At 33.9% G+C, this 144,179-nt stretch overlaps 12 protein-coding genes across 25 annotated transcripts in view; 4 read left to right on the top strand and 8 right to left on the bottom strand.

The window, feature by feature from the left end:
• LOC124436778 overlaps window positions 1-11,805 on the bottom strand; it is a 13,803-nt gene extending 1,998 nt beyond the window's left edge. The window contains exons 1-13 of one of the 12 annotated variants that reach the window (XM_046986745.1): window positions 11,548-11,805; window positions 10,354-10,461; window positions 7,929-7,995; window positions 7,386-7,442; window positions 6,833-6,898; window positions 6,494-6,568; window positions 6,273-6,338; window positions 5,933-6,007; window positions 5,710-5,775; window positions 5,370-5,444; window positions 5,147-5,212; window positions 168-242; window positions 6-68 (exon numbers count right to left, since the gene is read on the bottom strand). In XM_046986745.1, the coding sequence (XP_046842701.1) occupies window positions 6-68; window positions 168-242; window positions 5,147-5,212; window positions 5,370-5,444; window positions 5,710-5,775; window positions 5,933-6,007; window positions 6,273-6,338; window positions 6,494-6,568; window positions 6,833-6,898; window positions 7,386-7,442; window positions 7,929-7,992 (748 nt within the window). In that variant the 5' untranslated portion in view covers window positions 7,993-7,995; window positions 10,354-10,461; window positions 11,548-11,805. Of the gene's footprint in view, window positions 1-5; window positions 72-167; window positions 243-5,146; window positions 5,213-5,369; window positions 5,445-5,709; window positions 5,776-5,932; window positions 6,008-6,105; window positions 6,339-6,493; window positions 6,569-6,666; window positions 6,727-6,764; window positions 6,899-7,385; window positions 7,443-7,928; window positions 7,996-10,353; window positions 10,462-11,547 lie in introns of those variants that run through there. The other 11 variants (XM_046986746.1, XM_046986747.1, XM_046986748.1 and 8 more) reach the window with 11 other exon arrangements.
• Window positions 11,806-16,189: 4,384 nt separating this feature from the next.
• LOC124436040 (transmembrane protein 161B-like) lies at window positions 16,190-21,246 on the top strand. The gene is made up of 9 exons (XM_046985967.1): window positions 16,190-16,245; window positions 17,024-17,175; window positions 18,016-18,070; window positions 18,175-18,327; window positions 18,500-18,601; window positions 18,683-18,857; window positions 19,658-19,754; window positions 20,534-20,736; window positions 21,196-21,246. The coding sequence occupies exons 1-9, from the start codon at window positions 16,190-16,192 to the stop codon at window positions 21,244-21,246; spliced, it is 1,044 nt and encodes a 347-aa protein (XP_046841923.1).
• A 14,277-nt stretch (window positions 21,247-35,523) lies between these two features.
• On the bottom strand, window positions 35,524-39,081 carry LOC124437351 (deoxynucleoside triphosphate triphosphohydrolase SAMHD1-like). The gene is made up of 4 exons (XM_046987328.1): window positions 38,863-39,081; window positions 37,573-37,779; window positions 37,124-37,470; window positions 35,524-36,698 (listed from the first exon to the last, which is right to left on the bottom strand). Exons 2-4 carry the CDS (start codon window positions 37,776-37,778, stop codon window positions 35,809-35,811), a joined length of 1,443 nt encoding a protein of 480 aa, XP_046843284.1. The 5' UTR covers window position 37,779; window positions 38,863-39,081; the 3' UTR covers window positions 35,524-35,808.
• Window positions 39,082-44,289: 5,208 nt separating this feature from the next.
• On the top strand, window positions 44,290-53,398 carry LOC124436039 (transmembrane protein 161B-like). The gene is given in 11 exon segments (XM_046985966.1): window positions 44,290-44,294; window positions 44,365-44,463; window positions 45,309-45,405; window positions 47,078-47,220; window positions 49,599-49,750; window positions 50,635-50,695; window positions 50,800-50,946; window positions 51,119-51,244; window positions 51,301-51,475; window positions 52,275-52,371; window positions 53,030-53,398. Coding segments are annotated over 11 exon segments (1,320 nt in total). The 3' UTR covers window positions 53,248-53,398.
• Window positions 53,399-54,720: 1,322 nt separating this feature from the next.
• On the bottom strand, window positions 54,721-66,268 carry LOC124437347 (deoxynucleoside triphosphate triphosphohydrolase SAMHD1-like). Of its 2 annotated transcripts, XM_046987322.1 has the most exons (7): window positions 66,053-66,268; window positions 62,167-62,250; window positions 60,064-60,120; window positions 59,143-59,336; window positions 57,492-57,684; window positions 57,061-57,383; window positions 54,721-56,491 (listed from the first exon to the last, which is right to left on the bottom strand). In XM_046987322.1, the coding sequence occupies exons 4-7, from the start codon at window positions 59,249-59,251 to the stop codon at window positions 55,524-55,526; spliced, it is 1,593 nt and encodes a 530-aa protein (XP_046843278.1). In that variant the 5' UTR covers window positions 59,252-59,336; window positions 60,064-60,120; window positions 62,167-62,250; window positions 66,053-66,268; the 3' UTR covers window positions 54,721-55,523. The 2 variants fall into 2 exon arrangements, with proteins under 2 accessions (XP_046843278.1, XP_046843279.1); XM_046987323.1 differs by lacking the exons at window positions 60,064-60,120; window positions 62,167-62,250.
• A 12,794-nt stretch (window positions 66,269-79,062) lies between these two features.
• Window positions 79,063-92,002, bottom strand: LOC124437350 (deoxynucleoside triphosphate triphosphohydrolase SAMHD1-like). Its single transcript, XM_046987327.1, has 5 exons — window positions 91,915-92,002; window positions 89,236-89,411; window positions 80,807-81,017; window positions 80,329-80,702; window positions 79,063-80,177 (listed from the first exon to the last, which is right to left on the bottom strand). Exons 3-5 carry the CDS (start codon window positions 81,004-81,006, stop codon window positions 79,273-79,275), a joined length of 1,479 nt encoding a protein of 492 aa, XP_046843283.1. The 5' UTR covers window positions 81,007-81,017; window positions 89,236-89,411; window positions 91,915-92,002; the 3' UTR covers window positions 79,063-79,272.
• Window positions 92,003-98,007: 6,005 nt separating this feature from the next.
• LOC124436038 (transmembrane protein 161B-like) lies at window positions 98,008-102,496 on the top strand. Its single transcript, XM_046985965.1, has 8 exons — window positions 98,008-98,039; window positions 98,458-98,609; window positions 99,497-99,557; window positions 99,653-99,799; window positions 99,962-100,063; window positions 100,144-100,318; window positions 101,129-101,225; window positions 101,823-102,496. Exons 1-8 carry the CDS (start codon window positions 98,008-98,010, stop codon window positions 102,038-102,040), a joined length of 984 nt encoding a protein of 327 aa, XP_046841921.1. The 3' UTR covers window positions 102,041-102,496.
• Window positions 102,497-103,521: 1,025 nt separating this feature from the next.
• LOC124437349 (deoxynucleoside triphosphate triphosphohydrolase SAMHD1-like) lies at window positions 103,522-122,002 on the bottom strand. 2 transcript variants are annotated; one of them, XM_046987326.1, is made up of 5 exons: window positions 121,898-122,002; window positions 107,689-107,882; window positions 106,092-106,284; window positions 105,658-105,983; window positions 103,522-105,247 (listed from the first exon to the last, which is right to left on the bottom strand). In XM_046987326.1, exons 2-5 carry the CDS (start codon window positions 107,795-107,797, stop codon window positions 104,325-104,327), a joined length of 1,551 nt encoding a protein of 516 aa, XP_046843282.1. In that variant the 5' UTR covers window positions 107,798-107,882; window positions 121,898-122,002; the 3' UTR covers window positions 103,522-104,324. The 2 variants fall into 2 exon arrangements, with proteins under 2 accessions (XP_046843282.1, XP_046843281.1); XM_046987325.1 differs by lacking the exon at window positions 121,898-122,002 and adding an exon at window positions 110,525-110,636.
• LOC124436037 lies at window positions 113,216-114,260 on the top strand. Its single transcript, XM_046985963.1, has 2 exons — window positions 113,216-114,163; window positions 114,228-114,260. Exons 1-2 carry the CDS (start codon window positions 113,255-113,257, stop codon window positions 114,258-114,260), a joined length of 942 nt encoding a protein of 313 aa, XP_046841919.1. The 5' UTR covers window positions 113,216-113,254.
• Window positions 115,251-118,293, bottom strand: LOC124437354. Its single transcript, XM_046987332.1, has 3 exons — window positions 118,063-118,293; window positions 117,806-117,991; window positions 115,251-115,304 (listed from the first exon to the last, which is right to left on the bottom strand). The coding sequence occupies exons 1-3, from the start codon at window positions 118,176-118,178 to the stop codon at window positions 115,298-115,300; spliced, it is 309 nt and encodes a 102-aa protein (XP_046843288.1). The 5' UTR covers window positions 118,179-118,293; the 3' UTR covers window positions 115,251-115,297.
• On the bottom strand, window positions 116,009-117,795 carry LOC124437352. Its single transcript, XM_046987330.1, is given in 7 exon segments — window positions 116,009-116,081; window positions 116,156-116,347; window positions 116,428-116,576; window positions 116,657-116,828; window positions 116,933-117,018; window positions 117,020-117,366; window positions 117,442-117,795. Coding segments are annotated over 7 exon segments (1,326 nt in total). The 5' UTR covers window positions 117,790-117,795; the 3' UTR covers window positions 116,009-116,049.
• A 6,443-nt stretch (window positions 122,003-128,445) lies between the features above and the next one.
• On the bottom strand, window positions 128,446-130,143 carry LOC124437353 (deoxynucleoside triphosphate triphosphohydrolase SAMHD1-like). Its single transcript, XM_046987331.1, has 2 exons — window positions 129,802-130,143; window positions 128,446-129,650 (listed from the first exon to the last, which is right to left on the bottom strand). The coding sequence occupies exons 1-2, from the start codon at window positions 129,965-129,967 to the stop codon at window positions 128,746-128,748; spliced, it is 1,071 nt and encodes a 356-aa protein (XP_046843287.1). The 5' UTR covers window positions 129,968-130,143; the 3' UTR covers window positions 128,446-128,745.
• Window positions 130,144-144,179: the final 14,036 nt, after the last annotated feature.

The following is a 144,179-nucleotide window of genomic DNA, read 5'->3' as shown; positions in this document are numbered from 1 at the left end:
CGTACATTGTTTCGACGTAATTTGTTCGTTCTCGTTTTGCTGTGGCTTTTCTAGATCTTTGCTGGCGACTTCTAGAATAATAATAAACGATTGTCATTCAAAGACCACTTGCATATAAAAGCCAAAAGTGATAAATTCAAATTTTTAAATTTGTGCATTGAATTAACCTTTGGTAGTTTGAGTCGGCATGATTTCTTTCTTATCATTTTGCTGTGGCTGTTTTAGAGCTTCGCTGACGACGACTATAAGAATGATAACGATAGTATGGGAAACATAAGTTTACAATGTAATAGGTTTCTTTACTCTAAATTATATTTGTATGACTGTTTTACGTCATTACATCCATAGAAATGAGATTGAAGTTTTGAAATACGCATGGGAGTGAGTAAAGAGGAAGGTAAACCATTTATTATCGGAATTCACACTCGGACATCTAGCAAAAGTAGGCGCATTCGGAAACTTTATACGAAGATGATTTCCGACACCCAAGGTTTATTTTTCGAATTGCGTGAATTGTGCGTGTATGTGCGTGATAAATGTAGCTGCGTATAAGTTAAATAAATACAACAGATAGACAAATGGTCGTAGTATTTTGAACAGACTAATGATCTAACCAAACTTAAAGGTAAGCGCAGTATATTGTAGTATAATATATATTTATAATATTGACATGTTATTCAACACAGTTGCATTCAAGTAAAGAAAGACAAATGGTTTCCTGTGATTCTTAATCACTATTGTGATCAACAAAATGGAAATGTTTAGCAGTTTAGAAATTAAAAAATTTATACCATTACACATTTATTTAACTTTAAATGTGTTGAAACCTAAAAGCATAAAGCAAATTAAAGCACAATTTATTTTGAACTTATTTTGCCCACTGGTGTTTCATATCTAAGCTCCTCATCACTTGTTCTATAAGCCCATCTAAATGAACTTATCAAGAAAGGTAAGATAACATTGAAAATTCTGGACATTTTATTCTCCATTTCCCTGGTTTTTTGTTAGACGTGGGTTTGATATAAACATGTCGGTAAATAATTACACCTAAAAGGAAAGGCAGCTGAAGACATTCATGAAGAAGAATGACAATAGTAAAAATACAATAAAACTCAAAGTTTCCCTCAAAGCTCTTCACACTGGAAGTTTAATTGGTTATTATAAGGTTAGCAACGTCGTTTTAAGTTTCACTTGAACGAATGGTATACGGTCAAATGGAAGCTGGCCATCTTCCCACCAAACCTTGTGATTGGCACTTGTGAGATCTAACATTTTTTTGATTAAAAATAGAGTAAGTGATTTCATTTAGTTCAAATTGAACCATTATATTCAACATTACTGTGTGATTTATGTGGTTGTATACTGTACACTTTAAACAAAACCCTTTTTAACGAAAAACTGTGCTTTGCCTTTTGCTCTTTTTTTACACTAAAGTACTACCCACAGTGGCGTAGCTAGCGAAAAACATTTGGTCGGGCTCACGAGGCGCCACCATAGTTGGCGCGGAGCGAGAAAGTTTTCCGAAGTTAGACTCCCTAGAACGTCGGAAACGGCTATCTTAGAAAGCAAATGCGTGATTTTTATGCACAAAATAGAACCATTTTGGTTAATTTAAATTGCCGAAGGATCTTATAGTAAAGCGGAGAAATAATTCAAAAATAGTTGCAGTTATGTGATTTATTTTCTCAACACCACATACATAAATAGATACCTATGTACATCTTGTAAAGAAACTTTGACAAAAGAACCGAAAAAGGCTCAGATTTGTCATCAACAACTATCAAAAGTTGTGATGCCGTTCAATATCGTGCTGAAATGACAATCATCATTGCCTGCATTCAAAAGTTCCCGGAAAAATTCTCACATGCCATGGACGTAAGACATCATCAGCTTGCTATCAGCCATATATGAATACCTATTTGTATAAGAAAGCAAGTCTTCGTGGTTTTTCAATGAACTTCTTTACTACCTAATCATGCAATGTGTTGGCGTCTTCTTTATCTGACAGTATGTCTTTGTGAATGGAAATCCTGCAAAGAGAACTAAAACGTCCTTGGCTCATAGTATTTCTAAAATAGTTTTTTACCCTCTTCAAACAAGAAAATGACCTCTCAACTGAAGCACTTGTAATTGACAAACCCCATTTATCTTTAACAGTTTTACAACTTCTGGAATACTAGATTGAAGATGGAACTGAAAAATATATTTAAATAGTTCATCGCATGAATCACGGTGAAAGTCTTTATCTCTGTAAATAAAGCAAAGTTGGCTAACTAGCATTGGTATGTCAAACATAACACCATAAACCTCCTTTAGAAGATTTATCTTTTCTGAGGGCACTTCACGTTTCCACATTTTAAACACCCTAGAGTTAACAAGGTCTAAAAATCTAAAACGCTCCATATCCTGAAATCGCTCAACCCTACTCACTCCATAATGAAAGTCAGTGTCCTTGTGTTGCAAGATAGAATAAAGTATGGATGACTGTCCAAGAGTTCTATGGAAAACAAGTACCAGAAACAAAACAAGAAGCCATTAAGGTAGCCAAGTAAACCAGTAACCTAACTTAACGTTTCATCATCCCAACCTATTGGATTATCAGTAAGATTTTCAAATATGTCTATCACTTTCTCATAGTTAGAATGCAAGACATTGATGACATGAGCCCTATAACACCATCTTGTGTCACCAGGACTAGGAAACTCAAGCCTATGGGATGATAGTAAAGCTTTTCTTTTGGGGGAATTGCTAGTAAAGGTGCAGAAAGCACTAATATTAACAAAGAAAACCTTAACAGGTGAAATGGAGGATGCAGCTTGACATAATACTAGATTTTGTCAATGGGCAGCACAGTGAACAAATTAACCATAAAGATAATCCTGCTGAACTTGAGCTTGAACACCATTGAGATGACCAGACATAACAGATGCACCATCATAAGTCTGTCCAATAAATTTCTCTTTCACATTATTATATTGACTTAACTTACCCTTAACCACTGATGATATAGCAGTTGCAGTCCTATCACAACTAACATCAACAAACCCAAGCTGTCTTTCAATGACACTTTCCCCTTTATCCATTCGAACAATTACACTCAATTGTTCTTTGGTAGAAACATCAGTTGCCTCATCAAACTGTATACCTAAGAAAGTGCAGCAATCTATTTCCTTTAAAATCTCATCCTCTATTATCTTATCAAGACAATCAATCAAATCATTCTGAATATCAGGAGAGACTCCAGTAAACCACCCTCCCCCAGCAAGGTGGGTTTCAGCAAGCCTGCCATGTAATTGCCTTTCAAAAACAGAATCCATCTTGGCAAAACTTTCAAGTAGCTCTCTATAATTTCCTCTATTCATGCTGCCACTAGATTTATCATGCCCCCTAAATGCAAGCTCTTGCCTAGACAAGTATAAAACAGCTTCTGTTATGGTTTTCAACATTTCCCTGTTTTGCCTTACCTCCTCGTTATGACGCTGAATCTCTTCACGTCTGGCTTGTGACACGAGACAGTCGACACGAGGCTGAAAACCGTAGGTCCTCCATGTCTTGTAAGCACCCGTGTGCGATTTTGCCTTCTCATGCTTCTTACAATCGGATAGGAAATTCTTCATGTTTTTGAATCCCGACTGCGTCCATGAAGATGACGATCCAGGGCAAAACAAAAGACAAGGCCAACAGAATATTACATTCTTTTCTGAGCTACCACAAAGCCAATCTTTCTTCGAGTATCAATTTTCCTGAAAGCTTCTATTGCCTGTAGTCGCTTGTAAATTTGGAATTGACCGCTGCTTTACGAGTATGTTTTGCTCGCCTGATTGTCGAACAGAAAATTGTTTCTTTTGTAGTTCACTTATTATATCGATTTCATTAGGCGAAGCCATTGTAATGTAAGTTATCACGATTTCCGAACGTATATTTCGAAAGCTCAAAATTCAAGTCACGCTTTTGAAATGAGCCCGACTAGATGTTGTTAAACGTTTGAGTGTGTTCACAGCTACTTTCAACCAATCAGATTGCAGATAATCCCACTATAGATTTTACTACTTGGTCGGGCTGAATTTTCAGAGCCCGACTAAACTGCGTAATGCCTGGCACTAGAAATGCACTAGTCATTGTTGCTAAGTAACGTTTAAAAATATGATAATTTTGCTAATAACAACGCAATTTGACAAATATTACACTAATAGACTGTGGATTATTCCAAAAAGAGTCGCAGAATTTAAAATTTTCGCAAATCCAATTTTAAAGAAAACAAATTTATTATTTTTTGGAAAATATTTGGTCGGGCTGGGCCCGTTCAGCCAGACCGCTAGCTACGCCACTGACTACCCATGAGTTGGTTTTCACCATTTTTGTGATGAGCGTAGTTTCCCTATTCCCTCCTCTTCCGACACACAACGTCGGACCGAGGATAATAAGACTCAAATGTGCATGGACATTATTATAGTACTTCATATATTAAAGAATAAGACAACAGTCAGGTTTCATATAACAATTTGATCTGGACAACAGAAATAAGGAAAGCATATAAATCAATATAGATTAGTTATATTTTGAGAAAAAAAATACAAACCTGCGTTCCCAAATTCTTTTTTTGTTTTATTTCCACAAAAATTAGTTGTGCTTGCCAACTCGTACTCTCTAAGGAGACTTTCAGCTTCCTCTACATTTTGCACAAGTCCAGAGCGTTCAGACAGTTTGATTTTAAATAAATAGTCGCTGCTGAAATGTCAATACTTTCCATATGTATAAATATGTGCTTGTTCTTATAGGAACAGTTTACCAGTTGAAACGTAAACAGAAATTTAGCTTCGTTTGTATTGTGTGGTGATCTACAATATGCAGAGACTGTTTACTATTTTAAATTATTTCTATTTTCCCGCGAGAAGTTTTAAAATGCCGCGAATTAAGGCCTTACACGCAAAATAATCACGCAGAATCCACGCAATACGAAAAATAAACCTCGGGTGTCGAAAATCATATTCGTAAGAAGTTTCCGAATTTGCCTACTTTTGCTAAATGTCCGAATGTGAATTTCTTTATTATCACAGGGTCCATAGTAAAGTGCGCACCAGGAAGTAAAGCAGGAAGTAAGTCATGTTGTCTGTGCTGAAAGAGATCAATAATTCATGTATCGTACATTGTTTCGACGTAATTTGTTCGTTCTCGTTTTGCTGTGGCTTTTCTAAATCTTTGTGGACGACTTCTAGAAAAATAACATACGATTGTCATTCAAACACCACTTGCATATAAAAGCCAAAAGTAATAAATTCAAATTTTCTAGATTTGTGCATTGAATTACTTAGAACAAACATCTTGCATTTTAATAAATAAAAATTGGCAAACACGATAAAGACATTAACCTTTTATACTTTGAATTGGCATGATTTCTTTCTTATACTTTTGCTGTGGCTTTTTTAATGCTTTGCTGACGACGACTATAAGATTTATAACGATAGTATGGGAAACATAAGTTTACAATGTAATAGGTTTCTTTACTCTAAATTATATTTGTATGACTTTTTTACGTCATTACATCCATAGAAATGAGATTGAATTTTCAAAATACGCATGGGAGTGAGTAAAGAGGAAGGTAAACCATTTATTATCACAGGGTCCATAGTAAAGTGCGCACTAGGAAGTAAAGCAGGAAGTAAGTCATGTTGTCTGTGCTGAAAGAGATCAATAATTCATGTATCGTACATTGTTTCGACGTAATTTGTTCGTTCTCGTTTTGCTGTGGCTTTTCTAGATCTTTGTGGACGACTTCTAGAAAAATAACATACGATTGTCATTCAAACACCACTTGCATATAAAAGCCAAAAGTAATAAATTCAAATTTTCTAGATTTGTGCATTGAATTACTTAGAACAAACATCTTGCATTTTAATAAATAAAAATTGGCAAACACGATAAAGACATTAACCTTTTATACTTTGAATTGGCATGATTTCTTTCTTATACTTTTGCTGTGGCTTTTTTAATGCTTTGCTGACGACGACTATAAGATTTATAACGATAGTATGGGAAACATAAGTTTACAATGTAATAGGTTTCTTTACTCTAAATTATATTTGTATGACTTTTTTACGTCATTACATCCATAGAAATGAGATTGAATTTTCAAAATACGCATGGGAGTGAGTAAAGAGGAAGGTAAACCATTTATTATCACAGGGTCCATAGTAAAGTGCGCACTAGGAAGTAAAGCAGGAAGTAAGTCATGTTGTCTGTGCTGAAAGAGATCAATAATTCATGTATCGTACATTGTTTCGACGTAATTTGTTCTTTCTCGTTTTGCTGTGGCTTTTCTACATCTTTGTTGACGACTTCTAGAAGAATAATGTACGATTGTCATTCAAACACCACTTGCATATAAAAGCCAAAAGTAATAAATTCAAATTTCTAGATTTGTGCATTGAATTACCAGCACAAAGATCTCGCATTTTAATAAATAAAGTTTGGCTAACACGATAAAGACATTAACCTTTCGTACTTTGAATCGGCATGATTTCTGTCTTATCATTTTGCTGTGGCTTTTTTAGTGCTTTGCTGACGACGTCTATAAGAGTTATAACGATAGTACGGTAAATATAAGTTTACAATCTAATAAGTTTCTTTACTCTAAATTATATTTGTATGACTTTTTTACGTCATTACATCCATAGAAATGAGATTGAAGTTTCGAAATACGCATGTAGTGAGTAAAGAGGAAGGTAAACCATTTATTATCACAGGGTCCATAGTAAAATGCGCACCAGGAAGTAAAGCAGGAAGTAAGTCATGTTGTCTGTGCTGAAAGAGATCAATAATTCATGTATCGTACATTGTTTCGACGTAGTTTGTTCGTTCTCGTTTTGCTGTGGCTTTTCTAGATCTTTGTGGGCGACTTCTAGAAGAATAATAAACGACTGTCATTCAAACACCACTTGCATATAAAAGCCAAAAGTAATCAATTCAAATTTCTAAATTTGTGCATTAAATTACTTAGCACAAAGATCTCGCATTTTAATAAATAAAAATTGGCAAACACGATAAAGACATTAACCTTTCGTACTAAAAAACATCAAATTTTACAATTTAACAATGGTTTTCACTCTGAGGAAACCATTGTCGCTAAAGTACTACTTGCATATATGCAAACTTGAACTATAGCTACAAAGATTCGTAGGAAAATTACTCAAAATTAAGAACTTGCGCCTTAATTATTGATTTACAAAATACAACTATATGTTACAAGAATTTATAATCTTATTCGTTAATGAGGGCTTCGTGACCACTCGAATTAAAGAAGACATCAAAATTTTGTTTTTTGATTATTGTAATTTTAAGTTCTACTTGGTGGATTTTAAAAACATCAACAATTAAGAGAATCTTACTTTTTTTTCTCTTGTTTTGTTCTGAAAGGAAGCTTTTCGGAGCTTCAAAGAAAGGATCTATATAAGTTTAACGAGATCATAATTATAGATGCATAAACCTTAACTAGCTGGGAAGAACACAATGTGTTTTAGTGGTATATAGTTTTACCTTTTTTTTGCTACGTTTCTTTGAACTATATATGTACGCCACAAGTCAAAATGTAAATATAAATTTTTATTTCATCATGTCAAATAAAAGTAAAGGTTTGCCTGATAACGTAGTTTAAAACTGTTTGATCTTTCATGGTATATTTTTACCATGCAGATGGATATTTGGATGGAAATTTTAAACATGGTGGTTCCGTCTCCATGGAAAAAGAAAGTGTGTCCACGATGACTGAGGAAAATGGTACTTTGAAAGTTAATTTTGCTCAAAAGATTATTGTTTAATGTAGCTGCAAAAATTGAATTTATAAAAAAGTCCCCATTGTTTCAAAATTGCAAAGTGATGAACAAATTGATCTTGATGAATCGTAATGAATAATATATTTTGGTAATAAATACCTTCTCGCCATCCATATTTGTAATTATGTGTACTTAACTTTTGACGGGCTTCGACACTTGCCATATTCTAAAAAACACAAACCTATATGAATCACAGTCTGTTATTCTTTTACCATATTGTTTAGTGGATTTGTATATCACGGGCAGAACCCCATAACTTATAATTTCTAGCAAGTGAAAATCTTCACTGTTGATATATTAGAATATGCAAACCTAAATATTCTCATTATTGACGTTTTGTGACCAGGTGGTACATGAAATAAGAAAATGCGTGCAATCATAAAGAAAACAAAACATAATAATGGTTGTTATTTGATCTTAAATCATAAAATGAAATGCCAAGCCACTTATCTAACAACTACCTCTTTCATGAATTCGCCAATCAATAAAAGTGTACAGTCTTAAAATCTTATGTTACCATTTTACTAGTTTTACAGCAAAATGTCGATATATTTGTTTACAACATCTATACAGGCATAATTTGATTTTGGTCGCAGGGCCTTGCACAAAATTTTTATTGCTTCCAGACATTCTTGTCTACTGTTTAACGCAAGAAGATTGTGAATTGGCAATCCTTAGAGTGCCATCCTCCCAAAAATTCAAATAAGCAATTTTTTGACCAAGTTAAAATTAAATAACTCGTAAAGCAGGAATGTGTTTTGAAGAAAACGTAATGTTCCAAAATATTTTTATAAACGCAAAAGATTTTTATTTGCAAAACGTTCCTGCATGACGGCAGTGTGAACAAAACAATATGTAATGTTACGTATAATAGTGCATTTCTCAGGTACGGAGCATCCTTTGCTCGTCAAATCTTAGCCTTTTTTTTACGCCCTCGCCTCAACATTCAATAAAATGTATTAAATCAAAGATAATGTTAATGATCGTCGTCCTGATGTTGTTGTACGTCAAACAGTGCCTCGTGTACCTTCTGCAAAACGGTTATCTCCATGGAATTAATTATTTTCTGCATATTCAAGTAACTTTTATTAGCAGAAAAAATTGTCGAACTTAAAACAAAGAACAAATAACAAGCCTTTATTTCTCTGAATGCGTTCAACCAAAAACAAACACGATAACATCAAGTTTAAAAGACACATCTTAAGTTAGGTATGAATGTACCCTAAAATATTTATCAACCAGACAACCAAAACCTGTATGCAAAAAGATAAAACGCTCACAAAAGATGAGTTTTAATCTGTTTGAGTCATACTCCTCAGTTTCATCTAATTTAAAACATTCCAACATATTTAAAAAAACGTATATAGCATAGTAATATATGTTGAGAAACATTAAATTAAATTTCCTTTTGAGGGCAGCTGTCAAGCTTCCCCTTCTTCCGGTACTTACGTCCCTTCTGTGAGTACGATAACTCAAAAAATTCGTAAAATAATATACGAAAATTATTGGAGTGCATGAATTTTGTATATGTCGCAATGACTATGAATCATTAATTATGAATGCTGAACGTTTTTATCTGTTAAAGATTATTACGACACTTACATTTTCTAATAATTATGAAGCACTTTTACACATCTTTGCAAATATCATTTCGTCTGCTTAAAGATTGCTAGCTTTTGTTTTTTTGCAAAACACAAGGCTCTTTCAGTCTTCACTTTTTAACAAAAAGTACGAAAAGTCTATAAGACTCGTTTTCGTCATGCTTCACGTTCATATATATGCTACAAAGACGGCAAGTATGTAGAGACTAAAGGGGGAGATGTCACAAAACGCAAAAAATCAATGCAAAACGGCTGAATCACACTGTAACTAGATTACTACTTCGGAATAACGTGTTATGGTTCTCATTGCTGCAAAGACGACCGGAACGACTGAGCAAACACAACAATGGTTTTTTATACGTCGTTTGTATGTTTTAACGGTAATGAAAAGGAGAATTTAATCTGCTCGTAAAAGAGCTTAGTATTCACAACATATAATATGCTTCCATGAGTATCGTTTGTTTCGTATTTCGTCCAAAAAATTGCTTTCTAAAAATTGGTTTTCAGTAAAAAATATTTGTCATTACAACATTCCTTACTTTGAAACCTAACTTTTAAACAAACTTTGCATTTTGATGAAAATATCGTTAAGAATCATATAAAAAATTGTCATAAAGAGGTTTAAAATAAAAGTGTTAATAAAATAAATTCATGATTAACTAATATAATCAAGAACGAATCAGGAAGAGAAACAACAGTTTGCTCTGACAAAAAGCGTTAAGTAATTAGAATTTGCTCAATTAAATACGATTTCTTCTAGAGAAAACTTTTTCCAAAACTGCTTTATAGAACTAAATACTTTCTTGGTGTATTGTATATTGTCCGTATAATATTAATGTAGGTTTTTTATCGATATGGTGAATAGAAAATAAATGACTTACTGAGAAACTTACTGAGACTTACTGAGAAACAATTTCACTCACCTTTGTATCTATGGATTGCAATGTCTAAAATTGCTCGTCAAAAGCAGGCTTCTTTTAGGTTCTCGTTTTAACGGAAATGATGAAAATGTAGAGAAACCTGGTTTTGCCCTTTATTAATAAATAAGGTTATAATGTGTTAAGTAAAAGTCCCGCGTGTGCCAAGAGTATAAACCAATAAAATTCTTGCCATAATACTTTCTCGCGTGGAAGTCACAAAACGAAGAAATACGATATATTGAAACTTGAAAACATTTATGTTGTCACACTAACAATTCGTGACATAGAAGTTATGAAATTTTGATTGTGAAGTGAATTTCTAAAGAAATATTTAAATTTCAAACGAAAACTGCAGGGAGTAAAAAATTTTGCGTTGGTGTAGCTCTATTGCGCAGTAAAAATGTAAATATATTACAACATTTCATTCTTTGAAATCTAACTTTTAAACAAGTTTAGTGTTTTAATGAAAATAGCGTAAAGAATGATATAGAAAGTTGTCAGAAAGAGGCTTAATCATACGTATAATGATACGAAAACATAGCACAAATATCTGTGTTAAACATTACTCTTAAAAATTAACCTGTGTGCTATATATATATACCACAAAATATATCATATTCAAAAAAGCTTGATATGTTTTGAAACGACAAACGTTTTATAAGTTTGCATCAACATTTCACAAAGTGTTTGAGACAGTAGAAACGATTTTGAACAGGTTGTCTGATATCAAAGTTTACAATGATTATTTGTGCGAATATATTCATTATAAAAAGATATGTTTGTTTAGGTAAGGAATGAAAGGAATATCTTATTGCGCGTACAAACTGTCATATATAACTTTCATGTAAAATGAATAACAATGTCTTTTCACACCAAACTTTCAACTGGATTCATTACTTTAGCTACGTTTGAACTAAAAGTGTTAATCAAATAAATTCACGATGAACTAATATAATTAAGAGCGAATCAGGAAGAGAAACAACAGTTTGTCCTAAGCAAAAGCGTTAAGTAATAAGGATTTGCTCAGTTAAAGGCAATTTCTAGAAACAGATTTTTCCAAAACTGCTTCATAGACTAAATATTTTCTTGGTGTATTGTAATTTGCCTGTATAATATTAATGTTGTTTTTTTATCGATATGGCGAATAGCGAATAAATGTCGACCAGTAGCGACTCACTGAGAAACAATTTCACTCACCTTTGTATTTATGGATTGCTAAAGTCTGAAATTGCTCGTCAAAAGCAGGCTTCTTTAAGTCTTCTCGTTTTAACGGAAATGATGAAAATGTAGAAAAACCTGGTTTTGCCTTTATTAATAAATAAGATTGCAATGTGTTAAGTAAAAGTCCCGCGTGTGCCAAGAGTATAAACCAATAAAATTCTTGCCATAATACTTTCTCGCGTGGATGTCACAAAACGAAGAAATACGATGTATTGAAACTTAAAAACATATATGTTGTCACACTAACAATTCGTGACATAAAAATTATGACATTTTGATTGTGAAGTGAATTTCTAAAGAAATATTTAAAATTCAAACGAACACTGCAGGGAGTGAAAAATTTTGCGTTGGTGTAGCTTTATTGCGAAGTAAAAGTGTAAATATATTACAGCATTTCATTCTTTGAAAACTAACTTTTAAACAAGCTTTGCATTTTAATGAAAATAGAGTAAAGAATCATATAAAAAGTTGTCATAAAGAGGTTTAATCATACGTATAATGATACGAAAACATACCACAAATATCTATGCTAAACAATAGTCTGAAAAAATAGTCTGTGTGCTATATATTTATACCACAAAATATATCATATTCAAAAAAGCTTGATATGTATTGAAATGACAAACAATTTATAAGTTTTCATCAACATTTCACAAAGTGTTCGAGACAGTAGAAACGATTTTGTACAGCTTGTCTGATATCAAAGTTTACAATGATTATAAATGCAAAAATATTCATTTTAGAAAGATATGTTTGTTTAAGTAAGGAAAGAAAGGAATATCTTATTGCGCGCACAAACTATCATATAAAAGTTGCATGTAAAATGAATAACAATGTCATTTTCACACCAAACTTTCAACTGGGTTCATTACTTTAGCTACGTTTGAACTAAAAGTGTTAATCAAATAAATTCACGATGAACTAATATAATTAAGAGCGAATCAGGAAGAGAAACAACAGTTTGTCCTAAGCAAAAGCGTTAAGTAATAAGGATTTGCTCAGTTAAAGGCAATTTCCAGAGACAGATTTTTCCAAAACTGCTTTATAGACTTACCACAAAAAACTTGAATGTAAATTAAATAACAATATATTTTTCACACCAAACTTTCAACTGGATTCATTGCGTTAGCTACATTTAAACGGAAAGTGTTGATAAAATAAATTAATGATGAACTAATATAAAGAATTGAAAAGAATGGACTTCAAAGGAACTTAATCCGGATTCATGAATATATGCCACCACCCAATTAACTAACAAGTCTACTACGCCACTGAGAATTGTGAGGGATTCTTTTTTGTTTTTATCTTTTAAGACTTCAAGAGTTCTTGCTATTATGCATGTTTTCAAATATGGGCAAAATATTGAGAGATATTTTTGAAAAATATGTTAAAGAATGTGTGTCAACCACAATGCATTGCGCGCTTTTGTTTATGTTTACATCGTTAATTTTTGAGTCATCAGTACACTTAATTCTAGTCCCCCAATATACGTCCTACAATTTAGCTGACAAACTCAGAAAAAAAACATTATTTAAAAATTTTGACTGTAATTGCGAGTGCTGAGTTGGTACAAACTATGAAACGGACACAGGTAGAAGTAAATTTCACTTTGCAGAACATATTTATATTAAAATGCTTAGAAAATACAGTTATTGCATGTAAAACTAAACGTTATTATTTTTTAATGGCGATTTACTAGTTTTGTAGTTGTAAATTATAGACATAGGACTATAGCTTCGTTTTTCTTTTTATTCAAAATTTGAAGACAATAAGCAGCAAATTCACTATCTGTTTCTTGTGCAATTCTATTTAACACTTTTTGTCTTATCTAGGGGCGGATCTACGGTATGTCAAATCAGTCACGCGACTGATGTTTATAGTTCAAAAACTATATAACAAATTTAATGATTACAATTTTTTTTGATCATTAAACTTTCGTTCTGTAATCGTTTGGATTTCATCGTCAAAATACTGTTTTATGTATGAAAACTTATATAAATACCACCTTAGTAAACAGATCAGAAAATAAAAACATATCTAGAGTTATATTAACTGGCTCACTGATAAGCGGAGTGGCTCGACTGGTTCGACCGAAAACGGAGTTCAAGATCGCTTATTTAAGCCATTCCATTTGTCAATAGCCAGATCAGTGGACGAACTGGAATAATCTCGATCGCTAAGCGGGGGCTGGACCGATAAGGGAGTCCAATTGCTATCGTTTAATTGGTTCGTTTAAATTTTTGTCTTACTGTGATTGGTTCCACCGATTTCGACTAATAGCTAACTAAACTAACACAGTCAAGCTCACTGTCTGAAGTGAAAGTTTGATCGTCTCATATTAATTTTCTAAAGCATGATAGAAACTAAACTACAATTACATGGAATTTATGGAAATCATTTACAAATTCATATATTGACATGAATGCTGCGTCGAAACTGTAAAAGATTTACCCTCATTTCAAAATATGTGTAAACAAGGCAATACAATGTCAGTTGTGGAAAGTTATTTGTCATCACAGCATTGACAAGACCAGAGAGTTTATGAGTCTAGAAAAAATTTTCCAAGATTTTCTTCTACTAATTTTAGTTTTAATTTGTAATCGATTAATTTTTTGTTATTCATAAATTGTTACAATTGTTAAGGCACGTTGATGAACGGGTTTTAATTTTTTTTATAAAGTTTAGCATAGTAAAACGGAAGACTGCAATTTCAGTTTCCATTAACGATTTCGAATCATCAAGCAAATTTATACCATGCATTTTTGGATGTTGCGGAACTTTCTGTGTGTTTAACAAAACAGTTATATAGGAGAAAAAATTTTCATGGTACATCATAATAACTTTTGTCTTCTCGTTTTAATCGTTTATATGTTCTGGTGACAACAGGTGTCGTCTTTTCCTTACGAGAATTTCACATTATAACTTGAGATAAATTATGTTACTGCATATATGCAGCAAACCAAAAAATATCTGAAGAAATTTTCAGCCAAACTTGTTGCTTGAAGTTGCCTCTGATTGAACAAAGCCTTCCCAAGATTTCGTCATTGAAAATTCTTGTTTCTCATCTTGAAGCGTTCTATATGAGATTGAACCAATAAATTATTTGCTGGGAGGATTTTTCACGCATGCACCATAAAAGCAATGAATGTACGAAAATAGAACTACGCTTTATCATAATTGCTAAAACATTTTGGATTTTTTCAAAACAATTATTGCGGATTGCCGCGACTCTGTTGCATATGCCTAAAATTTTTCATTACAAAGTTTGCTAAGGTAACTGTAAAAGAAATATAAATTAAACACAACAAGTTCAAATCTAAATCTTACATATATCTGAATTAAATATTAAACGTGCAGTGGCAGGTAGCCCACCTTAAAAGGAAAATTACCGTTTATGGAAAATTAAATAAATAAATCTGCTGCCATATATCAATGTACAGCCAACTAGTAGAAGGGAAACGAAACCAAGGCCGACCTCGACTCAGACTCAAAGATGTCATGAAACGAAATCTAAAGAGGAGAGACATCAACGTGACAACCTGGAAGCAACTGGCTGATAACAGACCGGCCTGGAGAGCTTCAATCCAACCATAGAACAGTCCTCATCGCTTACGACTGACTGCATGATGATGGTGATGATATCAATGTAGATCTAAGAAAGTCGTAGATCAATGCACTGAATTTCTGTATTTGTTATTCAACTGTGTCTGGTGTATATGTGTATTTTTCAATCGAAACTCGACGTGATCGGTTGAGGTCACTTTATGATTAGTAATAAAAATGTATTAATAAAAGCGGCATTCAGAGTTCTTTGTTTCAGTAGCAAGTGATCAGATCTCAACGATCCAACGATTTTATTATCTGCATCGAAGGTTTCCAAAAAGTTATTTTGAATACGTCACTGATAAGGAAACTTACACCTTCGAAAAGAATATCGTTGAATTACTTAATTGTCAGCTTTTAACCTATATCGAAGTGTCGATGAAGAATATTTTTTAATTGTGTCTAAGTTTATGCAAAATGAATTATAGCTGTTAATTTTAAACTAAGTACCTCCTTTACAATGTTATTGGTGATAAATATTCATTTAGTAAAGTCTAACAAATCAATGCACATTTGTTTTTTTTCCTGACCGCTAAATTTCCAATGTTGGTAAAAATAGTTCACGCATCTTCTGCATTCATTCATTCATCGAGAAATGCCCCATAGCAACGAATTCATGAAACATCTCTTCAGTCAAAATAATCTTTTACGAAATTTACTCTTTTTGCAGAACTTGTTTTACAATTTTGGACATTTATGTTCTTATTCACGTTAGCAATGTTAATTTTAAGAGCTATGTAGTCTTGCAATGCTAAAGTTAATAAAATCTTGCAAATTTTTAAATCTTTTAGTGCGGGATAATACGGCAGCTGGGAGTTTTGTTTTCAACCGACGTTTCAAAAACATAAAATAACGAAGAGTTAATGAGTTCAGAAATTGTTGTCAACTTGAAAAAATTATTTTGTTGTCCGCATTTTCTTCCAATAAAAGTTAGTACATGTGTTAAATTATGGATTTATATCCGTGGCAACTTCCTGTGCTTACATTTTTAAGTAAATTCCTTTTGTGTGTGAGAATGGAAGAACAAATTTATCGCGGAAGTTTTTCTCCTAGCAGCTGTTCTGATTTCAAGTATTTTTCTTATAGTTTATTAAATGTAACGTCAACGAACCTTCTTTTGTTGCTGGTGAACAAAACTTTATCCGCAAAATTTTTGTTCATCGTGTACTGTAAAAACCTTTCTAACTGTTTGAAGATTGAGTTCAACTTTGTGCGTTCATCAATTATGAAGGCAAAGAGCTATGGTGGAAGTTTGCACATTCATATCAAAGTTTGCAAATTAGCCATGTTATCAAAAGTTCCGACTCGACTTATGGATGGTTGGTTCTGTACAAATGCAATATTTTAGGTTTAGTTTGCAACAAAACATTCCGACATAGTAATTGCAGGCAAAGTTTGGCATTTCTTTCGCCGATCTGACTTTCGTCTTTTCTCATTTATGTAAACACTCACGAAGTTCCGTGGTCAGTTCTTAAAGCTAAACACTCACGAAGTTCCGTGGTCAGTTCTTAAAGTTAAACACTCACGAAGTTCCGTGGTCAGTTCTTAAAGCTAAACACTCACGAAGTTCCGTGGTCAGTTCTTAAAGCTAAACACTAACGAAGTCCCGTGGTCAGTTCTTAAAGCTAAACACTCACGAATTTCCGTGGTCAGTTCTTAAAGGTAAACACTCACGAAGTTCCGTGGTCAGTTCTTAAAGTTAAACACTCACGAAGTTCTGTAGTCAGTTCTTAAAGCTAATTACTCACGAAGTTCCGTGGTCAGTTCTTATAGCTAAAGACTCACGAATCCTGTAAGGTTGTTATAAAATCCTGTAAGGTTGTTATTCTTTCCTTTACTTTAAATACAGACGTGTTTTGTTTCTGCTCACTGCTTCCTCTTGGTCGGGTGATGATTCAGGAGAAAAATCTGTCTGCTTGACATTTGGTGTTTTTTTCTTTGTTCTGGCGATTGCCATTTTGGTAGTCAATGAATCTATGTTGGAGTTCAATTTGGATTCAGGTAATCTTTTAATTTAGTTGGCAAAGTTTTTCTCAAATTTTTTTTTATAACATAAATATCACTGAAATGAGTAGAAAATTGTGAAATCATTATAATGCGCTGAATGAGATGTCGTTATTAGATGAGAAAGTGCAGCGAATTATAAAGGGTTGGAAGAAAATTATTTTGTGTCAGCTCATTTGGGTCAGATTTGATTTGCCTTTCTCTGAGATTCACTTCGGATCATCTGACATTGATCCTGATTTACAATACTTTGAATTTGAACTAAACTAACTTAACTAACATTCACGAGCCCCGTTAATTCGATCTGCTTTGTTTGCTTGAAAACATTTTTAAGTCTTGGCACAGTATAGGAATATACAGTAGGTTCACTTCACTGTGCAACTGGCTCCTGTATATTTAATTAGTTTACTGGCTGCCAATGTTGTAATCACATTCCCAATAAGATATGCGTTGCAGGAAAAGATTCAATGGAGTGGCTCTACTGTATGTTCTCTTTAGTTTGGTCCTGGTAAGTCTCTGTTTGCCTGCTCCACGGGTCTTTCTGACCTTTAAATCAGGCTTCATCACTTGCACTTTGTTTGTTTCTTTTACATGGCAATAACACAGCTCTTTGTTTTTTTACGACTTTCGTCGACAGTTGAGTTCATCTAAAATGTTAAAACAACTGTACTTTAAAAGGTGTGTCCGAGAATCAAGATTCTGTATTTTGCCAAATACCGACGAAATCTTGTCTTTCTAATCAAGAAACATTAGTAAATTTTCACTTACTCCGTTTTATGAGCTTTCAATCTACTCCGAATCGTTTTCGTCTCATGTTTGAGTCGACCTTCTCTTTAGGTTACGAAATATTCTCTGAAGAAGCTGAATTATTTTTGAAGAAGCAAGGATTCACACGAGAGTAAGTCAATTCCTGACGACACGAGTCTCAAGAACGCGACATTTAAATTAAAACCATAACGAAGCATTAGTGTTCTTACACTTTGTCTCAATTGTCTTCAACAAAGGTGAATCCGCTCCAATATGGATTTTCAAACTCGCGCTTGCTGTTATCTCGGGAATTATCGTAGCCTTTCTCGCTTTTCCTGGCATTAGAATATCAATATTGTTATTGGATTTGATAGAGCAATACAAATCTAACAGGTTGCTTCTGTAAGTAGGAATACTTGTCTAATATGTTTCTTCTATAAGTAGTATTTGTAGCGTTAATGACATTAAATATTCATCATAAATAAATTGTGTTTATGAATCAGCTTCACTTTGTTGTCATGTATTGAGATAATTGGCTTAATATACGACCGCTGACCATTTTTTAAATTTTTAGTGTCCTTTTTTATGTAAATTTCTTCGCTCCTCTTTGTCTTGTTTTATTGTGGATCAAACCCTTGGCTCGCGAATACTTCACGAGCAGAAATAATTCATTTTCGCAAGTGAAGAAATGACTTCCCTCGTTCTTCTCATTATTTTTGTAGCTACTTTCTTAAACTAACGTTTGTGTATTTTATAGAGTATCGGACTCAAACTTTGATAACATTCGCATTGGAGTCATCTTACTTTGTTGTCTTATGCGGTTTTTCTTTACCAAAATGCATCTCCAGGCTTTCTTAGACATCGCCAAAGTTAAAGTGAACAGAATGAAAAGGGAAGCGGGCAGAACGAATAGTTCTGCTTTGCAAAAAAAGGTAAACATTTTTTTTTGTTTTATTCCCGACACTATTTCTACTTAATTTACGATTTTGTGGAAGCCACATTTTGTGAAATATTTGTTCTTCGACGGATGGACTGCGATGAAACATATTTAATTTTTGTTTGCTTCAATTTAAAATAAATGTTCAGATTTGTATGGAAATTCACAGTTTGTTACGAAATTAACGATTCGGCATTTTACTACGCTGGTTTTTGATTTTATTGAATAATTTAAGGCCAGTACGTGTAATTTTTCTTTACAATTAAAACGAATTTCCAAAAGCGAACAGAAAAATTTTGTACAATGCAAGAAACAGAACAAAAAACATTTAAGAATACTGGCCGGAAGAAAAGCATTTGGAAAGTGAGTTTTATTTTCTCAATATCCCCCTCGTGTTTCTAAAATTCTATAGAAACAGGTTAAGCGTTTTCTATTTCGTAAACAGAACATCGATGCTCCTCATGCATGTGTTGATGAATGTGTGTTTATTTGCTCTGATAGAATTTTATTTCCAACTATCAATGAAAACAATTATTTCTTAAAACTATATAGAACTATGCAAAATGGCATCTCGGTAAGAGTATTTGCACAATGAAGAAAAGTAATTATCTCTAAAGAGAAGCAAATTAACATAATGAAACTGAACTAGTTGTTAAGTATTTTTAAATGATCGTTGACATACAGTCAGAAAACTGAAAGGTAAATTTCTGTGTTAATATTATTAATAATTTGAGCAATATCCTTCATTTTATAATGTTCACATTCAAATATCGGTGTATTTCATGTATTTTTTAGATTTTTAGTGATTTTTGTTATTTATCTGTGGCTTCTCTTCAATATTTGACTCCAGTTATCCTTTTGGTCTTTTTGACGATATCTTTAAGAACTGCAGGTACACATTGGGATTATTGGGTATACTGGGTAGTCTTTCGTTATTCTTTAAGAACAGCAGGTACATATTGGGATTGTTGAGTATACTGGGTAGTTTTTAGTTATTCTTTAAGAGCTGCAGGTACATATTGAGCTTTATTGGGTATTTTGAGTAATCTTTAGTTATTCTTTAAGAACAGCAGGTACATTTTGGGATTATTGAATATACTGGGTAGTATTTAGTTATTCTTTAAGAACAGCAGGTACATATTGGGATTGTTGAGTATACTGGGTAGTATTTAGTTATTCTTTAAGAACAGCAGGTACATATTGGGATTGTTGAGTATACTGGGTAATCTTTAGTTATTCTTTAAGAACAGCAGGTACATATTGAGCTTTATTGGGTGTTGTGAGTGATCTGTAGTAATTTTAAAAACAACTGGTAATAATGAATTTATTGGAGATGCTTGTTAGTTTATATTACCCAAATCATTAACGATTCGTCGAATTCCAGCTACCTGGGCTCATATCATCAATTTCCAACTGTAGATAAAAAGGACCGCTAACCAGTTAGGACATGCTACAGCCGCCTCTTTCCCCACAATAATTTCCACCTTTACTTGCAAACATTGCGAATGCGTTTGTTTTGAGATTTTAAAGGGATGGGCCTCTTTTCCCTTCCTCAATAAAGATCTCCCTATGTCCCTCGGTTGTACGTACTTTGTTGCAAATAAAAGTTTCTCCGTTATATTGTCAAAGACAGTTAGTATAACTATTGTTATAAATGCATTTTCTTCACAGGTACTACCGACTGGGAGTCGACCAATGCTTTAATGAAACGTCTTCAGAAATCAATGCTCGTTTCAAATGTCACGGTGAACGCTGTTCAAAATCTACGTCAGGTGAACGTGTCGGAACTTGTCAGAGTTGTAACGTCATATTTCACGTGGTGGATATGCCTGGCGATGTTTATGACGTCTGCTTTTGGTGTTGTCTATCATCAGGTATTTTATGTATAGATGTGTACAGTGACGGTAAGAAATATGGTTATTTGTATTGGATTGGAATGGATTATGTTGAAGTCGGAAGCTCTTGGCAGAATTCATAGGTAACCGACTAGTTGTCAGATTTTATCATAGCTTACTCAAGTTTTATCAATCAGAGTCTGGGTAATGCAGTAGCGCTCTGTAATGTCCGACTGGCCCAATTTTGAGGACTTTAGGCAAATTAGATTTTATACATATTGAATACTATATGAAGGAATCGCCATGCTATAGTTATATTTTATCAATGAATATTGACTGATCATTACAATCAATATTACTTTTTGATTGTGTTCATCTACGTAACACAAACTTTGAATGTCAATTGTTGTCTCATTGTTTCATTTATGCAGATTTCGCTGTCTTTTGCTTTACAACTTCCTTTTAGTATTTTGTACATTTGAGATATTTAACAATTAGATTACTAGCTCGAGATTTTATGAGTTGATAGTTGATGATGGCGAAGCCTGATTAACGTCTTACGTCGGTTGAAATCGAGAAAAAATTCGTGAATGAACTCCTCTCGAATTATCGTTTCAAGTAAACAATCAAATTCATCCTATGACACTAAGTAAAACGCTAGAGAGAAACCATAATTTTTTGCTTCTTGCTATCTAATGAGAATTCGATAGGAAGTATAATAGCCAATCAAATACAGCATTTGCTATAGAATAAGAGTAGTATTCTTGTAATTACCAATTAGATTACAAGCAATCTAATGGTTTATTAGTAGAATCATCTTAATATTCATGAAGAAAAAGGTTGCCAGTAAAATTTTCATTAATTTGTTTTGTGCATATGTTGTTGACATCGCTATTGAAAGCGAACGAATGTTACTCGATACATATAAAGTTAATTTAAAGGAACTTTTTTTATTTTATATTTAAATATCGTTAAGTCGAATTTAGTGGCAACTTTACTCATCTCTTATATTGTCTTTCAGCTAAACAATAAAATAACCGTCAGAAACCTTAGTAAAACGCGAGACAGCAGCCATGTTTTTCGCTACCCGTTTCTCTTGCTTTGCTGCTCGCTATCTATGTAAAAATAGATAGTGAGTAGAGTAGCCAATGAAATTAAAGCATTTGCAATAGAGTACTAATATGGATCGACTAAATATTTTTTTTTGATGTATTGTTGTTAGTTATTACATTCAGAAAGTGTCAGGTACAATTTTACAACAAAGAAAAATAATTAAGCAAATAAAACAATCAAAGTCTGCAGCATTCCTTAATGCAAGTTTTGAACTTTCTAACTGCAGGTAGTTGAAATATTTGTACGATACGTTACACGACTATGACTATAGCCATTTACATATGTATGTATAATCATAGTCGTACAACGCATCGTATACATACATAATTTCAGATCGTTAATTGTGAGTAAATATATAGCAAGCGTCACCTCCCCGTGAAAAAATGCTCTTTGATTGACTCAGAAAAATTTTTGGCGGCCATTACTTTTCTAAACGTAATTTTAAAAAAATTGAACATATTACATTATTTAAACTGCCAAATTTTACATAATGAAAAACGGTATAAGCGAAACTATAAAACATGCAAAATGCGAGTTGGAGGTGAGCAATCAGAAAGCGAATTTTATTATCCAGACTACACATTTTCAGGGATTGGTTGCCAATGGCATATCAGTCAGGCTGCAAATTTGTCTTTGTTCACCAACGGTAAAAACAATAGATTATTAAAGAAATGAATAGTGATAATAATCTAAACTTTACGCACGTAGCAGGACGAAAACTAAAGTAGTTAAACTCAAGCCTCCCTAAACACCACGAAGAGATAAAATGAAAGTTTTATACTTGGTATACTTGGCGTAAGGCATAAAAGCTCGCTCTCGCTGCATTTGTTTATTTGTTTTTTTCTGTTCCAGCGTTCGAATTTTTTATTTTTTCGATCTCAAATGCTTGATCTTCTGTACATGTGCTTAATGAAGCCTTTTTAATCTATCGACATTGTTCACCACACAAATGAAATGTTCAAGACAATGCTCGAACCTGCTCGAAGATAAATTGGTGAACATATATATGTACAAGGTTGAGAAATTCATTTCAAATTTATAATCAAAGTTTTGGAGATTAGTAACGACAGGTTAGAGTTAAAGAAAGTTGTATTGCATCATCAGTTCACATGATTCTTTCAATATCTCTAACTTCCCCTATTGTGAGTTTCCCCCAGGGTAAACATAATCACAGAGTCCCATCTGCTTGATATCTTTTATGGGCTGAAACTGTGGTTTGTTGATGATATCCACCAACAAGGGATGAAGCACTATGGTGCCATGAATTAGATCATTGAATATCTTATGATCTCTCTTTCTTTGTACATGGTTGGAAGAAGAATCTCCATCTATACGTAAACTAAAAACATGGATAGAAACAATGCTTCAAGGTTTTTTGACCATACTTTCCTTTAAAAGAAACTCTGCCTTCTAGCTTTTCCATTCTCCTATTTTTTTAGTTCTCTATGGCTTTATACACAATATTCTCAAGGCAATATCTTAAAACAGTTAATTACTAGATGTGCAAGGACGTGCATCTTATAAGGAAATGAATTTAATATGTTAAAATATTAAACGAGCTTGCGTTTACATTGTCCTCATTTCACAACATTTGCTTTTTGCACTGATAAGATTTCCCAGGAACAAATTCAACAGCCGCTTCACGCGCCAAATTTATGATCATCTGTCTTCATTTGGATTCAACTACAACTTTCTCGGAGTTTTAAGTAAATGAACATGCATCGGATTTTATCACAGATTTTATCCCTTTTTGTCAGGGTGAAGTTATAAGCTCAGCAAACTTTGACTTATTAACAAGGGCGAAACTAAATCGCTAATTAGGGGAGGAGGGGAAATATATGAATATTCACCTCCCGCCAATTGGCGGTCTAGTTTCGTCTCTGCTTATCAAGAAGGAAATCTTTATGTAATTACTTTTGTTTAATTTGTATTAATGGAGTATACTTGGATAGTTGTTTCCTTAATAGAGACTTTGTCGTGGTGACAAATTTAAAAATTGTTTTAGAAAGGGCAAATACCTTGGTGAATGGTCAAAATAATAAAGTAATAGTTCCTAAAACTGTTTAAAACCAGAATATTAACCCAACAATTCTAAAAGAACTGTTTTTAAAGCTAAAAGACGACTGATCTGATAATAGACTGGATATAGCTTCTATAGGTAGCAAAAGTGAAGCCTAATTATATATGCAAAATGCACTTCCGGGTACCACAGAGATACAAATTTCTATAGAAATGTATGGCGGATAACTTTTATATACATAGATTTTCGAAGGCCTTTCGTGACCTTTTACTTATCTCAAACATCTGTCATGGATAAAACAAAACATCTGTTATGGATAAAACAAAATGAAAATAGGAAGAAAGCTTAGTAGATTTGTCTTGTTCCTACAACAACAGTACCCTGCTAATGAAGTCACGGCAAAAGTAACATACAACGTCTAGATATTAAAGAATGATGAAAGAAAGGTACAAAACGAATTTTTTTAACATCGAAACTCATTCTAGATCATAACTGCCTCTGAACTTGGAAAATGAGCTGTGAATTATCTTGCCTTCGCAACGATGGGGCAAATTCGATTCTTGCATGCGCAATTTTCAATTGAACACGAACGCCGATATTTTGCAGATATTGGTATCATTTTGATGTCAAACTGATTAACACAACTTGTTTTATCCATGACAGATGTTTGAGATAAGTATAAGATCACGAAAGCTCTTAAATATTCGAAAATCCATGTTTGTAAACGTTATCCGCCATACATTTCTACAGTAATTTGTATCTCGCCGTGGTAACCGGAAGTGGATTTTGCATAAATAATTAGGCTTCACTTTTGCTTCCTATAGAAGCTATATCCAGTCTATTATCAGATCAGTGTAAAAGACACAATGCATTTCGGCTGACTACTCATCAGGTGTCAACGTCTGCTAAATGAGAGTTTCGAAATTAAATGGGTGGACCTACAACATGCAATATTTGTAATGTTAAGAAAAATTTAACATCATCTATAAATTAGAGATGACGCATTAAACTGAGATGAATTAAACACGTAACCATTTTGTCGGTAGAGGACAGGATTAGACAACTTAATTAGTGCAGACTCCATGACGGGTAGCTGGAATAACAAGCGACATTTTTTAATTGTTGGAATATGAATTGGCACAGTTAGTGTTACTCAAAAGATGTTTTCCAATCGCTGAGTCACACGAAATCAAATATTCACTCCTACACTCATGTTTTGGTTGTTTTCGTAAGGGAGCAGTTTTATGCTTTAAGCAACATGTACCAGCTTCTATCAGGAATAATTAAAGCTGTTCCTTCACGACATGAACCAAAACGTGATTGTAGAAGGTGGAATGTTGATTTCATGTGACTCAACGACTGGGAAACATATTTCGAGTAACACTCACTCTGCCTATTCATATTCCGACCATAATGCTAGAGTTAAAAAAAAATGTCGCTCGTTATTTGTTAGGCGTTCTTTAATTAAGTTGACTAATCTTCCCCTCTGCCGAAAAAAGGATTACATTTTGATTACATGTTGAAGGATTACATGTTGAAAAAAGGAAAAATTGTCTTGTAAGTCACGTGACTGATGACGTAAGGCTTCTCAATATACGTATTTTTAAAAGCTATTTGAAATTCTAAACTATTGATGTTGTTAAGCTGGTTTTGTACTGGACGTTCAAAAAAATACAGTCAAATTCAAAACATATTTTATTTAGAGGACTAGACTATACACTAGTCAGTAGTAGTGTACAACAATTTATATCATAACAAGACTGGGTATATATATATAGTCTGATAAAAGAACAAGGGGTGATTGATGACGTTTCACTGAAAGAAATTCAATAGCTGTAATGGACGTTTACTTAAAGATTCAAAACTTACTTTAATCATGAATTTAATAAAGTTTTTACAAGCTTTAATCCCAAAGTAATAAGGTCCAGAAGATTCTTTGAGATTATATGTTATTTTTCTTCACAAAGAAGACAGGTGAGGACTGACTATAAAATCTTTTGTTTTTTTTTAAAGTAAGCGGCGTGCGAGATTCGCATGCATTTTTAAATGAAAGTTGAAATTTCATTATTGTACTTGCTGAATCATTTTATTGAATTTAATACGATTTGTGCTTATTTAACATAAACTACAAATGGCAAACGTTGAGATGTCGTTCGTCCCTATGTTTCACTTGTGCTTGGATCTTTTACATTTTTTTAGACTTTTACTGTTTTAAGTGCAATGTTTGCATTAAATACATGAGTGGTGTTTTGAATTCTAAATTCTGGATACGTTCTTGTGATTAAGTTATGGAGAAATTATATTAAGTACAATTTTAAATCAGCGATACTTAATAACAATGACACAGAATAAGAATGTACAGAAGGGTCACTCATGTTGGAACCCTTGATGTTTTTGTCAAGCTGATTGATAAGGGTTTTTTACTCGTTTTCAACCTTTGCAATTATCCGAAAGTCTTCTTAATCTCAAATTCATTATTCAATAATGAAGTAATGTAATTTTAATGGTTGAAAACAAGTTATAAACCTTAATCAACTGACTGGAATAATGGCCGACATGAGGACGCGCTATGTAAACCTGAGTAACCCTTCTGTAAAATCATTATTCTGTGACAATGACGTCAAATTGTCTTTCTTTCTCCTCCAAAAGGTGTTTCAAAGCCGTTTTTGAGGCACCATTCCTTAAAGGAATCTTTGATTTGTTCGATCAGTTTTTTCATTCGTTCTTCCGCGTTTTTGGTTTTTTCTGTGCTTTTGGATTCCTCTTCTCTTTCGGATTCTTTTGCGTAAACTCTGATATATCAGTCCTGGAAACTTCGTGGCAACATTTTACTTACTTGTTCTCTCTTTATTTCAAATGGTTCGCGGTGAGATTTATCGAAAAACATCACAGCTTCAACTGGATTTTTACCCTTCATTCCAAAACTGATCGTTACTTTTGAAACAAATATGTTTTCTCTTTTTAACTTTTTTTTGGAAAGTTCAACCAAGTCTTCGGCAATTTTTATTTCGCAGAGAGATTCGAACTGGTTGTCATTTGATTTTAGAGAGCTTTGGCCGCAAAATTTGTACAGCTTTCGTTTTTGTATGCGTCTTATCTTCTTCTGTGCGTCTGCAAAATCAGGGTCCCCGTTTCGCAATATATCGTAGAGAATGCTATCTGTTAAAACAGAATATTGTTTCATATCTTCCTCTTTCTTGGCTTTTTCCACTGATTCGGAAATTTTCATGTCTATGTCAAAATGAATTATAGCTGTTAATTTTAAATTAAAATTACCTCCTTTACAATGTTATCGGTGATAAATATTCATTTAGTAAAGTCTAACAAATCGATACACATTTGTCTCTTTTCTTGACCGCTAAATTTCTAATGTTGGTGAAAATAGTTCACGCATCTTCTGCATTCATTCATTCATCGGGAAATGCCACATAGCAACGAATTCATGAAACATCTCTTCAGTCAAGATAATCTTTTACGAAATTTACTCTTTTTGCAGAACTTTTTTTACAATTTGGCACATTTATGTTGTCATTCACGTTAGCTATGTTGCTTTTAAGAACTATGTAGTCTTGCAATGCTAAAGTTCATAAAATCTTGCAAATTTAAAAATCTTTTAGTGCGGGCTAATACGAAAGCTGGAAGTTTTGCATTCAAACGACGTTTTAAAAACATAAAATAACGCAATGAGTTCAGTAATAGTTGTCAACTTGAAAAAATTATTTTGTTCTCGGGATTTTCTTCCAATAAAAGTTAGTACATCTGTTAAATAATGGATTTTTATCTATGGCAACTCCCTGTCCTCACATTTTTAAGTAAATTTCTTTTGTGTGTGAGAATGGAAGAACAAATTTATCGCGAAAGTTTTTCTCCTAGCAGCTGTTCTGATTTCAAATACTTTTCTTATAGTTTATTAAATGTAACGTCAACGAGGCTTCTTTTGTAGCTGGTGAACAAGGTTTTATCCGCAATATATTTGCTCATCGTGTACTGTAAAAACCTTTCTAACTGTTTGAAGATCGAGTTCAACTTTGCGCGTTCGTCAATTATGAGGGCAAAGTGCTATGGGGGAAGTTTGCACATTCATATCGAAGTTTGCAAATTAGCCATGTTATCAAAATTTTTTGTGACAGAGAATTGACATTAGAACTTTGTTGGCATATTTTTCCTGGCTCTAACTTGGTAACTTGGGTGTTAACTCGACTTATGGATGGTTGGCTCTGTACAAATGCGATATTTTAGGTTTAGTTTGCAACCAAACATTCCGACATAGAAAATGCAGGCAAAGTTTGGCATTTCTTTCGCCAATCTTACTTTCGTCTTTTCTCATGCTTCAAGCATTTATATAAACACTCACTAAGTTCCGTGGTCAGTTCTTAAAGCTAAACACTCACGAAGTGCCGTGTTCAGTTCTTAAAGTTAAACACTCACGAAGTTCCGTGGTCAGTTCTTAAAGTTAAACACTCACGAAGTTCCGTGGTCACTTCTTAAAGCTAAACACTCACGAAGTTCCGTGGTCAGTTCTTAAAGCTAAACACTCACGAAGTCCCGTGGTCAGTTCTTAAAGCTAAACACTCACGAAGTCCCGTGGTCAGTTCTTAAAGCTAAACACTCACGAAGTTCCGTGGTCAGTTCTTAAAGTTAAACACTCACGAAGTTCCGTGGTCAGTTCTTAAAGTTAAACACTCACGAAGTTCCGTGGTCAGTTCTTAAAGTTAAACACTCACGAAGTTCCGTGGTCACTTCTTAAAGCTAAACACTCACGAAGTTCCGTGGTCAGTTCTTAAAGCTAAACACTCACGAAGTCCCGTGGTCAGTTCTTAAAGCTAAACACTCACGAAGTTCCGTGGTCAGTTCTTAAAGCTAAACACTCACGAAGTCCCGTGGTCAGTTCTTAAAGTTAAACACTCACGAAGTTCCGTGGTCAGTTCTTAAAGTTAAACACTCACGAAGTTCCGTGGTCAGTTCTTAAAGCTAAACACTCACGAAGTTTCGTGGTCAGTTCTTAAAGCTAATCACTCACGAAATTCCGTGGTCAGTTCTTAAAGCTAAACACTCACGAAGTTCCGTGGTCAGTTCTTAAAGCTAAACACTCACGAAGTTCCGTGGTCAGTTCATATAGCTAAACACTCACGAATCCCGTAAGGTTGTTATAAAATCCTGTAAGGTTGTTATGCTTTCCTTTACTTTACATACAGACGTGTTTTGTTTCTGCTCACTGCATCGTCTTGGTCGGGTGATGATTCAGGAGAAAAATCTGTCTGCTTGACATTTGGTGTTTTTTTCTTTGTTCTGGCGATTGCCATTTTGGTAGTCAATGAATCTATGTTGGAGTTCAATTTGGATTCAGGTAATCTTTTAATTTAGTTGGCAAAGTGTTTCTCAAATTTTTTTTATAACATAAATATCACTGAAATGAGTAGAAAATTGTGAAATCATTATAATGCACTGAATGAGATGTCGTTATTAGATGAGAAAGTGCAGCGAATTATAAAGGATTGGAAGACAATTATTATGTGTAGCTTCATTTGGGTCAGATTTGATTTGCTTTTCTCTGAGATTCACTTCGGATCATCTCACATTGATCCTGATTTACAATACTTTGGATTTGAACTAAACTAACTTAACTAACATTCACGAGCCCCGTTAATTCGATCTGCTTTGTTTGCTTGAAAACATTCTTAAGTCTTGGCACAGTATAGGAATATACAGTAGGTTCACTTCGCTGTGCAGCTGGCTGCTGTATATTGAATTAGTTTACTGGCTGCCAATGTTGTAATCACATTCCCAATAAGATATGCGTTGCACGAAAAGATTCAATGGAGTGGCTCTACTGTATTTTCTCTTTACTTTGGTCTTGGTAAGTCTCTGTTTGCCTGCTCCACGGGTCTTTCCGACCTTCAAATCAGGCTTCATCACTTTCACTTTGTTTGTTTCTTTTACATGGAAATAACACAGATCTTTGTTTTTTTTACGACTTTCGTGGACAATAAAGTTCTTCTAAAAAGTTAAAATAACTGTACTTTAAAAGGTGTCTCTTAGAAGCAAGACTCTGTATTTTGCCAAATACCGACGAAATCTTGTGTTTCTAATCAAGAAACATTAGTAAATTTTCACTTACTCCGTTTTATGAGCTTTCAATCTACTCCGAATCTTTTTCGTCTCATGTTTGAGTCGACCTTCTCTTTAGGTTACGAAATATTCTCTGAAGAAGCTGAATTATTTTTGAAGAAGCAATGATTCACACGAGAGTAAGTCAATTCCTGACGACACGAGTCTCAAGAACGCGACATTTAAATTAAAACCATAACGAAGCATTAGTGTTCTTACACTTTGTCTTAATTGTCTTTAACAGAGGTGGATCCGTTCCAATATGGATTTTCAAACTCGCGCTTGCTGTTATCTCGGGAATTATCGGAGCCTTTCTTGGCTTTCCTGGCATTAGAATATCAATAATGTTCTTGGATTTGATAGAGCAATACAAATCTAACAGGTGGCTTCTGTAAGTAGGAATACTTGTCTAACATGTTTCTTCTATAAGTAGTATTTGTAGCGTTAATGACATTAAATATTCATCATAAATAAATTGTGTTTATGAATCAGCTTCACTTTGTTGTCATGTATTGAGATAATTGGCTTAATATACGACCGCTGACCATTTTTTAAATTTTTAGTGTCCTTTTTTATGTAAATTTCTTCGCTCCTCTTTGTCTTGTTTTATTGTGGATCAAACCCTTGGCTCGCGAATACTTCACGAGCAGAAATGATTCATTTTCGTTAGTGACGAAATGACTTCCCTCGTTCTTCTCATGTTTTTGTAGCTACTTTCTTAAACTAACGTTTGTGTATTTTATAGAGTATCGGACTCAAACTTTGATAACATTCGCATTGGAGTCATCTTACTTTGTTGTCTTATGCGGTTTTTCCTTACCAAAATGCATCTACAGGCTTTCTTAGACATCGCCAAAGTTAAAGTGAACAGAACGAAAAGGGAAGCGGGCAGAACGAATAGTTCTGCTTTGCAAAAAAAGGTAAACATTTTTTTTTTGTTTTATTCCCGACACTATTTCTACTTAATTTACGATTTTGTGGAAGCCACGTTTTATGAAATGTTTCTTCTTCGACCGAAGGACTGCAATGAAACATATTTAATTTTTGTTCACTTCAATTTAAAATAAATGTTCAGATTTGTATGGAAATTCACAGTTGGTTACGAAATTAACGATTCGGCATTTTACTACGCTGGTTTTTGATTTTATTGAATTATTTAAGGCCAGTACGTGTAATTTTTCTTTACAATTAAAACGAATTTCCAAAAGCGAACAGAAAAATTTTGTACAATGCAAGAAACAGAACAAAAAACATTTAAGAATCCTGGCCGGAAGAAAAGCACTTGGAAAGTGAGTTTTATTTTTTCAATATCCCCCTCGTGTTTCTAAAATTCTATAGAAACAGGTTAAGCGTTTTCTATTTCGTAAACAGAACATCAATGTTCCTCATGCATGTGTTGATGAATGTGTGTTTAGTTGCTCTGATAGAATTTTATTTTCAACTATCAATGAAAACAATTATTTCTTATAACTATATAGAACTATGCAAAATGGCATCTCGGTAAGAGTATTTGCAGGATGAAGAAATGTAAATATCTCTAAAGAGAAGCAAATTAACATAATGAAACTGAACTAGTTGTTAATTATTTTTAAATGATCGTTGACATACAGTCAGAAAACTGTTAGGTAAATTTCTGTGTTAATATTATTAATTTGAGCTAACGTGCTAATAATGTACATTTTCGCAATATCCTTCATTTTATAATGTTCACTTTCAAATATCGGTGTATTTCATGTATTTTTTAGATTTTTAGTGTTTCTTGTTATTTATCTGTGGCTTCTTTTCAATATTTGGCTCCAGTTATCCGTTTGGTCTTTTTGACGATATCTTTAAGAACTGCAGGTACACATTGGGATTATTGGGTGTACTGGGTAGTCTTTCGTTATTCTTTAAGAACAGCAGGTACATATTGGGATTGTCGAGTATACTGGGTAGTCTTTAGTTATTCTTTAAGAGCTGCAGGTACATATTGAGCTTTATTGGGTATTTTTAGTAATCTTTAGTTATTCTTTAAGAACAGCAGGTACATTTTGGGATTATTGAGTATACTGGGTAGCATTTAGTTATTCTTTAAGAACAGCAGGTACATATTGGGATTGTTGAGTATACTGGGCAATCTTTAGTTATTCTTTAAGAGCTGCAGGTACATATTGAGCTTTATTGGGTATTTTGAGTAATCTTTAGTTATTCTTTAAGAACAGCAGGTATATATTGAGCTTTATTGGGTGTTGTGAGTGATCTGTAGTAATTTTAAAAACAACTGGTAATAATGAATTTATTGGAGATGCTTGTTAGTTTATACTACCCAAATCATTAACGATTCGTAGAATTCCAGCTACCTGGTCTCATGTCATCAATTTCCAACTGTAGAATAAAGGGACCGCTAACCAGTTTGGACATGCTACAGCCGCCTCTTTCCCCACAATAATTTCCACCTTTACTTGCAAACATTGCGAATGCATTTGTTTTGAGATTGTAAAGGGATGGGCCTCTTTTCCCTTCCTCAATAAAGATCTCCCTATGTCCCTCAGTTGTACGTACTTTGTTGTAAATAAAAGTTTCTCCGTTATGTTGTCAAAGACAGTTAGTATAACTATTGTTATGAATGCAATTTCTTCACAGGTACTACCGACTGGGAGTCGACCAATGCTTTAATGAAACATCTTCAGAAATCTATGCTCGTTTCAAATGTCACGGTGAACACTGTTCAAAATCTACGTCACGTGTTCGTGTCGGAACTTGTCAGAGCTGTAACGTCATATTTCACGTGGTGGATATGCCTGGCGATGTTTATGACGTCTGCTTTTGGTGTTGTCTATCATCAGGTATTTTATGTATAGATGTGTACAGTGACGGTAAGAAATATGGTTATTTGTATTGGATTGGAATGGATTATGTTGAAGTCGGAAGCTCTTGGCAGAATTCATAGGTAACCGACTTGTTGTCAGATTTTATCATAGCTTACTCAAGTTTTTTCAATCATAGTCTGGGTAATGCAGTAGCGCTCTGTAATGTCCGACTGGCCCAATTTTGAGGACTTTAGGCAAATTAGACTTTATAGATTTTGAATACTATATAAACAAATTGCCATGCTATAGTTATATTTTATCAATGAATATTGACTGATCATCACAATCAATATTACTTTTTGATTGTGTTCATCTACGTAACACAAACTTTGAATGTCAATTGTTGTCTCATTGTTTCACTTATGCAGATTTCGCTGTCTTTTGCTTTACAACTTCCTTTTAGTACTTTGTACATTTGAGATATTTAACAATTAGATTACTAGCTCGAGATTTTATGTGGTGATAATTGATGATGGCGAAGCCTGATTAACGTCTTACGTCGGTGGAAATCGAGAACAAATTCGTGAACGAACTCCTCTCGAATTATCGTTTCAAGTAAACAATCAAATTCATCATATGACACTAAGTAAAACGCTAGAGAGAAACCATAATTTTTTGCTTCTTGCTATCTAATGAGAATTCGATAGGAAGTATAATAGCCAATCAAATACAGCATTTGCTATAGAATAAGAGTAGTATTCTTGTAATTACCAATTAGATTACAAGCAATCTGATGGTTTATTAGCAGAATCATCTTAATATTCCTGAAGAAAAAGGTTGCCAGTATAATTTTCATTAATTTGTTTTGTGCATATGTTGTTGACATCGCTATTGAAAGCGGACGAATGTTACTCGATACATATAAAGTTAATTTAAAGGAACTTTTTTTATTTTATATTTAAATGTCGTTAAGTCGAATTTAGTGGCAACTTTACTCATCTCTTATATTTTTTTTTTAGCTAAACAATATAATATATCGTCTGAAATCTTAGTGAAACGCGAGACAGCAGCCGTGTTTTTCGCTACCCGTTTCTCTTGCTTTGCTGCTCGCTATCTATGTAAAAATAGATAGTGAGTAGAGTAGCCAATGAAATTAAAGCATTTGCAATAGAGTATTAATATGAATCGACTAAATATGTTTTTTTATGTATTGTTGTTAGTTATTACATTCAGAAAGTGTCATGTACAATTTTACAACAAAGATAAATAGTTAAGCAAATAAAACAATCAAAGTCTGCAGCATTACTTATTGCAAGTTTTGATCTTTCTATCTGCAGTTAGTTGAAATATTTGTACGATACGTTACACGACTATGACTATAGCCATTTACATATGTATGTATAATCATAGTCGTATAACGTATCCTATACATACATAATTTCAAATCGTAAATTGTTAATAAATGTATAGCAAGCGTCACCTCCCGGTGAAAAAATGCTCTTTGATTGGCGCAGAAAAAATTTTTGGCGGCCATTACTTTTCTAAACGTATTTTGAAAAACTTGAACATATTACATTATTTAACCTGCCAAATTTTACATAATAAAAAACGCTATAAGCGAAATTATAAAACATGCAAAATGGGAGTTGGAGGTTAGCAATCAGAAAGCGAGTTTTATTATCCAGACAACACATTTTCATAGGATTGGTTGTCAATGACATATCTGTCAGGTTGAAAATTTGTCTTTGTTCACCAACGGTAAAAACAATAGATTATTAAAGAAATGGATAGTGATAATAATCTGAACTTTACGCATGTAGCAGGACAAAAACTAAACACCACGAAGAGATAAAAAAAAGTTTTATACTTGGCGCAAGGCATAAAAGCTCGCTCTCACTGCATTTTTTATTTGTTTTTTCTGTTCCAGCGTTCGAATTTTTTATTGTTTCGATGATCTCAAATCCTTGATCTTCTGTACATTTATACACTTTTAACTTTTTGCATGCCGTTAACATCAACAATGGAATTACCAGCTTGGTATATGAGGGCATATATAAACATGTTTTATTCCGTATTAAATCCAGAAACAATTTGTTTTAAAGAAGCTCAATACGGCAAAACATGCATAAATAAATATTAAGCCCTCCCTCTCCATCATCGTTAACTATGCAACCGATAGAGTTATATTATTTCCATGAGAAGAATCTTGCCCTTTTTTTTTTATCATGAAGGACTTTTTAAGCATAGCTATAATCCTTAGCAATCTGCTTGTTTTGCTAGCCAATCAGCGTGCGCTCAAAATATCAGTGTCCATAGGCTTTGTGGCATTTATTAAAGTTAAACCAAGGGCGCATGCTCACAAAAAAGTTTTCAACTCTCTTGATCTTCATGGAACACTAAAAAATTATCTCACTTCATTTATGTGGCTGAACTTGGCCTTTGTAATCAACCCCTATATGCTGCTACACCAACACGTTGAATTATTTTTGTTATGAAGTGCTACGTAGCCTCGACTTTAATCAGAATACTTATCTGTCTGTAACATTTTTTACAACTACTGATTTATTTTCTCTTGCACTTTATGTAGTTGTATTTTTTCAAAATATTTAGAATATTCTAGCTAAAGTTCTAAAATACGTGGGAATGTAACAATATATTTGAGTTTAATAGCTATGTCGCAAAATATCGACCTGTTCAAAAGGGCGACATATTTTGCGTTCTGGATTTCATAGAAATTGTTCATAAACAAATCGCCAGCCTGCAGATGCACTTCATGTGAAGGTTAAAACTTTATCATCGTATCTTTTATGCATTTTATTGAATTTGATACAGTTTTGTGCTTATCTAACATTAACTATGGAGAAGATTATTATATAGTTCGTCCTTTTGTCTCACTTGTGCTTTAATGTTACATTCTAGCTATTTTTCAACAATTGGAAGTTTGAAATGTGGATTTAATGTATATATAATTATTGGTGCTTTGAAATAAAGACATTTTGTTGTGATTCGTTTTTTAAGAAATTGTCAAGCGTATTTTTAAGACATCATGATTTAACAACAAGAACTTCGAACAGTCTTTCTTTATCCTCCTATAGGTTTCGGATACTTTTGCTTGGAGCACCATTTCCTAAACGTTTTTTTGATCAATTCAGTCTGCTCCTTGTTTTCGGGGTGTTTTGCATAAACTCTGATGTATCTTTCCTGGAAATTTTGTGGCAACATTCGACTCACTTGCTCTCTTTTTATTTCTACATTTTCGCCAGATTTTATGAAAAATGTAACAGCATCAACTGGATTTTTACCTTTCATTCCAAAATCGATTTTTGGCATGTCAACAAATATATCTTCCTCATTCAATTGTTCATCTGATATTATAACCAGGTCTTTGACGATTTTTTCTTCCGAAGGGCAGTCGTCATTCGATTGTGGCTGAGTTTGACCACAAAATTTGTAAATTTTTCGTTTTTGTATGCGTTTTATCCAATCCTGTGCTTCTTTGACAGCAGGCTCTTCACTTTCTTTTCGTAATACATCATAGAGAATGCTGTCGGTCAGGACAGTGTATCGTTTCATATCCTTCTTCTTGACAGCTTCTGAGATTTTCATTATTTTGTCGACTTTTTGGAAAGCCGTTGCTAACATATCATGTATTGGTGCCTGAGTTTTGTGACAACAAACTTTGTGATGAATGGACCAACGGGTGTGGAATAACTCGTACAGGTTGAACACCTCTTTGTCACGAACGCAGATATGTAGCTCTTCATCTATAGACATGATGCGAACATTCTTAAAGTAGCGTTGGTGGTCAAAAGTACTTTTCACTCCAACATTAGCGCAGTCACGGGCGAAGTAATCAAACTTGTCACAGTCGACCCCATTTTGTTTGTTTGACACGATTTCATACAGGAACCATTTTGGCAGTTTTGTTAATTGGCATTTCCTTTCCACCTTGCCTCTGATTGGGTCTTTTCCTGCACAAAAGGAGAAATTACAGTTGTTTTTGTGTTTATTAGCTTGAAAGATAACGAGTTAGCACTAGTCACTCTTATTTGCATCAAAGAAATCAATCTTTACTCTACATATCTAAATAATATTTTCAGATTTGTCAACTCATTCCCTATTTAGTAGCAATGGCCGTTGACCTTGCAATTGAAGCTCATTTCGGAAAGGTGACATAAAACTAGAGGTACGATAAATTTATATTTAATTTTCAACCTTGAAAATCAACAATAAAAGTAAATAGTAGTAAAAAGTAAAAATTGACGTACATCTGTATGCCTTTGTCGGTAAGTTTGCTTGACCCTAACTTGGACTTTTTATTTGAGATCTAAATGTGGTCTGTACTACTTTATCTTACCAACTGCAGTGTCGTGGTAATGTCTGTTGTATAACATACCTTTGATAAGTTCTAAGATGAATTCTTCATCTTTTTCGAAAAGGTCAAAATGCCTAAATCTCTTCCTAAGTTCAGGATTCTCCTCTTCCTCTAGCATAAACTTAAATAGTTCACAGGACAAGTCCTCGTGCTTCCACTCCAAATCAATAACGTCACTTTTCAACTTTTTCTTGTAAACGTCATCAAAGAAATGAGAGAACGGTCCATGGCCAAGATCATGGCAAAGTCCTGCTATTTTGATGCATAAGCTTTCTTCATCTGTGATCTCATACTCTTTGCGATGAAGCTCTTTTAATCTGTCGATAAGTTCACCACACAAATGAGATGTTCCAAGTGAATGTTGGAATCTGTTTGAAATTAAATTTGGGAACATATATACAAGATTGAAAATTTTTTTGAAAATTCGTGATCAAATTTCAATCATCAGATTACAATGTCGATAGACTCACCTGTCGTGAGTTGCCCCAGGATAAATAAAATGACAAATTCCCATTTGTTTGATGTCTTTTAAGCGCTGAAACTGTGGCGTGTTGATGATGTCCACCAACAAAGGATGAAGTTCGATAGTGCCATGAATTGGATCATTGAATATCTTATACTCTATCTTCGTTTGGTTGGAAGCAGAATCTCCCTCGACATTAGCTGGAAACACCATTCTGAGAAAACATTTATTAAGTAATCTAGCTATTTGTAAACTCCGTATGTAGTAAACATCATTTGATCTAAACGTTCCGAGAATTGTTTTTATACTGATAATGACATGTAACACTTGTATTCACACTCTAGTGATTTATTACATCAGACGCAACTCCTTGTGCTCACATTTTTATGTAAATTTCTTTTGTGCGTAAGCATGAAAGAACAAATTTATCGCGAAAGTTTTTCTCCTAGCAGCTGTTCTGATTTCAAATACTTTTCTTATAGTTTATTAAATGTAGCGTCAACGAACGTTCTTTTGTGGCTGGTGAACAAGTTTTTTGCGTTGCGAGGCGGTGTTATTAAATTAAACTTTTCGAGAAAACACTTATATGATGCAAGTGTCTTATTTGTAATGTATTCACATATACAGGTGGCAGTCTTGTATTGAATCGACGATACCTGCTGAGAACAAATTTTATGAGTTCAACAATAGTTAAACAAAATCATTTTGTTCAGTATGCGTTTTCTTCCAATAGAAATAAGTACATTTAACGAATTTGTCGGTGTTCGCTCATATCAACTACAATTTTTTTGTTCTCCATATTTTATGCAAATATCTTTTTGTCTGTGATCATAAACTACTAAAATGATCACGAAATTTTTTTGTAGCAGCTGTTCCAGTTGCAAAACATTTTTGTCGTAATTCATTAAACTTAAAGCTTATTTTGAATGAAAGATGGGAATGAATGTTTCTGTGCCCAATGTAACTATATAAGATAGAATTCAAAAGACGAAGGTTTCTACATATTTTGTTATGTCTGAAGTGAAAACAAAGGTATCATAAAGCATTCTCAACAAAAACGCGTCGCGACGAGAAGCGAGAGTTGACGCCAACAAAATCAAATGAAATATTTAGGCTTTGTTCAAGACAAGACAAATTCCTGTCAGAGTTTTTCACTGAAATATCTTTTGCCTGTTTCATCGTTTATTGTTTTTTGCTTTTTGTTTTTTTGAGGAAATGAACCCTTTTCATATGGTAAATGCTAAATGCTCATCATGACATATTCATTATATAAAGAATAAGAGATAATTTTACCCACCTTTTACTTAAGTATGTTTTATCGTTTTTATATAAAAATCACTGACGTGTATATTTCTTCGCCAAACACTAGCTCAGTGTAATCTTCTCTCTGCAACCAAAAGGATTGAAAGATAACAAACAGACTCGCCCTTTCTCTTCTTGCCTAGTAGAGATCACGTGCATAGGCAACGCCAATCTGTGAACCAATAAAATACTTGCTGGGGTGATTTTTCACGCATGCGTTATAAAACAATGAAATGGTCGAAAATGGAACTATGCTTTTCTATAATAGACCGGTCTGAAATGGCATCAACACATGCGCACAAAAGCAAGTTACAAAAGCAAAACGGCTAGCGAGCGTAAAATTAGCTGAAAAAGAGACATTACGCCAATGAAGATTTTTCGTGATTTCGTGCCGCTCCCATGTAAACATGCGACAAATTCCGATTTTCATCCCGGTTTCACTTCGTTCCGGTCTCATGTAAACAAGGCCTTATACTGTACTGAAGTTCAAAACTATATTCTTTTTCAAAATAATTGTAAATTGGGCACTACAATAGTCAGTTTCGGGAAGTTCTTTTTGTTGAACTGATGTTACTTGCATTCATCACAAAATGGATAAGAACATTCAATTGCATCCTTGACGAAAAGTGTTTTCTTGCCGGCATTTCTCTTTCAATGTAAAAATGATATCTCTGACAAATTTTATTACACCTAAAGTTCATGTGAACTCCGTGTTTTAAAAATTTTCTGTAAATTTCTTTTGTCTCTGAGCACAAAAGAAGAAAATTGTCACGGAAGTTTTTTCCCAATTTCCGTTCCAATTTGAAAACGCGAATTTTTGTTTATGTTTATTCAATATATGCAGCTGACTTCTTAATTTGCATTTTTAATACTAATTTTGACATAGTGAGCAGTTTAGCTTCTATAAGAAATGTCAAAGTCATTTGACGTAGAATGCTCAAATTTGTTCGATGTACAAAAAGAAGAGAAAGTGTAGCTTTTGTGAAGATGAAGTTTTAATTCTACCCGAAATGCTCAGATCTCAACGATCTAATCATCATTTTTTTTGTTATCTGCATCGAAAGGTTTCCAAAAAGTTATTTTGAATACGTCACTGATAAGGTAAATTACACCTTCGAAAAGAATATTGCTGAATTACTTAATTGTCAGCTTTTAACCTATATAGATCGAAGTGTCGATGAACAATATTCTTTAATTGTGTCTAGGATTTAGCAAAATAAATTATAGCTGTTAATTTTAAATTAAAATTACCTCCTTTACAATGTCATTGATGATAAATATTCATTTAGTAAAATCTAACCAATCAGTACACATTTGTTTTTTTTCCTGACCGCTAAATTTCCAATGTTGGTAAAAATAGTAGAAATGCCACATAGCAACGAATCAATAAAACATTTCTTCAGTCACGATAATCTTTTACAAAATTTAGTCTTTTTGCAGAACTTTCTTTACAATTTTGGAGATTTATGTTCTTATTCACGTTAGCTATGTTGATTTTAAGAACTATGTAGTCTTGCAATGGCTAAAGTTCATAAAAAACATGCAAATTTAAAAATCTTTTAGTGCGGGGTAGTACGGAAGCCGGAAGTTTTGCATTTAACCGATGTTTTATAAACATTAAATAGCGTAGAGTTAATGAGTTTAGTAATAGTTGCTAACTTGAAGAAAATTATATTGTTGTCGGCATTTTCTTCCAATAAAAGTTAGTACATCTTATAAAATTATGGATTTATATCCATGGCAACTTCCTGTGCTCACATTTTAAGTAAATTTCTTTTGTGTGTGAGAATGGAAGAACAAATTTATCGCAGAAGTTTTTCTCCTAGCAGCTGTTCCGATTTCAAAGACTTTTCTAGTAGTTTATTTGACGTAGCGTCAACAAACCTTCTTTTGTAGCTGGTGAATAAGGTATTTGCGTTGCGACGAGGTGTTATGAAGTTAATATTTTCGAGAAAACACTTGATACAAGTGTCTTATTTGTAATGTACATATACAGGTGGCAGTCTCGTATTGAACCGACCATACCTGCTGTCTTCCCAAAATAAAGGAGAACTAATATCATGAGTTCAGCAATACTTGAAAAAAATTATTTACTTCCGTATGCATTTTCTTCCAATAAAAATAAGTTTATCGAACTTTATCAAAAATAAGCTTCCGAATTTATCGATGCTCGTTCATATCAACTACAATTTTTTTGTTCTCCATATTTTTGTCTGTGATCATAAAGTATTAAAATGATCACGAAATTTTTTTGTAGCAGCTGTTCCAGTTTCAAAATATTTTTGTCGTATTACAAAAACTTAAAATTTATTTTGAATGAACGATGGTAATAAAGGTTTCTGGTTGCAATGCAACTATTTAAGATAGAATTCAGAAGACGAAGGTTTCTATAATATTTATTTTGTTATGTCTCAAGTAAAAATGTGAATAAAACAATGGCATGATAAAGTAATCTCAATAAAAGTGCGTCGCGACGAGAAGCGAGAGTTGGCGCTTACAAAATCAAATGAAATATTTAGACTGTGCTCAAAACAAGACAAGCTCCTGTCAGAATTTTTCACTGAAATATCTTTTGCCAGTTTTATCGTTTATTGCATTTTGCTTTTATTTAGTTTCTTTGAGGCAATGAATGCTTTTCATCTGGTAAATGCTAAATACTCATCACGACACATTCATTATATAAAGAATAAGAAATAATTTCACCCACCTTCTACTTAACTATGTCTTATAGTTTTTATATAAAGATCACTGACGTTTATATTTCTTCACCAAACACAAGCTCCGTGTAATCTTCTCTCTCCAACCAAAAGGATTGAAAGATAACAAACAGACTCGCCTTTCTTTTTTTGCCTGGTAGAGATCACGTGCATAGGCAACGCCAATATGTGAACCAATAAAATAATTGCTGTGGTGATTTTTCACGCATGCGCTAAAAACAATGAAATGTGTCAAAATGGAATTATGCTTTCTTATAATCGCTTTAACATTTGGATTGTTTGAAAAGCAATAGTGCCGACATTCTGTTGCATTTGCCTAAAGTTTTTCATTACGAAGTTTGTAAATGTAGCTGTAAGAGAACTACAAATTAAACACAACAATTTCTAAAACACAACAATACATAAATCTTAATTAAATATTAAACGTGCAATGAAAGGTAGCCCACCTTAAAAGGAAATTTACCGTATGTGGAAAATTAAATATTTAAACCTGCTGCCATATATCGATATAGATCTAAGTAAATCTTTGATCAATGCAGTGAATTTCTGCATTTGTTATTCAACCGTGTCTTGTGAATCTGTGAGCCTGTAGGACCAAAACATTGCATTCCTTTCTATAGGAACTCTACTTGATCTATTAAGGTTCCTTCGAGATTAGTACAAAGGATATGATAGTTAAGGCTGCATTCGGAATACGTTTCAAAGAAACAAATAACAGCTGTATTATGGTCGCTAAATTTATGACCATCTTCTCAGTAAAGTTTAGAGGGTTGAGGAAAGCATTTGTTTGAAAGTCCGGCAAATTTATTTGCTATTTTATCTATTCTCTGGCTTCGCCTTTCTGCCTGTTGTTGCAGCACTATAACATTAGAATTTTTGACTGTTTTTATCTCAAAAGCTTTGTTGTTTCGGCATACTTCATGCCATCTTCTATGCGAAGTGAATAAATAGAATGGTTATAAGACATTTAAAATAGACGACAAATTTTTTTATAGCAAACATGTTTCGGCATACTTAGACACGGCTCACACAGCTTACCATATAAGAAGCAACCTTATAAGGAAATTTATCTAGACAAATCTTGCATACAGCAATGTGGATCAAAGAAAATCATAAATGCTGGCTTTGTGATTTAATTCCGAGTCTTTATATAAGTTTGCTGGGATTTTTATTTTGAAGTAGTTCTCGTGAAAGACAAGAAGGGGTAGAGCGTCGTTGGTTTCTGTGGAGAATAAATTCAAGATGTGTTGTTAAACACAGCATTTTAAACAATAAATTATAGATCATTTACAATGGCAAATATCTTCCGAAATTTTTCTTAGAATGGACACCTTATGCTGCTGCAAAAACAACAATCTCCCTTTAAGCGGTCTTAATGCTTGTGTTTGTTTTTTCAGCAAGTTTTACGTAACTCAGTGGTTGATCAGCGATTTTGCAACATTTTCTTTCTAAATTTATCGATTCATGCTGCATGTCAATATTGCAAATTCATTGTTGCCGCATTTATTATTCATTTTAAGAATGTAAACTTCAAAACACTTTCAAACGGATTAAAGGCTAGGTAGATTTTGAACCTCTAAATGGCCCAGGAAAAGATCTATGCTCCTTTGGAAATATGTGTAAACAAGGCAATACAATGTCAGTAGTGGGAAGTTTTGTATTAGCAGACGATATTTGTCATCACAACATTGACAAGACTAGAGAGTTCATGAGTCTAAAAATAATTTTCCAGGATGTTCTTCTGCTAACTTTAGTTTTTAATTTGTAACCGATTCGTTTTTTGTTATTCATAACTTGTTGGATTTGTTAAGTTACGTTGATCAACAGGTTATAAATTTTTTATAAAGTTCATCATACTAGAAGGGAAAGCTGCAATTTCAGTTTTCATAAACTATTTGGAATCCTCGAGCATATTCAACAACATGAATTTCTGGGTTTTACAGATCATCTTTGACTCGCCTGACGCCAAGGATGTTGCATTGTTAATTTTATCTTGTTGGTTGAACATTAGTAGATGTGTTTAACAAAAAAGCTATATAACTTGCGAGAAAAACTTTTCATGGCACATCAATAAATTGGTGCAGCAAACCAAAAAATATCTGAAGAAATTGTCAGCCAAACTTGTTGCTAGAAGTTGCTTCTGATTGAACAAAGCCTTTACGATGGTTTGTTTTTGTGGTGTACTCCTACATGTACGGGCTAACATTTTAAGGGGAGCAATCTAAACATTTTCAATCTGAAATGGCTTAATTCACCAAACTTTCCTGCAAATAATGCCTTTCTAGCTTTGTCTGCCCAAGGTTTTAGGTTCCTGCTCCCACCTAATATGCATATGAGAATACTTTAGTCATGTTTGGAACTTTGCACTCAGTCAACTGCTCTTATAAACTTAACCATTTCTTAATCTCCCCCTCCCTTCTGGCTTTGTCTGCCCAATGTTTTAGGTGCTTGCTCCTACCTAACATGCATATGGGAATACTTTGTCATGTTTAGAACTTTGCACTCAGTTAACTGCTCTTATAACCTTAAACATTTCCCAATCTCTTCCCTCCCTTAAGAAATAATACTATACATCATAGAAAATATATCTGGGAATTGGCCTTTTTCCTTTTAGGCACTGTTTGGTATACAGGTTGTCCTAACGTTGGTGTAGCATTGTTTCTTCACAAATTTTCACCATATATGTTGCTGGCCAGTTGATTATTATGCAGTGGGTATGTTGTCTCAAGTGTTTGTTTTTGACATTTTCTGTTGTAATTTTCACATATGTCTTTCCTTAGATGGGTACGTCATGTACCACCCTCTGACACAGAGTTGAGAAAACTCCTTGGTAAAACACAAAGAACAAAGTCAAATAAAGCTAAGCGTTCTGATGCAAGGTATTAATTATAAAGATTTGTTTTCACATATTGTTGTTGCATTTCATTGTTTTTTTTACATTGTTACTATTGCTACACTTTCGGTACACATTTTGCGATATATTTTTGACATTTTATAAGGGCCTGTACAGTATGATATAGCTTTTTCAATATATCTTACCTTGTATACTAATTCACTTTGTTTTAAAAATTATCTTCATATGAAGAATGGGCCAGTCTGGCTTGGCAAGATTTCCCCCAAATGAAGCAGTTTCTCCTCATTAAAGGTCTTATTTGAAAGCATAAAATGGGCTTGCCAGGCTTAACTGGGCTGGAAGTGAGGAGACTGTGCATGCTGTTGTTTCACATGTTTATTCTAATATGGCGGCTAATTCAAAAGCGACAATAATCATTTGAAAAAGAAGTTTAAAAGTTTTATCTAAGTATGCTGCATTGTAGCTTGTACCATCATGATTGTGGTTTCAAATAAAAAAAATCGTGGAATGTTCAAGTTTAAACACATTCAAATATTAGCACAAAATGCGACAAATTAATATTTGAAAATGTTGGAATGTGCAAGTCTAAACACATTTGAACTTTAGCACAAAATGGAACAAGTATTGACAACATTTTAGAAGGGGGACTGACAACATTTTAGAAGAACCAGCCTGTCTTATACAACTTCAAATATATATTAGCCTCTGGCAAACTGGCCAGCTCAGCCAAACTGGGTTCGCCTTTTTTATATGAACAGGCTCTTACAATTGATCTGTTATTCTCTTGTCATCTTGTCCAGGCTAAAATCAGCATAAACTAAGCAGTTGTTATTCATAAACACCGTTAATGCTTCTCCTTTTGTTCTGTAGGAAAAAGGAAGAAAATAATGGAGCATCAATTCAATTTATATCTTCTGAGCCGTTATCCATACCTTGCAACATGAACATTCAACTAAGAACAGTGAATGTAAGATTGCTTTTTAATACCTGAAGTATATTTCAAATTTGTCTCATTTTAAAGTGCATATGACCTCATCATGGGGTTTTATTAATTCCGACACATCTCAAATAGTGATTTGACAACTTTAAGAAAATGTGCATTTCCAAAGCTCTAGTGGTTCAAAGACAGATTTTGAAAAAAATGGGTGAACCTTATTGGAATGAAACACAAGAATATATAAATATGCGTTGAACTTATAATACAATATACTTTTCTTGTACCTATGCAGTGTTTAAAAAGTTATAAACAAAACATACTTTGCAAAAAATCTATTACAACGTATAATTTACAACATAATTTCTACATCGTTGTTGAAAGTGCATTTCTGGGATCCAGGACTTTGGGTGCGCCGTCGTTTTCTGATCCTGTAACTGAGTTATATTATTTTTGATATTTTTTTTTGTATGTAGAAAGTATTGTAGAAGTTGTCAACTAACTTTTTGAGGACTGTAAGAATAAATAGCCTCAAAATGTGGTCATAAGCAGTGTCTCTTGTATCAGTGGTTTATTCAGTCACCGCGTGTATATACAGGGGGGTTGTAAGAATCGGGGGGTAAAGTCTTTCTTGTTCATTGAGCATATGATTTTGAGGCAGGGGGTGAGGCTTTGTTTCATTGACGTAAATTATGAATGCGATTGTGATTTATAAACTGTTTAATCAGGAATTGCTTGCCCGAGTTTGAAAAAAATTCGGATTTTGTTGTGCTGTCAATCACGAGATAACATTCTTACATGAAGTCCTTGAACTAATGAAATCTGTCTTGGGTAGTTTCACGTGTAAGTAATAAAACGTATAATGAAACATGATTTACCTACATAATACATTGCCATATGTGAGATTACATTGCTGTGAATTTTGTTGTGCAATTTGACAACTATATTATAATACTCAAATATGACCAAACTCTGGTCTCAAGCAGGACGAGTGAACGCCCGATAGGCGTCTTGCATGTCTTGTTGCTTGCAGACAACCAAGAATATCTTCATTCATTTACTGGAGGTTGTACTTAGCTTCGAAAGCACTATCCACTGCATATTGGCTATTTTAAGTGTTTTAAAATAGGGTTGTTATTGTTTCACAAAATAAAACTATGTTTTCATGTTATATGTCTTAAATGGTTTATTGTATTGATTGTCGTCTTTAAATAGTAGTTTTTCTGCTTTTAAAGAGAAATTTAAAACAAACGTGGTTTTCTTATATGGTGGAAAACACTATCTAACTTTTCTCCCACAAGCTCCAATGACAATAGTCAAAAAATAGCTACATTCCACAACTTTTAACATTGTCTTTATGTAATAAAACTCTTGCACCATCCCTCTTTCATTCGAGTTATTGAAAGATGACTACCCCCCAGTAAATACCCCATTACATCATAACTTCAATCTTTTGGCATAGTAAGTCGATGTGTAATGAATCTTTGTAACGCCCCCCTTTCTTTTCATGTATTTGAAGATGACTACCCCCCCCCCCAGTAAATATGCCATAACGTCATAACCTCAAGCTTTCAGCATTTTCGATATGTACTGAAACTTTGCACCATGCCCCCTTTCTTTCGAAGTATTGAAAGTTGGAAACTCCCCTCAATAAATACACTATAAAATTATATTGTAAAACTAACATAAAACACTTTCCCATTAGGTTGATGAAACAGATTTGATATTTCAATGTTATTATACAGAATACAAGTGGCTCGTTGATTTTGCTGTGTCTGCCGTCATATTCAATATCATCATCGAGGGGATTTCGTGTTTATTTCCCGCTCTTTACGTAACGACATCAGTGTGACGCCATTATGGAATTTCTTGGGCATATTTTTGCAATGTATCCTTTTTAATGAAACGAAAGGGATCTTAAGCTTGACTTAATGTCAGCCTTGAAAACGAGGTCGGCCCGATTGTTGACTTTCAGTCTTCAAAGTCGGCAAATTTATGCTGACCTTTCATTTTATTGCAGTAAAATCCGCGATATTTTTGTTCATCGTGTACTGTAAAAACCTTTCTAACAGTTTGAAGATTGAGTTCAATATTGCGCGTTCTAAGCACTCAGGCTAATCAAAAGCTCGTCAATTATGAAGACAAACTGCTATGGTGGAAGTCCGGACATTCGTTTCGTTTTCATTAAGTTTGCAAATCATCAAAATTGTTATCAAAATGTTATCAAAAATTTTTATGACAGAGACTTTACATTAGAATTTTTTTTGCATATTTTTCCGGGCTCTAACTTGGTAACTTTGGTGTTAACTCGACTTATGGATGGTTGGTTCTGTACAAATGCGATATTTTAGGTTAAGTTTGCAACCTAACATTCCGACATAAAAATTGCCAGCAAAGTTTGGCATTTCTTTCGCCGATCTTACTTTCGTCTTTTCTCGTGCTTCAAGCATTTATTAAACACTCACGAAGTTCCGTGGTCAGTTCTTAAAGCTAAACACTCACGAAGTTCCGTGGTCAGTTCTTAAAGCTAAACACTCACGAAGTTCCGTGGCCAGTTCTTAAAGCTAAACACTCACGAAGTTCCGTGGTCAGTTCTTAAAGTTAAACACTCACGAAGTTCCGTGGTCAGTTCTTAAAGTTAAACACTCACGAAGTTCCGTGGTCAGTTATTAAAGCTAAACACTCACGAAGTTCCGTGATCAGTTCTTAAAGCTAAACACTCACGAAGTTCCGTGGTCAGTTCTTAAAGTTAAACACTCACGAAGTTCCGTGATCAGTTCTTAAAGCTAAACACTCACGAAGTTCCGTGGTCAGTTCTTAAAGTTAAACACTCACGAAGTTCCGTGGTCAGTTCTTAAAGCTAAACACTCACGAAGTTCCGTGGTCAGTTCTTAAGTTAAACACTCACGAAGTTCCGTGATCAGTTCTTAAAGCTAAACACTCACGAAGTTCCGTGGTCAGTTCTTAAAGTTAAACACTCACGAAGTTCCGTGGTCAGTTCTTAAAGTTAAACACTCACGAAGTTCCGTGGTCAGTTCTTAAAGTTAAACACTCACGAAGTTCCGTGATCAGTTCTTAAAGCTAAACACTCACGAAGTTCCGTGGTCAGTTCTTAAAGTTAAACACTCACGAAGTTCCGTGATCAGTTCTTAAAGCTAAACACTCACGAAGTTCCGTGGTCAGTTCTTAATGTTAAACACTCACGAAGTTCCGTGGTCAGTTCTTAAAGCTAAACACTCACGAAGTTCCGTGGCCAGTTCTTAAAGCTAAACACTCACGAAGTTCCGTGGTCAGTTCTTAAAGTTAAACACTCACGAAGTTCCGTGGTCAGTTCTTAAAGTTGAACACTCACGAAGTTCCGTGGTCAGTTATTAAAGCTAAACACTCACAAAGTTCCGTGATCAGTTCTTAAAGCTAAACACTCACGAAGTTCCGTGGTCAGTTCTTAAAGCTAAACACTCACGAAGTCCCGTGGTCAGTTCTTAAAGCTAAACACTCACGAAGTTCCGTGGTCAGTTCTTAAAGTTAAACACTCACGAAGTTCCGTGGTCAGTTCTTAAAGTTAAACACCCACGAAGTTCCGTGGTCAGTTCTTAAACTTAAACACTCACGAAGTTCCGTGGTCAGTTCTTAAAGTTAAACACCCACCAAGCTCCGTGGTCAGTTCTTAAAGCTGGTCGTGCTATGTAAATATTTCTGTGTTTACTGACTGTAAAATCACAAGATTTCTAAAGAAATAAAGAATCATCTCAAATGTTCATAACAGGACCAAACTTGCTGACTCGCCACTTTACTAGAATCAAAGATTGATCCACGAGGATTTTTGCGGCTCTTCGATTTATTGAGCGGAAGGCGATTGCTGTGATGGTTGAAAATCTCTTTGTTCGATTGAATAGACAAAAACGTTCCTTCACTATGTCGGTCGACAGAATTTATCTTTTTTAAAAAAATATAGACGGGGGCAAGGACTAATGGTATGCGGAGCCGAAGATTGTTAATGGTTAGGCCCACCCCCCTCTCAAGCGAAGTACGATCTCTTCTCATTACCTAATGTATTTATTGTATTGAAAATGCTTCTCTGGTATTTTTGTGACCCTTGCGTAATGAAGGTATTTATGTATTTTAAATTCGAGTCCAGCCTTCCCCAGAGGTAAATAAACACGACACATGGGACAGTGACCACCCCTCCTGTAAGGTTTTTATGCTTTCCTTTACTCTACATACAGACGTGTTTTGTTTCTGCTCACGGCTTCCTATTGGTCGGGTGATGATTCAGGAGAAAAATTTGTCTGCTTGACATTTGGTGTTTTTTTCTTTGTTCTGGCGATGGCCATTTTGGTAGTCGATGAATCTATGTTGGAGTTCAATTTGGACTCAGGTAATCTTTTAATTTAGTTCGTAAACTTTTTCTCAAATATTTTTTTAACATAAATATCACTGAAATGAGCAGAAAACTGTGAAATCATTGTAACGCGTAGAATGAGATGTCGTTATTAGATGAGAAAGTGCAGCGAATTATAAAGGATTGGAAGAAAATTATTTTGTGTAGGTTCATTTGGGTCAGATTTGATTTGCTTTTCTCTGAGATTCACTTCGGATCATCTCACATTGATCCTGATTTACAATACTTCGGATTTAAACTAAACTAACTTAACTAACATTCACAGTACCGTTAATTGACCTTGTTTTTTTGCTTGTAAACAAATCCTTAAGTCTTGGCACAGTATAGGAATATACGGTAGCTTCACTTCGCTGTGCAATTGGCTGCATATAAGAAATTAGTTTACTAGCTGCCGTTTGCCATATCGTCAATCCTATTGGTCACACAATGCAATTTACTGACTGCCACTATGGTATCACATGCCTAATAAGATATGTGTGGCACAAAATGATTCAATGGAGTGGCTCTACAGTATGTTCTCTATACTGTGGTCTTGGTAAGTCTCTGTTAGCCTGCTCACGGGTCTTTCTGACCTTCAAATCAGGCTTCATCACTTTCACTTTGTTTGTTTCTTTTACATGGAAATAACAGCTATTGTTTTTTTACGACTTTCGTGGACAATGGAGTTCTTCTAAAAAGTTAAAATAACTGTACTTTAAAAGGTGTCTCCTAGAAGCAAGATTCTGTATTTTGCCAAATACCGACGAAATCTTGTCTTTCTAATCAAGAAACATTAGTAGATTTTCACTTACTCCGTTTTATGAGCTTTCAATCTACTCCGAATCTTTTTCGTCTCATGTTTGAGTCGACCTTCTCTTTAGGTTACGAAATATTCTCTGAAGAAGCTGAATTATTTTTGAAGAAACAAGGATTCACACGAGAGTAAGTCAATTCCTGACGACACGAGTCTCATGAACGCGACATTTAAATTAAAACCATAACGAAGCATTACTGTTCTTACACTTTGTCTTAATTATCTTCAACAGAGGTGGATCCGCTCCAATATGGATCTTTAAACTCGCGCTCGCTGTAATCTCGGGAATTATCGGAGCCTTTCTCGGCTTTTCTGGCATTAGAATATCAATAATGTTCTTGGATTTGATAGAGCAATACAAATCTAACAGGTTGCTTCTGTAAGTAGGAATAATTGTCTAACAAGTTTCTTCTATAAGTAGTATGTGTAGCGTTAATGACATTAAATATTCATCATAATTAAATTGTGTTTATGAATCCGCTTCACTTTGTCGTCATGTATAGAGATAATGGATTTAATGTACGACCGCTGACCATTTTTTAAATTTTTAGTGTCCTTTTTTATGTAAATTTCTTCGCTCCTCTTTGTCTTGTTTTATTGTGGATCAAACCCTTGGCTCGCGAATACTTCGCGAGCAGAAATAATTCATTTTCGTAAGTGAAGAAATGACTTCCCTCGTTCTTCTCATGTTTTTGTAGCTACTTTCTTAAACTAACGTTTGTGTATTTTATAGAGTATCGGACTCAAACTTTGATAACATTCGCATTGGAGTCATCTTACTTTGTTGTCTTATGCGGTTTTTCCTTACCAAAATGCATCTGCAGGCTTTCTTAGACATCGCCAAAGTTAAAGTGAATAGAATGAAAAGGGAAGCGGGCAGAACGAATAGTTCTGCTTTGCAAAAAAAGGTAAAAATTTTGTTTTGTTTTATTCCCGACACTATTTCTACTTAATTTACGATTTTGCGGAAGCCACATTTTGTAAAATATTTGTTCTTCGACCGATGGACTGCGATGAAACATATTTAATTTTTGTTCGCTACAATTTAAATTAAATGTTTAGATTTGAATGGAAATTCACAGTTTGTTACGAAATTAACGATTCGACATTTTACTACGCTGGTTTTTGATTTTATTGAATTATTTAAGGCCAGTACGTGTATTTTTTTTTACAATTAAAACGAATTTCCAAAAGCAAACAGAAAAATTTCCACAATGCAAGAAGCAGAACAAAAAACATTTAAGAATACTCGTCGGAAGAAAAACATTTGGAAAGTGAGTTTTATTTTCTAAACATTCCACGCGTGTTTCTAAAATTCTCTAGAAACAGATTAAACATCAATAAATAGAACATCAATGTTCCTCATGCATGTGTTGATGAATGTGTTAGTTGCTGTGTTAAAATTTTATTTTGAACTATCAAAGAAAACAATTATTTCTTGAAACTATATAGAACTATGCAAAATGGCGTCTTGGTAAGAGTATTTGCACAATGAAGAAATGTAAATATCTCTAAATAGAAGTAAATTAGCATAATGAAACTGAACTAGTTGTTAAGTATTTTTAAATGATCGTTGCCATACAGTCAGAAAACTGTTATGTAGATTTCTGTGTTTTTATTATTAATTTTACCTAATATACATTTCGCCATATCCTTTATTTTATAATGTTCACTTTCAAATATCGGTGTATTTTTTGTATTTTTTAGATTTTTAGTGTTTTTTATTATTTATCTGTGGCTTCTCTTCAATATTTGACTCCAGTTATCCTTTTGGTCTTTCTGACGATATCTTTAAGAACAGCAGGTACATATTGTGATTATTGGGCATTCAATCCAACCATAGAACAGTCCTCGTCGCTTACGACTGACTGCATGATGATGGGTAAACTAGGTAGTCTTTAGTTATTCTTTAAGAACTGCAGGTGCCTATTGGGATTATTGGGTGTACTGGGTAGTCTATAGTCATTCTTTAAGAACAGCAGGTACATATTGGGATTATTGAGTATACTGGGTTGTCTTTAGTTATTCTTTAAGAACAGCAGGTACATATTGAGCTTTATTTGGTATTTTGGGTAGTCTTTGGCTTTTTAAAAAACAACTGGCAATATTGAATTTATTGGAGATGCTTGTTACTTTATCGTACACAAATCATTAACGATTCGTTGAATTCCAGCTACCTGGGCTCATATCGTCAATTTCCAACTGTAGATTAAAGGGACCGCTGACCAGTAAAGACAGGAGCTACAGCCGCCCCTTCACCCACAATAATTTCTACCTTCACTTGTAAACATTGCAAATGCGTTTGTTTTGAGATTGTAAAGGGATGGGCCTCTTTTCCCTTCCTCAATAAAGATCTTCCTATGTCCCTTGGTTGTACGTACTTTGTTGCAAATAAAAGTTTCTCCGTTATATTGTCGAAGACAGTTAGTACAACTATTGTTATAAATGCATTTTCTTCACAGGTACTACCGACTGGGAGTCGACCAATGCTTTAATGAAACGTCTTCAGAAATCAATGCTCGTTTCAAATGTCACGGTGAACGCTGTTCAAAATCTACGTCACGTGTTCGTGTCGGAACTTGTCAGAGCTGTGACGTCATATTTCACGTGGTGGATATGCCTGGCGATGTTTATGACGTCTGCTTTTGGTGTTGTCTATCATCAGGTGTTTTATGTATAGATGTGTACAGTGACGGTAAGAAATATGGTTATTTGTATTGGATTGGGATGGATTATGTTGAAGTCGGAAGCTCTCGGCAGAATTCGTAGGTAACCGACTTGTTGGCAAATTTTATCATAGCTTACTCAAATTTTATCAATCATAGTCTGGGTAATACAGTAGCGCTCTGTAATGTCCGACAGGCCAATTTTGAGGATTTTTGGCAAATTAGCTTTTATAGATTTTGAATACTATATGAACAAATCGCCGTGCTATAGTTATATTTTATCAATGAATATTGGATAATCATCACAATCAATATTACTTTTTGATTGTGTTCATCTACGTAACACAAACTTTGAATGTCAATTGTTGTCTTTTTGTTTTACTTATGCAGACTTTGCTGTCTTTTGCTTTGCAACTTCCTTTTAGTATTTTGTACATTTGAGATATTTAACAATTAGATTACTAGCTCGAGATATTATGAGGTGATAGTTGATAATGGCGAAGCCTGAATCAACTTCTTACCTCGGTGGAAATCGAGAACAAATTCGTGAACGAACTCCTCTCGAATTGTCTTTTCAAGTAAACAATCAAATTCATTGTATGACACTAAGTAAAACGCTAGACAGAAACCATAATTTTCTGCTACTTGCTATCTAATGAGAATTCAATAGGAAGTATAATAGCCAATCAAATTACAGCATTTGCTATAGAATAAGAGTAGTATTCTCGTAATTACCAATTAGATTACAAGCAATCAAATGGTTTATTAGCAGAATCATCTTAATATTCATGAAGAAAAAGGTTGCTAGTATAATTTTCATTAATTTATTGTTTTGTGCATATGTTGTTGACATCTCTATTAAAAGCGAACGAATGTTACTCGATACATATAAAGTTATTTTAAAGGAACTTTTTTTATTTTATATTTAAATATCTTTAAGTCGAATTTAGTGGCAACTTTACTCTTCTTTTGTATTGTCTTTCAGCTAAACAATAAAATATATCGTCAGAAACCTTAGTAGAACGCGAGACAGCAGCCATGTTTTTTCATGCATACGCCAAAAAAGCAATGAAATGTGCGAAAATGGAATTGTGCTTTCCTATAATCGCTTGATCATTTTGGATTGTTTCAAAACCAATAGTACCGTGACTCTGTTGCATATGCATAAAATTTTTGATTATGAAGTTTGTTAAAGTAACTTTGAAAGAAAAATAAATTAAACACAACAAGCTCAAATCCAAATCTTACATGTAGCTTTTCAGTATATAGCATAATTCTTTAGCAATCAAGATCTTGTGCTCAATTTGATAGTTTATGTAATTTTGATTTAGAAATTTGTTCTTTTTTGCAATTGTGATAAAATTGAAAAATATGTTTTCATTTTAAAATACTGATTGAAGATATTATAAAAAGAGTAGCAGGGCTGTGCATTTTGTTGATGAAAGTTGAACATTTATCATATAGCTATTTTTCAAGCATTCGTTGAATTTGATTGATAATGTGTCAAGCACATACGATTTAGTGAAATTAAAATGACAAATTACAAAATAATTTACGGGAATTATTTTACACAATTCAAACAAAATTCTTTACGAATAAAGTTTTTCTGTACATCGCAGAAAAGGTTGGTGATAAAAACGACACGACGAAAACAACACTAAAATAGTACATACAAAATCAACAGAGTAATTGCATAAACATTTGGTGACACTAGTCATGCCTAGGGATGTTTATGACATCAGCATTTAGTGTCGTCTGTAATCATATCTTCGATAAACAATTATGTACAATGAGATGTAAGACATATTTTGAATGGATTAAATTGGGGTTTGTTGAAGTTGAAAGCTCTCAGCAGAATTTGTACGTTTCCGATACATCGGCTCGTTTTGTTTTTAAGTCGATTTTTATCACCTGAGGAATACAGTATAGCAGTGTCTGTATCAGCTGCTGTTCAAAATTTTCGACAATTTTCGGCATAATAGTTTTATATATGATTATTATTGGCTACCAAATAAAGGCGTCGCCAGGCTACAGTCATTTCGTTGATAAAAGTCGAAACTTTATAAGAGCATATTTAATCATTTTGTTGAATTTGATACAATTTATCCTGATTTGCAAGGTAAAATATGATTAGCAAGGTTTAGCTAACATTTTGCTCGTCATTTTTCTTTTATCCTTCACTTGGGCTTTGATGTAATACATTACAAATACTAGTGATTATGTAATTAAGAAATCGTAAAGTGCATTTTCAAAAAAGTTAGACATAGAAACACTGACTTTAAATTGTTTTTTATCCTCCAAAAGGTTCTTGAAAATTTTTCTGCCCGGAGCACCATTCCTTAAACAAACGTCTAATCAGTTCTTTTTGATCGGGGTTTCTTGCGTAAACTCTGAAGTATTTGTCCTCGAAATCTCGTGGCAATATTCCACTCACTTGTTCTCTCTTTATTCTTATTACTTCGAGAGACTTATTGAAAAACATCACAGCATCAATTGGATTTTTACTTTTCTTTCCAAAATTGATTTCAACGGGGGAAACAAATATATCCTCTTTTTTTAACTCTCCTTTGGAATTTTGAGCTAAATCTTCGGCAATTTTTGTACAAATTTCGTCGTCTTTTAATTCTGGTGAGCTGGACTTGTCTTTTGATTCTTGCAGACTGGGGCTATCGTCTTTTGATTCTGGCCGCAAAATTTGCCGACTTTGGCCGCAAAATTTGTAAATTTGGCGGTTTTGTATGCGTTTTATCAAATCTTGCGCTTCTTTGAAAACAGGCGTTTTGTTTCGCAATATGTCATGAAGAATGCTGTCTGTTAGGACGCAGTATTGTCGCCTACCTTCATCTGTTTTTACTTTTTTCACAGCGTCTGAAATTTTCATGACTTCGTCGACTTTCTCAAACGCTTGAAAGAGCAAGTCTTCTATAGGTGCTTGAGTTTTGTGTTGGTAAACTCTGTGATGAAGGGACCAACGGGTGTGGAATAACTCGTACAAGTTAAACACCTCTTTGTCACGTACGCAGATCTGAAGTTGTTGGTTATCAGGGTTAGACATGATGCGAACATTTTGAAAGTAGCGTCGATGGTCAAATGTACATTTCACTCCAACATTAGCGCAGTCACGGGCAAAATAATCAAACTTGTCACAGTCGATGCCATTTCGTTTGTTTGACACGATTTCATAAAGAAACCATTTTGGTTGACCTGTAAATGGACATATCCTTTCTACCTTTTCGTCTTCTTTGTTGGGGTCTTTACCTGCATACAACGAGAATTTATAAAGTCTTGGGCGACTGTAATATAAATGTGGAGTTGTGTTACTGGAATAATAATTTGGGACGAATAATAAATAATGAAAGTAGTCCGACACGATTTCATAAAGAAAGCATTTATATTTGTGAGTCAACTCACATTTTCTTGTCACATCATTGGGATTTTTACCTAAAAAAAACATCCGCCATCATTGTTTAAACATGTGCCAGCATAAAAGCAGCTAGTTAAAAGAAACCTGAAAGCCTTATCAACCGGATGTCAATTTTTGATTATTTCAGAATTATATCAGACAAGAAGTGAGAAATTTAATGGAAAAAAATGTCAATTCAATGAGTAAGAGAAAGTGCTACCATCATTTTGATAGCTACTTAAAAAAATCAACAGACAGCACTGACAGGCTTCAGACATTAAGCTCCAAATGTGCATTCAGAATCAAAGCGTATCAAAATCAAATATTATTTCTGTCTGTAATATTAGGTGTTCCTTATTTTATACATTTCAAATGAAAAAGCTTTGTGGACTATGTAGGTAACGATTCCTGCGTTTGACAATACCTTTGATAAGTTCCTTGATGAATTCTATGTCTTCCTGATTAAGTGGAAAATCATCAAAACTCTTCTTAAGTTCTGAGTTTTCTTCGAGCATGAATTCGAAAAGTTCACAAGACGCATCCTCATGCTTCCACTTAGGTTTTTTCTTTTTGATGTACTCTTCAAAGAAATGAGAGAACGGTCCATGGCCAAGATCGTGACAAAGTCCTGCTATTTTAATACACATGCATTCTTTATCTGTGATCTCAATCTCTCCACGATGAAGCTTTTGTAGTTTATCAATCAACTTCCCACACAAATAAGAAGTTCCAAGAGAATGTTCGAACCTGTGTGAAATCAAAATTTTAAGGTGAATATTTATGATGGTTTAAACATCTTTGATTATATTGATTATGAATGAGATCGCATGACATTTTTAGTACCAATAACTATACCTATTGTGAGTTGCTCCAGGGTAAACATAATCACAGAGTCCCAACTGCTTGATATCTTTCAAACGCTGGAATTGTGGTGTGTTGATAATTTTGACCAACAAAGGATGAAGTTTGATGGTGCCATGAATTGGATCGTTGAATATCTTATGGTCTCTCTTCGTTTGGTTGGAAGCAGAATCTCTCTCGACATAAGCTGAAAACATCAAATAAAACAACTTAGTTTTTTGACATGCCTTCCTTGAAAGAGATAACTTGTGGCTTTTGGCTTTTTCGTTCGACCTATTTGTTAGTGCTCTACGGCTTTATACAAAACATGCTTAAGCCAAAACCTTAATTAATTATTAGATGTGGTGCAATAACATATTTCTAGAAATGGATTTAATATATCAAAAATCTCCCATAAATTCAACTGACGCGTGTTCACATGGTGCTCGTTTCATAATATTTTTTTGCATTGTCAGCGTCAAATTTATGACTATTTTTCTCAATGAAGGTTGAAAGAAGTGGGAAAATGCTGAAAACGTTCGTTTTAAAACTCGAAACATAAATTCAATGACGGCTTTCATGGATGTTTAAGTAAAATGAGTGTCGAAGAAGATTTTATCACTTTGAGTCAGTAGCTAAATAAAGTTATGTAGGTCAGCAAACTATGGCTAATGACAAAGGGAATCTATTTGCATTTACTTATACGTAATTTTTAGTGATGGAAGTACACTGGGATAGGTATTTTTGTTTATTATTTGACAGATGATGACCATGCTCTTTGCCGAGTACTATTACAGCAACTAATGCACTGCTAAAAATGTTTTTCAGCCAATCAATAGCGCGATAATACTTCAAGCGATGCTTGACTTAGGATAAAAAGCTTATCGGTCGCTTATCTTCTTGTATATCAGCCTCGGCATTTAAAATTTTTTTCGTTTTTGTTTTCAAAATCTTGGTTGTGAGACTATACATGTATGTTTTAAACTTTTTACATGCTATTAATATAAAGTTTCGAACAAAAACCTTACTTTCATTGTAAATATAAAGCGATGTAAAGTTTAGCCGCGAAGATCTTTTGTTCTGATTATGGGTTTATTCATTCATATTGTCGGCCATTACTTTATTTCACATTATTGGTTTCCAAAAATGTCCTGTAAGTCACGTGACTGATGACGTGGATCTCAATATATATATTTTGAAAGTTATTTAAAAGTGTAAGCTTATTATGTTGTTAGAAAGAACTTCAAAAAGTGAGCCAAAATCAACCGAAAATTCATTCCTGAATAATAATACCGAGAGAGTTTACACGAGAAAGTTCTTGCATGACGTCTTTACTGAATTGATGCACGATTCAATTAAGAATTGTTTTACAACGTATTAATATTTAATATTAATATTAAATATTAATATTAATATTAATATTAATATTATTTTAATATTTAGTTCAGTAAGGTTACTGTAAAACCATATAAGTTGAACTGCAAAAAAGAAAGTTCACGAGAGCTGTAAGTTGAAATGCAGAACTTTACCTCAAAACACCCATATTCGGTTATGTAAAACTTGATTTCATGCAAGTACGTTCGGCATACTGACCAAAGGGTTGCCATCCTGTTATACATTCAGTTCAATGGTTTTAGTATAGAATTATACATATGATATCACCTACTTATGCACGATTCTTTATCAGTCTCTATGATGTTTAGCTGGCCATGAAAATTCTTCACCACCAAGCCTACCAAAGATAGACCTCTTCCTACGACTGTCAACCAAAACATGATGTTCGAAGTGAAATGGATTAGGATTTTTTTCAAATCAATCAAATTCTGGCTCGGATAGTTTCCAGTGTGCGTCACGAATGAACTAAAAAACAATCATTTTGTCGTATTAATAGCTTGTGTCCATACTTTAGTTGGTGGTGTTAGTTTACATAAAAAAGTTATGTCCACATGCATTATGCATATGGCTATCGTTTGACAGTAAAATACGTTATTCTCTTTTTGCAAACATATATGAATTGACTTTCTTCATGACAAAAAATCTAAATAGGTCCTGTGAGTTGATTTTAAATTATTTTAATGTCTGTATAGCAGCATATTAAATAATTTTGAACGTCAATATAGAGAAAAACATGAACTATGTATTCATCGAATCTCTAAAGAAAAGTTTTGAAGTTAGAACAACCGTTGACAAAGCAAAGTTTCTGTTTGTTTTACTGTGTTATTCTTTCAACATATATTAAAACTTGATACAACGATAAAATAAGATTCGACAATTTATCAAGCGAGTCGGATATGTAACTTGTTTTGTGATGTACTTGTTCAAAAATATGCACGGACGTAAATGCTGATGGTTTTTGGAATGCGTGGCTAAAACACTTTTAGTCTTAGTAACAAACTCGTTTGGCAAGCTGGTGTTTTGAATAGTATTTTATATTTTTTTCGGAATTATATACGTGGCAATTTATTACTTAGCTACAAAGTTGATACTTCTTTTCTCTATGTTGACATGTTGAGCGAAATGGTATTTCATGTAGGGTTTTGTATACTTAATGTACACAATCTTATGTCAATATATAAAATTACATCACCCCTTTTTGTCGAGCAAATCAATCCTCTGCTTCCGGTATTGAGATCTCACACACGCCCTTGAATATATGTATCATAAAAATTTTAAGTTTCGGTAATGTAGAGTTAACATATCAATAATATATAAATGCCGTTCTTGATAATTATGATTGAATCTGAATGAGTACAATGTATTTGTCTTAGAAATTGCAACACGAATTTTCTAAGGTAGCTGTATAAAAGCATAAACAATGAAGTTATTGATCATTCTGAGAAAACATTTATTAATTAATCTAGCTATGTACGCTCTCCGTAAATAGAAAACATTATTTGATCTAAACGTTTCGAGAAGTGTTACTTGTTTTTATACTGAAAATGACATGTAACACTTGTACTCATACTTTAGTGATTTAATAGAGTGATTTAGCAAACACGACGTTTCGTCTAAGACGTCGACAAATTTTCGCGAGGGATCTGGGTGTAGGACGCCACCACGTAAAGTATTTACGATTTAGCAAACCTTTTGTAGGACTTCATCTAATGATAGTATGAAACAAGTTTCATCTATTTCGGCATTTTTCATGCTGGATCGTGTTTTTCGATCATTTTATCTAATTTTTTGATATCAAAAATATATTGCTGTATATTCATTTCAATAAAATTATAAATAAAAGCAAATTCATCGATATTCGGCTTTGTAACTAAAATTGTTTTGACTCCGTGGTGTTAGAAGAGGCTTTTAGTGATAGGCAGATCGAATCATACAACCGTACAACATAACAATTGAGAAGATATATTTTAACATAACATAACATGTGCTCTCATCTCGCAGAACAACAAGTGAGTTGGTCACATGATTGACAATTTAGTTAAGAGTTATACAATGTGATATCATTTCCTTTTTAATTCGTGGAATACCCCGAAATTAGAGGAGACCCCGCGTTGTTTATTTGTTTTCTTTTTCCGCTTTTGGAAAAAAAAGTATTCGCAATTTTTCCTTAAATAAATATATGTAGGCCTATATAATCTTTTAACATGCAAATATCAAGGCTATTTCCTTATTTTTGTCCAAAAATTAAGTTTGTTTCAGCCGTCTTCGATACGACGTCAAATTATATTTTCACGTCGTCGTCAACAGGACTGCCGTCGTAGATTAAGCCGGAAGTAAAAGGTTCATGCCACGCCATTTTCACGGCGTCTTTTTATGTAAATTTCTTTTGTCGTGAGCATAAAAGAACACATTTATCGCTGAAGTTTTTGGCGTCAGCCGCTAATTAAGGCCGTGTTAAAGATAGCCGCTTCAGTTATTATAGAACTCAATGGTTAAAACCAATTTCAAACAACTGAATTCCTCATTTTTACAATAAATGACTCGAAGAACTTTTCCAAAAGGCATTTGTTTACAGCTTCGCTTGCCCAAGTAAAGGGAGCATACTACAAATATCTACGCTATTCTTGAATGATTTTGAGCCGACTCCCACTGCGTATAATTTTATAAATCTTAAATGCACAAATTGAAAATGACATGAACTGCGGTAGAATTATTAAACTTTCGTAACCTTTCGTCAACATTATAAGTAGTGTACAAAATGCAAGAAGTTCTGATACGAAATTTGTCTTCGGAATTATGTATTTATATACTTTGTAATTATTCATCATCCACAAAAACTATTAGTTTCCGCAATTAAAAGTGAACATACAACAAATATTTATGTTATTCTTGAATTACTATGAAAAGAATCTTACTGTTAAATGATCTGATATCCTTCATAAAATAGTTGTAAACATTGTGATTTTAGATGTATTATTATTACGCCACGTGTAAATTTAAAATGTGATTTAAATAAAGTCATGGCAAAGCAAAGTCACCATGAAAATGTGAAAATGTGAAACAAGAGTTTACGCTGACAACATGTATGGAAATATTTATGGAATTAAGTGCAAGGTTCACACTCTCAACTTAAACAAAATCACCTTTTTCTATTGTAACTTAGTTTTTTATCTAGCAACATTTGGCCAGTATTTATAGTGTTTCCCAATACTTGGTAAATATTTTTGTTTTACCTAAGTAAATTTTCATAAAAGCACAAATGCACATCAAGAAAATAAGAAACAATTTCACTCACCTACGTCCGATCCTTTTTGTCTGTACGTTAGGAATAGGTGCGACTTGAAATTCTTTACTAAGCACAGGCTTCTTTTACATCTCACTATGTAGCGGAAATGTTAAAAAGCAAAGAAAACAGGATCTTGTTATACTCTATGATCGGAAAATTCCACGCGTTTGGGCAACGCCAAGTCCAAAAACCAATAAAATACTTGCTATTACGGTTTCTCGCGCGTGAGTCACGAAATAATGCAATACGTGATTATGTAACTACTGCGTCACACAAATGATAGTATTGCACATGGTAATTTCAAAACTAATGTGGTCTATATTCTTGTGTAACTTCAATTGTACTGTTATATCAAACTATGCAAATAATTAGCGATTTATTAACTCTGCGTATAATAAATACTTAAGCAATGACGACACAGTGAACAACACTATCATTAAATTTGTGACAGGACTTTCAAAATTTAACAATACATGTAGATATAGAAATAATTCATCATATGAACATATCGTGATCCATTATAATTAAATCATAGTATTATGTAAAATTACATATTGTATACTGTCAAATTCTTTTGTAATTATTTACATAAGGTATTGTTATGAATATTGTCCGCTCCATATTAATCGCTAATACTGTCACAGTATAGGAATATACAGTAGGGCCACTTCGCTGTGCAACTGGTTGCTGTATATTTCATTCGTTTACAGGCTGCCGTTTGCCATATCGTCAATCCTATTGGTCTCACAATGCAATTTACTGGCAGCCAATAAGGTAATCACATGTGTAATAAGGTATACGTGGCACATAAAAATTAAATGGATTGGCCCTACTATATGTTCTCTATACCCTGACACTGTCGATGAATGTTCGTTCATGCCACTTCCCCTCAAGAAATCTATTTTTGTCACACGCTCTTTTCATCTGTAGATTAAAGTGTATGGTTTGATGGCGTTAAGGTTTTGTGCTAGAGCCTTCTTTGTAAATTTCTTATCGGCAACGTAAAGCAATAAAGTCAACATGAACGTTTTTCTCTCAGCAGCCGTTCTAATTATCAAAACTGTTGCATAGAAACGTATTGTGGTCAAAGTCAATGAAGCTTTGAGTATATTCATTGTTTATATAGCTAGTAAATATTCAATTTATTTTATGATATATGCAGCTTAAAAAACTAATGTTTAAAGCTGAAAATTCTTAAGGTTTACCACCTTACTTTCTTTCTTTTTTTCAGTAGCGGTTATAGGGGTAGTCACAGCGAGCAGCAGCGAGCATAATAAATTAAAGCTGCTTAATTTTAAATTCAAAGAACGCAGATTATGTCTTTTTTCAAAATTTTAAGTACAAAGAGCAAATACTGTTTTCTATGAGTCATTATCATGGTAAAGGTTTTTCCAACAGTTAAAAATAATAAGTGATGACGTTTAGTGCCCTTATCAACTGACAAATTCCCTAGAAGTGCACCTCCCCCGCAAATACACTTTCAAAATAAATCAGTCGAGCACGCCTGAATTTACGAATATGGACCTTCCAAGGTTCAACGTTCTATATACGCCACTGATCATAACCTCTCGCTTAGTTTCAAGGTCTGCTTCAGGTTATTTAAACACTATGACGCTATAGCACATACAACATAATATATTTGAAAATTGGTAACCCAGGCATGTTATGATAATGATAAGGATTCTCTGGATTTGTTTTAAATTTTTATTAAGCTTTCAACTCAGTGCTTCGAGCCTTCGTCAGAATGTGCGAATATATTATTTACAAAGATTTTGTAGGCGTTTGGAGCGTCTGATTGGTTGGTTAGTTGTTGAGTTGATATTATTGGATGGTATAAGATGTGTTGTCATGGTTTCGGGTGTATGGACACCATATATCTTAATTAAATATTAAACGTGCAGTGGCAGGTAGCCTACCTTAAAACGAAAATTACTGTTTATACGGAAAATTAAATAAATAAATCTGCTGCCATATATCAATGTAGATCTAAGAAAGTCGTATTTGTTATTCAATAAACTGAAATTCTTGCAAATTTCTATTTCAATGCAAAGATCAATGCACTGAATTTCTGTATTTGTTATTCAACTGTATCTGGTGTATATGTAAATCTTTCAATCGAAACTCGACGTGATCGGTTGAGGTCCCTTTATGATTAGTAATAAAAATGTATTAATAAAGGCGGCATTCAGAGTTCTTTGTTTCAGTAGCGAGTGATCAGATCTCAACGATCCAATCATCATTTTTTTTGTTATCTGCATCGAAAGGTTTCAAAAAAGTTATTTTGAATACGTCACTGATAAGGTAACTTACACCTTCGAAAAGAATATCGTTGAATTACTTAATTGTCAGCTTTTAATCTATATAGATCGAAGTGTCGATGAACACTATTTTTTAATTGTATCTAGGTTTTAGCAAAATAAATTATAGCTGTTAATTTTAAATTAAAAGTACCTCCTTTACAATGTTATTGGTGATAAATTTCCAATTAGTAAAATCTAACCTATCAATACACATTTGTTTTTTTTTTCTGATCGCCAAATTTCCAATGATGTTAAAAATGGTAGAAATGCCACATAGCAACGAATTCATGAAACATTTCTTCAGTCAAGATTATCTTTTACAAAATTTAGTCTTTTTGCAGAACTTTCTTTACAATTTTGGAGATTTATGTTCTTATTTACGTTAGCTATGTTGATTTTAAGAACTATGTAGTCTTGCAATGGCTAAAGTTCATAAAAAACTTACAAATTTTTAAATCTTTTAGTGCGGGTTAATTCGGAAGCCGGAAGTTTTGCATTCAACCGACGTTTTAAAAACATAAAATAACGCAGACTTAATGAGTTCAGTAATAGTTGCTAACTTGAAGAATATTTTTTTGTTGTCGGCATTTTCTTCCTGTAAAAGTTAGTACATCTGATGAAATTATGGATTTATATCCATGGCAACTTCCTGTGCACACATTTTTAAGTAAATTTCTTTTGTGTGTGAGAATGGAAGAACAAATTTATCGCGGAATTTTTTCTCCTAGCAGCTGTTCCGATTTCAAATACTTTTCTAGTAGTTTATTTAACGTAGCGTCAACAAACCTTCTTTTGTAGCTGGTGAACAAGGTTTTTTGCGTTGCAAGGCGGTGTTATCAAGTTAATCTTTTCGAGAAAACACTTACATTATACAAGTGTCTTATTTGTAATGAACATATACAGGTGGCAGTCTCGTATTGGACCGACGTTACCTGCTGTCTTCCCAACATAAAGGAGAACTAATATCATGAGTTCAACAATACTTGAAAAAAATTATTTTCTTCCGTATGAATTTTCTTCCAATAAAAATTAATACATTTAACGAATTTATCGGTGCTCGTTCATATCAACTACAATTTTTTTGTTCTCCATATTTTTGTCTGTGATCATAAACTACGAAAAGGATCACGAAATTTTTTTTGTAGCAGCTGTTCCAGTTTCAAAACATTTTTTTCGTATTTCAAAAACTTAAAATTTATCTTGAATGAACGATGGGAATGAAGGTTTCTGATTGCAATGCAACAATTTAAAATAGAATTCAGAAGACGAAGGTTTCTATAATATTTATTTTGCTATGTCTCAAGTAAAAATGTGAATAAAACAAAGGTATGATAAAGTATTCTCAATAAAAGTGCGTCGCGACAAGAAGCGAGAGTTGGCGCTTACAAAATCAAATGAAATATTTAGGCTGTGTTCAAAACAAGACAAGCTCCAGTCAGAATTTTTCACTGAAATATCTTTTGCCTGTTTTATCGTTTATTGCATTTTGCTTTTATTTTTTCTCTTTGAGGCAATGAATCCTTTTCATCTGGTAAATGCTAAATGCTCATCACGACACTTTCATTATATAAAGAATAAGAAATAATTTTACCCACCTTTTACTTAACTATGTCTTATCGTTTTTATATAAAGATCACTGACGTTTATATTTCTTCACCAAACACAAGCTCCGTGTAATCTTCTCTCTGCCACCAAAACGATTGAAAGATAACAAACAGACTCGCCCTTTCTTTATTTGCCTGGTAGAGATCACGTGCATAGGCAACGCCAATCTGTTAATCAATAAAATACTTGCTGGGGTGGATCTTCACGCATGCACTATAAAAACAATGAAATGTATCAAAATGGAACTGTACTTTCCTATAGTCGCTTTAAAATTTGGATTGTTTCAAAAGATATAGTGCCGAGATTCTGTTGCCTATGTCTAAAGTTTTTCGTTACAAAGTTTGTTAAGGTAGCTGTAAAAGAAATATAAATTAAACACAGCAAGTTCAAACCTAAATCCTGCAAACATCTTCATTAAATATTAAACCTGCATTGGCAGGTAGCCTACCTGAAAAGGAAAATTACCGTACGTGGGAAAGTAAATAGTAAAACCTGTTGCCATAGATCAATAAAGATCTAAGAAAGTCTTAGATCAATTCACTGAATTTCTGCATTTGTTATTCAACCCAAAACATTACATTCCTTTCTATCGAAATTTGACATAATCAGTTAAGGTTCCTTGAAGATTACTAATAAAGACATAAGAATGAAGGCGGCATTCGGAATACGTTTCAAAGAAACAAATAAAAGCTGTATTTTGGGCGCCAAATTTATGACCTTCTGTCTCAGTAAAGCTCAGAGAGATGAGGAAAGCATCCATTTAATGCAAAAATTATGTAATATTTTATCTCTTCTCTGGCTTCGCTTTTATGCCTGTTTTTACAGCACTATATCTAAGCCTATAACATAATTAAAATAATGACTGTTTTTGCCTCAAAAGCTTAGTTGTCAGTACATTTATAAACCATGATCTGTGCCTCGAAAATATTCTTTACAGACAAGTTTCTTTGGACAATTAAGGAAAGGGCGCAAAATTTTCATAATAGAGAGAAAATCACTTGTTGTTTAATATTCTTTTTATTGTCACTTCTAAAAAGATGCAGTTTTTTTAGTATTTTGCGGTTGAATTTCAGAATTCCTCGCTCCTTTAATTTTGAATGTCGCCATTTTTCGCTGTGGAACTTCATGTATCTAAATGCCGTTGTTGCGGTGAGGCAAATTTATTCACGGGCGCCATCTTGAAAGGTGGCAAAAACGCGAGACTCTTAATAAAATCTAAGTAAAATGTAAGTTTTAAATGAAGAATTCTGTCGAAAATTTTGGAAGAAAACCTTTACTGCCACCTCCGCACTTATGTATCACCATAGGAGAAGCATATTTTAGATCTAAATCTCGTCAGTTTAAATAAATCATGGTTAAATCGTTATATCTCAACTAATACGAATGTACAACTCACTTTTCGAAAGATAGCAACGCATCTTTCCATAAATTTTGCCTTGAACAATAAAGCTTGGTAGGAAATTGATCATTACCACTAAAGCATTTTTTAATAAGCTTTTAACGAGTCACATTATTTTGCACAGGCCTAAGATGAATGTAAAAATTGCCGAACAAAAATTTAGCAGGTTACAGCTATGTTACAGATGCCATAACGTACGTGCCTTTCTGATTAACCTACCCTAAGTGATGCAAGCGCAAAAGTAAAGTTTTAAAAGTATTGCTATGAGGCTATAAGACACACTAAACACGAAAATTGCTTTGATTCAATGTTTTAACTACTCTTTTTACAAGGTCACTCAACATAGTATAAGTGGAGTCCATTCTTTGCTTTGGAAGAGTAAAATTCTGAAATTCCTCTGTTTAAATATAAAAGGACAACATTTTTTGGTTTTGTAGAACTTACACTAAGCATTAAAGTGCTTGCTCACTTTCTTCTAACCGAAGTTCTTGTCTCCATTACATACCAATGTCCCAAACCATCTTGAGTTACTGTTTCCATACCTTAATTATATAAAGAATGACTTCAAAACTAATTCAGATATTCTTTATTTTAAATCGACATTATAAACTTTTATCCAAGGACACAGAGTAAATTGGCAATTTAGTATGTATAATAGATCAGACTCATCATTAGATTTGTTGCAGCTAGAGAAATATAAATACAGGATAATTTTTTAAATCAATTTGCCAGAACTCTTTCTTTCTCCTTTTCATTGTATGACAAGGACAATATTTATCTATGAAAGTCCTTACTAATGAAACTCGCAGTAAAACAAAATTTAAACTAAAGCAAAAAAATCCAGCTTTCTGTCTTTTGAAATGGCTCACTGAAAAATTTTCTTTCTTGAACTGTAAAACATGATCTTGGGCATAAAGCCTTAACTGAATTTTAACAATCATAACAACCTATGAAAGAGATTGTTGAAAAATACAAAAGTGTACCTCTTCTGACATATTGTAAACAATTCGTAGCTAAGTTTGCTCTAAGAATCATATAACGTCGAGTTCTAGCTTGTTGTTTAGAGATTTTATCACTTCTTTTTTCAAAATACTTCTCAGTTGTAAGCAGAATGCAATGAGAATGACTTCAGCAAAGAATATTTACACTAATTTCCAATTACCAATGGAAGCTTATGGATCTTATAGCCTTCAATTTCTCAAAATTTCTTCATTTCTGTTGTTACTGGCTTTCTTTTGTTGCGATGATGATAAGTGAATGGAACATTCTTCTACGTAGCCACAAATATTTAAACTTATTTAGTTTCTTAGGAAGTACATTTCCCCCGTCAGAAGAAATTGTGTTTCAACTGAATAGATTTGTTTGTTTACAGTGCAAGAATTTTGAGGACGTCCACAGATGTTGGTTCTCATTGTTCAAGGCAGGAAAATGTTCAGATGAGCAACTACCACCAACGTGTGACAGTTTGCTTTAACATATACGTTGGTCAAACCACCAAGCTGCGATTTGGCTTTCTTGTCAACAAAATTTTGCAATCCATAGCCTTAGAAAAAGAATTTCCGGCGATTTGGAGGGCGAATTATTTGTTGTACAATAAGTTATAAAAAACCGATTTTGTTAGCTGCATTCTTAATGTGGCAATTGTCAAAACTGCAACTAGTTAAAAAGGTACTAAAGGTGGCTCAGAGAAATGTTACGCAGGAGACAATTGTCTCTTAAAACATAATGAATCAAACTCATCACTGCTCATGAATAAACTGAAGAAATTTGGATTAGCACAAAAAATAATCTAGTGCACGACACATCCCAAAATGCATGGGGAGAGAGTGTTCTTAGCATTCCACTTGTTAGTTTACACTTGTTTAGATTGGGGCAGGTAGACTGGGATGGCTTTATTCTTTAAAGTTATGCTTAATTTTCTCAATGAAGTACCATGCATTATAAGAACAAATATCAAACACATACTGTACCCATCAATTATCTAGAGAGGCCAGCCTTCTGTGTTTTTCTACAAATTTTTCAACCACCTCCATTATGTAGCACCTTTGATTCCTCGCTTTGTTTAATGATATCTTTGTGAATAGATATTTTATACAAAGAGCTAAGTCGACCTTGACCCATTCTATTCCTCAAATAGCTTTTTACACTTTACAAGCAAGAAAACGACCTCTCTGCTGAAGCACTTGCCACTGCTCAGACACCATTCAATTTTAACAAATTTAACACTTGACGTTAACTCGACTGGACATTAAATTTGTAGATTTATTTAAGCACCTCATTACTGCCCTTCCATAAAATAAAGAGTTTAGGATTTACGAGATCTAAAAACTTCAACTGATTAATATCTTGAAATCATTCATTTAACATGCCTTTAATGAAATCAATAATCTCAAAATACAACTGTTTGTACTTGTATCTACTATTTGCTCTGGTTGCTGGTGGGCCTATTTTTTCTAGTGCAGTTTGGTAAATCTTGGTGAAAGTATGATCTGTGCGAAGCGATACAAAAAACTGCTTGAAATTGTAATCTTGCTTATGCCATAATTAAAATGGGTTTCCCTATTTTTAAGAATGTAATACAAAATTGTAGACTGTTCTAAAGTCCTGTAAAAGACACACACTAGAAAACAAAAGAGAAAGCTATCAAGATAATGCAGCAAGCCTTTAATTTTACTTAATGACTCATCATCCCATCCAGCTGGTTGTTCAAGTACCCCATCAAAAATATTTAAATGTGTTTCATAGTTTTTGTACAATGCATTAAATAATCTAGAGAGATAATACCATCTTGTTTCACCAGTGGCAGGAAACTCAAGGTTGTTTGATGTGAGAAAAGCTTTTCTTTTTGGAGCATTGCTTGTAAATGTGCCGAATGTACCTATATCAATGAAAAAGATTTTTACCGGAGAAATTAATGAGGCTGTGAAACCAATGCTTGAACACCATTGATATGGCCAAACATCACAGAAGCACCATCGTATGTTTGCAAAACCAGTTTTTCTTTTATATCTGATTTCATCTTTAATGACTAAATCAAGACAGCTGATAAGATCATTTTGAACATCTAAAAAACTCCAGTAAATCTTCTGTCACCAACTCTATCAGATTCTGTTAGTCTACTGTGCAGTCGACGCTCAATTACAGAATCAAACTTAGCAAAACATTCTAGCAACTCTCTATATATATTTTTGTTCAAGCTACCTTCGGACTCATCGTTACCTCTAAATGGCAGCTCATGCTCTGACAATTATAGCACTGCATCAGTAACAGTTTTTAAAATTTCTCGATTTTGCCTTACCTCCTCATTGTGACGCTTAATCTTATTTCTTCTCGCGAGGGACATAAGACAATCAATTCGTTCACTAGCTCCATACGTTTTCCATGTCTTAAAAGCAGTCAAATGCGATTTAGATTTTTTATGCTTCTTAGCACCAGACATAATACTTCGTATATCTTTGGAGCTATTCTTAGTCCATGATGATTATGTTTGAGGGGAAAACATAAGACATGGCCAACAAAACACTTTTTGCAAGGTTGTACAGCCACACAGCCAGTCCTCCGCCTCATACCAATCTCTCTGAAATGTTCGTCCCCTATTTTGGATAGTTAAATCAGGAGTAGGCCGTTCATGAACGATAACATTCTGTTCGAACGACGATTGAGCAGAGAACGGTTTAACTAATAAGCTATTTACTAAATCAACATCAGTTAAGCAAATCGCTGTAGCGCTTGAAGCCATTGTGTCGTACACAAATACAAAATAGAAATTTGAGAGCAAACAAAATAGAAAATTAATACCGACAATGATCTCGTAATTTGATAATCACTAACCGCTGTACTCGTATTAAAAGGTGAAATTATTACAAACTCCGCCTATTTAAAATAACGGGAGTTCGACTATAAAAACAGCAGATTTGAGCATGCGCGAAGTCACTTAGCCAATCAGAATTCAAAACTTCTTATACAGAATTGCATTGTACGTTCTGCCCTCTGAAGATAGGCGGAATACGTGGAGAATTCGCGCGAGTATGCATTGAAATGTGCGAGAAAAGGCAGTTGCTAGGTTACAAGACAAATCTTGAGATTTTGCGGTATTACGATTACGAACTACAGAATAAAACCGTGAACGAATAAAACATAATATTAAAAATTGTTTGTGAAATAATGTATATCTCATCTCCAAATAGAATATTTATTACTCTTTGGAAATTTCTACTCCCGCCGGGCGGGAGTAGCGTGACCGCTAGCTGCGCCACTAGTTGTAAGGCTGGCTGTAACGTGGCTGTAACTCGCAAGGTTGTTCATGTAACAAAGCCGCAGTGAAGTACACAGATGTATGGTCGTGTACTGCATGCACGAATGTAGATATTGATGACGACAATGATGTTAAGGAAGAGGAGTTTTTAGATGATGGTATGGAGGACGAATTCAAGGCAGACCTTTAGAAAAAGCGCGCCTTGTCTTGCACAATACGGTTCTAACTTTCAAAATATTATCTTCGCAACAATTGCTTAATCCAACCTAATGCACGAGTTTATTTTTTTTTTAGGCATGTTACTTAGTATGTTAGTTTTATCGTTTGGAATACCTCTTTATTGGGTCTGGCACTAGCTCACAAAACGTAAATAATATAAAGTTTCCCTGGAGAAATGGCCGATTCCGTAAATGTAATGAGCTACAAATTTAAAAAATTTCAGTGTAATATAGTAATAAAACTGCAGCTTTTTTAAGATGACAAGAAGTAAAACTGTATTAAGCATGGAAAAGTCGTACTTTCTTAAATTTTTCATGACCTTTCTGGAGGTGTCCAAAGGGAATGAAGGAAAATCAGTCACAGATCACGGATAATTTTGAACTTTTTTTATGCTGTTAAAATAAAATTTGAAAAGGAAAATCTTAATCTTTCAATGACTTTAATTCGCTACTAAGTATAAAAAGGCCTCGGTCCGTTATTTCTCCGTAAAGACCTCAAGCTCGGTTATCAAGGGCTTATTAAGATGTAATTACTGCTTTTCCATGGAAAACTACAATTTAATTATTCTCTCAAACTATTTGTTATTTCGCATTTGTTGTACCTGGTTTAATTAAAATGATAGCCTTTTTTAAACAAAATATCCCACCATCTCATGTACCTTGTAAGTTAAATAAACATGTTACAATTGTTAATTTCATACGTAATTTTACTTGCACACAGTTTTTAAGCCCCATTTTTAATACATTTCTTTGGCCATGCCCAATTGCCTTGCCCTATTGTCGGAAAATTTATATATCCGCCCCATCTTAAGAAGTTCTTACCTACGCCACTGCAAAGAACTGGACGTAAATAGCGGTGTCCTTTATTTTAACTATTTTTTGCGGTAAACTTTTGTTGTTCTAAACCAGATAAATGCGTACCCAGATCAAAGCCTATCGCAAACAAAATCGGGATCTGATGCATGCTTAAATGATTTATCCGAAAATTTGTGACTGAGCAAACTAATTATTCCATAATCGTACGTACAGTTGGTTGTTCTCATTTATTTTGTGAAAGAGCGCGCTCTGAAATTGGTGTTTGTACATACGCTTAGCTATTTTTCAACCATACATTTTTTAACATTCTCTCTGTCTACCTAAGCTTGTTTTGACAAATGCATATCAAAGTCATCAACACTTTGTTATGGCACTCGTTACATCCGTGACAACCGACGTTAGAGATGTTTTTATTTTTCTCTATAACTTTCCATCTGCATGTTGCAAGTCATATCTACGGTGGCCGGAACGGGTCATCAGAAAAATAATTTAAGAAACATAACAAAGAATAAGAAAACCTCACTCAAAATCATACCTCACATTTCAAAATACTCACTAAACATTTCAAAATCCTCACTACACATTTCAAAATACTCACTACACATTTCAAAATACTCGCTACACATTTCAAAATACTCGCTACACATTTCAAAATACTCTACACATTTCAAAATGCTCGCTACACATTTCCAAATACTCGCTACACATTTCAAAATACTCGCTACACATTTCAAAATACTCAATACACATTTCGAAATACTCGCTACACATTTCGAAATACTCGCCACACATTTCAAAATACTCGCTTCACATTTCAAAATACTCACTACACATTTCAAAATACTCGCTACACATTTCAAAATACTCGCTACACATTTCAAAATACTCACTACACATTTCAAAATACTCGCTTCACATTCGTCCCAGTCTTTCCCTGGTCTGGCCTGCCCACGGTCGTCATAAGTTTCCATATACGAAATTGACGTGACGTCAAGAAAGTAATATAAACATACGCTTCTGATTTTACTAATTGTTCAGTACGCGTATCGCATATTTTGATGCTATTGTGGCGATATGTTTGTCTATGTGGAATTTGGCACATAGCAAACATATCGCCACAATAGCATATAAATATGCGATACGCGTACATGAACTATTGGTAATATTTCATGAAAAGGTACGTGTTCCGGTTACTTTCAATTATTTTAAGAAAAGAAAAGAAGATGAAAGAGCGAGGCACTTCAGACCATCGACTACTGGCAGTGGCTATAAAGGGAAAGCAAAAAGGGCAAAAAGCACTGATGAAGATCTTAATGAAACTGTTCGGATAGATGTCGGAATTAGGCTTTATGATGGTGAAAAATTAAAGATTCAGCGTGGGAAATCTTTAGTTCTATCCATACAAAAATCTGCTAATGCTAAAAGCTTATTACAGGCAGTTCTAAACAAACATATGGCACATTCAAAAAATAAAAATTAATCATACAACTGATTTTTATGGACAGGATGCAATTGATCGACAGTGCCTGCAAGTTCTGGAAAAAAATTCAGCAGGCTTCCCAGCAACAGTGTCATGCCTGGATGGTCGGATTTGATGGGTATTCCAGTGTAATCTGACAAAATCCAAGTAACGCTGAATGACTTCATGGAAGCAAAACCAAGCACATTGCATGTGATATACATTTCCATCCAGTAATATTCTCCTGTCACGTAGATCTTTGAAAAGATTTATCCACCAAGAGGTACGAGACCTTTTTAGATGAGACCACCAGCATTCAATGCGCTGATTGCCTGTGGAGGAACCATATCATAAAACACGTCTGCTATAATCATCGACAGCTCCATGGATCGGAAACCCTAATGGTTTCAATTTATCATAACCGTCTACGTGCCAACATTCGTTTGGACCAGTAGACTTGTACTCCCGCTTCTTTAGCCGATGTTGCTTCCGTTCTTCAGTTCCATCTGGATCAAGTTCTTTTAAAATTCTTTGAACCATGTCTCTAGGTACGCTCAATCCATGCTTCAGCCGTAAGGTATGCCACATGCTTCTATAGCCTAATGCACAACTTGGACCATCCAACTCAAGTTCTATTAGTTTAGCTATTTCCTCATCGTTAACGTCATTGGCTGTTTTTCTTCTCAGACCATATTCTTTCAGCCGTCGCTTCAGTGTTGAAAGTGCAATACTAAATCCATGATATTTTTCCAAGAAGCACAAAATTTTTTCATATTCGTATCCGGGCAGGAATGGAAGTAAAATTCGATGATATCTTGTTCCTTTGTACAGCTTTCTTCTTCGTTATCGTTTACTCGCCGGCCACAAAACGGGCAAAAATTGTAAGTTTCAAAAAGTTCATTAAAACAAGACGAGCAAAACATTGGACAAAGTTAAAAAATAAAACAATGAATGAACAGAATGTTGGAGGACATAGTTCTCAAAATTAAGAATTCTCGAATGTGATTATAAGTGACCGCACAAACGCGGGTAAGACTGGGACGAATGTTTATCGTGTATTTTGAAATGTGTAGCGAGTATTTTGAAATGTGTAGCGAGTATTTTGAAATTTGTAGTGAGTATTTTGAAATGTTTAGCGAGTATTTTGAAATGTTTAGCGAGTATTTTGAAATGTGTAGCGAGTATTTTGAAATGTGTAGCGAGTATTTTGAAATGTGTAGCGAGTATTTTGAAATGTGTAGTGAAGATTTTAAAATGTGTAGTGAGGATTTTGAAATGTGTAGTGAGTATTTTGAAATGTGTAGTATGATTTTGAGTGAGACTTTCTTATTCTTTGTTATGTTTCTTAAATTATCCAAGCGTACATATCCAAGCTTTCCTATGATTTGAGGGAAAATGGTTTTTATTTACTCTTACACCTTCTGCCTTTATATTTATTCGTTCTGTATTTCTAGAATAAGGTTTACAAATGCCCCAAAGAACATCTTCTTTCTGATTTATTGCCACTATTCTACATAAACAATACTATGTCTGACCATTTAATTGTCCGAATTTGATCGAATTTGATCTGACCATTTAATTGTCCGATCTTGTAATTTGATCTCGTATTTTGACATGTATGTTTAAAATAGGAAAGGTGGATTGAGCGATTGAATCTCAAGTACTTTACTTAGATGTCCTTTGAAATCTTTTCCATTATATAAGTGCGTTCAAATGCTTCAATGTTTTCAGTTGTTCAAAATTTTTTTGTAAAACCGGAATTTTCATCCTTGTTAATTTTAGCATAGGATTCACTACTTGATGTGTGGGGTCGTTTTAGTCAGTTAAATAGTACTGTGTAGAACAATACATCTCCGGCCACTTCCATTTGGATCATTCTTTCTTAACTTATAAACAAACTTTCGTCACTTTGTTTTGAAATATCATCATATATATTCCACAGTTAATCATGCAATTTAGTTGTTTCAACATTAGAGACAATGATTATCTTGTTACTCTACTTGAGTACTGGGGCGGATCTAGAGTATGTTAAATCCGTCGCGCGACTGATGTTTGAAATTCAAAAATTACCTATTCATATTAATTAAAAATTCATTAATTATTCTTACTTTATTATCGCATTTACTTCGTGATAAAAATCCAGCTTTATTTATTATTGAAAACTAATGACTAATCCAATGAATATCTCGTTGGTAACCAGATCAGTTGAATTTTAATTGACCTGGAATAACCGACTGATAAGTGGGGTGGCTTGACTGCTTCGACTGATAAAGGAGTCTATGAACGCGAAAAACGCTTAATTCATTGGTCAATAGCCAGATCAGTGGACGATCTGGAATAATCTCGACCGATAAGCGGGGTGGCCGGACCTATAATGGAGTCCACTTGCTATCGTGTAATTGGTTCGTTTAAATTTTTGTCTTACTGTGATTGGTTTGAACGATTTCGACTGATAGCCAACTGAACTAACATAGTCAAGCTAACTGTCTGAATTGAATGTTTGATCGTTTCATAGTAATTTTCTAAAGCATGATAGAAACTAAACTACAATCAGATGGAATTTGTGGAAATCTTTTACAAATTCATATATTGACATGAATCCTGCTGTCCAAACTGGGAATTTTTTCAAGAGGGTGAAAAATTTATGGATGAATTGTAAATGCTTGGCAAAGACGATCTCGCGAGCCACATCTCAGTCATTGATGTTCAAAAGCAAGCCAACATTGTTTCATGCTATGGCTATAGCTAGTAGTCCAATAGGGAGTCGGACAATGCTTTAATGAAACATCTGCCAAAGTCAAGTGACGTCGTATTTCACGTGGTAGACATGGTTATAGCTAGTAGTCCGACTGGGAGTCAAACAAGGCTTTAATGAAACAACTGCAAAAATCAAATGACGTCGTATTTCATGTGGTAGACATGGTTATAGTTAGTAGTCCGACTGGGAGTCAAACAAGGCTTTAATGAAACAACTGCAAAAATCAAATGACGTCGTATTTCATGTGGTAGCCATGGTTATAGTTAGTAGTCCGACTGGGAGTCAAACAATGCTTTAATGAAACAACTGCAAAAATCAAATGACGTCGTATTTCATGTGGTAGACATGGTTATAGCTAGTAGTCCGACTGGGAGTCAAACAACGCTTTAATGAAACAACTGCAAAAATCAAGTGACGTCGTATTTCATGTGGTAGACATGGTTATAGCTAATAGTCCGACTGGGAGTCAAACAATGCTTTAATGAAACAACTGCAAAAATCAAGTGACGTCGTATTTCATGTGGTAGACATGGTTATAACTAGTAGTCCGACTGGGAGTCAAACAATGCTTTAATGAAACAACTGCAAAAATCAAGTGACGTCGTATTTCACGTGGTAGACATGGTTATAACTAGTAGTCCGACTGGGAGTCAAACAATGCTTTAATGAAACAACTGCAAAAATCAAATGACGTCGTATTTCATGTGGTAGACATGGTTATAGCTAGTAGTCCGACTGGGAGTCAAACAAGGCTTTAATGAAACAACTGCAAAAATCAAGTGACGTCGTATTTCATGTGGTAGCCATGGTTATAACTAGTAGTCCGACTGGGAGTCAAACAAGGCTTTAATGAAACAACTGCAAAAATCAAGTGACGTCGTATTTCATGTGGTAGCCATGGTTATAACTAGTAGTCCGACTGGGAGTCAAACAACGCTTTAATGAAACAACTGCAAAAATCAAATGACGTCGTATTTCATGTGGTAGACATGGTTATAGCTAGTAGTCCGACTGGGAGTCAAACAAGGCTTTAATGAAACAACTGCAAAAATCAAGTGACGTCGTATTTCATGTGGTAGCCATGGTTATAACTAGTAGTCCGACTGGGAGTCAAACAACGCTTTAATGAAACAACTGCAAAAATCAAATGACGTCGTATTTCATGTGGTAGACATGGTTATAACTAGTAGTCCGACTGGGAGTCAAACAATGCTTTAATGAAACAACTGCAAAATCAAGTGACGTCGTATTTCATGTGGTAGACATGGTTATAGCTAGTAGTCCGACTGGGAGTCAAACAATGCTTTAATGAAACAACTGCAAAAATCAAATGACGTCGTATTTCATGAGGTAGACATGGTTATAGCTAGTAGTCCGACTGGGAGTCAAACAATGCTTTAATGAAACAACTGCAAAAATCAAGTGACGTCGTATTTCATGTGGTAGACATGGTTATAGCTAGTAGTCCGACTGGGAGTCGAACAACGCTTTAATGAAACATCTGCCAAAGTCAATTGACGTCGTACTTTACGTGGTAGACATGGCTATGGCTAGTAGTGTTTATGACGTCAAGATTTGGTAATGTTTATCATCAGTTGTTTAATGAACCAATATATACAATGAAAGATAATATTTATGTTTGTTTGCATTAGATCAGATTGAATTTGATTGGCGTCGGAGGTTTGGAATCAGTTTACTAAGTTGAAAACTTTTTGGCGAGTTTTACTTTCGAGTTTACTTCGACTTTATCACCAGGGCCGTATATATCTACAGGCATTGTTAAATTTTTCGACAATTTTTGGTATACTGGATCTCGCTCATAACGAGTACGTCGCCACACTAAAAATACGTCTAAATATTGAAAGTTGAAAGTTTATTGTTATACTATTCATTTTATTTTGATTGAATTTTGTGCTCTTCTAACATAAAGTATTTTTAGCATAGATTATAATGTAATTATCAATATTTATTCATTCAACCAAAAGAATGATAGCATAATGCTATAACCAACAAATACGAGCAATAACGACCTTATCTAACAACATTTGAGAAATTAACCTTCCACTCGTCTTACTTGTAAACGAGACAAGTCTACTCAAAAGCAGAAAGCCTTATACGCTACAAGTCTCGGTCTATGATAAACCTTTCACCTTTTAACTCTGCTATACCAGTCTTAAGCCCATTGTGCGACTTGTGCATTTAATGTGTCTATAATCATTGATGTTTTGAATTTACGATATGTTGTTTAAGTTATAAGAAACTGTCAAGTGCGTTTTTAGAACAGAAAGATGTGGCATAAAATCGTTCATAAAGCTTTAGGAACATAAGGCTTTGGATAATGATTATTGTCGCACCATTTTTCAAACATTTCATTAATCAATTGAATCTGGTCTTCATTTTGTTCCGGTTTTTTTGCGTAAACTCTGACATATGTTTCCTGGAAATTTTGTGGCATCATTTTACTAACTTCTTCTCTTTTTATCGGAAACGTTTCCGTGCGGTATTTATCGAAAAACCTGACAGCATCAACTGGATTTTTATTTTTCATCCCAAAGTCGAACTCCACTATAAAAACAAATATGTCGTTTTTTGTCAATTTTTCTTCTGATAGATCAATCAAATTTTGGGCGATTTCATCTTCTTTTGGGCAAGGGTCGCTCGACGTTAGATCAGTCTGACCACAGAATTTGTAAATCTTCCGTTCTTCTATGCATCTTATCAACTCCTGTGCGTTTTTGACAGCTTGCAACCCGCTCTCATTTCGTAAGATATCATACAGAATGCTGTCTGTTAGAATGGTGTATCGTTTCATATCTTTCACAGCTTCTGAGATTTTCATGATTTTATCGACTTCGTAAAACGCCCTAGCTAGCAAATCTTCTATTGGTGCCTGAGTTTTGTGTTGATAAACTCTGTGATGGAGGGACCAACGTGTGTGGAACAACTCGTACAAGTTAAACACCTCTTTGTCACGTACGCAGATATGAAGTTGGTCGTCAATAGACATGATACAAATATTTTCAAAGTAGCGTCGATGGTCAAAACTACTTTTCACTCCAACATTAGCGCAGTCACGGGCAATGTAATCAAACTTGTTGCAGTCGATGCCATTTCGTTTGTTTGATACGATTTCATAAAGAAACCATTTTGAATGACCTGTAAATAGACATTTTCTTTCTACTTTTTCTTCTTCTTCGTTGGGGTCTTTACCTGTATACAACGAGAATTTATTAAGTCTCGGGCGACTATAATATAAATGTGGAGTTGCGTTACTGGAATAATATTTTGGGAGGAATATTAAATAATGAGTTTGAATCCTAATGAGAGTTAGTATGAAATTTATTTTGATTTTTAGAATTACCTATGATGAGATCTTTAATGAATTTTATATGATCCTCATCAAGGTTTTCCTTTGCAAAACTCTCCTCAAGTTCACCATTTGACTCGAGCATATCTTCAAAGAGTTTCAGTGACGCCTTTTCGTGTTTCCACTCATTGTCAGCATTGTCAGCAGTTTTACGACAAAACTTTTTCATGTACACTTTTTCGAAGAAATAAGAGAACGGTCCATGGCCAAGACCACGACAAAGACCTGCTATTTTGACACATAAACGTTCCTCTTTTGTGATTTCAATCCTTTTTATATTTTCTCCTTTTCTCTCTTCACGATGAAGCTCGTAAAGTGTATCGATCAATTTTCCACACAAATAAGATGTTCCAAGAGCGTGTTCGAACCTGTTTGAAGATAAATTGTCTGAGTAAAAATTTTCAAAAGTTGCGCTATTCACCAGTTAATGTTTAAAACATATCCCATAGTGTTTTCCACGTAATAACCTTACCTACTGTGAGTTGCTCCAGGGTAAACATAATCACAGAGTCCCAACTGCTTTATATCTTTCAAACGCTGAAACTGTCGTGTGTTGATAATCTTGACCAACAAAGGATGAAATTCGATGAAACCATGAATTGGATCGTTGAATATCTTAGATTTATCAATTGACTGGCTATCTTCTTTTCTTAAAGTTGCAGAATCTCCCATATTTACTCAAACTAAAATTTTCAAATAAAACAGTTTTGTTTGCTTTTATACATTTTACATCAAAGAGATAAACAGAGCTATTCGGCTTTGCTGTTTACCAATACTTTGTGGAAATCTATGTCTTAACATTTTCAAATTCTAGTCTTAAATGTATGCATGTGCAAGACAGATGCATGCACTGACAGGCAAAGGCGTAACTAGAACGTTAATTAGGGGTGTGTATATTCATATATTCATGTGTGCCCTACTAATTTCTTTTGAAATTCAACTCACGTCCAAAAGAAATCATTAGGGCACAATAGAATACATAGGTTTGAACTCTCCCTCCAATTAACGTTCTAGTTAAGCCTCTTCTGACAGGTTACCTCATATTTAAGGGAGATGCAATCAAACGCCTCAATTATCTGCCGCATATGAATCTAGATTCAAAGAATTTGTAAGGTAGATAACTCAATTATTGCATTTGTTTTTTAAAGCTTATCATATGTTGATCTATAAGTTGCCACACTTAAGGTGTGTTCACACGATCCGATTTGTTGGATCCTAAAATACGGATCGTGTGAACACATATAAATTGAGCCTCGAGAAATCGGATCGTGTGAACTGGCCACAAAAACATGGTTACGTTGAGGAGCTCATTTGTACGTGTGCGGGGATGATCTTTTTTAATGAGACAAACAAACATCAAAGGCGATGGTAAGCAAAGAAATACGTGCTGCGATATTTTCTCGGGAATGCGTCAATAATAAAATAAGACGCTCTCCGATAATGGCATCAATATTTATGATTGTTATAAAATTACCACTACCAAAAGTCTGTTTATTTTTCAAAGATTTTTTCTCCCTATTTTTCTATGGTAGCTGTTGAAGCAATATCAACTAAGCCAATGATCATTTTGAGAAAACAGTCATTTCACTCAAGATGTCTTATTTGTAATTTGTGTACGCAGGTGGAATCTTGTAAAGAACCGACCGGCAATACGTGTTGTCATTACAAGATAAGTAGCATAGAGTTTATTGTTTGAGTAATAACTGAAGAAAGTTTTCAGACTCAATACATCTGATAAAATTGATCTATCTACGTGCTTGTCATCCGTTTTCACCTTAATTTCTTTTCTCTTTGAACACGTATCAAACAGTAAATTGATCACGAAAGTTTTTCTACAGGCAGCTGTCTTATTTTGAAAACATTTTTATATAAAATAATTTTTATGCATTCAGAAGATGAAAGTTTTAAATATATGTAAGCATTATGTCCAATCTTAAAAATGTGAATAAAATGAAGTGATAAACTAATGTGATAAAAAACGCGTCAAATAAGAAGTGAGAATCGGCGCTGACAAAATTAAACGAAACATTTAGCTTGCTTAACTAGGCAAGTTTATGTCAAAACTTTGGCTAAAAGTAGTGACATTAACTTGCCTTTGTTGAGCAAGCTAAATATTTCGTTGCATTTTGTCAGCGTCGATTTAGTTACTCGGCTTTCTACATTTAGTCGAAGCAACCCCTTTAATTAAAGCAATGTTACAAGTTCTCCCACCTTGTACTACTATGTTATCACCGATTCAAAGATAGCTGGCACTTTAAATTCTTGACAAAATCAAAGCTTCTAAAACTCTTTAGTTTGCAACCAGTTGCGTTAAAATTAAATGAACAGATGTGTGTAAACAACGGCAAGTCTATGAATCAATAAATGCTTGCTATAAGATGGCTTTTTGCGCATGCGTCATAGAAACAATATGCAACGGGCGAAATTGAAAGTATACTTTTCGATAATAGCTTGAAAATTATGATTGCTTTGAAACAAATCCTGCTACGTTTCTGTCGTAATATTCTTCAGCCAATTTTCCACTATGAAATTTTTGTAGTATAGTGGTAGAAGCAATATCGACCATTATAACAAGCTCATATGCAAATTTTTCATATATATTTGAAAATTTATTATTCAATGGAAAAGACAGGTGCTCTATTTTTTACAATATTTACCTCGTATTTTTAAATTTAGTTTATAAATCTTCCGCTAAGTGGCAATGCAGATTGACAGAACTTCTGCATTTGTTTTTAATAATTCCCTCTTTTCCGCAGAAACACGTCTTAACAGGTAAGGGTTCCCCATAAAGGACACATGCAAGCTAGAAGACAAATTTATTTTCTTGTAATGCCTTTAACGTGAAAATAAGACGTACCAAGTTTCAAAGTCGTCCGCAAAATATTTCAAAAGATATTTAGGGTTATAATCGGTAAAAACACGGTATTCGTTGACCATTGCTAAAACGCCGTGAGATTGTTTAAGTCTGGGAACTGGGAAAGAGTGACGTATTAGTTGACATAAACAAGCATTGTTTTTATATCGTTCTACGACTTGCACGGCTTTCAGTTGTTTGCTATTACTGTTTTTTATTTATCAAAAATTAATGGATTCTTCTTCTGAAGAAGCCGATTATAAAGACCTCATTGAAGTCCTTTAACATCAACACCGCAATATGGGACAAAGTTGCAGGGAACGGATCAACCTGGCGCGATCTCATCTTTAAGGGCTGTCAAGCATCAGAAGAAAGGCGGACTGTGGAAGCCAAACAGAAACGTGAGCCGCGGAAATCAAGAGCAGCCAGTGCTTCAACATCAGATGCATTTTTGGTTTGTTCTTCGTGTTCGAGAACATTCCGTGCCAAGATTGGTCTTATTAGCCACCTCAGAACTCACCGTACCCAGTCTTCTAGTACTTGAGTTAACTTGTCAAGGTCATCATCCCCTTGCGAATAACGAACAACAACAACAACAACAACATTACTGTTTTTTATTGATCAAAAATTAATGGATTTTTCTGAAGAAGAAGCCGATTATAATATTATCATCAATAACAATGAGGTACAACCTTAAATGTTTGAGCCTTTGGCCAACACACAAGGTGGTGAAAATGATGACAATTCTTCGTCATCGGAAAGCGAAGATGAATACATTCACAGAACTGAAATTGTTGAATGGTTAGTTGCATTTTATTTATTAAAGCGAGATTTGTGTTGCTTAATAGCATCAGTTTTGCCGATTTTTGATTTGTGGCGAGTCAATGAGACAGGTATTTCGTTCACTCCAGCGACATCAAGAGCTTTGGACAGTGTTAGATTAATGCGTCTGCAGTACAAAACTTCTTTCATCAAGTCCTCAACATATCCAAAAAACAAATCATTATTTATGTTTGCTTTGCATTGCAATTTGAGAAAAGGTAAGTTTATTTTTCTGTGCTAACCATAAATGCTGTCAACTTTCACTGGTTTGATGACCCCTTGTCCTTCTTTTGACTTTGGATAAGCCACTCTTTAAGTCAATGCCTCTTCTGCTTGCCCACCATTCTTCGTTTTCTGAGCTTTGTTTCCATTCTCATTGAAATGAAGAGTGGCAATCAACAATCAACAAATGAATGTTAAATTTATGTTTACAACTATTGCAACTTATTGCTTTTGCAATGATGACTAAATAATCATACACAAGTCATAATTATATTACTTTGCTTCCATTGATCTGTAGAAAAAATGGATATGTTTTGGTGCAAAAAGAATCACCACTTGGTGGAAACCTTTGATGGATGAAGTCTGCTTCTGATAACTGAGTTTTTCATTATCTCTCATGAGATACTTGGACTCAACAATCCAAGACAGCTCAACATAAGCTTTTGAACCTAAGATCAGAAGTTAGTTAACAAAAAAGAAGAATGTTGATGTTACTTTGAAATTTATTCACTTACAATACCCTTTATTCTAGGCTCTAACATATCATGTTCACATTATGGGAATACATCACTATGTCCCTCATGGATGTCACTTATATTGTTGAGGACTGACAACCACTTTGCTTTGACAAATTCTTCATCACCATTGCTGGAAGCAGCACACCAGTATACATGGCTGGAAATTGAATGGGCCCAATCTGACAATAATTTGCAACCACTTTTTTTTTGATGCTGCCAAAATTTTCTTTTTGATTCCTGTTAGATTTTGATTATTGATGAAATGTGTAAAAGGTTGGTTTGTTATGACAATCTATACTTTTCGCTACATGCCATACATCAAAGTAGTGCTCGATTTTTGGTCTTTGTTTTGACATGTAGGACTTGATTTGAGCATGTCTGTCTGTGGTCATTGATTTCACCTGTATCCCACTTTCATCAAACTTTGCCAAACAACTTGTTAATCCCTCAAGTTCCATTGCTCCAGAGTTGGACACTTCATTGGACTGTTTAACATAATTATGTGAGTAATCGAATCATGCTTTATGTACAGTTGTTGAAGAATTGTTTCCTGAACTAGTTGTGTGTCTAAAATGTTGTTAGATTCCAAATCCATGCAGCTATATGACCCATACTTGGCACAATATCCAGGCGAATCACATCTTTCATCTCCTCCAAGGTTAATGTTACTTTCTCTGATTGTTTCTAGAAGATGCTTTTGGTGCTTATGCCAAACATTTGAAACACTGGGTATCAAATATGCTGTTTGAATATAGCTATATGTACGTTCTGACAGAAATTATATGCCTGAGTGACGAAGGAATTGAAGAACTTTGCTGGGGCTACTTCCACTAAATAAGATGCTGGCAGTAAAGACCAAGTTACCCAAAGGCATTCGCCCATGCAGAGGTTGGCTAATCCAGTCTCAAACATAACCATAATGACATTTTGCTAGTACGTTAACCATACTACAAGTCGTTTTCGTCACAATGGAGCAGCTTTCACCACAACATGGGCATTGACTCACTAACTGTCTCAAGCAACAATCAAACACTATGTATTTTCTCTTATTTTGAGCATCTTTCATATGACATAAAAATTACCATCAGAATCAGAGAGAGATAAACGTAACGTTTTGAGAAACATAACAGAGAAAAGCAATGTAAAGAATAGTCAGGTGACTGGATAGTTGGTACTAACGTCGCATTGTCATTGTCGGATTCTTCATTTTTGCTTAACTCATTTGAACATTGAGAGTCTGATCCATTGTAGCTATTGCTCATCGTCGACGTGCTCTCTGTATCAGACCATACATCGCTATCCTCAAAATGTTCAATTTCACATAAAGTCGTCTGATTTTTTGTTGAAATAAACTCAACCTCCATACCTTAGCATAAAATTATCGTATTGCTGAATTTTTTACAAAAATCAAAACGGCCGGAATGGAAAGTCTATACATCTACTTATCATATTTATTACTTTTGTTTGAGTGGTTCTTGACCTTACGTGTTTTTGTGGACGGATTGTTATGGCTGCTTGGCATTTCACATTGCGTTTCTAAGGTACGTTAGGGAATTTTCTATGAGTTAAAATAACACAGAAAAGATCAAACGACATTTGTCTGAATTAGTTACCACTGTACATGTTTGTGTTTCGCTGTCTACATATATTTTGACATCATTCATCTTAGACAAACTTCCTTTGAGGTAAAACGCACAAACATTTTGAGCCGATGACGAGACATCGTGGTCGTCGTCTACAAGAAAGTCGTCATGTTCTGCAAGAACGTCGTCAATAATCCCAAATTATAAAATTGTCTTGTAATGCTATATAGCTTAGTTTTTGATAAATGTAAGAAAATTTTGCTAACTATAATTATAACATTCAGCTCTTGACTTCGTCTCTTCTCAAATGCAGTTCTAACATTTGTTGGCTGTTTCCTTTTAGATGCTACACTTGTGGATTCCACAGAGTATTCGAAAATCGTGGGTACAGCATTCTTCTTAAGGCGAAGCCGTCCTGTTGTCCATCCTACTGATTGCATCGCTTCAAAATTTTGCACGAAGCACGAACTCTCGAAATGTTGCGAGCACAATTTTGAGGTGTTTGTTGGCTTCCAATTTTTGCGTCGGATCTTTTCAATCCAAATATCTCGCATGCGTTTGTTTTCGGGAAACGAAAAAAAAGGAAACCTTTTACGTTTTGTGGTTCTTAGAAGAACCGTTTTTGCAATTAAATGCGGTACAACAAACCATATTTTGAACGAAGCGCGCAATTGACCGCGTTTAGCTAATGTCAACTATTACGTCACATCGACCTTTTTCCAATCGGTAGCCGTCGTTAGCTCGTCGGGTATTTTTAATACGTTATCCGAAAAGCATCAATTTTAAACCTCCATATCTTCAAAAATATTTATCCTTTAAGTCTCAAACATTGGTGAACTATTAGTTGGAGCTATACCTTTATGTAAATTACAAAAATAATAATCCGAATTTTATGTTGCATGTGTCTTTTAAGATAAAAAAAATTGGAAAGATACAATGAATTGAGAACCATTTATAACGTTTTTCGAAACAAATTGAAAAGCTGTAACGGACTGTATATTTATAAGCCATTAGTCCAGAAGGATATGCAGAGCGTCCGTTTTAAAACTCAAAACTCAAATTAAATGAACTTCATTCAGGCTGAAAAGTTTAATAAAAGACTTAAGATCATAATAATCAAAGACGTTTGTTGCAACGTTCTAATTTTATCGTTCAATTATTATATATATATATATCGTACAAATATTTTACGAAATCAGACGTTTTTCATAATCTTTAAAGTGTGGCATGTATATTTGTGATACGGTTGTACTTTATGTATGTAAAATTGAAGGTTTTCTAAAGATTGATTTTAAATACATTTTCTACCTAAAAAAACGAAGCCCTTGAAGAATTTAGTTTCTTGCATAACATGCTATGATGTACCAAGCTTTATTCTTTCAATCCACAACAAGTCTTTAAAAGAATTCTTTTGAAATTATTTGCTATCAGTAGTCGATCTATGGTTGGGCAACTCAAACCAATGTCGCACATATTGAAATTAAAAAATCTTAATTACAATTTACGCATGCGAGATAGTTTTTGTTAGCAAATGCTACCTAGCTCACTCATTATGAGATGCTGTTTAGTAAATAATCTGGACCTTTTTGCCACATTTTCTTTCTAATTCATCGAGTTAACTTTTTCACATGTAAAATGATTCGTTTGCCAGATATTTATTGTAATCATATTTCAAAAATACTTTTAAATCGAAAAATATTTTATTTAATATGCATATAATGATTTTGATAGATCTAATAGACGTATTGGATGAGGTTTTTTTGGAAATGAACTATCATTACACGTAAAGCCCACCGTATGCTTGGAGTAACTTGTTTAACTTGTAAAAGAAAGAAATTTAGTTTCTTTGGCTATAAATCATTTTTAAATGATATAAAACCTGCTTTTTTATACTGATAATGACATGTAACACTTGTATTCATACTCTAGTGATTTATTACATCAGACGCAACTCCTTGTGCTCACATTTTTATATAAATTTCTTTTGTGCGTGAGCATGAAAGAATAAATTTATCACGAAAGTTTTTCTCCTAGCAGCTGCTCTGATTTCAAATACTATTCCAGTAGTATATTTAACGTAGCGTCAGCGAACCTTCTTTTGTAGCTGACGAAAAAGGTTTTTACGTTGCGAGGCGGTGTTATCAATTTAATCTTTTTGAGAAAACACTTATATAATACAAGTGTCTTATTTGTAATATATTTACATATACAGGTGGCAGTCTCGTATCGACAATACCTGTTGTCTTCGCAACATAAAGGAGAACAAATTTCATGACTTCAACAATACTTGAACAAAATCGTTTTCTTCCATATGCATTTTCTTCAAATAGTAATAAGTAAATTTAACGAATTTATCGGTGTTCTTTTATATCACAAACAATTTTTTTGTTCTCCATATTTTATGCAAATGTCTTTTTGTCTCTGATCATAAACTACTAAAATGACTACGAAATTCCTTTTGTGGCAGCTGTTTCAGTTTCAAAACATTTTTGTCATAACTCATTAAACTTAAAGTTTATTTTGAATGAAAGATGGGAATGAATGCTTCTGTGCCCAATGTAACTATATAAAATAGAACTCAAAAGACGAAGGTTTCTACGTATTTTGTTATGTCTGAAGTAGAAACAAAGATATGATAAAGAATTCTGAACAAAAACACGTCGGGATGAACAGCGAAAATTGGCGCCGACAAAATCAACTGAAATATTTAGGCTTTGTTTAAAACAAAAAAAGTTCCTGTCAGAAAATTTGAATGAAAATATCTTTTGCTAGTTTTGTGGTTTATTGTACTTTGTTTTATTTGGTCTTTTCGTGGCAATGCTTAATTCTTTTCATCTGGTAAATGCTAAATGCACATCATGACACTTTCATTATATAAAGAATAAAAAATAATTTCACCAACCTTTGACTTAATTATGTCTTATCGTTTTTATATGAAGATCACTGACGCTTATATTTCTTCACCAAACACAAGCTCCGTGTAATCTTCTCTCTGCAACCAAAAGGATTGAAAGATAACAAACAGACTCGCCCTTTCTTTTTTTGTTGGTAGAGATCACGTGCATATACAAAGCGAATCTGTTAACCAATAAATTACTTGCTTTGGTTATTTTTCACTCATGCGCTATAAAAACAATGAAATGTACGAAAATATAACTATGCTTTCCTGTAATAGACCGCTCAGAAATGGCATCAACACATGCGCACAAAAGCAAGTTACAAAAGCAAAGTGGCTAGCAAGTGTAAATTAGCTGCAAAAGAGACATTGCGCGAATGAAGATTTTTCGTGATTTTGTGCCGGTCCATGAAAACATGCAACAAATTCCACTTTTCATTCCGGTTTCACTTCGTTCCGGTCTCATGTAAACAAAGCCTTATACTGTACTGAAGTTCAAAACTATATTCGTCTTCAAAATAATTGTAAATCGGCCACTACAATAGTCAGTTTCGGGAAGTTCTTTTTGTTGAATTGATGTTGTTGGTATTCACCACAAAATGGATGAGAACACCCAATTGAATCCTTGACGAAAATTGTTTTCTTGCCGGCATTTCTCTTTCGATGTAAAAATGATAACTCTGACAAATTTTATTACAGCCAAAGTTCATGTGAGCTCCGCGTTTTAAAATTTTTCTGCAAATTTCTTTTGTCTCTGAGCACAAAAGTACAAAGTTTTTTTCGCAGTTTCCGTTCCGATTTGAAAACGTAAATTTTAGTTTATATTTATTCTATATATGCAGATGACTTCTTAATTTGCATTTTTCATACTAATTTTGACATAGTAAACAGTTTGGCTTCTATAAGAAATGTCAAAGTCATCAGACGTAGAATGCTCAATTTTGTTCAATGTGCAAAAAGAAGAGAAAGTGTAACTTTTGTGAAGATGAAGTTTTAATTCTACCCGAAATGATCACATCTCAACGATCTAATCATCATTTTTTTGTTATCGGCATTGAAAGGTTTCCAAAAAGTTATTTTGAATACGTCACTGATAAGGTAACTTACACCTTCGAAAAGAATATCGTTGAATTACTTAATTGTCAGCTTTTAACCTATATAGATCGAAGTAACGATGAACACTATTTTTTAATTGTGTCTAGGTTTTAGCAAAATAAATAATAGCTGTTAATTTTAAATTAAAAGTACCATCTTTACAATGTCATTGGTGATAAATATTCATTTAGCAAAATTTAACCAATCAATACACATTTGTTTATTTTTCTGACCGCTAAATTTCCGATGTTGGTAAAAATGGTAGAAATGACACATAGCAACGAATCAATAAAACATTTCTTCAGTCACGATAATCTTTTACAAAATTTAGTCTTTTTGCAGAACTTTCTTTACAATTTTGGAGATTTATGTTCTTATTCACGTTAGCTATGTTGATTTTAAGAACTATGTAGTCTTGCAATGGCTAAAGTTCATAAAAAACATGCAAATTTAAAAATATTTTAGTGCGGGGTAATACGGAAGCCGGAAGTTTTGCATTTAACCGACGTTTTATAAACATAAAATAGCGTAGAGTTTATGAGTTTAGTAATAGTTTCTAACTTGAAGAAAATTATATTGTTGTCGGCATTTTCTTCCAATAAAAGGTAGTACATCTGATAAAATTATGGATTTATATCCATGGCAACTTCCTGTGCTCACATTTTAAGTAAATTTCTTTTGTGTGTGAGAATGGAAGAACAAATTTATCGCGGAAATTTTTTTTCCTAGCAGCTGTTCCGATTTCAAAGACTTTTCTAGTAGTTTATTTAACGTAGCGTCAACAAACCTTCTTTTGTAGCTGATGAACAAGGTATTTGCGTTGCGACGAGGTGTTATGAAGTTAATCTTTTCGAGAAAACACTTGATACAAGTGTCTTATTTGTAATGTACATATACAGGTGGCAGTCTCGTATTGAACCGACCATACATGCTGTCTTCCCAACATAAAGGAGAACTAATATCATGAGTTCAACAATACTTGAAAAAAATTATTTTCTTCCGTATGCATTTTCTTCCAATAAAAATAAGTATATTTAACGAATTTATCGATGCTCGTTCATATCAACTACAATTTTTTTGTTCTCCATATTTTTGTTTGTGATCATAAACTATTAAAATGATCACGAAATTTTTTTGTAGCAGCTGTTCCAGTTTCAAAATAATTTTGTCGTACTACAAAAACTTAAAATTTATTTTGAATGAACGATGGGAATGAAGGTTTCTGGTTGCAATGCAACTATTTAAGATAGAATTCAGAAGACGAAGGTTTCTATAATATTTATTTTGTTATGACTCAAGTAAAAATGTCAATAAAACAATGGCATGATAAAGTACTCTCAATAAAAGTGCGTCGCGACGAGAAGCGAGAGTTGGCGCTTACAAAATCAAATGAAATATTTAGACTGTGCTCAAAACAAGACAAGCTCCATTGAGAATTTTTCACTGAAATAACTTTTGCCAGTTTTATCGTTTATTGCATTTTGCTTTTGTTTAGTTTCTTTGAGGCAATGAATCCTTTTCATCTGGTAAATGCTAAATACCCATTACGACACTTTCGTTATATAAAGAATAAGAAATAATTTCACCCACCTTCTTCTTAACTATGTCTTATAGTTTTTATATAAAGATCACTGACGTTTATATTTCTTCACCAAACACAAGCTTCGTGTAATCTTCTCTCTACAACCAAAAGGATTGAAAGATAACAAACAGACTCGCCTTTCTTTTTTTGCCTGCTAGAAATCACGTGCATAGGCAACGCTATATGAACCAATAAAATAATTGCTGTGGTGATTTTTCACGCATGCGCTAAAAAAACAATGAAATGTGTCAAAATGGAATTATGCTTTCTTATGATCGCTTTAACATTTGGATTGTTTGAAAAGCAATAGTGCCGACATTCTGTTGCATATGCCGAAAGTTTTTCATTACGAAGTTTGTAAATGTAGCTGTAAGAGAACTATAAATTAAACACAACAATTTCTAAAACACAGCAATACATAAATCTTCATTAAATATTAAACGTGCAATGACAGGTGGCCCACCTTAAAAGGAAAATTACCGTACGTGGAAAATTAAATAGTTAAACCAGCTGCCATATATCGATATAGATCTAAGCAAATCTTTGATCAATGGATTGAATTTCTGCATTTGTTATTCAACCGTGTCTTGTGAATCTGTGAGCCTGTAGGACCAAAACATTGCATTCCTTTCTATAGGAACTCTACTTGATCTATTAAGGTTCCTTCGAGATTAGTATAAAGGATATGATAATTAAGGCTGCATTCGGAATACGTTTCAAAGAAACAAATAACAGCTGTATTATGGTCGCCAAATTTATGACCATCTTCTCAGTAAAGTTTAGAGGGTTGAGGAAAGCATCCTTTTGAAAGTCCGGCAAATTTATTTGCTATTTTATCTATTCTCTGGCTTCGCCTTTCTGCCTGTTGTTGCAGCACTATAACATTAGAATTTTTGACTGTTTTTATCTCAAAAGCTTTGTTGTTTCGGCATACTTCATGCCATCTTCTATGCGAAGTGAATAAATAGAATGGTTATAAGACATTTAAAATAGACGACAAATTTTTTTATAGCAAACATGTTTCGGCATACTTAGACACGGCTCACACAGCTTACCTTATAAGAAGCAACCTTATAAGGAAATTTATCTAGACAAATCTTGCATACAGCAATGTGGATCAAAGAAAATCATAAATGCTGGCTTTGTGATTTAATTCCGAGTCTTTATATAAGTTTGCTGGGATTTTTATTTTGAAGTAGTTCTGGTGAAAGACAAGAAGGGGTAGAGCGTCGTTGGTTTCTGTGGAGAATAAATTCAAGATGTGTTGTTAAACACAGCATTTTAAACAATAAATTATAGATCATTTACAATGGCAAATATCTTCCGAAATTTTTCTTAGAATGGACACCTTATGCTGCTGCAAAAACAACAATCTCCCTTTAAGCGGTCTTAATGCTTGTGTTTGTTTTTTCAGCAAGTTTTACGTAACTCAGTGGTTGATCAGCGATTTTGCAACATTTTCTTTCTAAATTTATCGATTCATGCTGCATGTCAATATTGCAAATTCATTGTTGCCGCATTTATTATTCATTTTAAGAATGTAAACTTCAAAACACTTTCAAACGGATTAAAGGCTAGGTAGATTTTGAACCTCTAAATGGCCCAGCAAAAGATTTATCCTCCTTTGAAAATATGTGTAAACAAGGCAATACAATGTCAGTAGTGGGAAGTTTTGTATTAGCAGACGATATTTGTCATCACAACATTGACAAGACCAGAGAGTTCATGAGTCTAAAAAAATTTTCCAGGATGTTCTTCTGCTAACTTTAGTTTTTAATTTGTAACCGATTCGTTTTTTGTTATTCATAACTTGTTGGATTTGTTAAGTTACGTTGATCAACAGGTTATAAATTTTTTATAAAGTTCATCATACTAGAAGGGAAAGCTGCAATTTCAGTTTTCATAAACTATTTGGAATCCTCGAGCATATTCAACAACATGAATTTCTGGGTTTTACAGATCATCTTTGACTCGCCTGACGCCAAGGATGTTGCATTGTTAATTTTATCTTGTTGGTTGAACATTAGTAGATGTGTTTAACAAAAAAGCTATATAACTTGCGAGAAAAACTTTTCATGGCACATCAATAAATTGGTGCAGCAAACCAAAAAATATCTGAAGAAATTGTCAGCCAAACTTGTTGCTAGAAGTTGCTTCTGATTGAACAAAGCCTTTACGATGGTTTGTTTTGTGGTGTACTCCTACATGTACGGGCTAACATTTTAAGGGGAGCAATTAAACATTTTCAATCTGAAATGGCTTAATTCACCAAACTTTCCTGCAAATAATGCCTTTCTAGCTTTGTCTGCCCAAGGTTTTAGGTTCCTGCTCCACCTAATATGCATATGAGAATACTTTAGTCATGTTTGGAACTTTGCACTCAGTCAACTGCTCTTATAAACTTAACCATTTCTTAATCTCCCCCTCCCTTCTGGCTTTGTCTGCCCAATGTTTTAGGTGCTTGCTCCTACCTAACATGCATATGGGAATACTTTGTCATGTTTAGAACTTTGCACTCAGTTAACTGCTCTTATAACCTTAAACATTTCCCAATCTCTTCCCTCCCTTAAGAAATAATACTATACATCATAGAAAATATATCTGGGAATTGGCTTTTTTCCTTTTAGGCACTGTTTGGTATACAGGTTGTCCTAACGTTGGTGGTAGCATTGTTTCTTCACAAATTTTCACCATATATGTTGCTGGCCAGTTGATTATTATGCAGTGGGTATGTTGTCTCAAGTGTTTGTTTTTGACATTTTCTGTTGTAATTTTCACATATGTCTTTCCTTAGATGGGTACGTCATGTACCACCCTCTGACACAGAGTTGAGAAAACTCCTTGGTAAAACACAAAGAACAAAGTCAAATAAAGCTAAGCGTTCTGATGCAAGGTATTAATTATAAAGATTTGTTTTCACATATTGTCGTTGCATTTCATTGTTTTTTACATTGTTACTATTGCTACACTTTCGGTACACATTTTGCGATATATTTTGACATTTTATAAGGGCCTGTACAGTATGATATAGCTTTTTCAATATATCTTACCTTGTATATTAATTCACTTTGTTTTAAAATTATCTTCATATGAAGAATGGTCCAGTCTGGCTTGGCAAGATTTCCCCAAATGAAGCAGTTTCTCCTCATTAAAGGTCTTATTTGAAAGCATAAAATGGGCTTGCCTGGCTTAACTGGGCTGGAAGTGAGGAGACTGTGCATGCTGTTGTTTCACATGTTTATTCTAATATGGCGGCTAATTCAAAAGCGACAATGATCATTTGAAAAATAAGTTTAAAAGTTTTATCTAATTATGCTGCATTGTAGCTTGTACCATCATGATTGTGGTTTCAAATAAAAAATCGTGGAATGTTCAAGTTTAAACACATTCAAATATTGGCACAAAATGCAACAAATTAATATTTGAAAATGTTGGAATGTGCAAGTCTAAACACATTTGAACTTTAGCACAAAATGGAACAAGTATTGACAACATTTTAGAAGGGGATTGACAGCATTTTAGAAGAACCAGCCTGTCTTATACAACTTCAAATACATATTAGCCTCTGGCAAACTGGCCAGCTCAGCCAAACTGGGTTTGCCTTTTTATATGAACAGGCTCTTACAATTGATCTGTTATTCTCTTGTCATCTTGTCCAGGCTAAAATCAGCATAAACTAAACAGTTGTTATTCATAAACACCGTTAATGTTTCTCTTTTGTTCTGTAGGAAAAGGAAGAAAATAATGGAGCATCAATTCAATTTATATCTTCTGAGCCGTTATCCATACCTTGCAACATGAACATTCAACTGAGAACAGTGAATGTAAGATTGCTTTTCAATACCTGAAGTATATTTCAAATTTGTCTCATTTTAAAGTGCATATGACCTCATCATGGGGTTTTATTAATTCCGACACATCTCAAATAGTGATTTGACAACTTTAAGAAAATGTGCATTTCCAAAGCTCTAGTGGTTCAAAGACATATTTTGAAAAAAATGGGTGAACCTTTTGGAATGGAACACAAGAATATATAAATATGCGTTGAACTTATAATACAATATACTTTTCTTGTACCTATGCAGTGTTTAAAAGTTATAAACAAAACATACTTTGCAAAAAATCTATTACAACGCATAATTTACAACATAATTTCTACATTGTTGTTGAAAGTGCATTTCTGGGATCCAGGACTTTGGGTGCGCCGTCGTTTTCTGATCCTGTACCTGAGTTATATTATTTTTGATATTTTTTTTGTATGTAGAAAGTATTGTAGAAGTTGTCAACTAACTTTTGAGGACTGTTAGAATCAATAGCCCCAAAATGTGGTCATAAGCAGTGTCTCTTGTATCAGTGGTTTATTCAGTCACCGCGTGTATATACAGGGGGGTTGTAAGAATCGGGGGGTAAAGTCTTTCTTGTTCATTGAGCATATGATTTTGAGGCAGGGGGTGAGGCTTTGTTTCATTGACGTAAATTATGAATGCGATTGTGATTTATAAACTGTTTAATCAGGAATTGCTTGCCCGAGTTTGAAAAAAATTCGGATTTTGTTGTGCTGTCAATCACGAGATAACATTCTTACATGAAGTCCTTGAACTAATGAAATCTGTCTTGGGTAGTTTCACGTGTAAGTAATAAAACGTATAATGAAACATTATTTACCTACATAATACATTGCCATATGTGAGATTACATTGCTGTGAATTTTGTTGTGCAATTTGACAACTATATTATAATACTCAAATATGACCAAACTCTGGTCTCAAGCAGGACGAGTGAACGCCCGATAGGCGTCTTGCATGTCTTGTTGCTTGCAGACAACCAAGAATATCTTCATTCATTTACTGGAGGGGTTGTACTTAGCTTCGAAAGCACTATCCACTGCATATTGGCTATTTTAAGTGTTTTAAAATAGGGTTGTTATTGTTTCACAAAATAAAACTATGTTTTCATGTTATAAGTGTTAAATGGTTTATTGTATTGATTGTCGTCTTTAAATAGTAGTTTTTCTGCTTTTTAAAGAGACATTTAAAACAAACGTGGTTTTCTTATATGGTGGAAAACACTATCTAACTTTTCTCCCACAAGCTCCAATGACAATAGTCAAAAAATAGCTACATTCCACAACTTTCAACATTGTCTATATGTAATAAAACTCTTGCACCATCTCTCTTTCATTCCAGTTATTGAAAGATGACTACCCCCCCTATATAGCCCATTACATCATAACTTCAATCTTTTGGCATAGTAAGTCGATGTGTAATGAATCTTTGTAACGCCCCCCTTTTTTTTCATGTATTTGAAGATGACTACCCCTCAGTAAATATGCCATAACGTCATAACCTCAAGCTTTCAGCATTTTCGATATGTACTGAAACTTTGCACCATGCCCCCTTTCTTTCGAAGTATTGAAAGTTGGAAACTCTCAATAAATACACTATAAAATTATATTGTAAAACTAACATAAAACACTTTCCCATTAGGTTGATGAAACAGATTTGATATTTCAATGTTATTATACAGAATACAAGTGGCTCGTTGATTTTGCTGTGTCTGCCGTCATATTCAATATCATCATCGAGGGGATTTCGTGTTTATTTCCCGCTCTTTTACGTAACGACATCAATGTGACGCCATTGTGGAATTTCTTGGGCATATTTTTTGCAATGTATCCTTTTTAATGAAACGAAAGGGATCTTAAGCTTGACTTAATGTCAGCCTTGAAAACGAGGTCGGCCCGATTGTTGACTTTCAGTCTTCAAAGTCGGCAAATTTATGCTGACCTTTCATTTTATTGCAGTAAAATCCGCGATATTTTTGTTCATCGTGTACTGTAAAAACCTTTCTAACTGTTTGAAAATTGAGTTAGACATTGCGCATTCTAAGCACTCAGGCTAATCAAAAGCTCGTCAATTATGAAGGCAAACTGCTATGGTGGAAGTCCGGACATTCGTTTCGTTTTCATTAAGTTTGCAAATTATCAAAATTGTTATCAAAATGTTATCAAATTTTTTTGTGACAGAGAATTGACATTAGAATTTTTTTGCATATTTTTCCGGGCTCTAACTTGGTAACTTGGGTGTTAACTCGACTTATGGATGGTTGGTTCTGTACAAATGCGATATTTTAGGTTAAGTTTGCAACCAAACCTTCCGACATAAAAATTGCCAGCAACGTTTGGCATTTCTTTCGACGGTCTTACTTTCGTCTTTTCTCATGCTTCAAGCATTTATGTAAACACACACGACTGAATTTATCTTTTTGAAAAAAATATAGACGGGGGCAAGGACTAAGGGTATGCGGAGCCGAAGATTGTTAATGGTTAGGTCCACCCCCCTCTCAAGCGAAGTACAATCTCTTCTCATTACTTAATGTATTTAGTGTATTGAAAATGCTTCTCTGGTATTTTTGTGACCCTTGCGTAATGAAGGTATTTATGTATTTTAAATTCGAGTCCAGCCTTCCCCAAAAGGTAAATAAACACTACACATGGGACAGTGACCACCCCTCCTGTAAGGTTCTTATGCTTTCCTTTACTCTACATACAGACGTGTTTTGTTTCTGCTCACGGCTTCCTATTGGTCGGGTGATGATTCAGGAGAAAAATCTGTCTGCTTGACATTTGGTGTTTTTTTCTTTGTTCTGGCGATGGCCATTTTGGTAGTCGATGAATCTATGTTGGAGTTCAATTTGGACTCGGGTAATCTTTTAATTTAGTTCGTAAACTTTTTCTAAATATTTTTTTGCCATAAATATCACTGAAATGAGCAGAAAACTGTGAAATCATTGTAACGCGCTGAATGAGAGATGTCGTTATTAGATGAGAAAGTGCAGCGAATTATAAAGGATTGGAAGACAATTATTATGTGTTGCTTCGTTTGGGTCAGATTTGATTTGCTTTTCTCTGAGATTCACTTCGGATCATCTCACATTGATCCTGATTTACAATACTTCGGATTTAAGCTAAACTAACTTAACTAACATTCACAGTACCGTTAATTCGACCTTGTTTGTTTGCTTGGAAACAAATCCTTAAGTCTTGGCACAGTATAGGAATATACGGTAGCTTCACTTCGCTGTGCAATTGGCTGCATATAAGAAAATAGTTTACTTGCTGCCGTTTGCCATATCGTCAATCCTATTTGTCACACAATGCAATTTACTGACTGCCACTATGGTAGTCACTTGCCTAATAAGATATGTGTGGCACAAAATGATTCAATGGAGTGGCTCTACTGTATGTTCTCTATACTGTGGTCTTGGTAAGTCTCTGTTAGCCTGCTCACGGGTCTTTCTTACCTTCAAATCAGGCTTCATCACTTTCACTTTGTTTGTTTCTTTTACATGGAAATAACACAGCTCTTTGTTGTTTTACGACTTTCGTGGACAACGGAGTTCTTCTAAAAAGTTAAAATAACTGTACTTTAAAAGGTGTCTCCTAGAAGCAAGATTCTGTATTTTGCCAAATACCGACGAAATCTTGTCTTTCTAATCAAGAAACAGTAAATTTTCACTTACTCCGTTTTATGAGCTTTCAATCTACTCCGAATCGTTTTCGTCTCATGTTTGAGTCGACTTTCTCTTTAGGTTATGAAATATTTTCTGAAGAAGCTGAATTATTTTTGAAGAAACAAGGATTCACACGAGAGTAAGTCAATTCCGAGTCTCAAGAACGCGATATTTAAATTAAAACCATAACGAAGCATTTGTGTTCTTACACTTTGTCTTAATTGTCTTCAACAGAGGTGGATCCGCTCCAATATGGATTTTCAAACTCGCGCTCGCTGTTATCTCGGGAATTATCGGAGCCTTTCTCGGCTTTCCTGGCATTAGAATATCAATAATGTTCTTGGATTTGATAGAGCAATACAAATCTAACAGGTTGCTTCTGTAAGTAGGAATACTTGTCTAACATGCTTCTTCTATAAGTAGTATTTGTAGCGTTAATGACATTAAATATTCATCATAAATAAATTGTGTTTATGTATCAGCTTCACTTTGTTGTCATAAATTGAGATAATTGGCTTAATGTACCATTTTTTAAATTTTTAGTGTCCTTTTTTATGTAAATTTCTTCGCTCCTCTTTGTCTTGTTTTATTGTGGATCAAACCCTTGGCTCGCGAATACTTCACGAGCAGGAATAATTCATTTTCGTAAGTGAAGAAATGACTTCCCTCGTTCTTCTCATGTTTTTGTAACTACTTTCTTAAACTAACGTTGGTGTATTTTATAGAGTATCGGACTCAAACTTTGATAACATTCGCATTGGAGTCATCTTACTTTGTTGTCTTATGCGGTTTTTCCTTACCAAAATGCATCTACAGGCTTTCTTAGACATCGCCAAAGTTAAAGTGAATAGAATGAAAAGGGAAGCGGGCAGAACGAATAGTTCTGCTTTGCAAAAAAAGGTAAAAATTTTTTTTTGTTGTATTCTCGACACTATTTCTACTTAATTTACGATTTTGTGGAAGCCACATTTTGTGAAATATTTGTTCTTCGACGGATGGACTGCGATGAAACATATTTAATTTTTGTTCGCTTCAATTTAAACTAAATGTTTAGATTTGTATGGAAATTCACAGTTTGTTACGAAATTAACGATTCGACATTTTACTACGCTGGTTTTTGATTTTATTAAATTATTTAAGGCCAGTACGTGTATTTTTTTTTTACAATTAAAACGAATTTCCAAAAGCAAACAGAAAAATTTCCACAATGCAAGAAGCAGAACAAAAAACATTTAAGAATACTGGTCGGAAGAAAAATATTTGGAAAGTGAGTTTTATTTTCTCAACATTCCCCGCGTGTTTCTAAAATTCTATAGAAACAGATTAAACGTTTTCTATTTCGTAAATAGAACATCAATGTTCCTCATGCATGTGTTGATGAATGCGTTCTTAGTTGCTCTGTTAAAATTTATTTTCAACTATCAAAGAAAACAATTATTTTTTGAAACTATATAGAACTATGCAAAATGGCGTCTTGGTAAGAGTATTTGCAAAATGAAGAAATGTAAATATCTCTAAAGAGAAGTAAATTAACATAATGAAACTGAAGTAGTTGTTAAGTATTTTTAAATGATCGTTGCCATACAGTCAGAAAACTGTTAGGTAAATTTCTGTGTTAATATTGTTAATTTGAGGTAATGTACATTTCGCAATATCCTTCATTTTATAATGTTCACTTTCAAATATCGGTGTATTTTTTGTATTTTTTAGATTTTTAGTGTTTTTTATTATTTATCTGTGGCTTCTCTTCAATATTTGACTCCAGTTATCCTTTTGGTCTTTCTGACGATATCTTTAAGAACAGCAGGTACATATTGGGATTATTTGGTATACTAGGTAGTCTTTAGTTATTCTTTAAGAACTGCAGGTGCATATTGGGATTATTGGGTGTACTGAGTAGTCTATAGTCATTCTTTAAGAACAGCAGGTACATATTGGGATTATTGAGTATACTGGGTTGTCTTTAGTTAGTCTTTAAGAACAGCAGGTACATATTGAGCTTTATTTGGTATTTTGGGTAGTCTTTAGCTTTTTAAAAATCAACTGGCAATATTGAATTTATTGGAGATGCCTGTTACTTTATCGTACACAAATCATTAACGATTCGTTGAATTCCAGCTACCTGGGCTCATATCGTCAATTTCCAACTGTAGATTAAAGGGACCGCTGACCAGTAAAGACAGGAGCTACAGCCGCCCCTTCACCCACAATAATTTCTACCTTCACTTGTAAACATTGCAAATGCGTTTGTTTTGAGATTGTAAAGGGATGGGCCTCTTTTCCCTTCCTCAATAAATATCTCCCTATGTCCCTTGGTTGTACGTACTTTGTTGCAAATAAAAGTTTCTCCATTATATTGTCGAAGACAGTTAGAACTATTGTTATAAATGCATTTTCTTCACAGGTACTACCGACTGGGAGTCGACCAATGCTTTAATGAAACGTCTTCAGAAATCAATGCTTGTTTCAAATGTCACGGTGAACGATGTTCAAAATCTACGTCACGTGTTCGTGTCGGAACTTGTCAGAGCTGTGACGTCATATTTCACGTGGTGGATATGCCTGGCGATGTTTATGACGTCTGCTTTTGGTGTTGTCTATCATCAGGTGTTTTATGTATAGATGTGTACACTGACGGTAAGAAATATGGTTATTTGTATTGGATTGGGATGGATTATGTTGAAGTCGGAAGCTCTCGGCAGAATTCGTAGGTAACCGACTTGTTGGCAAATTTTATCATAGCTTACTCAAATTTTATCAATCATAGTCTGGGTAATACAGTAACGCTCTGTAATGTCCGACTGGCCAATTTTGAGGATTTTTGGCAAATTAGATTTTATAGATTTTGAATACTATATGAACAAATCGCCGTGCTATAGTTATATTTTATCAATGAATATTGGATAATCATCACAATCAATATTACTTTTTGATTGTGTTCATCTACGTAACACAAACTTTGAATGTCAATTGTTGTCTTTTTGTTTTACTTATGCAGACTTTGCTGTCTTTTGCTTTGCAACTTCCTTTTAGTATTTTGTACATTTGAGATATTTAACAATTAGATTACTAGCTCGAGATATTATGAGGTGATAGTTGATAATGGCGAAGCCTGAATCAACTTCTTACGTCGGTGGAAATCGAGAACAAATTCGTGAACGAACTCCTCTCGAATTGTCTTTTCAAGTAAACAATCAAATTCATTGTATGACACTAAGTAAAACGCTAGACAGAAACCATAATTTTCTGCTACTTGCTATCTAATGAGAATTCAATAGGAAGTATAATAGCCAATTAAATTACAGCATTTGCTATAGAATAAGAGTAGTATTCTCGTAATTACCAATTAGATTACAAGCAATCAAATGGTTTATTAGCAGAATCATCTTAATATTCATGAAGAAAAAGGTTGCTAGTATAATTTTCATTAATTTATTGTTTTGTGCATATGTTGTTGACATCTCTATTAAAAGCGAACGAATGTTACTCGATACATATAAAGTTATTTTAAAGGAACTTTTTTTATTTTATATTTAAATATCTTTAAGTCGAATTTAGTGGCAACTTTACTCTTCTTTTGTATTGTCTTTCAGCTAAACAATAAAATATATCGTCAGAAACCTTAGTAGAACGCGAGACAGCAGCCATGTTTTTTCATGCATACGCCAAAAAAGTAATGAAATGTACGAAAATGGAATTGTGCTTTCCTATAATCTCTTGATCATTTTGGATTGTTTCAAAACCAATAGTGCCGTGATTCTGTTGCATATGCATAAAATTTTTGATTATGAAGTTTGTTAAAGTAACTTTAAAAGAAAAATAAATTAAACACAATAAGCTCAAATCCAAATCTTACATGTAGCTTTTCAGTATATAGCATAATTCTTTAGCAACCAAGATCTTGTGCTCAATTTGATAGTTTATGTAATTTTGATTTAGAAATTTGTTCATTTTTGCAATTTGTGATAAAATTGAAAAATATGTTTTCATTTTAAAATACTGATTAAAGATACTATAAAAGGAGTAGAAGGGCTGTGCATTTTGTTGATGAAAATTGAACATTTATCATATAGCTATTTTTCAAGCTATTTTTCAAGCATGAATTTGATTGATAATGTGTCAAGCACATACGATTTAGTGAAATTAAAATGACAAATTACAAAATAATTTACGGGAATTATTTTACACAATTCAAACAAAATTCTTTACGAATAAAGTTTTTCTGTACATCGCAGAAAAGGTTGGTGATAAAAACGACACGACGAAAACAACACTAAAATAGTACACACAAAATCAACAGAGTAATTGCATAAACATTTGGTGACACTAGTCATGCCTAGGGATGTTTATGACATCAGCATTTAGTGTCGTCTGTAATCATATCTTCGATAAACAATTATGTACAATGAGATGTAAGACATATTTTGAATGGATTAAATTGGGGTTTGTTGAAGTTGAAAGCTCTCAGCAGAATTTGTACGTTTCCGATACATCGGCTCGTTTTGTTTTTATGTCGATTTTTATCACCTGAGGAATACAGTATAGCAGTGTCTATATCAGCTGCTGTTCAAAATTTTCGACAATTTTCGTCATAATAGATTTATATATGATTATTATTGGCTACCAAATAAAAGCGTCGCCAGGCTACAGTCATTTCGTTGATAAAAGTCGAAACTTTATAAGAGCATATTTAATCATTTTGTTGAATTTGATACAATTTATCCTGATTTGCAAGGTAAAATATGATTAGCAAGGTTTAGCTAACATTTTGCTCGTCATTTTTCTTTTATCCTTCGCTTGGGCTTTGATGTAATACATTACAACTACTAGTGATTATGTAATTAAGAAATCGTAAAGTGCATTTTCAAAAAAGTTAGACATCGAAACACTGATTTTAAATTGTTTTTTATCCTCCAAAAGGTTCTTGAAAATTTTTCTGCCCGGAGCACCATTCCTTAAACAAACGTCTAATCAGTTCTTTTTGATCGGGGTTTCTTGCGTAAACTCTGAAGTATTTGTCCTCGAAATCTCGTGGCAACATTCCACTCACTTGTTCTCTCTTTATTCTTATTACTTCGAGAGACTTATTGAAAAACATCACAGCATCAATTGGATTTTTATTTTTCATTCCAAAATTGATTTTAACGGAAGAAACAAATATATCCTCTTTTTTTAACTCTCCTTTGGAATTTTGAGCTAAATCTTCGGCAATTTTTGTACGAATTTCGTCGTCATTTAATTCTGGTGAACTTGACTTGCCTTTTGATTCTTGCCGACTTTGGCCGCAAAATTTGTAAATTTTGCGGTTTTGTATGCGTTTTATCAAATCTTGCGCTTTTTTGAAAACAGGCGTTTCGTTTCGCAATATGTCATGAAGAATGCTGTCTGTTAGGACGCAGTATTGTCTCATATCTTCATATTCTTCATATTGTACTGCTTTTTCCACAGCATCTGAAATTTTCATGACTTCGTCGACTTTCTTAAACGCTTGAAAGAGCAAGTCTTCTATAGGTGCTAGAGTTTTGTGTTTATAAACTCTATGATGAAGGGACCAACGGGTGTGGAATAACTCGTACAAGTTAAACACCTCTTTGTCACGTACACAGATCTGAAGTTGTTGGTTATCAGGGTTAGACATGATGCGAACATTTTCAAAGTAGCGTCGATGGTCAAAATTACTTTTGACTCCAACATTAGCGCAGTCACGGGCAAAATAATCAAACTTGTCACAGTCGATACCATTTCTTTTGTTCGACACGATTTCATAAAGAAAGCATTTAGGTTGGTTTTTCTTCTTACATATTCTTGTCACATCATTGGGATTTTTACCTAAAAAAAAACATCCGCCATCATTGTTTAAACATGTGCCAGCAAAAAAGCAGCCAGTTAAAAGAAACCTGAAAGCCTTATCAACCGGATGTCAATTTTTGATTATTTCAAAATTATATCAGACAAGAAGTGAGAAATTTGATGGAACAAAATGTCAACTCTATAAGGACAAAATTTTCATTTCATTTTCGTAGAGAAAGTGCTACCATCATTTTGATAGCTACTTCAGAAAATCAACAGACAGCACTGATAGGCTTCAGACATTAAGCTCCAAATGTGCATTTAGAATCAAAGTGTATCAAAATCAAATAATATTTGTGTCTGTAATATTAGGTGTTCCTTTTTTTATACATTTCAAATAAAAAAGCTTTATTGACTATGTTGGTAACGATCCCTGCGTTTGGCAATACCTTTGATAAGTTCCTTGATGAACTCTATGTCTTCCTCTCCAAGTCGAAAATCTTCAAAACTCTGCCTAAGCTTTGAGTTTTCCTTGAGCATGAAATCGAAAAGATCACAAGACAAATCCTCATGCTGCCAGTCAGGTTTTTGCTTTTTGATGTACTCTTCTTCAAAGAAATGAGAGAACGGTCCATGGCCAAGATCATGACAAAGTCCGGCTATTTTAATACACATGCATTCTTTATCTGTGATCTCAATCTCTCCACGATGAAGCTCTTGTAGTTTATCAATCAACTTCCCACACAAATAAGAAGTTCCAAGAGAATGTTCGAACCTGTGATAAATTAAAATTTTAAGGTGAATATTTATGCTGGTTTGAACATCCTCGATTATATCGATTATTAATAAGATCGCATTACATTTTTAGTATCAATAACTATACCTAGTGTGAGTTGCTCCAGGGTAAACATAATCACAGATTCCCAACTGCTTGATATCTTTCAAACGCTGGAATTGTGGCGTGTTGATGATGTCCACCAACAAAGGATGAAGTTTGATGGTGCCATGAATTGGATCATTGAATATCTTATACTCTAACTTCGTTTGGTTGGAAGCAGAATCTCTCTCGACATAAGCTGAAAACATCAAATAAAACAACTTACTTTTTTGACATACCTTCCTTGAAAGAGATAACTTGTGGCTTTTGGCTTTTTCGTTCGACCTATTTGTTAGTGCTCCACGGCTTTATACAAAACATGCTTAAGCCAAAACCTTAATTAATTATTAGATGTTGTGCAATAACATGTTTCTAGAAATGGATTTAGTATTTATCAAAAATCTCCCATAAATTCAAAGGACGCGTGTTCACATGGTGCTCGTTTGACAACATTTTTTTTTGCATTGTCAGCGCCAAATTTATGACTATTTGTCTCACTGAAAGGTCAAAGATGTGGAAAAATGCTGAAAACGTCCGTTTTAAAACTCGAAACATAAATTCAATGACGGCTTTCATGAAGGTTTAAGTAAAATGAATGTCGAAGAAGATTGTATCACTTTGAGTCAGTAGCTAAATAAAGTTATGTAGGTCAGCACACTATGGCTAATGATAAAGGGTATCTATTTGTATTTACTTTTACGTAATTCTTAGTGATGGAAGTACACTGGGATAGGTATTTTTGTTTACCATTTGACAGATGATGACCATGCTTTTTGCCGAGTACTTTTACAGCAACTAATGCACTGCTAAAAATGTTTTTCAGCCAATCAATAGCGCGATATTACTGCAAGCGATGCTTGACTTATGGTAAAAAGCTTATCGGTCGATTATCTTCATGTTTAACAGCCTCGGCATTTAAAATTTTTATCGTTTTTGATTTCAAAATCTTCGTTGTAAGACGATACATGTATGTTTTAAACTTTTTGCATGCTATTAATATAAAGTTTCTAACAAAAACCTTTACTTTCATTGTAAATATGAAGCGATGTAAAGTTTAGCGACAGTTTTTAGCGACGAAGGTCTTTTGGTCTGACTATGGGTTTATTTATTCATGGTGTTTGCCATTACTGTAAGTCACGTGACTGACAACGTGAGCTCTCAATATATACATTTTGAAAGTTATTTAAAAGTGTGAACTTATTATGTTGTTAGAAAGAACCTCAAAAAGTGAGACAAAGTCAAACGAAAACTCATTCCTGAAAAATAATACCGAGAGAGTTATTACACGAGAAAGTTCTTGCATGACGTCTTCACTGAATTAATGCAAGATTCAATTAAGAATTGTTTTACAACGTATTACATAATACTATTAATATTTAATTCAGTAAGGTTACTGTGAGTCCATATAAGTTGAACTGCAAAAAAGAAAGTTTACAAGAACTGTAAGTTAAAATGCAGAACTTTACCTCAAAACACCCATATTCGGTTATATAAAACTTGATTTCATGCAAGTACGTTCGGCATATTGACCAAAGTGTTGCCATCCTGTTATACATTCAGTTCAATGGTTTTAGTATAGAATTATACATATGATATCACCTACTTATGTACGATTCTTTATCAGTCTCTATGATGTTTAGCTGGCCATGAAAATTCTTCACCACCAAGCCTACAAAAGATAGACCTCTTCCTACGACTGTCAACCAAAACATGATGTTCGAAGTGAAATGGATTAGGATTTTTCTCAAATCAATCAAATTCTGGTTCGGGTAATTTCCAGTGTGCGTCACGAATGAACTAAAAAACAATCGTTTTGTCGTATTAATAGCTTGTGTCCATACTTTAGTTGGTGATGTTACTTTGTATGAAAATTTATGTCCACATGCATATGGCTATCGTTTGACAGTAAAATACGGTATTCCCTTTTTGCAAACATATATGAATTGACTTTCGTCATGACAAAAAATCTAAATAGGTCCTGTGACATGATTTTAAGTTATTTTAATGTCTGTATAGCAGCATATTAAAATAATTATGATCATCAATATAGAGAAAAACATGAACTATGCATTCATCGAATCTCTAAAGAAAATTTTTGAAGTTAGAGCCACCGTTGACAAAGCAAATTTTCTGTTTGTTTTACTGTTTTATGCTTTCAACGTAATTTAAAACTTGATACAACGATAAAACAAGATTTTGACAATTTATCAAGCGAGTCTGATATGTAACTTGTTTTGTGATATACTTGTTCAAAAATATGCACGGACGTAAATGCTGATGGTTTTTGGAATGCGTGGCTAAAACACTTTTAGTCTAAGGAACAAACTCGTTTGGCAAGTTAGTGCTTTGAATAATATTTTATATTTTTTTCGGAATTATATACGTGGCAAATTATTACTTAGCTACAAAGTTGATACTTCTTTTCTCTATGTTGACATGTTGAGCAAAATGGTATTTCATGTAGCGTTTTGTATACTTAATGTACACAATCTTATGTCAATATATAAAATTACATCACCCCTTTTTGTCGAGCAAATCAATCCTCTGCTTCCGGTATTTAGATCTCACACACGCCCTTGAATATATGTGTCATAAAAATTGTAAGTTTCGGTAATGTAACACATCAATAATATATAAACGCCGTTCTTGATAATTATGAATGAATCTGAATGAGTACAATGTATTTGTCTTAGAAATTGCAACACGAACTTTCGAAGGTAGCTGTATAAAAGCATAAACAATCAAGTTATTGATCATTCTGAGAAAACATTTATTAATTAATCTAGCTATGTGCGCTCTCCGTAAATAGTAAACAATATCTGATCTAAACGTTTCGAGAAGTGTTACTTGTTTTTATACTGAAAATGACATGTAACACTTGTACTCAAACTTTAGTGATTTAATAGAGTGATTTAGCAAACACGACGTCGACAAATTTTCGCGAGGGACCTGAGTCTAGGACGCCACCACGTAAAGTATTTACGATTTAGCAAACCTTTTGTAGGACTTCATCTAATGATAGTATGAAACAAGTTTCATCTATTTCGGCATTTTTCCTGCTGGATCGTGTTTTCCGATCATTTTAATCTAATTTTTTGATATCAAAAATATATTGCTGTATATTCATTTCAATAAAATTATAAATAAAAGCAAAATCATGTACATACGACTTTGTAACTAAAATTGTTTTGACTCCGTGGAATACCCCGAAATTAGAGCAGACCCCGCGTTGTTTATTTGTTTGCTTTTTCCGCTTTTGGAAAAAAAAGTATTCGCAATTTTTCCTTAAATAAATATATGTAGGCCTATATAATCTTTTAACATGCAAATATCAAGGCTATTTCCTTATTTTTGTCCAAAAATTAAGTTTGTTTCAGCCGTCGTCGATACGACGCCAAATTATATTTTCATGTCGTCGTCGTCAACAGGACTGCCGTCGTAGATTAAACCGGAAGTAAAAGGTTCATGCCACGCCATTTTCACGGCGTCTTTTTATGTAAGTTTCTTTTGTGCGTGAGCATAAAAGAACACATTTATCGCTGAAGTTTTTGGCGTCAGCCGCTAATTAAGGTCGTGTTAAAGATAGCCGCTTCAGTTATTATAGAACTCAATGGTTAAAACCAATTTTAAACAACTGAATTCCTCATTTTCACAATAAATGACTTGAAGAACTTTCCAAAAGGCATTTGTTTACAGCTTCGCTTGCCCAAGTAGAGGGAGCATACTACAAATATCTACGCTCTTCTTGAATGATTTTGAGCAGACTCCCACTGCGTATAATTTTATAAATCTTAAATGCACAAATTGAAAATAACATGAACTGCGGTAGAATTATTAAACTTTCGTAACCTTTCGTCAACATTATAAGTAGTGTACAAAATGCAAGAAGTTCTGATACGAAATTTGTCTTCGGAATTATGTATTTATATACTTTATAATTATTCATCATCCATAAAAACTATTAGTTTCCGCAATTAAAAGTGAACATACAACAAATATTTACGTTATTCTTGAATTACTATGAAAAGAATCTTACTGTTCAATGATTTGATATCCTTCATAAAATAGTTGAAAACATTGTGATTTTAGATGTATTCAGAATATGAGCTTTCATCTATATTTATTACGCCACGTGTAAATTTAAAATGTGATTTAAATAAAGTCATGGCAAAGCAACGTCACCATGAAAATGTGAAGATGTGAAACAAGAGTTAACGCTGACAACATGTATGGAAATATTTATGGAATTAAGTGCAAGGCTCACACTCTCAACTTAAACAAAATCACCTTTTTCTATTGTAACTTAGTTTATTAGTTAGCAACATTTGGCCAGTATTTATAGTGTTTCCCAATATTTGGTAAATATTTTTGTTTTACCTAAGTAAATTTTCATAAAAACACAAGTGCACATCAAGAAAATAAGAAACAATTTCTCTCACCTACGTCCTATCCTTTTGGTCTGTACGCTTAGGAATTGGTGGGACTTGAAATTCTTTACTAAGCACAGGCTTCTTTTACATCTCACTATGTAACGGAAATGTTAAAAAGCAAAGAAAACAGGAACTTGTTATACTCTATCATCGGAAAATTCCACGCGTTTGGGCAACGCCAAGTCCAAAAACCAATAAAATACTTGCTTTTACGGTTTCTCGCGCGTGAGTCACGAAATAATGCAAAACGTGTTATGTAACTACTGCGTCACACAAATAATAGTATTGCATATGGTAATTTCAAAACTAATGTGGTCTATATTCTTGTGTAATTTCAATTGTACTGTTATATTAAACTATGCAAATAATTAGCGATTTATTAACTCTGCGTATAATAAATACTTAAGCAATGACGATACAGTGAACAACACTATCATTAAAGTTGTGACAGGACTTTCAAAATTTAACAATACATGTAGATATAGAAATAATTCATCATATGAACATATCGTGATTCACTATAATTAAATCATAGTATTATGTAAAATTACATATTGTATACTGTCAAATTCTTTTGTAATTATTTACATAAGATATTGTTATGAATATTGTCCGCTCCATATTAATCGCTAATACTGTCACAGTATAGGAATATACAGTAGGGCCACTTCGCTGTGCAACTGGCTGCTGGTATATTTCATTCGTTTACATGCTGCCGTTTGCCATATCGTCAGTCCTATTAGTCTCACAATGCAATTTACTGGCAGCCAATAAGTTAATCACATGTGTAATAAGGTATACGTGGCACGTAAAAATTAAATGGACTGGCCGTACTGTATGTTCTCTATACTCTGACACTGTCGATGAATGTTCGTTCATGCCACTTCCCCTCAAGAAATCTATTTTTGTCACACGCTCTTTTCATCTGTAGATTAAAGTGGATGGTTTGATGGCGTTAAGGTTTTGTGCTAGAGCCTTCTTTGTAAATTTCTTATCGGCAACGTAAAGCAATGAAGTCAACATGAACGTTTTTCTCTCAGCAGCCGTTCTAATTATCAAAACTGTTGCATAGAAACGTATTGTGGTCAAAGTCAATGAAGCTTTGAGTATATTCATTGTTTATATAGTTAGTAAATATTCAATTTATTTTATGATATATGCAGCTTAAAAAGCTAATGTTTAAAGCTGAAAATTCTTAAGGTTTACCACCTTACTTTCTTTCTTTGTTTCAGTAGCGGATATAGGGGTAGTCACAGCGAGCAGCAGCGAGCATAATAAATTAAAGCTGCTTAATTTTAAATTCAAAGAACGCAGATTATGTCTTTTTTCAAAATTTTAAGTACAAAGAGCAAATACTGTTTTCTATGAGTCATTATCATGGTAAAGGTTTTTCCAACAGTTAAAAATAATAAGTGATGACGTTTAATGCCCTTATCAACTGGCAAATTCCCTAGAAGTGTACCTCCCCCGCAAATACACTTTCAAAATAAATCAGTCGGCACCCTTATTTTATGAATTTAGACCTTCCAAGGTTTAACGTTCTATATACGCCACTGATCATAACCTCTTGCTTAGTTTCAAGGTCTGCTTCAGGTTATTTAAACACTATGACGCTATAGCACATACAACATAATATATTTGAAAATTGGTAACCCAGGCATGCTATGATAATGATAAGGATTCTCTGGATTTGTTTTAAATTTTTATTAAGCTTTCAACTCGGTGCTTCGAGCCTTCGTTAGAATGTGCGAATATATCATTTACAAAGATTTTGTAGGCGTTTGGAGCGTCTGATTGGTTGGTTAGTTGTTGAGTTGATATTATTGGATGGCATAAGATGTGTTGTCATGGTTTCGGGTGTATGGACACCATATATCTTAATTAAATATTAAACGTGCAGTGGCAGGTAGCCTACCTTAAAACGAAAATTACTGTTTATATGGAAAATTGAATAAATAAATCTGCTGCCATATATCAATGTAGATCTAAGAAAGTCGTATTTGTTATTCAATGCACTGAATTTCTATGCAAATTTCTATTTCAATGCAAAGATCAATGCACTGAATTTCTGTATTTGTTATTCAACTGTGTCTGGTGTATATGTAAATCTTTCAATCGAAACTCGACGTGATCGGTTGAGGTCCCTTTATGATTAGTAATAACAATGTATTAATAAAGGCGGCATTCAGAGTTCTTTGTTTCAGTAGCGAGCGATGAGATCTCAACGATCCAATCATCATTTTTTTTGTTATCTGCATTGAAAGGTTTCAAAAAAGTTATTTTGAATACGTCACTGATAAGGTAACCTACACCTTCGAAAAGAATATCGTTGAATTACTTAATTGTCAGCTTTTAACCTATATAGATAGAACGAAGTGTCGATGAACACTATTTTTTTATTGTGTCTATGTTTTAGTAAAATGAATTATAGCTGTTAATTTTAAATTAAAAGTACCTCCTTTACAATGTTATTGGTGATAAATTTCCAATTAGTAAAATCTAACCTATCAATACACATTTGTTTTTTTTCTGATCGCCAAATTTCCAATGATGTTAAAAATGGTAGAAATGCCACATAGCAACGAATTCATGAAACATTTCTTCAGTCAAGATTATCTTTTACAAAATTTAGTCTTTTTGCAGAACTTTCTTTACAACTTTGGAGATTTATGTTCTTATTTACGTTAGCTAAAAAAGAGCCGCCCTGAATTTAAAGCACTAAATAACTTCGCATCAGAAATGAACCTTCAACAACTCATTAAATCGCCTACAAGGATCACCGCCACTACAGAAACAGCACCAGACGTTATTCTTGTCTCCTCGACCTCTCTCGTGCGTAAAAGCGGCATCATAAATCTTTCAATCAGTGACCACATGGCTGTGTTCGTCGAACTCAAAGTGAAAGCCCCAATTCCTCCTCCATACTATATATCAGTACGTACTTATAAAAAATATAGCCCGACTATGTTTTCTGGTGATCTGGCAGCAAACTCCACCCGCTTATTGTCCATATTTGACACTACAGATGTGAATGCTCAACTCAATATCTTCAACGACGTATTGCAATCAACCCTAGACTCCCATGCACCCGTAAAAACAATTAGGGTACGCAATCGCCCTTGTCCTTTCGTTACCAGATATATTAAACAACTCATGGATAACAGAAACAGCCTCCATCGTCGATTTCTCCAGACGCGTGACGCGCTGGATTGGGAAAAATATAAAGCCTCACGAAACACCGTCAAACGGGTTCTTACTGAAGCAGAGAGAAGTTACACCTTCCAAGAGGTACAAGAAAATAAGAATAACCCACGTTCCCTCTGGAAAATTATAAATCGTACAATACCATCTAAAGGAAAAGAAAGACATGTCTACGCTAAAGACCCCAAAACTGTAGCTGATGAATTCAACGCATTTTTCTTTAAGGTGGGTAGAAATGCCTCCGACGCCGTAGCTCAACTGGCTGAAGAAATCAATATCATCCACCAAGAGCCCCTTTTTGAGCCTGCTCCATCACCTCAATGTGACCTATTTAATTTCCGGTCGGTGTCAGTTGAAGAAGTGCGTCGCATTATTTCAGCAATGCATACAAACGAGTCCCCCGGCCCAGACAAGGTTGAAGCTCGAATATTTAAGGACAGCTTATCCGTGATTCTAGGTCCACTCACAGAAATAATAAATTGTTCCTTTGCGACCTCCACATTCCCCGAAGCTTGGAAGGCAGCCGAAGTTATCCCTCTCTTAAAGTGGTTATATCACGAATTTTAGCCCCCCTTTTTTATGAGCTTAATTGAAAATTTGGATTATTTGAAGAACTATGACATGTCGCTGGACTTAAACAGATAAATATAAGTTCCTTAAATTTGCCTCCAAAGTCGGGTACTTTTTGCGAATTTTTTACGACGCCATATTGATACTTGTGACGTAGATAGTTGAACACGTCTGTTTCCGTCAATATAATATTATATTATAGGAGGTGATTTTGTTGTCGTTTTTCTTGTGTTAAAAACAAATAATGGCAGTATTTTCAATAAAATATTAAAAAACAAGTTGTCCGGAAAGTATGGCCTCAAATCAGTGCTCAGATAATTCGAATTCGATGTCTGAATGCGTATCTGATTCGAGCTCGGAATCCGTGGGTTATGTCGAGCATTTAAACGACTTCGCATATGACGATGAACCGCTCGCAGGAGATGGTGATGAAGTGCATACTCCAGATGATCCCGATGGAATTCTCCTGCGACCTTAGAACAACGAAGTGATGGCGTAATTCCACTCGGTGAATGGTAAGTTGTTGTTTTCTCCTGTTTGTAATATACATAAAGTTACTTTATAAACCACAATGCTCCCACGTTTCAGGTGTAATTGTCAATGCTGTCATACCGATTTGTTAGAAGGCGCATTAGAGTACAGATGCTGTAAGGAAATAGGACCAGCTTTGCAGAAAATGACATTCGATGGCAGCATTGAGAAAATATCATGCATAACACAGCATGCCAAATTTGGGCCTTTAGTTCATGAGGCTGTCCTTGAAAACGTCGGGCCACTATTGAGAGATAGGAATGGACGTGCTTATCGCCGCCAAGCATCACAATCATTAAATATGTAAGATTGTAAATTGTATGAGAAAGAATGTTATCATCAACATTGTTTCATCAACAATAATTAGTCCAACCTTTTTATTTACTTCAGGTACTTGAGAGCTGTGGCATACAGATGGTTGATGCGATGGTTTTGTGGGTCTATGGGATGGGAGAATACTCGGCCTTTACCTGCTTGTGTTTACCACTTTATTCGGAAAGCATATCCAAGTGGTAACACAACAGGTTACATACCATCAGAGGGGCGATGATGGAAAGGTCTTTTAACTTGTGCACTGTAGAGACTGTTGGCCTTCTTTGCTGAGTTTAGAATGGTCAGGAAATATGCCTAGATGAAAACCAAATAGGAGATACATGGATGCACTATATGGTAAAGAAAATCTTTTCTTCAATGTCAGTCTGGGAAAAAAAAAAGAAAAATTATATGGAATTAAATCATAGCATAAATGTAAAAATGGAAAATAGCAAGCCACATGAACTTATCTTATAAGGTCTTCGCACTTGAGTGCACTGCACCCGCAAAGGGCATGTTGAGCATTAAACTACAATAAAAAAAATTATTCATAAAAATTAATTAGTTGCACAATCGAGTGAGATAGTCATCTTCAATCTGACAAGTATACATACCATTCAATGTTATATTAATACTGTAATCATCAGGAAAGGTGTGTATATCAGTGCCCAGATAGGGAGGCTAGAGGGTACTATCACTTGCCTAAGGTGAACCCTCAGGCTGGTGGTGGGAAGGAGGTGCCTTACTTCTCCATTCCAGACAGGCTCCAAGCAATGTCTGACCACTGCCCTATCATCTACCAATTTCAATTTATTCTTTTTCAGTGGAGCATTGACCTCGAGGATGTCCTTTCATTGGAGCTTTGCATTTAGTACATTTGAGTACTTTTATTCCCAGCGCTATTTAATATTTGATCCGCATCATCTGTTAGGTCTTGTAACTGCTGTCTTTGCTGTTCCACTAAGGAAAAATGCAGATCATTACATCCTAAAATAATTGTAAACAATACCATTATCCCATACTTACAGCACGGATAAAGTGCATGACTGACATGCTTGTTCCTTGCAACATATTTTTTTATTGCCTCAGCCTTGGATCGTTTGGTGGGAAACTGGCTGCACAAAGGTTCGGGTGCTTTTCCTCTATATCTTTCCATTATAGTTGAAAGTTCTTGTTTATTAGACATGAAAAGAACATTCTTTACTTGTTCAACATATTCTACAAATTGATATGAAAAATAATTTCTTACTGATGCTTCAATTCTCATATTCTACAAAACATTCTAAAAATTAGCATACCATAAGATGGCTTCACAGACACTTCCCGCAATACTTCCTCACCCAACTTATACTTAGGGAAATTTATGTTATACACCACTTGTCCATCCTTTGATTTTTTCGACTCACGATGAACATTTTCATTGAAATGAAGTATGGCAATAACATGTCTATCAAGAAAAAATTAAGAAAATAAAAAAAAATACCGCAGCAGATGAGAAAATATATTTCAAGGCATTAAAATGCTGACCTGCAAAATGTTCCAAGCCATGAAAAATGAGTCATTTTTGGATGCCAATGGTTCATGGTGGAATGAAAGGCTTCAAGACAACTAGTCTGGCCATCTGGTGAAAGTTTGCCGATGTCTTTCAAAATGCTTGGCTTGAGTAGGATAGAGCATATCTTATCATATGCAATAGTTCCTAAAAGGTTGTGAAATTGTGTTTCATGTATAGAGTTGTGACTATAGTATGACATACAACCTTGTACTATTCTATTTCCACATTAGCTGAGTATTTTAAGTTACCTATTGGTATCCATTTCCGCTCTGGGATCTGACCATGAGCACACGATGGGAATAATGCATCAGGGTGGTTATCATGCTTGTTAGCCATGTCTTGCAGTAGATTTCCATTTAGCAATGATAAGCTCTTCAAAGCCAAGTATAGTAGTTTGAGCACTCCAATACAAATGTCGGCGAATACCACCCAACCATTCATTGATTATTTCACACCCTTTCTCTTTGCCTGCCATCTTAAGTTGTTTAGCAATACTTTTATTTACATGCCAGATATCATTAAAGTGCTTTGTTTCTTTTTTTTCGTTTCGGATCCACTTTGCAATCCCTTTGTGCCTGTCACTGATGAAAACATCCATGGTAAGCCCAGATTTCTCAAGAAACTGAAAAGATCTTTTTGCTCCCTCCAGTTCCATGGCATTACTGCTACCAACTTCATTGGCCTGTTTGAAAATAAAATGCTTCCATCATTGAAAGTAAAAACACTATAAACAATGATTTTCATCATTCGATAATACCTGAAGCAATTCAAAATGAACCAGCTTTGATGTTGTGTTGCTCCAAATTGTGTAAACTCCATATTTCGCACTGTGCCCCATAGAATCAAAGCGTCCATCTCCTGACCATGTCTGGAAATCTGCATCACTTTTTTTCACATCTTCAATTAACTTTAACTGATAGCTTTCCCAATGCTTCAGAATAGCTGGAAACAAGAAGGTGCGTTGATGCACATGATAAGTGGACACACTATTTGCTGAGAGATTCATGTGCTTGAACATCAGCATGGCCTGACTTATACTGACACCAGACATCAATATACCAAAACTAGTCATAATGTTTCCAGCTGGATATCTTCCTAAAACCATAGGTTGGCTTCTCCACATAAAGTTCTTTTCAACACATTTACCACAATTTTGCTCTACAATGGCCATCGAACCAATGTTTTTAATGTGTACTTTTGGATTTTCAGCCTTGCAGTTAAAGCAAAATTTTTCAAACAACTCAACCAATGAGATGTAAAATACCATGAACATAGGTTGTTCATGCGAGCTTGCTCCTTCATCAATTCTGTAACACGATTAAGAAAATTCATTATTATGAAATACAACAGAGCTCTAATTCTTTATATGATAAAATACCTGACTGTATTACTTGTGGTATCTTCATCTAAATCTTCACTCTGACTAGACTCTTCGAAAGAGGAGTAGTCCATGTATGATTCTTCTTCGAAAAGTTCTTCAGCACTCCCCTGCATTTCATCGTCTATATCAATGCTGGTAACCACGGATGTATTACGATTTTCCCTGATTTCGCGTCGATATTCATTTTGCAACTTCTGGGCCTTTTTCTTCAAAGATGCTTTTGTCTTTTTATACCAGCTTAAAGTCTTTTGTAAAGATGTAAGTTTTTTCTTAAGACGATGGCACGATTTATATGGAGACTGGGATTCATCAATATCTTCACCAACTGCATGTAGTTCTTCTTCAAATGGTGAGTCGTTTGCTTCCCCCAGTGCATGCTTCAACATGCTCAGCTCCATCACTAGTAGATGGTACTTCCTCATCGAGAGAACATGTTTCCTTCAGCGATGGCTTATTGAGAGTATGTCGAATAATCTACAAAACATATATCGAATTTACATATGACAAAAGAAAAATTAACATAAACAAGCGTTAACTTACTTGTCTGCGCTTTCGATCGGTTATTTCGTCCTGTAATGGTTCAGGAATCCCAGCCACGTCAATGGTTGGGATAGCATCTTTCTTCAACCTTCTCTTGAGCTTGACTTGCACGCTCAAATTAAGGTCAAAACAAGAATCTTCAAAATGCGCAGAACACCGACAAGAGGTAGAGGAAGCCTCAAAACCCGGTCTATATTTACGCACAAAATTTACCCATTTTCTATGTCTTTGCGGCTCTGTTTCTTTTTTAGGAAACAGATGCATCGACATTCCTTCTGTTTTTGAATCATTGGCGCAACTAATTTGATTAGGTCCGCCAGCAACACAGCGTTTTCCTCCGCGTTTCTTATTAAGATTACTAGTAGAATACGCCATGTTGATATATGTGTTCAACTATCTACGTCACAACTCATTAGCATACCGATCAAAAAATTCGCAAAAAAAATGCTGAAAATCGTGACTTTGAACGTCCGTAAAATCACTTTCACCAATCCAATTTCAATTATAATTGCAGATTTAAAATCACTGAAATAAGGTCTTTCAATTTAGCTAATAAAAAAGGGGGGCTAAAATTCGTGATATAACCACTTTAAAGGAAGGTGATCACAATGTGGCATCCAACAGCCGCCCATTATCACTCCTCCCAGTTGCATCAAAGGTGTGCGAACGGATCGTCTTAAATCAAGTCTCTGGTTACCTTTCAGAGCACAACCGCTTAACCCACCATCAGAATGGAAACAAGAAATTACATTCCACCGAAACTCTTAACATCTACATCACAGATAACATACTCGAAGCTATGGACAAGAAAAAGATTACAGCTCTGATTTTGTTAGATCTCTCAAAAGCATTTGATAGTATAAACCACCAACGATTATTAAAGAAATTAACATCCGTTGGCGCATCACCTGCCACAGTCAGGTGGTTTGAGAGCTATCTATCGCACCGCACCCAAACTCTTCGCATTGGTTCTACCTTGTCTGACCCGCTAACCATCAGTCACGGAGTCCCCCAAGGAGCCATCCTTTCACCATTACTGTTTTGCATCTATACTAACGACCTGCCAAACACGTCTTTAACTTGCGAAATCGAATCCTATGTAGACGACTCGAAAATTCTCAGATCTTTCCACATTCCAGAGTCCGAAACAGCAATGCTGGAATTAGAGGAAGATCTCCAGAGAGTCGCAATTTGGTGCTGCGAAAACCACCTCCTTATCAATCCAGAAAAAACGAAATTTCTTTTGCTTGGCACGCGACAACTTATAAACAGATTGCCGGCGCAGCCATCCCTGTCCTTCCTGGGTAGAATCCTGACTCCTGAGAGCTCAGCTAAAGATTTAGGTTTGACGTTGGATTCTCATCTATCGTATGATGATCACATCTCTAAGGTAGCGTCTTCATGTCTGTCCAAGTTAATGCAAATAAACCGTGTAAGACAAAGTTTTGACCAAACAACACTTCTAAAAATCATGTCTGCCTTAGTTTTTAGCAAAATGTTTTATTGCTAGTCCGTGTGGTCGAATACCACCAACAAAAATATAACAAAACTTCAACTGCTGCAGAACTTTGCCTGTAAAATCGTTACGGGCACCAGAAAATATGACCATGTTTCGCCACTCTTGCGCCAATTAAACTGGAAGCCTGTTCAACAGTGTCTAGACTATCGAGACTTAGTCTTGACATACAAGTGCGTAAATAACCTTGCCCCCGAATATCTCTGCAAAAAGTTCCATAAGAGTCCTCACGATCGGGCCACCCGTAATAGAGACCTATTTCAAATTCCGAGGTTCAGAACATCAACGGGCCAACGCACATTTTCATATAGGGCAGTCAAATTGTGGAACAATTTAGACAAAGATGTGAAAAATTCCAAGTCTCTTGATTCATTTAAGAAAGCTTTAAAAGATCTTTTGTAGTTCCATCTTGTAATGTTACTTTTATCTTTAAAATCGTTTTAATAATAGTCTTTTTTACAAACATTTATAAGTCAAATATGTATATGTATTCAATTTTGTAAATAGCTACTGAAAAGCCCTATAGGGAGTACCTATTGTTAGTCATTAAAGTTCATTAAAGTTCATTAAAGCTATGTTGATTTTAAGAACTATGTAGTCTTGCAATGGCTAAAGTTCATAAAAAACTTGCAAATTTTTAAATCTTTTAGTGCGGGTTAATTCGGAAGCCGAAAGTTTTGCATTCAACCGACGTTTTAAAAACATAAAATAACGCAGACTTAATGAGTTCAGTAATAGTTGCTAACTTGAAGAATATTTTTCTGTTGTCGGCATTTTCTTCCAATAAAAGTTAGTACATCTGATGAAATTATGGATTTATATCCATGACAACTTCGTGTGCACACATTTTCAAGTAAATTTCTTTTGTGTGTGAGAATGGAAGAACAAATTTATCGCGGAAGTTTTTCTCCTAGCAGCTGTTCCGATTTCAAATACTTTTCTACTAGTTTATTTAACGTAGCGTCAACAAACCTTCTTTTGTAGCTGGTGAACAAGGTTTTTGCGTTGCAAGGCGGTGTTATCAAGTTAATCTTTTCGAGAAAACACTTGATACAAGTGCCTTATTTGTAATGTACATATACAGGTGGCAGTCTCGTATTGGACCGACGTTACCTGCTGTCTTCCCAACATAAAGGAGAACTAATATCATGAGTTCAACAGTACTTGAAAAAAATTATTTTCTTTCGTATGCATTTTCTTCCAATAAAAATAAATACATTTAACGAATTTATCGGTGTTCGTTCATATCAACTACAATTTTTTTGTTCTCCATATTTTTGTCTGTGATCATAAACTACGAAAAGGATTACGAAATTTTTCTTTGTAGCAGCTGTTCCAGTTTCAAAACATTTTTTTCGTATTTTAAAAACTTAAAATTTATTTTGAATGAACGATGGGAATGAAGGTTTCTGATTGCAATGCAACAACTTAAAATAGAATTCAGAAGACGAAGGTTTCTATAATATTTATTTTGTTATGTCTCAAGTAAAAATGTGAATAAAACAATGGCATGATAAAGTATTCTCAATAAAAGTGCGTCGCGACAAGAAGCGAGAGTTGGCGCTTACAAAATCAAATGAAATATTTAGGCTGTGTTCAAAACAAGACAAGTTCCTGTCAGAATTTTTCACTGAAAGATCTTTTGCCTGTTTTATCGTTTATTGCATTTTGCTTTCATTTTGTTTCTTTGCGGCAATAAATCCTTTAATCTGGTAAATGCTAAATGCTCATCACGACACTTTCATTATATATAGAATAAGAAATAATCTCACCCACCTTTGACTTAACTATGTCTTATCGTTTTTATATAAAGATCACTGACGTTTATATTTCTTAACCAAACACAAGCTCCGTATAATCTTCTCTCTGCGACCAAAACGATTGAAAGATAACAAACAGACTCACCCTTTTTTTTTGCCTGGTAGAGATCACGTGCATAGGCAACGCCAATCTGTTAACCAATAAAATACTTGCTGGGGTGAATCTTCACGCATGCGCTATAAAAACAATGAAATGTATCAAAATGGAACTGTACTTTCCAATAATCGATTTAACATTTGTATTGTTTCAAAAGATATAGTGCCGAGATTCTGTTGCATATGTCTAAAGTTTTTCATTACAAAGTTTGTTAAGGTAGCTGTAAAAGAAATATAAATTAAACACAACAAGTTCAAACCTAAATCCTGCAAACATCTTCATTGAATATTAAACGTGCAATGGCAGGTAGCCTACCTGAAAAGGAAAATTACCGTACGTGGGAAAGTAAATAGTAAAACCTGTTGCCATATATCAATAAAGATTTAAGAAAGTCTTAGATCAATTCACTGAATTTCTGCAATTGTTATTCAACCCAAAACATTACATTCCTTTCTATCGAAATTTGACATAATCAGTTAAGGTTCCTTCAAGATTACTATTTAAGACATAAGAATGAAGGCGGCATTCGGAATACGTTTCACAGAAACAAATAACAGCTGTATTTTGGGCGCCAAATTTATGACCTTCTGTCTCAGTAAAACTCAGAGAGATGAGGAAAGCGTCCATTTAAAGCAAAAATTATGTAATATTTTATCTCTTCTCCGGCTTCGCTTTTATGCCTGTTTTACAGCACTACATCTAAGCCTATAACATAATTAAAATATTGGCTGTTTTTGTCTCAAAAGCTTAGTTGTCAGTACATTTATAGACCATGATCTGTGCCTCAAATATTTTCTTTACAGACAAGTTTCGTTGAACACCTCAGGAAAGAGCGCAAAATTTTCAAAATAGATAAAAAATCACTTGTTGTTTGATATTCTTTTTATTGTCACTTCTAAAAAGATGCAGTTTTTTTAGTATTTTGCGGTTGAATTTCAGAATTCCTCGCTCCTTCAATTTTGAATGTCGCCATTTTTTGGTGCGGAACTTCATGTATCTAAATGCCGTTGTTGCGGTGAGGCAAATTTATTCACGGGCGCCATCTTGAAAGGTGGCAAAAACGCGAGACTCTTAATAAAATCTAAGTAAAATGTAAGTTTTAAATGAAGAATTCTGTCGAAAATTTTGGAAGAAAACCTATACTGTCACCTCCGCACTTATGTATCACCATAGGAGAAGCATATTTTAGATCTAAATCTCGTCAGTTTAAATAAATCATGGTTAAATCGTTATATCGCAACTTATACGAATGTACAACTCACTTTTCGAAGGATAGCAACGCATCTTTCCATAAATTTTGCCTTGAACAATAAAGCTTGCTAGGAAATTGATCATTACCACTAAAGCATTTTTTTTAATAGGCTTTTAACGAGTCACATTATTTTGCACAGGCCTAAGATGCATGTCAAAATTGCAGAACAAAAATTTAGCAGGTTACAGCTATGTTACAGATGCCATAAAGTACGTGCCTTTCTTATTAACCTGCCCTAAGTGATGCAAGCGCAAAAGTAAAGTTTTAAAAGTATTGCTACGAGGCTATAAGACACACTAAACACAAAAATTGCTTTGATTCAATGTTTTAACCACTCTTTCTACAAGGTCACTCAACATAGTATAAGTGGAGTCCATTCTTTGCTTTGGAAGAGTAAAATTCTGAAATTCCTCTGTTTAAATATAAAAGGACAACATTTTTTGGATTTGTAGAACCTACACTAAGCATTAAAGTGCTTGCTCACTTTCTTCTAACCGAAGTTCTTGTCTCCATTACAAACCAATGTCCCAAACCATCTTGAGTTACTGTTTCCATACCTTAATTATATAAAGAATGACTTCAAAACTAATTCAGATATTCTTTATTTTAAATCGACATTATAAACTTTTATCCAAGGACACAGAGTAAATTGGTAATTTAGTAGGTATAATAGATCAGAATCATCATTAGATTTGTTGCAGCTAGAGAAATATAAATACAGGATAATTTTTTAAATCAATTTGCCAGAACTCTTTCTTTGTCCTTTTCATGGTATGACAAGGACAATATTTATCTATGAAAGTCCTTGCTAATGAAACTCGCAGTAAAACAAAATTTCAACTAAAGCAAAAAAATCCAGCTTTCTGTCTTTTGAAATGGCTCACTGAAAAATATTCTTTCTTGAACTGTAAAACATGATCTTGGGCATAAAGCCTTAACTGAATTTTAACAATCATCACAACCTATGAAAGAGATTGTTGAAAAATACAAAAATTTAACAATTCTGACATATTGTAAACAATTCGTAGCTAAGTTTGCTCTAAGAATCATATAACGTCGAGTTCTAGCTTGTCGTTTAGAGATTTTATCACTTCTTTTCAAAATACTTCTCAGTTGTTAGCAGAACCTTGGAAACAAGCATTTCCGGCAATTTGGAGAGCGAATTATTTGTTGTACACTAAGTTATAAAAAACCGTTTTTATTAGCTGCATTCTTAATGTGGAAATCGTCGAAACTGCAACTAGTTAAATAGGTACTAAAGGTGGCTCAGAGAAATGTTACGCAGGAGACAATTGTCTCTTAAAACATAATGAATCGAACTCATCACTGCCCCTGAATAAACAGAAGAAATTTGGATTAACACAAAAAATAACCTAGTTCACGACACTTCCTAAAATGCATAGAGAGAGATTGTTCTTAGCGTCCCATCGTTAGTTTAAACTTGTTTAGATTGGGGCAGGTAGACAGGGATGGCTTTATTCTTTAAAGTTATGCTTAATTTTCTCAATGAAGTACCATGCATTATAAGCACAATTATCAAAACACATACTATACCCATCATTTATAAAGAAAGGCCGGCCTCCTGGGTTTTTCTACAAAATTTTCAATCCCCTCATTATGTAACACCTCTGATTCCTCGCTCTGTTCAATGATATCTTTGCGAATAGATATTCTACACAAAAAGATTTAAGCCGACCTTGACCCATTCTACTCCTCAAATAGCTTTTTACACTTTATAAGCAAGAAAACGACCTCTCTACTGAAGCAGTCGCCACTGGCAAGACATAATTTGATTTTGACATATTTACCACTTGACGTAAGCTCGACTGAAGATTAAAATTGTAGATGTATTTAAGCATCTCATTACTGCACTCTTTTTGAAAGTCCTTGTCGTTGTAAATGAAGGAAAGTTGACTCTTCAAAGTATGGATGTCAAAAAGAGGACTATACTTTTCTTTGAGAAGATTGATCTTCTCCTGTAGAACTATACCCTTCCATAAAGTAAAGAGTTTAGGATTTCCAAAATCTAAAAACTCGAACTGATTAATATCTTGAAATCGTTCACTTAACATGCTTTTAATGGAATCAATAATCTCAAAATACAGCTGTTTGTAATTGTATCTGCTATCAGCTCTGGTTGCTGGTGGGCATATTTTTTCTATTGCAGTTTGGTAAAACTCGGTGAAACGTTGATCTGTGCGAAGTGATACAATAAACTGCTTGAAATTTTCAATCTTGCTTATGCCATAATTAAAATGGGTTTCCCTATTTTGAAGAATAGAATACAAAATTGTACACTGTTCTAAGATCCTGTAAAAAACATACACTAGAAAACAAAAGAAAAAGCTATCAAGATAATGCAGTAAGCCACTTATTTTACTTAATGACTCATCATCCCATCCAGCTGTTTGTTCAAGTACCCCCTCAAAAATATTTAAAATTTTTCATAGTTTTTGTGGAATACATTGATTAATCTAGAGCGATAATACCATCTTGTTTCACCAGGGGCAGGAAACTCAAGATTGTTTGATGTGAGAAAAGCTTTTCTTTTGGGGCATTGCTTGTAAATGCCGAATGTACTTATATTAGTAAAAAAGATTTTAACAGGAGAAATTAATGAGGCTGGCTGGCATAGGACAAGGTTCAATCTATGAGCTGCACAATGAACAAAATGGGCAAAAGGATACTCTTGTCAAACCAATGATTGAACACCATTGATATGGCCAAACATCACAAAAGCACCATCATATGTTTGCAAAACCAGTTTTTCTATTATATCTGATTTCATCTTCAATGACTAAATCAAGACAGCTGATAAGATCATTTTGAATATCTGGGAGACTCCAGTAAATCTTCTGTCGCCAACTCTATCAGATTCTGCTAGTCTACTGTGCAGTCGACGCTCAAATACAGAATCAAACTTTGCAAAACATTCGAGCAACTCTCTATAATTACCTTTGTCAAGCTACCTTCGGACTCATCGTGACCTCTAAATGGCAACTCTTACTTTGACAAATACAGCACTGCCTCAGTAACAGTTTTTAAAATTTCTCGATTTTGCCTTACCTCCTCATTGTGACGCTTAATCTCATTTTTTCTAGCGAGAGACATAAGACAATCAATTCGTTCACCAGCTCCATACGTTTTCCATGTCTTAAAAGCAGTCAAATGCGATTTAGATTTTTCATGCTCATTAGCATCAGACATAATACTCCACATATCGTTGTAGCCATTCTTAGTCCATGATAGCGATGTTTGCGAGGAAAATATTAGACATGCAAGGTTGTACTGCCACACAGCCAGTCCTTCACCTCATATCAATCTCTCTGAAATGCTCGTCCCTTATTTTGGATTGATAAATCATGAGTAGGCCGTTCATAAACGATAACATTCTGTTCGGCCGATGATCGAGCAGAGAACAGTTTAGCTAATAAGCTATTTACTAAATCAACATCAGTCCCTTAGCCAACCAGAAGTGTATTTTATGTTTTGCCCTTTGAAGATAGGCGGAATGCATGCGCAAATGATTTATCTGAAAATTTGTGACTGAGCGAACTAATTATTCCATAATCGGTACCAGTACATACGGTTGGTTGTTCTCATTTATTTTGTGACGGAGCGTGCTCTGAAATTTGTGTTTGTACATGCGCTTAGATATTTTTTAATAATATATTTTTTAACATGCTCTCTGTCTACTTAAGCTTGTTTTGACAAATGCATATCAAAGTCATCAACACTTTCTAATGGCACTCGTTATATCCGTGACAACCGACGTTAGAGATGTTTTTATTTTTCTCCATAACTTTGTATCTGCATATTGCAAGTCATATCCAAGCTTTCCTATGATTTGACGGAAAATGGTTTTTATTTACTCTTACACCTTCTGCCTTTATAATTAGTCGATCTGTATTTCTAAAATAATATTTACAAATGCCCCAAAGAGCATCTTCTTTCTGATTTATTGCCACTATTTTACATAAACAATACTATGTCTGACCATTTAATTGTCCGAATTTTGTAATTTGATCTCGTATTTTGACACGCATGTTTAAAGTCGGAAAGGTGGATTAAGGGATTGAATTTCAAGTACTTTACTTTGATGTCCTTTGAAATCTTTTTCTATTATACAAATACGTTCAAGTGCTTCGATGTTTTCAATTGTTCAAAACTTTTTTGTAAAGCCGGAATTTTCATCCTTGTTCATTTTAGCATAGGATTCACTACTTGATGTGCGAGGTCATTAAAGTCAGTTAAATATTATTATGTAGAACTATACATCTCAGGCTTCAAAAGGATATAAAAATTTATTTTTGTATATTGCGACACATGAGTTGCTATAAATAATTCCTGTTGTAATTCATAAATTAGGCTAAATTACTTGTTATAAATTTGCATAGTATTTGTATGTATAATGTCAGAATTGTATGAAAATGATCAGGTAGATTTGTTTAATGATAAGTATTTGATCGTTTTAACTCGCCACAATCATTTATTGTTTTGCTGGAAACAATTTATCTTTCATTTTACAAACTACAGTAGACAGTTTGAACTTTGTACAAACTTTTAAATGCATTTCCTTTACAGGGATAACCGACTGGGAGTCAAACAACGCTTTAATGAAACAACTGCAAAAATCAAGTGACGTCGTATTTCATGTGGTAGCCATGGTTATAGCTAGTAGTCCGACTGGGAGTCAAACAACGCTTTAATGAAACAACTGCAAAATCAAGTGACGTCGTATTTCATGTGGTAGCCATGGTTATAGCTAGTAGTCCGACTGGGAGTCAAACAACGCTTTAATGAAACAACTGCAAAAATCAAGTGACGTCGTATTTCACGTGGTAGACATGGCTATGGCTAGTAGTTTTTATGACGTCAGGATTTGGTAATGTCTATCATCAGTTGTTTAATGAACCGATATTTACAATGAAAGGTAATATTTATGTTTGTTTGCATTAGATCAGATTGAATTCGATTGGCGTCGGAAGCTCTGTACCGATTTACTAAGTTGAAAACTTTTTGGCGAGTTTTACGTCGAATTTATCACCAAGGCCGTATATATCTACAGGCATTATTAAATTTGTTGACATTTTTCAGTATACTGTATTTCGCTCATAACGTTTACGTCACCGGACTACAAAAATACATGTCAGTATTGAAAGTTGGAAGTTTATTATAATACTTCTCATTTTATTTTGATTCAGTTTTGTGCTGCTCTAACATAAAGTATTTTTAGCATAGATTATAATATAATTATCAATATTTATTCATTCCTTTGTTTCCATTCTTCCATCTTTTACACTCCAGCTATTTTTTTACTTTTCCATATTTACTGTCCGACTTGGGCATTTAAAGTGTCTATAATCATTGGTGTTTTGAATTTACGATATGTTGTTTAAGTTATAAGAAACTATCAAGTGTGTTTTTAGAACAGAAAGATGTGGCATAAAATCGTTCATAAGGCTTTAGGAACATATGGTTTTGGAAATTCATTATTGTCGCACCATTTTTCAATTATTTCATTAATCAATTGAATCTGTTCTTCATTTTGTTCCTGGTTTTTTGCGTAAACTCTGATATATGTTTCATGGAAATTTTGTGGCAACATTTTACTAACTTCTTCTCTTTTTATCGCAAACGTTTCCCTGCGGGATTTATCGAAAAACCTGACAGCATCAACTGGATTTTTATCTTTCATCGCAAAGTCGAATTCCACTATAGAAACAAATATGTCGTTCTTTGTCAATTTTCTTTCTGATAGATCAATCAACTTTTGGACGATTTCATCCTCTTTTGGGCAGGTGAAGCTCGACGGTAAATCAGTCTGACCACAGAATTTGTAAATCTTCCGTTCTTGTATGTATCTTATCAAATCCTGCGCTTTTCCGACAGCTCGCTTCCGGCTCTCATTTCGTAAGATGCCATACAGAATGCTGTCTGTCAGAACGGTGTATCGTTTCATATAGTTCACAGCTTCTGAGATTTTCATGATTTTATCGACTTTGTAAAACGCCCTAGCTAGCAAATCTTCTATTGGTGCCTTAGTTTTGTGTTGATAAACTCTGTGATAGAGGGACCAACGTGTGTGGAACAACTCGTACAAGTTAAACACCTCTTTGTCACGTACGCAGATCTGAAGTTGGCCTTTAAAAGACATGATGCGAACATTTTCAAAGTAGCGTCTGTGGTCAAAATTACTTTTCACTCCAACATTAGCGCAGTCACGGGCAATGTAATCAAATTTTTTGCAGTCGATATGATTTCGTTTGTTTGACACGATTTCATAAAGAAACCATTTTGGTTGACCTGTAAATGGACATATCCTTTCTACCTTTTCTTCTTCTTTGTTAGGGTCTTTACCTGCATACAACGAGAATTTATAAAGTCTCGGGTGACTGCAATATAAATGTGGAGTTGTGTTACTGGAGTAATAATTTGGAAGGTATAATAAATAATGAGTTTGAATCCTAATGAGAGCTAGCATGAACTTTATCATGATTTCTAGCATTACCTTTGATGAGATCTTTAATGAATTTTATATGATCCTCATCAAGGTTTTCCTTTGCAAAACTGTCCTTAAGTTCACGATTTGACTTGAGCATATGATCAAATAGTTCTACTGACGCCGTCGCGTGTTTCCACTCATTGTCAGTACTTTCACGACAAAACTTTTTCATGTACACTTTTTCAAAGAAATAAGAGAACGGTCCATGGCCAAGACCACGACAAAGACCTGCAATTTTGACACATAAACGTTCCTCTTTTGTGATTTCAATTTTTTCTATATTTTATCTTTTTCTCTCTTCACGATGAAGCTCGTAAAGTAAATCGATCAATTTTCCACACATATAAGATGTTCCAAGAGCGTGTTCGAACCTGTTTGAAGATACATTGTGTGGGTAAATATTTTCAAAAGTTGCGCTATTCACCACTTAATGTATAAAACATATCCCATAGTGTTTTCCACGTAATAACCTTACCTAGTATGAGTTGCTACAGGGTAAACATAATCACAGAGTCCCAACTGCTTGATATCTTTCAAACGCTAAAACTGTCGTGTGTTGATAATCTTGACCAACAATGGATGAAGTTCGATGAAACCATGAATTGGATCGTTGAATATCTTAGATTTATCATTTGATTGGCTGTCTTCATTTTTTAAAGTTGCAGAATCTCCCATATCTATTTAAACTAAAATTTTCAAATAAAACAATTTTGTTTGCTTTTATACAATTTACAGATAAACAGTGCTACACGGATTTGCTGTTCACCAATACTTTGTGGAGCTCTAAGGCTTAGCATTTTCAAATTCTACTCTTAAATGCATGCATGTTCAAGACAGATGTATACACTCACAGGCAAAGGCGTAACTAGAACGTTAATTAGGGGTGTTTATATTCATATATTCAGTTGTGCCGTACTGATTTCTTTTGAAATTCAACTCACTTTCAAAAGAAATCAGTAGGGCACAATGGAATATATGATTTTGAGCCCCACCCCTTCCCCCAAATTTACGTTCTCTTTACGCCTCTGCTGACAGGTTGCCTCATATTTAAGGGAAATACAATCAAACGCCTCAAGTATCTGCGGTATACGAATCTATATCCAAGGAATTCGTGAGGTAGATAAGTTAATTTTTGCATTTGTTTTTTAAAGCTTATCATATGTTGATGTATAAGTTGCCACACTTAAGGTGCGTTTACACGATTCGATTTGTTAGATCCTAAAAAACGGATCGTGTGAACACATATAAATTGAGCCTACCACATTTGGATGGGTCAGTCTGAAATGTCGGATATAGAACTTGAAAAGATCAGATAAAGCCAAATAAAACCAGAGTTTTCACCATCCATACTTTCCATATTTAGATTTGAAAAAAACTTGGAACCAAGGACATAAAGATGAAAAATGTATCAATAAATGTTCTAGATAAAATAAATGGCTGCTACTACTATTAGAAGTATCCAGACGAATATAAATATTAACAAAATTAGCGGACCGAGAAATCGGATCTTGTGAACGTGCCACAAAAACATGGTTACGTTGAGGAGCTCATGTGTACGTGTGCGGGGATGATCTTTTAATGAGACGAACAAACATCAAAGGCGATAGGAACCAAAGAAATACGTGCTGCGGTACTTTCTCGGGAATGCGTGGATAATAAAATGAGACGCCCGATAATGAAAAAGCGCTTTCCAATAATGGCATCAATATTCATGATTGTTATAAAATCTCCACTACCAAAAGTCTGTTTTATTTTTCGAAGATTTTTTCTCGCTATTTTTCTATGGTAGCTGTAGAAGCAATATCAACTAAGCCAATGGTCAATTTGAGAAAACAGTCATTTCACTCAAGATGCCTTATTTGTAATTTGTGTACGCAGGTGGAATCTTGTAAAGAACCGACCGACAATACGTGTTGTCATTACAAGATAAGTAGCACAGAGTTTATAGTTTGAGTAATAACTGAAAAAAGATTATTATATCCAATCTCAAAAAAGTGAATGAAATAAAGTCGTGATAAACTAATGTGATAAAAAACGCGTCAAATAAAAAGTGAGAATCGACACTGAGGAAATAAACCGAAGTATTTAGCTTGCTCAACAAGGCAAGTTCATATCCAAATTTTGGCTAAAAGAAGAGACATTGCGACCAACATACGACGCGTTGCAACATCGACACTTAAAGAGATAAACAACACCAGAGTCTCAGAGCACCTGGAGATTTATCCCCTGACAGGAAAACAGTATCACCATATCAGTATCTTCACTCATACTTAATATATTTTATGTTGGGCAATTGTTTTTTTAACACGAATTCGTTTCCCGCCTGGCAAGTCTCACGTTAATTTTTGTTTATACGCATTCAATGTATGCAGTTAACTTCTTAATTTGTATTTTTCACACTAAATTCAACATAGTCAGCAGTTTGGCTTCTATAAGCTAAAAATGTCAAAGTCATGTGACGTAGAATTCTCAATTTTCTTCAATCTACAAATAGAAGTTAAAGTTTAGCTTTTGAGAAGCTTAATTTTCAATTCTGCCAGAAATGATCAGATATCAACGTTCTATACAGTTTTTTTTTGTTATCCGTAAGTTATTGGACTTGTTAATGTTAGTAAAGTTTTTGAGCTTTTGGTGATATTCACCATGATGTATTGAAAAACTATAAATATCAAAAACTATTTGCAATGAAATCCTCGAGCATATTTAATAATGTTATTAGCTAGTTTTAGATACAACAACATTGGGGTTATTAGGATTGGTTGTTTGGATGTAACGCTTGTACTCATACTATAGTGATTTATTACATTAAACACAACTCCTTGTGCTCACATTTTTATGTAAATTTCTTTTGTGTGTGAGCATGAAAAAACAAATTTATAGCGGAAGTTTTTCTCTTAACAGCTGTTCTGATTTCAAATAATTTTCTAGCAATTTAATCAACGAATCTTCTTTTGAAGCTGGTGAACAAGGTTTTTGCGTTGCGAGGCGGTGTCATCAGGTTAATTTTTTCGAGAAAATACTTACATGATACAAGTGTCTTATTTGTAATATATTTGCATGTACAGGTGGCAGTCTCATATTGAATCGATGATACCTGTTGTCTTCGCAACTTAAAGGAGAACAAATTTTATGAATTCAACAATACTTGAACAAAATCATTTTCTTCCGTACGCATTTTCTTCCAATAAAAATAAGTACATTTAACGGATTTATCGTTGTTCGTTTATATCAACTACAATTATTTGTTCTCCATATTTTATGTAAATATCTTTTTGTCTGTGATAATAAACTACGAAAAGGATCACGAAATTCTTTTTGCAGTAGCTGTTCCAGTATCAGAACATTTTTGTCGTAATTTTTTTTGTAGCACTTGTTCCAATTTCAAAATATTTTTTGACATAATTCATTAAACTTAAAGTTTATTTTGAATGAAAGATGGGAATGAATTATACTTTTTCCAATGTACTTTTTTAAAATAGAACTCAAAAGACGAAGGTTTCTATATATTTTGTATTGTCTGAAGGGAAAATGATAATAAAACAAAGGTATGATAAAGTATTCTCAACAAAAACACGTCGGTATTAAAAGCAAAAATTAGCGCCGACAAAATCAAATGAAATATTTAGACTTTTTTCACAACAAGACAAGTTGCTGTCAGAATATTTGACTGAAAATATCTTTTGCTAGTTTTGTGGTTTATTGCACTTTGTTTTTATTTGGCCTTTTCGTGGCAATGCTTAATTCTTTTCATCTGGAAAATGCTAAACGCTCATCACGACACTGTTCTTATATAAAGAATAAGAAATAATTTCTCCCACCTTTGACTTAACTATGTCTTATCGTTTTTATGTAAAGATCACTGACGTTTATATTTCTACACCAAACACAAGCTTCGTGTAATCTTCTCTCTGCAACCAAAACGATTGAAAGATAACAAACAGAATCGCCCTTTCTTTTTTTGGCCTGGTAGAGATTACGTGCATAGGCAACGCCAATCTTTGAACCCATAGAATACTTGCTGGGATGATTTTTCACGCATGCGCTAAAAAACAATGAATTGTATCGAAATGGAACTTTGCTTTCCTATATTCGCTTTAACATTTGGATTGTTTCAAAAGCAATAGTGCCGACATTCTGTTGCATATGCCGAAAGTTTTTCATTACGAAGTTTGCAAAGGTAGCTGTAAAAGAAATAAATATTAAACAGAACAAGTTGTTATACCCAACAATACATAAATCTTAGTTAAATATTTAACGTTTAATGACAGGTAGCCTACATTAAAAGGAAAATTACCGTATGTGGAAAATTCAATATTTAAACCTGCTGCCATACATCAATATAGAGCAAAATAAATCTTAGATCAATGCAGTGAATTTCTGCATTTGTTATTCAACGGTGTCTTGTGTATCTGTGAGCCTGTAGGCCCAAAACATTACATTCCTTTCTCTAGAAATTCTACTTGATCCATTTAGGTTCCTTCAAAATCAGTATAAAGGATATAATAATTAAGGCTGCTTTCGGAATACGTTTCAAAAAAACAAATAACATCTGTATTATGGTCGCCAAATTTATGACCATCTTCTCAGTAAAGTTTAGAGGGTTGAGGAAAGCATCCGTTTGAAAGTCCGGCAAAATTATCTGTTATTTTATCTATTCTCAAGTTTCGCTTTTCTGCCTGTTGTTATATTGTTGCCCTATAAGATTGGAATTTTTGACAGTTTTTGTCAAAAGCTTAGTTTTCAGTATAATTTACCCATTTTTGAACTTTTGTTACATGCTATTAAAATAAAATTTCGAACGAAAAACTTTACTTTCTTTATGCAAACATAAATTGTGATATAAAATTAGTACACAGTCACATTCCTTTCAAAACCATTCAAACATTACATATAAGTACTTCCTAATATTAAAAAATATATTATTCACAAAGTAACTTTAAAGTAGTCTTTGTGTTGTTTCGTGCAACACAAAGACTACTTTAAAGTCTCGTGCAACACAAAGACTACTTTAAAGTCTCGTGCAACACAAAGACTACTTTAAAGTCAAAACAACACAAAGACTACTTTAAAGTCAAAACAACACAAAGACTACTTTAAAGTCAAAACAACACAAAGACTACTTTAAAGTCAAAACAACACAAAAACTGTTTTGTCTTGTTTTGCAAAACTTTGTAAAATGCGGATGAAAATTAATGCCAATCTTATCGTTCACCTGTTATATATATATATCGTACAAATATTTTACGCAGTCAGATGTTTTTCATAATCTTTAAAGTGTAGCATATATATTTGTGATACGGCTGTACTTTATGTATGTAAAATTGAAAGTTTTCTAAAGATTGCTTTTAAATACGTTTTCTACCTAGAAAAACGAAATCCTTGAAGAATTTAGTTTCTTGCTTAACATGCTATGATGTACCAAGCTTTATTCTTTTAAGTCTTCAAAATAATTCTTTTGAAATTATTTGCTAGCAGTAGTCGATCTATGGTTGGGCAAATCAAACCAATGTCGCACATATTGAAATTATAAATTCTTAATTACAATTTACGCATGCGAAGATAATTATTGTTAGCAAATGCCACGTAGCCCTCTCATTATGAGATGCTGTTTAGTAAATTATCTTGAGCTTTTTGCCACATTTTCTTTCTAATACATCGAGTTAACTTTTTCACATGTAAAATGATTAGTTTGCCTGATATTTATTGCAATCATATTTCAAAAATACATTAAAATCGAAAAAAATATTTTAATTCATATGCATATAATGATTTTAATTAATCGTATAGAAGTATTGAATGTTGTTTTTTTGTGAAATGAACTATCAATATAGGTAAAGCCCAGCGTATGCTTGGAGTAACCTGTTTAACTTGTAAAAGAAAGAAACTTAGTTTCTTGGCTATAATTCATTTTTAAAAGATATAAAACCTGCTTTTTTATACTGATAATAACATGTAATACTTGTACTCATTCCTCATTCCCTAGTGATTTATTACATTAAACAAACTCATTATGCTCACATTTTTATTTTTATGTAAATTTCTTGTGTGTGAGCATAAAACAACAAATTTATCGCGGAAGTTTTTCTCTTAACAGCTGTTCCGATTTCAAATACTTTTCTAGCAATTTAATCAACGAATCTTCTTTTGTAGCTGGTTAATAAGGTTTTTTGCGTTGCGAGGCGGTGTTATCAAATTAATCTTTTCGAGAAAATACTTAAATGATAGAAATGTCTTATTTGTAATATATTTACATGTACAGGTGGCAGTCTCGTATTGAATCAACGATACCTGTTGTCAGGGGCGGATCTAGGATTTTTCAAACATCAGTCATAAAACATCGGAGGCGCTCCGCACCTGGGGGGGTCTGAGGCTATCTCTCCTGAGAAATTTTGAATTTCAGAGCCTTAAAAATGCCATTTTCAGCGTTTCAGAGCATTACAAAATGTATTTTGTGGGCATCGTTTTTGCATTAATACAGCACATTTTGGTTACGTTTTTTTTCAAAAAAAAAATGAAGTGAACAATACTTGAATGTTTTGCCAAATATTTAGGCTCATTATTATGCCAAATATATGGCTCATTAGCATGTCTAGGAACGTAAAATTTATTTTACAATAATGCTATATTCAAAAACAGATATAGCATTTAAAAATTTCTACCAAGTTGTCAGGTATAGACCCCCCTAGAGACCCCATTCAAACCTCTATGTAATGAGTTAAGTTAGAAATTTGGTACTACAAGTGACAGTTCATAGATATAGAAAAGCTCAGACTTCAAACCATGCAAGTTTATTGTAACCCTTTACCCATCTCCACATCACTATTAGCAAATTCACCTTTTGAGGAAAAACTCAAAATTTTTTTCTGCCAAAGCTTAAGCAAAAATTATCAGAGTGAAAATTTGCAGATAAGGACAGCTGAATGCCATAAATGTTTATTAGGCATTTCACTTGACTATTATCTTCTTCAAGGTGTGCTGTATAGCAATCACTAGTAGCATTGTATTATCAATTACAAACAGAATGTAACCAACATGTCTTTAATTATATAATTACATGAATGTTAAAATTGGTTCATGTGTCATGCTTACTGGTTATGATAAATATCATTTCATATGATCAAAGCTCGTTTAAATGTAAATCTGAAATAATTTAGTTTAGAAATTATAATGATCATCAGAAAAATTACCTAGTGATCATGAAAAATACTTTGCTGTTTTGCCAAATTTCAAGGTTTATCTGCATACATAGGAAGACATTTTTACTTTATAGAAAATGCTTTTCATACATCAATAGCCCTTTGGAATATATGGCAAACAATCTGGTATGAGCCGTAGATTAACACAACTTTACATCTCTACATGAGGTGTTCAGTTAGAAAAGGGGACAATATGTGACATGGGACAACATTTCATGTATCTGAAATACTAAGGTTTAATACCATTCTAGTCAAATTGTCAAAATAAAAAGCTTCATGGATCATAAGACTCAAAATCACAGGTTATAGTAAACAGCTTCTCATGTAATCAATGTTAGTTTTCTCAAATCTTAAACAATATGTAGTATAACTGTCTAATGATTGAATGATCAATGATCATAAACTGAAAAGCCCCAAACATTTGTTTGTAATAAAGTAAATAACAGTATGGCGCCTTATGGCTACAGATTTTTTGTCCATTGAAATATATTTGCAGGAATGTAGGATTTCGCTGCCATATACGGTCACGATTCCCTAAGCACTAAAGAAATCATAGCTAAAAGTCCTTCGGCAACAACAATTTTAGAAGCATCTATCTGCTTACCATATGCCATATTAACATAAATCGCATCACACACTCGCATAAATTGACTTTGATATATTACATTCATGCATACACTTCAGTTGTCCTTTACTTACGATTTTGGATGTAAATTTCTGCTGATAAAACTCAAAACAATGTTGGCTTGCTTTTGAACATCAATGACTGAAATGTCGCTCGCGAGATCGTCTTTGCCAAGCATTTACAATTCATCCATAAATTTTTCGCCCTCTTGAAAAAATTCCCAGTTTGGTAAAGCAGCATTCATGTCAACATATGAATTTGTAAAGATTTCCATAAATTCCATCTGATTGTAGTTTAGTTTCTATCATGCTTTAGAAAATTATTATGAAACGATCAAACATTCAATTCAGACAGTGAGCTTGACTATGTTAGTTCAGTTGGCTATCAGTCGAAATAGGTCAAACCAATCACAGTAAGACAAAATTTAAACGAACCAATTACACGATAGCAAGTGGACTCCTTATAGGTCCGGCCACCCTATTATCGGTCGAGATTATTCCAAACTGTCCACTGATCTGGCCATTGACCAATAAAATAGCGTTTCTGGCGTTCTTAGACTCCTTTATAAGTCGAACCAGTCAAGCCACCCCGCTTATCAGTCGGTTATTCCAGGTCAATTAAAATTCAACTGATCTGGTTACCAAGGAGATATTCATGGTTAGTCATTAGTTTTCAATAATAAATAAAGCTGGATTTTTATCACGAAGTAAATGCGATAATAAAGTAAGAATAATTAATGAATTTTTAACCAATATGAATAGGTAATTTTTGAGTTTCAAACATCAGTCGCGCGACGGATTTGACATACTCTAGATCCACCCCTGCCTGTTGTCTTCGCAACATAAAGGAGAACGAATATTATGAGTTCAACAATACTTGAACGAAAATATTTTGTTCCGTTTGCATTTTCTTCCATAGAAATACGTACATTTAACGAATTTATCGTGTTCGTTCAAATCAACAACAATTTTTTTGTTCTCCATATTTTATGTAAATATATTTTGCCTGAGGTCATAAACTACTAAAATGATCACGAAATTCTTTTTGCAGCAGCTGTTCCAGTTTCAGCACATTTTTGTCATAATTCATTAAACTTAAAGTTTATTTTGAATGAAAGATGGGAATGAATGTTTCTGTGCCCAATGTAACTATATAAGATAGAAATCAAAAAACGAAGGTTTCTACAAATTTCGTTATGTCTGCAGTAAAAATGTGAACAAAACAAAGGAATAAAACATTATTCTCTACAAAAATGCGTCGGGATGAAAAGCGAAAATTGGCGCCGACAAAATCAAATGAAATATTTAGGCTTTGTTCAAAACAATATTCCCTCTGCAGCCAAAAGGATTGAAAGATAACAAACAGACTCGCTCTTTTCATTTTTTGCCTGGCAGATATCACATGCATAGGCAACGCTAATCGGTGACGAAATAAGATACTTGCTGGGATGATTTTTACGCATGCACCATAAAAGGAATGAAATGTTCGAAAATGGAATTGTGCTTTCATATAATCACTAGAACATTTTGGATTGCTTAAAAACCAATATGGCCTATTGCCGAGATTCTTTTGCATATGCCTAAAGTTTTTCATTACTAAGTTTGTTATGGTAGCTGTAAGAGAAGTATAAATTAAACACAACAAGTTCAAATCTAAATCTTAATTTTAAATATTACATATATCTTAATTAAATATTAAACGTGAAATAACAGGTAGCCTACCTTATATAGAAAATTAAATAGATAAATCTGCGGTCATATATCAATATAAATCTAAGTAAATCTTATATCAATGCAGTGAATTTCTGCATTTGTTATTCAACCGTGTCTTGTGTATCTGTGAGCCTGCAGGCCCAAAACATTGCTTTCCTTTCTATCGAAGCTCTACTTGATCCATTAAATTGTTTATATTACGAATTTTAGAACCCACTTTTTATTCTGTTATCTGAAAATTTGGACTATTTGAAGAACTATGATATGTCGATGGTATTAAACAAGCAAATATAAGTTCGTTAGTTTTGCCTCCAAAGCTGGGTATTTTTTTCGAACTTTTTACGACGCCATAATGACACTTGTGACGTAGAGTTGAACACGTCTGCTTCCGGTGATATAATAATATATAGAAACATAAGTGATTTGAATCTTTTGATTGTCCTTTTTCTTGTTTTTCAAATAAATACACACATTTTTTCTTAAAAATTAAAAACAATATAGTAAGAAAAATTATTGCTAAAGTATGGCCTCCAACAATTATCAGCTTGACACGATAACTCATAGTATGAATCCGTTTCCTCGAGTCGTGCAAAAATCAAGTAGCTATGTCGTAATGTCGAGCGATTTCATGAATTTGTTTGCGATTACGAACCACTTGCTGTGGATGGTGAAGATTGTACTCCAGACAACATTTTCTAGGAAACATTAGACCCACAAAGTCACGCTCCTATAGTACATACTGTATAGCTGTCACGCTCTTATAGTTTAATATAGATGTATATTTTATTACCACTGGTTGGCGATAATTCACGTTTCTTTCTTTTTTAGTTGATGTAGAGTTTTCCAAATAATCTGTAAAAGCCTTATATCTAATTTCTATTATGAAAGATATATTCTCAGCAGTTAATTATTATATTGGATAGGTAATCATAAGCGTAAATTTGGAATTTGTTGTCATTGCTTTTGATTGGTTATCTGCCTCTCTAACGGCTCAAATATACCAGCAAAGAAAATGATCGGATGTATTTCTCGTCAACATTCTTCGCCACTTTCAAATTAAGATTGAAACAAAAATCCTCAAAATGTACAGAACAAGCGATCGAGATAGAGAAAGCCTGAAAGTTCGTCAATGATTATCAATGTTTACACGCTAAATTTATCCATTTCCCTCATCTTGCCAATTATTTTCTTTGTTAGGAAACAAATGAATTGATTTTCTTCCTTTTTTGAGTAATTGGCGCAACAAAATTGATTAGTTCACCAGCAACACATCTTTTTCCATCGCATTTTTTGTATAGATTACCAGTAAAATACGCTGTGATTAGATGTGTTCAATTCCACCATAGATATAATAAACATAGATTGCTGACGTATAAACAATTTGTACGTAAGCAGCATTGAGTTCTATAATAACTGGAGCGGCTAACTGTACTGGGGTGAGGACGCCAAAAAATGGCGGCCAACGGACGTATATCCGCTGAAATGTTCGCTTTGCAGAAAAATAAATTCTCGACCTCCCCCCTGGTATCTATAGTAAATTATAAAGAGTTTTTCAAAAACAAACACGATATCACAAAATATGGCTATCGTTAGTTCCATATTCTGTGACGATATCTTTTTTGGCATTTCTTTTATAATGCCAACACTTCAATCGTTAAATTGATGGATGTCGTAGTTTCCACAAAAGGAACATATCGCTTCTCACACATGAGATAGTTGCTTGTTTTGTTAGTCCGTCGACGATTGAAAAGCAATTATACATGCACTTGAAAAGCCATAAAATACATATTAAAGATCGTATTTTTTAAGACTGACTTGAACGCTAAACATACTGATGTTTTCCTGTTTTTGTTTATAAAACTCAGCATACTTTTCTGTCATTTTTTAGTGCATGAAATCTTAAATTTACCCATTTATTTGCAAAATAGTTTCCCTAAAGCAAAAAGACCCTGCACACATTTTTCTCTGTAAGTAAGTATCAAAAAGAAATGATCAGCTCCAACAGTACCCATGATTTGGAGCAGAGCTTGTTATGTTTTATTGCCGACAACATGCATGGAAGATCAAGGAGTAAAGATAACTGAAAGATGTTATTGAACAGGCAGAGTCTTAAAAAAATGATAATGCTGTAGAGGTAATTGATTTATTTTCTTCGCTATCGAGAGTTATTTAATTTGATCGTTGTCAAATTATATGCATGGAGACAATGGATTCACTAAGGATGCCTTGAATGCTTTGAAGTTAAAATTCATGAACGAAAGAAAGATGGCAAGAAAGTTATGTGTGTTTTGATTCTTAATGAAATGTCAATTCACAAACATGTAAAATGGGAAGGTCATAAAGTTTGTGTCTATGTAAACATTTGTACTGAGATTGATGATGACTCGATGCAGATGTGAAGATTCAAACTGTATAAGCCATTGGGTTTTATATAACTTAATGTTTAAATCATGTCATATCTTTATCGAAATATTTTGGTTGAGTGTTGTTTGAATGTTACTAATATCTAATGGACTAAATTGAAGCATTAACGATTCAGTGATGGAATCTTTAAAGTTGCTGTACTGTGTATTTCTTCATTATTACAGTTTTTGCTTAAAGAAACAGTTTGAGCTTATTTACCTATTAGAGTACAGAATGGAAATTTATCATATGCATTATTGCTGCTTTTTTTAAAGAAAAGTTTTTTCACTTTTCAAAGTTTTTCTATAATTTATTGCTTCTTATTTCTTTTCATGAGATTGATGGTATAGAGGTAATATATTCCAATAACTTTATAACTTCTAAAAAGCTTTTAAGCTTCTAGCATAAAAGTACACCAAAGGTATTTAATTCATTTGGTTTTATTGCCTTGCTATAACAATTCTACTTTCACTTTATCATTCTTGTATGAACAAAGCACCAGATATGGATCCTCATAGAACAAAATGCACTACCAATTGCTTATGAAATTTATTAATGAGGTTAAAACTGTGTTAATCATTCAAATTGTGCATTTATATTACAAATATAGGAAAAACAAAACAAAGTGAAAAAGAAGGGTAGAAGTATTAAAACTACAATTGAATTATAAACACCACTGGAAGTATAAGTGTTTTGACGATTATTTGCATTTTGCCCAATTTATATATCAATACAACAAATATAAAATGTGCTACAACTTTACAAGTATTTGATGCAGTTGCACTTCAGAACATGACAAAAAGGTTACTTAAAGTAATTTCTATACAATATTGTTTGCTTTCATTTACCAAACCTATGCAGACTTGAGTCTTTTTGTATGAAACTCGATTACAGAAAATCCATAATATCCAGAGATTTAATATTTACTTTTTTAAGGAAACAAGTAAAAATCCTACAATTGTGGCGAAAAAAGCCATTGCCTATTGCATGAAAAGATGCAAAATAGCAACGATAACAAATAAGCTAACTTCTCTCTCGTGAACCGTAGAGATGAACTATGTTATACTTTTTTGTGTAGATTAAGAGTTTAATCGATCAAACAAGTTTGACGCTGGTAAGAAAACGAAGCACATTTGCATTCATACATGTGTAGCCGGCACATAGCTCTTTCGGCGATAGTTATAAATGCATCCTCGTAGGAGCAGATAACTGATAACCACAGTTGATTCGCTGTTATGGATTTAAGGTTTTTACCTTGATTTTCATCAAAAAATTGCTTGCCGAATCCCAAATACACACATACATTTTTCTCACTCTTTCCTCGGGAGGGAGTGGGAAATTGCAAAATTTTCGGAAAAGTGGTCAATTTCGGTAAATCTCAGCGGCAAATGACGAAATCCGCCGTTTTTTAACGTCATCAGATATCTAAGGCCGTGCTTGAGATAGCTGCTCCAGTTATTATAGAACTCAATAGTAGCCAGCCGTAGCAAATTGAACATTCCAAGATGGCGGTTCAAGCGGGAAAAAGAGGTATAATTTCTATTACGAAATTTAGGTATTTCGCATTTTTCGTTGTTGTACCCCTTCCATCCTAGTTCTAGCCAATTTTTTGGAAATGGGAGGACATTGCAGAGTTTCTGGATGTAAACTTGAATGCATCAAATGAATTACACGACAAATATTGCTTCGTCAAATTTTTAACGAGTTGTAACAAGTCCAATGATAGCAGTTTTCTTAAGTCTTGACTTATTCCAGACATTTTCATGAGAAGGAAAAAACAAAAAGTTAAAAATATTGATGTGCGCTTATTGGACTTCTGATTTAATTGGTAACATACACCAAAAAAGTCAGAAACAGCCAAAGATCTTAATAGTCAAAACACTTGAGGCTGTCAAATATACATTTTTATGAAACTACACAGTGTATCCCTTACGAAAATTATCAATAGGATCTTATTAGAATTCCAATAGGAATATAAGATTCCTGTAGGAAATCCTATAGGAAGGCAGAGTGAATTCATTTTTATTCCGATTCCGATAGGAAATATATTAAGAAAATGGCGGCAATTTTAAAGCCTATAGGAATATTTAAATTCCTGTAGGAAATCCTATAGGAAGGCAGAGTGGAATTCATTTTTATTCCGATTCCGATAGGAAATATATTAAGAAAATGGCGGCAATTTTAAAGCCTATAGGAATATTTAAATTCCTGTAGGAAATCCTATAGGAAGGCAGAGTGGAATTCATTTTTATTCCGAATCCGATAGGAAATATATTAAAAAAATGGCGGCAATTTTAAAGCCTATAAGAATATTTGAATTCCTGTAGGAAATCCTATAGGAATCCATAATGGTGATTTGTTTTGCAATTCCGACTGGAAATCCTTTAAAAAAATAGTGGGAATTAAAACCTTTATGAATATTAAAATTCCTATAGGAATTCTCCTGGA

The sequence above is a fragment of the Xenia sp. Carnegie-2017 genome, unplaced genomic scaffold (genome assembly GCF_021976095.1).
Source record: "Xenia sp. Carnegie-2017 unplaced genomic scaffold, XeniaSp_v1 HiC_scaffold_16, whole genome shotgun sequence".
Lineage (NCBI taxonomy): Eukaryota > Metazoa > Cnidaria > Anthozoa > Malacalcyonacea > Xeniidae > Xenia > Xenia sp. Carnegie-2017.
The sequence above is the reverse complement of the archived record's forward strand: the minus strand, read 5'-3'. Positions and strand labels throughout refer to the sequence as shown.

Bases quoted from the DNA above. Each gene is read 5' to 3' on its own strand.
- LOC124436040 (XM_046985967.1), top strand. From the start codon at position 16,190: ATGGAAGAACAAATTTATCGCGGAAGTTTTTCTCCTAGCAGCTGTTCT. The intron at 18,328-18,499 runs GTAAGTAGGAAT...TTAAATTTTTAG, and splicing joins AAATCTAACAGGTTGCTTCT to TGTCCTTTTTTATGTAAATT. The intron at 18,858-19,657 runs GTAAACATTTTT...TGTATTTTTTAG, and splicing joins GTTCTGCTTTGCAAAAAAAG to ATTTTTAGTGATTTTTGTTA.
- LOC124437351 (XM_046987328.1), bottom strand. From the start codon at position 37,778: ATGGTGTTTCCAGCTAATGTCGAGGGAGATTCTGCTTCCAACCAAACG. The intron at 37,471-37,572 runs GTGAGTCTATCG...AATTTCAAACAG, and splicing joins CCTGGGGCAACTCACGACAG to ATTCCAACATTCACTTGGAA. The intron at 36,699-37,123 runs GTATGTTATACA...CCTTTTGTGCAG, and splicing joins CATCTTAGAACTTATCAAAG to GAAAAGACCCAATCAGAGGC.
- LOC124437347 (XM_046987322.1), bottom strand. From the start codon at position 59,251: ATGTTTTGGTTGACAGTCGTAGGAAGAGGTCTATCTTTGGTAGGCTTG. The intron at 57,685-59,142 runs GTAGGTGATATC...TGATGTTTTCAG, and splicing joins TGATAAAGAATCGTGCATAA to CTTATGTCGAGAGAGATTCT. The intron at 56,492-57,060 runs GTATTGTCAAAC...CGTTGTATGCAG, and splicing joins CATCAAGGAACTTATCAAAG to GTAAAGACCCCAACAAAGAA.
- LOC124437350 (XM_046987327.1), bottom strand. From the start codon at position 81,006: ATGGGAGATTCTGCAACTTTAAGAAAAGAAGATAGCCAGTCAATTGAT. The intron at 80,703-80,806 runs GTAAGGTTATTA...ATCTTCAAACAG, and splicing joins CCTGGAGCAACTCACAGTAG to GTTCGAACACGCTCTTGGAA. The intron at 80,178-80,328 runs GTAATTCTAAAA...CGTTGTATACAG, and splicing joins CATTAAAGATCTCATCATAG to GTAAAGACCCCAACGAAGAA.
- LOC124436038 (XM_046985965.1), top strand. From the start codon at position 98,008: ATGGTTGGTTCTGTACAAATGCGATATTTTAG. The intron at 98,610-99,496 runs GTAATCTTTTAA...CTTTCTCTTTAG, and splicing joins GGAGTTCAATTTGGACTCGG to GTTATGAAATATTTTCTGAA. The intron at 101,226-101,822 runs GTACATATTGGG...TTTTCTTCACAG, and splicing joins GATATCTTTAAGAACAGCAG to GTACTACCGACTGGGAGTCG.
- LOC124437349 (XM_046987326.1), bottom strand. From the start codon at position 107,797: ATGTTTTGGTTGACAGTCGTAGGAAGAGGTCTATCTTTTGTAGGCTTG. The intron at 106,285-107,688 runs GTAGGTGATATC...TGATGTTTTCAG, and splicing joins TGATAAAGAATCGTACATAA to CTTATGTCGAGAGAGATTCT. The intron at 105,984-106,091 runs GTATAGTTATTG...AATTTATCACAG, and splicing joins CCTGGAGCAACTCACACTAG to GTTCGAACATTCTCTTGGAA.
- LOC124436037 (XM_046985963.1), top strand. From the start codon at position 113,255: ATGAACCTTCAACAACTCATTAAATCGCCTACAAGGATCACCGCCACT. The intron at 114,164-114,227 runs GTGATTCTAGGT...CATTCCCCGAAG, and splicing joins TATTTAAGGACAGCTTATCC to CTTGGAAGGCAGCCGAAGTT.
- LOC124437354 (XM_046987332.1), bottom strand. From the start codon at position 118,178: ATGCAGGGGAGTGCTGAAGAACTTTTCGAAGAAGAATCATACATGGAC. The intron at 117,992-118,062 runs GTATTTTATCAT...ATCGTGTTACAG, and splicing joins ACCACAAGTAATACAGTCAG to AATTGATGAAGGAGCAAGCT.
- LOC124437353 (XM_046987331.1), bottom strand. From the start codon at position 129,967: ATGAAAAAGTTTTGTCGTGAAAGTACTGACAATGAGTGGAAACACGCG. The intron at 129,651-129,801 runs GTAATGCTAGAA...CGTTGTATGCAG, and splicing joins CATTAAAGATCTCATCAAAG to GTAAAGACCCTAACAAAGAA.